The sequence below is a fragment of the Triturus cristatus genome, chromosome 11, assembly GCF_964204655.1.
Source record: "Triturus cristatus chromosome 11, aTriCri1.1, whole genome shotgun sequence".
Classification (NCBI taxonomy): Eukaryota; Metazoa; Chordata; class Amphibia; order Caudata; family Salamandridae; genus Triturus; species Triturus cristatus.
This window is the reverse complement of record NC_140594.1, coordinates 842,736,587-842,880,765: the sequence shown is the minus strand read 5'-3', so window position 1 is coordinate 842,880,765 and position 144,179 is coordinate 842,736,587. Positions and strand designations below refer to the sequence as shown.

At 45.1% G+C, this 144,179-nt stretch overlaps 1 long non-coding RNA gene across 1 annotated transcript; it reads left to right on the top strand.

Moving 5' to 3' along the window:
* The first annotated feature begins 37,654 nt into the window (after positions 1–37,654).
* On the top strand, positions 37,655–90,901 carry LOC146785511 (uncharacterized). Its single transcript, XR_014970676.1, has 5 exons — positions 37,655–37,801; positions 37,903–38,053; positions 38,156–38,248; positions 75,989–76,136; positions 88,122–90,901. It is a non-coding gene; the product is annotated as an uncharacterized LOC146785511 (long non-coding RNA).
* Positions 90,902–144,179: the final 53,278 nt, after the last annotated feature.

The window sequence follows — 144,179 nt, the reverse complement described above, 5'->3', positions numbered from 1 at the left end:
CTCAATTGGTAAAATAGTAAGTGCCGGGTCCCAAAGTTTTTCTCTGAATACCGCCGCTGGCATTGATGAATGTTGGCATTGCTGAATAACAATGCTGCACAATCGTGTCTCTTTCTTCCACCACCATACACACCCTACCCTTTATTTCACTTTTGCAGGTTGTTTTTCATCCTTCAGTCCCAGCTTTTTCACACATTGCTTTTCCATATTTTCATTCCTCCTCTTTTCCACCATTTGTGTTTTTCTCTCTCCTGCTCTTTGTCAAATTCTGATAAAAGAAAGCAAGTGCCGGGCATCACAATTGAGTGCTGGTGGGGCCCATCTGCAAACACAGGCTCAAATTAAGCACTTAGTTTAGTTGTCTTTTTAGGTCTGGTCAACCTTGCCACCCTCATGTCCCAAAAATGACTTCATAATAAAAATACATGCATATGGGGGATTTTAGTCAATACTCCTTATCTATTGGGCTGCTCAACTACCAATCTAATTATGTTCCCTCCCATCATAAAACACAGTATAAAATAGTGAGTCAGTCACTTTCAGCGACTGAACCTGAATAACTTCAGTTTGCGTGACAGCATCCTGAATATATTAAACTAAAACATGGTCACCCAGTGTTAAACATTTAGAGACACTTGTATTTACCTGTCACTGTTAGGAACTATGTACAGTATGGTGAAAAAAAATCACTTTGATAAAAATCAAGACATGTATTGAAATCTGCAATATTGACTCATTATCATAAACCAACTTTGGTATATGTGTTTAACCTATGGAAAACACATATGTACCATTATGATAGGAAAAGTGGGTAATTATTTTAGCAAAAGTGGGTATTCAAATTTCTGTGATGCAGTCATACCCCCTAAATTTGGTGAGCATCATTTGAAGTACTTGCATGTGACTCAGGGACAGACTAGAGGTACCTAGAAACCAAACACTTGAGGTGCTGCAGTTTTGTGGAAGAATTTCTTAACTTTGCATCTGACTTGAGAGGGAACTCTATGAACAACTAACCCTTATATTTGAAACATAGTATAGGGTTTTAATTAAGATAAATAAATAACATTAGGATTAAAATTATGTAACAGTGACCTTAGATGTGAATTCGCTTTACACAAATATACAGCACAATGTGGGGCTCAAGGTTTTTGAGCATTTCATGAGAGCCAGGCCAGTTCCATAATGATATTGAAAGTGCTTGAGATATGTTTTGCAGAAAAGGTTTACTTCTTTGATGGAACAATGTACAACCAACTAAGGGATACAGTGATAGGCACACCCCCAGCTATGGAAACATGTTCACAGGCTAGTGGGAGGAGCAGGTGTCCAACAGCGTGAAGTATATGATTTAATTAACTTCATGGCTCCATTATACAGACAATAGATTCCTAATCTTAACAGGAAACTTGGATGCTTTGAGGGATTTATGCAAACTCTTCAAACTGTTTAAGTCTGCAATTCACACACAATTCTTAGATATTAAGCTGGAGATTAAGGAGGGCAGTCAAACTAACTCTACCATATAGAAAGAAAATGGCAGGAAACAGCACACTACACACCAGTCAACAGCCCCCTCAAATAAAATCCTTTATGGAGAGAAAATAAGGCTTAGGAGAAACTGCAGCACAGGTAAGGCATTTTAATAAGCTGGAGCTGAAAAGATAGAAAGGTTCATCGTGAAAGGGTATGCCCAATAAGCCTTAGTGTTAGCAGAAAGAAGAGTAGAAACATTAAAAAGAGATGAACTACTTTAGAACATAAAAACAAGCAGCCAGTGAGTTTAAAGCTGCACTGCCTGATATAGTCACCACAATAGATATAAGAGAAATTGTTGCCCACCTCAATGGTCAGCTGCCCGTTGACCATACATTAGACACTTTTAGTACATATAAAATACAGAGAGGCCCGAAAACTTAACAGAAAACACATTGCAATGATATATATTTGACTTTCAATCAATGCTTATAGATCTTGTAAAGATAGTTCTTATACTTTAATGTAAGTTTTCAAAGGAGCGCAGCCAATGTGTTTCACCTTAAAAAGGGTTCATCAAGGCTGCAAGAATAAAAACAAATCTATATCCACATTACTGCAAAGAAACACCTGTAGAAATTCTAAGAAACAAACTAATTAGGACATAATCTAACATAATAAGACAGGAAAACACGAAACGCTTAAATGCACAAAGAAGGTCCAAGTTGAGTCATTGGGACGTGTTTGACAGTCAACACATCCTCAATTCTAGCCCAAGTACCAATGTTTTCAGACTCTAGGACATTCAAGGCCTAAAAGTAATACATATCACAATGACACGGAACACCACAAGACATATTGAGCAAGATATTCCCAAGGTGATGTGCGACGTGTAACATGTTAGTGGATACGATGTGCGCACCCGGTTTCCTTTGCCGATAGACCAGAAGTGCCGGAAAGAGTTGGATTTGAATACACAGAAGACCAAAAAAGGGGGAATAACAAAACCAAAGAGATAGGTAAAAAGTGTGGCAGCCAAGATAAACATGTGAGGATGGCCCATAGGATGTAAAGGTCAAAAAAGCACATTACTAGACGTGATCAACCGAGAACGACAGCTAGGATAAAATGTGGTGGTCTCTTACCAAAAGAAATGCACCACTGGGACACAGAAAACATTTTCCTCTCTAAGCTATCCACATTCCATCATTCCACATTCCACCACTCCACTCTATGCCACTCTACTGCAGTGTCCACCACTTCACTCTAAGCTACTCATCGCCACTCCACTCTATGCTATTTCACTCTATGCTACTTCACTTTACGTCACTCCACTCTATGCTATTCCACTCCACACCACTCCGCTGTATGCTATTGTAATCTAACCCAATCCTCTGTACACCACACCGCTCCACTCTGTGCCACTCAACTCTATGCCACTCCACTTTGCGCCACTCCACTGTACACCGATGCATTCTATGCTATTCCACTCTATGCTTCTTCACTCTACGCCATCCCAGTATACGCTATTCCACTCTATGACATTTCACTCTATGCCGCTCCATTTCATGCCACTCCAATCTTTACCACTGCAGTCTAAGACCCACCACTCTACGCCACTCCACTCTACGCTATTCCACTGTATGCCAATCCACTGTATGCCACTCCACTGTATGCCACGCCACTCTATGCCACTCCACTGTACGCTATTTTACTCTATGCCATCCACTGTACGCCATTCTACTGTATGCCACTTAACTCTTTGCCACACAACTCTACCCAACTCCACTCTATGCCGCTCCACTCTAGGCTATTCCACTCTACGCCATTCTGTTCTATGCAATTTCACTGTACGCTACTCTACTCTACTCTACACCACTTCACTTTACACTCTTCCACTTCAAGCTACTTCACACTGCTGTTCCACCATGGGGCGGAGTAAATCACTCCATCCCCAAGATTGACAGACCGGCCGCCAAATTTATAAATGATCGCCAAGCAGGTGGTCCTTTATACTTAGAGACATTGCCAGGAAACACCATCATAGTGGTTCCTGTCAGAGTATTTTGCTAATTGCTACCGGCTGGTTCAGCAGGACACAGTCCTGTAGCAAACAGTATTCTTTTTTTTCTTGTGAAAAAGAAAATCCTTAAATGGGATTTACTTTTTGAAAAGAAAGAAATATAATGCATTATAATGATTTTTCTGTTCCTTACCACCAGGTTTCACCAAGCAGTAAGAAACAGTAATAATGAACTACATGTCTGTCCATCCAAATTGGGCTAGTGGACATGTAGCCATTTCTCTGATGCCCTTACTCCCCAGGGCTGTCGGAGAAGATTGGCCACGGCGGAGATGTAGTGAGGCCCTCTTGGACCCACTTGTGTATCCATTTTTGCCTTGTGTAACCTTTTTTGCCTTTCGTTCCTCCGTGCCCATTCCCCACAGTTCCCGCCGCTGCTGCCCCTGCGGCCCCGCCCCCCACGCCCATTCGCTGGCCCCAGCCACCCGCCTCCTGCCTCCCAGCTGCTCCTCCCTCCCACCTCCCCTTATAATGGCGGCCGCTGCGCGGTGAGGAGAGCGACCCTTGACCTTGCCAGGTAGGTCGCTCCCCCCCCGCTGCAGCTCCACCAGCGCTCTTAGTGTTTTGTGCCCTGTGATCCTCTGTGCCCCACTGACCATTGAATTTTATTTCCCCTTCTTGTGTATCCTTTTTTGCCTTGTGTAACCTTTTTTGCCTTTTGTTCCTCCATGCCCATTCCCCGCAGTTCCCGCCGCTGCTGCCCCTGCGGCCCCGCCCCCCCACGCCCATTTGCTGCCCCCTGCCACCCGCCTCCCGCCTCCCAGCTGCTCCTCCCTCCCACCTCCCCTTATAATGGCGGCAACTGCGTGGTAAGGAGAGCGACCCTTGACCTTGCCAGATAAGTTGCTCCCCCCGCTGCAGCTCCACCAGCGCTCTTGGTGTTTTGTGCCCTGTGATCCTCTGTGGCCCACTGACCATTGTATTTTATTTCCCCTTCTTGTGTATCCTTTTATGCCTTGTGTAACCTTTTTTGTCTTTTGTCCCTCCGTGCCCATTCCCCGCAGTTCCCGCCGCTGCTGCCTCTGCGGCCCCGCCCCCGTGCCCATTCGCTGCCCCCTGCCACCCACCTCCCGCCTCCCAGCTGCTCCTCCCTCCCACCTCCCCTTATAATGGCGGCCGCTGCGTGGCTGCGCACAGCGCGCCCCTAAGGCAAGCCCGTCTGTGCCCGTCCGTGCCTGGACCGCGCCCAGCACCAGAACCCCTGGCCCCCGCACCAGCCATGAAGACCGCCTCCGATACGACGCCAGCACCCTCATTGCTCTCAACCCAGGATGGAACCCCACCTGCTGCAGGGCCACCCCGAAGCGCACCCACAGTTCCTTCGCCTGCCAGAACTGCAGCTTCTCCTGCATCGTAGACACAGAGACTCCCGCCACGATAGAACACAACAAACTCCGATGCATCATGATCGACAACCGCTCCGCTCACAAACACGCCGTCGAGCTCTGGAACCTACTCGACACCGCATCACCAGACGTCGTCTTCCTGACCGCGACCTCCATGAACGAAGCCTCCTCTCCAGACATCGCCATAGCCATCCCCGACAGATGCAAGATCGCCCGCAGAGACCGCACCAACGGAGTCGGAGGAAGAATCGCCATCGTCCACAAAAAGACCATCACGGTCTCAACAAACACCTACGTCACTCTCAGCACTGCCGAACACATGCACTTCCAGATCCACACGGACCCCAAGACCACCCTAAGAGGCACCCTCGTCTACAGACCACCCGGACCCGACCACAATTCTGCAACGCCATCGCCGACTTCATCAGCACGCACGCACTGACCTCCACCGACTACATCCTCCTCGCAGACCTGAACTTCCATCTGGAGAACAATAACAACAGCAACTCCTCCACCCTGATAGACAACCTCGCCAACCTCGGACTGGAACAGCTCGTCACTACGCCGACCCACATCGCCGGACACACGCTCGACGCCATCTTCTCCTCAAGCCCCCACGTCTCCTTCAGCCACGTCTCCAAACCCACCTGGACCGACCACCACTGCATCCACTTAACCTTTCGGAAGCCCGTCACACATCACCTCACCCCACAGATCCCCCGTCGCTGCTGGACCAAAATCACCGAAGTACAACTACAGACAAACCTCGCACTCAACCCACCGACCAACCCTGCCAACCCCGACCATGGTGCGCGCACCCTCAGACAATGGTTGGACAACTGCGCCAACACCCTAGCCCCGCTGAAAAAACAAACCCTCAAAGACACCAGCAGGAGAGCCAATTGGTTCACCCCGGAACTCCTAGCGTCTAAGCGCACCCGCCGGAAGCTGGAGAACATATGGCTCAGCAAGAAGTCACCAGGCAGCCGCACAGCCCACAAAAACGCCATCCGCAACCACCACAACCTCATCAGGACCGCCAAGAGAACCTCCTTCAAAGACCGCCTCGACAACAACGCACACAACAGCAAGGAGCTCTTCAACGTCGTTAAAGAACTCTCCAACCCCAGCTCCAACGCCAACGACATCCCGCCATCGCAAGCCCTTTGCGACTCCCTTGCCACCTTCTTCTTCAACCGCAAGATCACCGACATCCACAACAGCTTCAACTCCCGGATGACCCCAACAGGCCTCAACACGCCGGACCTACCGCACCCCACCGACCACGACCCCCTGACAACCTGGGCCAACGTGATCATCGAAGACACAATCAAGACCATGAGCACAATCCACTCCAGCTCGCCGTCTGACCCCTTTCCACACCACATCTTCAACAAAGCCAGCAGCTCCATCGCACCCCACCTGCACAACATCATCAACCTCTCCTTCAAGACAGCGACCTTCCCTGAGAGCTGGAAGCACGCCGAAATCAACGCCCTACTGAAGAAACCCAAGGCGGACCCGAGCAAACTCAAAAACCTCCGGCCCATCTCCCTGCTTCCGTTCCCAGCTAAGGTCATCGAGAAGATAGTCAACATCCAGCTCACCCGCTACCTCGAAGACAACAGCATCCTGGACCCCTCCCAGTCAGGATTCTGCAGCAACCACAGCACCGAGACCGCCCTCATCGCCGCCACAGACGACATAAGGCTCCTACTGGACAACGGCGAGATGGCGGCCCTCATCCTTCTGGACCTCTCCGCCGCCTTCAACACTGTCTGCCACCGCACACTACACACACGACTCCACGACGCAGGGATCCGAGACAAGGCCCTGGACTGGACCTCCTCCTTCCTCTCCGGCAGAACCCCGTGAGTCCGCCTCCCCCTGTTCCGATCCGAAGCCTCCGAGATCATCTGCAGCGTCCCGCAGGGATCCTCCCTCAGCCCAACGCTGTTCAATGTCTACATGGCGCCCCTCGCACGCATCGCCTGACATCACAAACTCAACATAATCTTCTACGCCGACAACACGCAACTGATCCTCTCCCTCACCAAAGACCCTCTCACTGCCAAATCCAACCTCCACCAGGGAATGAAGGCCATCGCCGTATGGATGGAGGATAGCCACCTTAAGCTGAACACAGACAAGACGGAGATCCTCATCCTCGGACCCAACCCCTCAGCATGGGACGGCTCCTGGTGGCCCGCGTCACTGGGGACACCCCCCGCACCCACCAACCACGCACGCAACCTGGGAGTCATCCTCAACTCGAACCTGACCATGACCAAACAAGTCAACGCTGTCTCCTCCACCTGCTTCAACACCCTCCATATGCTCCGCAAGATCTACAGATGGATCCCGACAGACACAAGAAAAACAGTCACCCAGGCCCTAGTCAGCAGCAGACTTGACTACAGAAACACCCTCTACGCCGGCTCCCCAACCAAGCTCATCAACAGACTGCAAAGAATCCAGAATGACTCTGCATGCCTTATCCTCGACGTCCCGCACCGCGAGCACCTCACCCCCCACCTCAGGAACCTGCACTGGCTCCCTGTCGACAAAAGAATCTCCTTCAAGCTCCTGATTCACGCACACAAGGCACTCCACAAGACTGGCCCAGCCTACCTCAACAGTCGACTCTCCTTCTACATACCCAACAGGAAACTCCGCTCCGCAGATCTCTCCCTGGCCACCGTCCCACGCATCCGTAGAACCACAGCCGGAGGCAGATCCTTCTCCCACCACGCCGCCACAACTTAGAACACCCTCCCCCTCATCCTACGACAAACCGAAGACCTACTAACCTTCAGAAGACAACTCAAGACCTGGCTGTTCGACCAGTAGCTACAGCACCTCCCTTCTCCCCTCCCTCAACGCCTTGGAACACTTGCGAGTATGTAGTGCGCTCTACAAATTATTTGATTGATTGATTGACTTTGGATCTCAATTTCAGTATTATATTTTGTACATTTTAGCAGGCATCATGTTGGATATATTATTTTTACATGTTTTGCTTCCACAATATTATTTGGAGAAGACGCTGTACTTGCTGCTTGTTTTTAGAAAGCCTTTCCTGTTACATATTCTGTATACTTCATTCAAGGCTAAGAACAGAACAAAGATATCCAAGGGCTTGGGTTGCCTGCTTGGAGACAGCTTCTAACATCTAGGCACATCAGTGCATCAGAGCTGCACCTCTAACATAGTAGTTTTATTATAGAAACTGTGTACTGTCCCTTTACAGGAGGAGCTTTTGCCTGTGGCAAGGTCCAGTTCCGTTCTCTCCTGCCCTGCGCTCTTGCCTGCGTTGAGGATTATGCTCTCTGATAACCTTTATGGAGCAAGGTGAACCTGAGTGCAGAGGACGCCCTAGAGACTTACATGAAGGTCGGGGTATTTTTAACCCGTTTTAACAGAGGTAGAACTTTTGCACCTCCCGATTCCAGTATATCGACTTGCGTCTATACGATTGAAGAATAGCTTCGGGTTGCCCCGAATTATATTTGTGCGGTGCGCCTTTTCCTTTACCCGTGACCTGATGAGGGCCGAATCACTGGGCTAAAAAGCCTCAACTTTACAAAACGGAGGAGTCTGACTAATCATTATTGCATATTCTTGAGCTGGATGCATACTTTGTACTTGGTTGAGGGCCGAACATTTCCCTCTAGTGTGTATTGGACTACCTCTAATGTGGATTGCTTATAGACTAACTTTTCTTTTAGCAACCAATTTGTATAAATTAGTGGGTAGGAAAGAATAATGAGTGTGTAACATTTATAATATATGTGATGTGATATTGAATGTTTTGATTTTGAAAATTTGTTTGTAGGATAAATAACTTTTTGATACCCTGGTTTGGACTTGGCTCGTGAGTTTAGAATTGTGCTAATAGATACAGGTTGGGATTATGTTACCCAAGAGTAGGGATTAATTAATTTTTTCTCTATATAAATTGTTTATAATTTGTTCCCATACATCATTATGTTCTTTTGAAGTTTGTTTTTAGAAAGCCTTTCCTGCTACATAATCTGTATACTTCATTCAAGACTAAGAACAGAACAAGGTATCTAAGTGCTTGCATTGCCCGCTTGGAGACAACTTCTAACATCTAGACACATCAGTGCATCAGAGCTGTACCTCTAACACAGTAGTTTTGTTATATAAACAGTGTACTGACCCTTTATGTGTGAGAGGGGCACTCCAGCCACAATGGTACTGGAACAAATGCTGTGTTCGACATGCAGCTCTGCTTATGCTGATTTTCTATCCAGCAAAGAGGGATTGCCAGTTCAACATCAGGCCGATTCCATGGTCCAGTTATCTAGGTAGTGGGTCTCAGGCTAACCCAAAATTTGGGGCAGAGGGTACACACATTATGCTCTAAGAGTAGGGGTAGTGATAGACAGAAATATATATAAATCACATTGTCATGGGTGGACTGCTGTTTGTTCTTTTCACCATGTTCATCATGCTGGTTAATTTCCTTTGTTTTATCTGCCTTTTAATTGCAGCCCATTCTTTCCATGCAAGATTACAATTGTTTCAATAAACGTATTGAAAACATCATTTGTATCTTTCCTTGTGTTTACCATGGGCATGCACAAGTAAATCAATGAAAGGGGGTAAGATCTGTTTCCATTATTCCCTTGAGGATCTGAGTGTCATGTTCGAGGTTGCCAAAATCACCTGCCACCCTAGGAAGTTTAGGGGTTCAATTGAGGCACTGTGAACTAACCCTGGGCGGGTAACTCTTCTCCGCCAGTGGAGTTTACGGAGATTTGCCTACCCCGAGCTCCACGGCGAACGCGGAGTAAGCAAAAACTCAGCCTCCGTGGCAGAGCGGAGTTAGCCGCTCCCCCCCCCCTCCCAAAGTCCTTTAAAAATGTTTAAAAAGCCACTTGCCTGTTGTCTGCTGCCTCCCCTGCCTGGCCACTCCCCATCCTACTCCTTGCGTCCTCTGTAATACAAAAATACTACTTTCTATGTATGATGCGCGTGTGCATGCGCACGCACGTCAGACGTAGAACGTAGTGGTTTTTTTAATACAGAAGAGGCAAGGAGCAGGATGGGGAGTGGCCAGGCAGGGGAGGCGGCAAACAACAGGTAAGTGGCTTTTTTTAACATTTTTAAAGGACTTTGGGAGGGGGCGGAGCGGATCGTATTTCCATTGAGTTTTTTTTAAACTCTGTGGAAATACGCGTAGAGGCACTACGCCTGTTATGCCCAGGGTTACTGTGAACTACCTTGGAATTGGGCCAACAATCTCTGATGGTGTAGATTAACCCAGTCCCTGCATTCTGAAGTTCTGCCATGGAAAAGAGGGTCACCTTTTAGGCAATGTGCTATGGCCATCGCATCCTCAAAAAATGCGGCCCTAAATATCTTCATCCTTTACTAACCAAATACACCCCTGGTCGGAGTCTGCGGTCCATAGGGAAAGCCCTGGTGAAGGTACCAAGATAATACAAACCCAGACTAGGAGCTCGTTCTTTCAGGTACCTGGCAGCTAAAACATGGAACACTCTGCCTACAGCCCTAAGAACAGAGACATGTGAGAATAATTTCCGCAAACAACTAAAAACCTGGCTGTTCAGCAGTACGGAAAACTCACAGATGTCTAGCAAGTACTTTTTCTAGATTGTAGCAGCTTTTCCCTCTCCTATGTCTCAGCGCGGGGACACACCGTCCGGTGTAACCAAGCGCCCTATAAACGGAATGAACTAAACTAAACTACTACGCAGTCCTACCATTTCGAGTGGGAACCGTATAACATGGCCCCACCACATTCTTAGATCAGGTACTTATTTATTGTGCCTCCTAAGTAGTTCTTGTGTGTGTCCAAGGTACCCTATTCGCCCTTAGATGGAGATGTCCATGGTGTTAAGGACAAATTCTCCTCAGCATTATAGGAAGCACCCATTTTTGTCTGTAGGTTGTTCAAGCTTGAACCTTTAAAAGGATACCCCACAATAGTTATTGCCTCTCCGAATTCCATCCACTACAATCCTGAATATAATCAGTATTCTCACTAGTTGCAGACCTGCTATTACTGCACATTTATTGTTACATGGGTTAAAAATTGGGGGTGGAGAAGCTGCCTTTGTGGCGTCAATTGACTACATTAGGACCGGACAGAAACACTGCCATTTATTATGTACGCATTCTAAAGTTGGCTTCTTTTCCCATCATGCTGACTTTTGAGACACATTTGTTACATACCTCACTGTCTACGGCCTACTTGCAGTGTACCTTTGAGACAATAAACAATCTCATCTTGGCTGAAGCCTCAACATGGAACCATGAATGCTATTGTTATAAATACATGCTCATTTACGTATTCTAATTAGAGGAGAACTCTGCTGTCATGAGAGGTCATCATGATCATTTGTGCTTCAACAGAGCTGATTCCTGTTAACCTCTGCAAGGAGGGATGTCCAACCTGTGACTAAGACGGGGACCTACAAACCTTGCCTTCAAGTAATGTGGACTTCGATCATCCAGTAGGGTTTTCTCGGCAGAAAAAACGCCATAGACATGTAAATTAGGCATGTATCAGTAGGAGTACAATATGCACAGTACTTTTATGCCAGCATATATACATTGTTTTAGCATGATGGTGGAATCATTTATTCTTTTCACTGTCCCTATATTGTTAATTGCATTTGTCTGCTTCTGTCTAATAATGATTGCAGCACATATGCTTTAGACAAGAATCGTGATGGTTCAATAAATATTGAAAACACCCCTTTGTGTATTTCTTGTATATTTATCTGACAGAGCATGAGTGACTAAGCAAAAGGGGTCTAGATCTGTTACCACGATTCTTTGGGGGTCAGAGTTATCTTGCTCTGAAGTTGCCCAAATCATTTGCTACAGTACTCGTTTTGTGGGGGGGGTGGGCTTATTGAGGTACTGTGAACAAATAGATCTATAGGCCAACATATCCTGAGGGGGTGCATGGAATCAGTCTGGCACCATCCTAACGTTTTTTTTGTCCAACAAATGAAGAGTTCCTACTGAAAAGTGGAAACTGTGTGACAGTGCTTGAGGCTCACAAAGCCGTTAGAACGGAAGTATTCTACTCATGGGTCACTTTTGCAGGAATAAACGCTAACACACAAACATTTCACAAATGCACTGAAGCTGCCTTACCAGGCCAATACACAGCTTATAATGACTTAGAAATACTATTAACATTTCAGTAACATCAAAATTGGTTCCAAGGCGCCCTGTCACATGTATTACACAACAACAGACTGGGTCCCTTTAGCAATGACAGGGCTACATGGCCAGCATTAGCCGGCTACACCCCATACCCAAATTTAGAACCACATAATGTGCACAAACTATGCACTCTCTATACTGGTCTAGTTAGACTATATTGACATTTAACACAATTTGTTATGTGCACAGTAACAACTGCCCCAGAAAGGGCTGTTCAATCTGATTAGCCACAGTTAACTGAGCCTGTGTAAAGTCCTGTAGCTACTAATGCTAGATTCCCTCCAGACAGGAGGAAATTCTGTTCTAGATTGCACAAACAACAAATCAGCTTGAAGCAGTGTTTCCCCATGCGGGACCACAGGATAAACATAGAATTGTCACTGTGTGCTTGCCACTTGCAACAAATCCCCCTATTGATGACTGCCACTTGTGGCACAATTTGTGCTTCACTTTATACCATAACTCATGGTACACCATCACTTGCTGTTTTGCCTGAAGTGCTAAACAGATTTTAAACAATTATAGGGCAACTCCAGCCCTAGATTTGGGGCTGAAATTAATTGGCAATTTTGTTACAGTTGTTACAGTGTCTTCAATCATATTAAGCACTATTAATGGGGATGCAGCAGCACTGGCAATATGCCAACACCTCACGCAAGTTGCAGTAGCAGACCAGGAGCTCAAATTACCGAAAATTATTGGGTACACCTATACATTAATTGGTCGAGATAATTTAGGGGCCAGACCAAATAAGCCACAGTTTAAGGGTAGTTCTGACGAGGCCTATACCAAGCAAGCACCAGAGTCTTCTGAAAAATGCTGGGACAAACAAAAAATAAAGAAAAACAAAATCGTGGGGTGGATCTCCACAACCAGTGACCTCTGATAGACATTACTGTTTGTCTAACAGTGAAACATTAAAAGAGCCTCATAGGTATGAGTACACTGATACACATACTTCTTGTTCCTTTCAGGACTCATTGGACAAACGATCAGAGAGAGAGTGCGATCAGAACGCAGACAAGAAGAGCATTTGAAACCGAAAAAGGACTCACAACACTCGCCTGACATCAACGTACAAAAAGGAAGAGAAACTTCCACAACAAAAACCCCAATTCAAAAAGAAGAAGGTTGCAGGAATTTCATCTAAATATGCCACACATGTTAGGAACTCTGTTTCTGAACAAGACGTTGGCAGTGAGTCTGCTAGACAGCGAGGCACAGAGCACGTCAGTTCGCCAGAATCTTCAAGAGTTTCTGGATACGACAGCAACTAATGGCTTCATAGAAGTTAAAACCCCAGGCCAACCTGTCAGCCCTTCAGACAGATTTTATAAACTAAATGTTAGACCTGTCATACTTAGGGTGGTCTTCCCTCAAACTATTTCTCTTCCTTTTTTTTATGCTGACGTCAGACAAGTGTTGTGAGTCCTTTTCCGGTTTCACATGCTCTTCTTGTCTGCAATCTGATCGCCTCCTCATTCTGATCGTTTTTCTAATGAGTTCTGAAAGGAACAAGTATGATGTGTCTCAGTGTACTCATACCTATGAGGTTGTTTTAATGTATCACGGTTACATAAACTGTAATGGACCCATCTCACTTGAACCCAGAGTAACTCCAAGGGCCTGCAGGCTTGTCCCCCTGTTCTGAAGTCTTAGAGTCATCAAAGACTTCCTTCAACTCTGCAAAAGCACCTGGACTCTGCCATCTGTGAGTCCTGCCCTACCAAGTGGTGCAAATCCAGTACTGGGCCCTTGAAAGGTGATTTCTGCTGTCTAGAACCATCAAAACTGAAGCAGTGACGGTGTTGCACTGATCGGAACTGGCGAATTGCATGTCGACGCAGGAGCAGATCGATTACATCGCCTCGATGGACTGCGCAGCTTGACGATGATGGACAGCATGCTTTGATGAGGAGGCAGTGCCTGCATCACAAAGGGTTCTTCATCGCCTGCAAGGATGGATGCAGAGGCGTCAAGAGTTCGAAGTCAAGGTTTTGCTCCATCCAGAGTACTTTCTTAGCTAGGACAGGTGTGGGTCCTCTAGCCGGCCTGCCCTCCATTATTGGGAGCCTAAACTTAGGATTTCCCCTGGTCCAGCGCTTCCTAAAGTAACCCCTTAGAGCTATTGACTTCTAAGCACTATTTTGGGTTTATTCTTTAAAAATTCATAACTCTGGTCAAAATAATTGGATTTTGTCGGTTTGGTCTTGTTTTATTCATAAAATGATTCTCTGTTTCTATTTTTATCCCCCCGTCTTCTAAAAGCAATTCAGCTGCTGAACTCAGATACCCGGCTAAGGGTGAAAATAAGTAATGGTTCTTTCCTCTCAAGGAAAATTGAATCCTTCCATGGTCTGAAGCAAGGAAGTGTCATTGCACCATACTTGTTTCATCTATTTCTGGCCGATCTGACTCAAGCGCTGGCTGAAGTAAATGTGCATCCCCCCAAGCTAGGAGACAAGCATATTTCGAACCTCCTCCATGCAGACAACATGATTCCATTAAGTCAAAGTAAACACACCTTATTGATAAAATATCACATTATTCAACAGTCAATGGCATGCTGATAACGAAAAGAAAACTCAGGTCATGGAAATAAGCAAGAGAGTCCATTAAAAGCACATGTGGTACCCACAAGGCTAACATCTGGAACAGGTCAAAACATGCAGATACCTGGGAGTACTATTTGATGAGAGGGGCTTCTCCCAGCAGTACAAACATGACCTGTAGAGGAAGGGTAACATGCAACTCATCACATTTTAGATATTACTGTGGTCATTAGATGGTCCAAGCAATCTGCCATTGCTAAAAGTATCTATATAACTGCATGGCAGAGACACCGCAAGTTTTAATATGACTCTCTCGGGAGACGTCCGTTACATCGCGGTCTTCACACCGCAATACCTTTACAACGCAGGCATTACAACGCAAGTCATTACAACGACTTGCGCTGGATGGCGCTCTAAGATTAGGAATAGTCTGGCACATGCATCAAAGCTTTTTGCGATCGCAAACGGTGCGATTCGCAAAAATCGGTCGATGCATCAAGGGTCAAGGCCCTCGCAATTTGAGAATTTGCAAATTAATTGAGAGTTCTCAAATTGCGATTGCATTTAAGGAATCGCATTTTGCGATTCCCTAAATGCAATGCAAGAACCACTTTGAAGTAGCTATTTCGCTACTAGGGGGCGCAAATTACCATGAAGTTGAACTTCATGGTAATTTGCAAAAACTTTGAAAAATGCCCTAAAGAGCATTTTTCAAAGTTGTAGGTTACACACACACACTCATGTCCTTGGGACATGTGTGTGCGCAACATTTGTGCACAGATCAATTTCAGGAGTGCAACAGGGTGTCCTTTTGACACCCTTGCACACTTGAAATTGCATGAGCAATTTGCGAGTACCAATTGGTACTCGCAAATTGCGCTTGCAATTTCCCATTCATTTCTATGGGCCTACAGGCCCATAGGAATGATTAGGAAGCTATTCCTTATTTGTGACTCGCTATTTGCGGATTGCAAATAAGGAATGTGTAGGAATCGCTATTATTACAGCGATTCCTACATGCATAGTATTTTGCAAGTCCTTAATTGCGAATCCTTAATATTCACAATTAAGGACTCGCAAAATCCTAGCATGATGCATGTGCCCGAGTATAATTTACTGTAACGTGGGCTAGAGTTGGAATAGTAAATCATACTATTCCTAAGTCCAGCGCCCTCCAGCGCAAGTCGTTGTAACGACTTGCGTTGTAATGCCTGCATTTTAAAGGTATTGCGGTGTGAAGACCGCGATGTAACGTCACATATTCGACTCTCTCTAAGACTTTTGGGGGGATATTTACAAAGTAGTGGCGGAGTAAGGCATTAGCCTTCCTGGCTTAACTCCTCACTCTTCCACTTCAGAAATGCAAGGCTGCACCATATTTGCAAGGATATGGTGCAGCCTTGTGTTTACCCCTGCACTGGCACTAAACTCAGCAGTGTAGCACCAACGCAGGCAACCTTGCACCATAGTGCAAGGGTGTCTGCGTGCAGGGGAAGATTGTTCATAACAACATAACACTTGAATTTGTAAAGTGCACTTATCACCCAAGGGTCTCAAGGCGCTAATAACAGGTGTTTATTGTTATCCAACACATGGTACTCATTGTATCGTCCTCAGATGGATGAAAGGCATGGTGGACCCACCGGGACCTTTGACCATGAGGTCGAACATAGACCCCTGCAGTGGATACATTAGTCCACTAAGCCACCAGACCTTTATTTGTAGGAAGCTGTCCCTTCATGCACATAAACAAACTTTAAATGCCGTTTTGTCACTTCTATGTGTGCTGCTTAATGCAGCACACATGGAAGTTACAAAATGTCATTTTTTAAAAGAATTTTTTATGTGCACGAAGTGTCACCTTCCTACACATAAACAATCCCAGGCATTTTGCTTTTTCCATTTCATTTTCCAATGAGGAGAAATGCTTTCTTTCTCCTCGTTTTTGCTTTTTTCCATGTGTGCTGCACAAGGCACACGTGGAAAAAGCAAAAACGAGGAGAAATAAAGCATTTCTCCTCATTTTGCCAACTTAAGACCAGGTTTTCCCTTCCTGTTAAGCCACGTTAAGTGGTTTAACGCTGCCTTGTAAATAAGGCAAAGCCCCTATCACCACGGAAATGTCACAAAAGGGAAGTTCCAGCGGCGATAGGGGCTTGTACATATGCCCATGAGATCCGTCATCCATCTCCCGACTCAACAGCTTGGCCCAGATAAGGTTTGAGCTCGGTCTAGTAAATCAAAATATTGCTAAGAAGGAGCATACATTAAAGTGTGGAAAAGAATGAAGTCATACAGATCGAATCAACTATGCCAAGCTCTTTGGCAAGAAATCCAAACAAATGCAAAGGCCCCGTCATGGCAGTACTTAGATGTGGCGATTGACGATCAGGCCATTCGTCTACTATGGGAAATGTCTTTGCCCTTAGAGTCTTTTAAAAAAGCTTTCAATGGTCAGATGAGAAAAAACCCATTGCTAGAAGACAAAGAGATCCTCTCACGCAGATCTCATGCCTGAATGATATTAAGTGAATGCAACATTCTCAAACTGCTGCCCTATTTAGAGACAAGATGTCCCAGACATCTAAAAGACTGTTTCATCAGGTTGCAGTTTGGTGTCCCCTCTGGCCTTACCCGTGTGATGCCTTGGATCAGAGATACAAAAACTACTTGTTGTAGATTGTGTATAACTGGGGAGGAAAACATTATTCACTTGACCTGTATCTGCTATTGAACGAAAGGAGGGGGCTGCTAAAAATACCATTTAATCAGCGGGGAGCTCGTACATGTCAGCAAGCTGTAAATGCATGCTTTAAGTTATTCCCCACTGAACTGTATTATTAAAAAATTCTTAAAATTGTTGGTGAAAAACATGGAAATTAATGAGACTATCTCGGCTTAAATCTGCCAATAGTAATTAATACTGTATTTAAAAATGGCCATAGCTGTATCACGTACACTTGTACAGTAAGGATTCTGCATTGTTAGGAGCTGTTTTAGAACTATGTATTGCTGCCTTGTTTTTTATGCACTATTTGCTTCCAATAATCATAGACAAGCACTTTATAGAAAATTATAAATGAATTTCTTTATGGTGATTGTGTATCCGACATTTTAAACTAAGTTTATATACTTGTTTTAACTTTTAAAATATTCTTGTATGTAGTGATCATGTCATTGTAAAGTTTTAATCAATTAAACAATACAATTATTACTTGCTTATCTATTTTTCTTAACCTGGGTGGAGCATTTTTGTGGTGTTTTCTTTGTATTGCTGTGTGTGTGTGTGTGTGTATTGCACAAATACTTTACACATTGCCTCTTTAGATAAGCCTGACTGCTCGGTGTCAAGCTTCCAAATGGCTGGCACAGGCTATCATTTAGTGTGTATCTAGTTTACCCTGACTCAGATTGTGGTTGCTACTTGGACAGGGTGTGTACTTCGGCCAATTTGAGACCGAATTTCTAACATTGGTGATCAGCGGTGAGGATACGGCTTGTGTTTGTGCATTACAATATAGAAAGTCAGTGTTTACTACATCTCTATACTAAGACCAATTTGAGCCTTTTTCAATTCTCCCTATTTGGCATTATGATTTTTCTGCTAAAACCATGTCTTACTCTGGAGAAGCAGCACCTGCACCTGCAGTGATTGATGTTGAGCTGGCAAGGTTAGAATCTTACATTGTGCTCCAGCTGAAAGATTTCTGTAAGGACCTTCAAGTGTCTACAAGGGGTTTTACATTGATGGTGGAACTAGAGAAGGCTTTGAGAGCCTGGGCGGAGACCCAGGTAGCAGAGGACGACATCCAGGGGAGGAGAAGCAGTAAACTTTTGAGTAGGAGAATGACCTGATTCTAGATTCCAATGTGGATTTGGGACTGTCTTATTGAAGGGGCCAATGACTTGCCAGGAGCAGTAGTTGTTCTTAGACCAGGGAACAGTGTCTCATCCAGGAACTTGTCACCAGAAGAGCTGGCAGACAGGAGGGAGGAAAGAAAACTAAAATTGGAGCTTGCCAAGCTGGAGCAGGCAAACACACTTGCTTTGACAGAGAAAAAGCAGGCTCTAGAGGAAAGGAGACTAGCAATGGAACAGAGGAAGATGTCGCATGAACTCAGTCTCAGAGAGCTGGACATAAGAGCCCTACAAGTGGGCAACAGTAATATTGGCAGCATAGCTGCATTGTCCACTGGTGAGTCCAGAGTCTGGACATCCAAAGTCTTGGTGTTCAGGCAAATGGTGGGGAGTGACATATACCAATGGTTTTCAGCCTATGAAGTAGCTCTAAGAGTTCACAAGGTCCCGGAGGAGTTCTAGGGAGATAGTTTATGGAGGTATATGCCCACGGTGGGGAGGGACACACACCTTAAAACAAAAAGACCAGACATGTTACACTGCTATGAAGGCCATCCTAGTCTGACCCCTGAGAGGTACAGGCTCAGATTCAGGGGCAGCCACATCTCATCACAAACCTGGGTGGATTTCTTGGATATGCCAGGAACGCACTGAAGGGCAGGGTGAGGGGCAGCAAGGTTGATCATTATTCAGGACTGTACAACTTAATTTTGAAAGGAGCACATGCTTGATATTTGTTTTCCAGAGCTGCGCCAACAAATAGTTGATGGCAAGTTAACTGACCCCATGAAAGTATATGAGGAGGTAGATATATGGGTCAGCTTCAGAGTGCAGAATGCAGCTCACAAAGAAAAACAAAAAAACGAGGAAACATAAAAACATTTCTCCTCGTTGCGCCTCCCTAACGCCACTCCTGAGGTGGAGTTAGATTCTGACGCATTCCCAGGTTTACAACTCCTCGTAGGTCTGTGATTGCTTTAGATTCCACAGATGTTGCGTGGGAACACCCACAGCAACACCCATGGAATGCCCCTTTCAGACAGTTTTCGGAGTGAAAGGGGCGCATATTTACATGGCCATGAAAACCCATGTTAAGTGACGTTATGTGGCCTTGTAAATATGCCGGGGCACATTGAGCCACTGGAACATAAAAAAGTGATGTTCCAGTGGTGCAGGGGCCTCATAAATGAGGCCCTACAAGTGGGATCCCAAGTGTACACAAAGAGCACCACTTCCTACTAGAGGAAAGACTTCAGAGGTGGCTAGTGTAGTGCTGGGGGAGGAGTTTGTCCCAGTTAATGGGGGGAAGTTTGTGGGGTTACCCTAGAGTCCCTGGGTGACAATCAGATGGATCCTAAGATCCATGTGGCCTCAAATACTACTAAGTGTAGACAATGGGTCACCATGAATGGGCAAGGTGTTGAGTCTCTGAAAGATACAAGTGCCATCATAACTATGGTAAAATGTCAGCTGGTGTCCCCAGAGCAGGTGTTTACAAATGCATTCCACCAAGTTGTGGTGGCTGACAACATAGAGGGCCACTGTCCAGTGGCACTGGTTACATTTGAGTGGGGGGAGGGGTTCAGGTCTTCTGAAGGTTTCTGTGAGCCCTGCCATGCCTGTGGACTGTTTGCTGGGTATTCACCTTGAGCACACTATCAGGAAGGAAGTGGAGCTCAAGGCTCTTGTGTTGATATTGTGGTTATCTGATTGGATCAGTATAACAACAAGGTCCATGGCTGCCCAGGATGAGAGTTAAAAAGGGCTGAAGCCTGGAACAATGGCCCAGCCAGCTGCAAAAAAGGGGAAAGGGAGAGGGCTTCCCAGTGAAGTGGATCAGGCACCTGCAGTGGCTGCCGCAGAGCACACTGAGGAGGGCACTGCTTCACTTGGTGACATTCCTACACTTGCTGGATGGCATGTGGAATGAGGATTTACAAGGAGGAGTTTTATAGGGTACAGAGGGAATATCCAACCCTTGAGGGTATGAGGAAACAGGCTAAGCCCACGCTGTAGGTGATGCTTCTGGGAGTTATCACATTTACTCGGAGGACAACCTCCTTTACAGTGAGCTTAAGACTCCTGTGTATGGAACACCACAGGCCCTGCCGGTCACCCAAGGCTACAGGGCCTCCCTTCTGGAGCTGGATCACGAGATTCCCCTGGCAGGACACCTGGATCAAGACAAGACATTTGCAAGGCTTGCCCCACACTTTTATTGACACAGGATCAAGAATTCCTCAGATGCATTCTGTAGGACTTGTGTAACGGCCAGGCCAGTGGGAGGACGGGGCAGAGGCTGACAACAACCCCCCTTAATCCCTTGCCAGTCGTTGGCACACCGTTTGAGTGGGTGGGCATCAGCATTGTTGGGCCTATGGATCCCCAGACTGCCACAGGTAACAGGTTTATCATAGCTCTGGGAGATCATGCCACTAGGTACACAGTGGCCATCCCTTTGAGGGCCTTGACTGCAAATCTTGTGGCAAAGGCCCTGATAAGGATTTTTACCCAGGTTGGTTTCCCCTAGGAAGTTGTGTCTGACGGGGCAAAAACTTAATGTCTGCATATATGCAGTTAATGTGGAAGGAGTGTGGGGTAAACTACAAGTTCTCCACTCTTTACCATCCACAAACAAATGGGCTTGTTGAGAGATTCAGCAGGACCCTGAAGAGCATGATTAGAGGCCTACCTGAGTCCCTGAGTAATAATTAATGCATCCTGTTGCCATGTCTGTTGTTTGCCTACAGGGAGGTACCACAGAAGTTGAGAGTTAGAGAACCTCTACATTTTGTGAAGGAGGGGTGCGAGCTGCCAGGAATATTCCCCGGGATGTAGAGAGCTACATGCTGTCCTTCAGAAACCAAATGGCGAAGTTGTGGAAGCAAGTTTCAGGCAACTTAGAAGCCAGTCAGGCTGTAATGAAAGAGTGGTATGACCAAAATTCTACCATTATGGAATTACAGCCTAGGCAAAAAGTATGGGTTATGGAACCTGTGGAACCAGGGCCCTCCAAGACCATTGGACTGGGCCCTATGAGGTATCTGAGAATAAGGGTGAAGCCACCTACCTCGTGGACCCTAAAACCCCCAGGCAACCCCACAGGGTGCTTCATATAAATCACCTCAAAGTCCACTCTGAGATGTCTGAGATTACCATGCTGTTGGTGACAGACGGAGAAGAGTAAGAAGAGAGTGAACCTCTCCCTGACTTCTTGGACTACAAAGAGAAAGATGGGTCTGTGGAAGGAGTAATCTCTTCTCCCAGCCTAACTCCTAAACAGCGTAGATACTTCCACCAAGTGTTTGGACAGTACTCCTTTCTGTTCTCCCCTATTCCTGAGACTACCCACCTGTATATCCATTACGTGGAAACGGGACAACCTGCCTGTTAAGAATAAATCTTGCAGCTTGTCGGATATGGTGAGGGCCCACATTAAGAGTGAAGTCTCTAAAATACTGACATTTGGGATGAAGAACCCTCCAGTAGCCCCTGGTCCAGACCTGTGTTTCAGGTACCAAACACTGCCCCACCAGGCAAGACACCGGAATTGAGGTTCTGTGTGGATTATAGAGGGCTACACTTAGTGACAAAGACAGACGCTCATCCCATTCCCCGGGCTGATGAGCTGATTGACAGGTTAGGGGTGCTGCTCAGGTATGAATTTACCTTAAACAAATGAAAAGACAAGAGGCATTTGGCAAAACATGAACAAGTTGATTTAATTTAACACTGTGGCCTGGAGAGCCTCAACAGAGTGTGTCTGTTCAAAGTCTCTCACTGTGCAAAGGTTTGGCTGCTGTTATATACAGTTCATGAGGTACAATAAAGCAATTTTCTACATTCCAAAAAAGCATCTCAGTCACAAATCAACAAATGCAGGCATCTGAGGATGCACATGGCTCTTGCCCTTGGGGGGGGCTAGTGTGGGCCAGTGTATGTGTGGCCAGATGTCCGGCATGAGGAGCTTGAGATCACTACATGTGGTGTGCATGTCATGTCTTAATTGGTTGAGTGTTTCTATCTCCATGTTTTATCTAGCTTTGTGTTTTTTTGGGGAATGTGAGCCCTTAACCAAACGTGTTTTATTGGGGCCAATTTCTTCAGACCTGTTTGTGGTGCAACTATCTATCTATGGGATCGATTAGGGATTTCCCAGGACGCGGATTTACTAGAGAGACCCCACCTGTAACCTGGTATTCTAAAGGCGTGGTTGTGGGTCGTAGGGCTTGTTTAACCACGTATCTCTGACTCAGGGTTGATGGGGAGGTCACCTTGGGTGATTCCGACAGCAATGATATGAGTTAATTGGAACTCCTGAAAATAATATGCAAGTCACTGGTATAATTTCTATCAATATCTTTAACATTATGCATACAGTTGTCATAGCATACATTGACATTGTTTTTAACTGTTGTTGACACGGTTAAGCCTGCTTAAGTCATTACGAGTATCAACATTGTTTATACTAGCAAACGTATCATCATATGTGCATGGAGCAGGGATTATGACTTACATTGATATTGTCATTGCCGGTGGCCTTGCCACTGTGGATGTACAGGTTATGACATACATTGATATTACAATTATTGGTATTGTCGGGCCTGCACATATCACAGTAATCATTGGAATTGCTTTAAATCATTCCAAAATTCCCCTCTCTTGTTGATTCTTCAACTACTCTATCCTCCTCATAGGTCATAACAGTTATGTTATTAGAAAGTGTGTGTGTATTTTGTGTCTGTTACCTTTTCCCTTGCTATGTGCATACTACCTACTTTGAGGATGGCTTTTTTACAGCAGATAACCCTCACTTGTAGGAGACCACACAACAGAAGTATGGCAATGAGAATCAGCATCAATGACGTGAATAGTTTTGATAGCCATAGGAGATCCACAAAAAGTTACTATGCAACTAGTCTTGCTCAAGCGCACCTCCCTCCTTCTTCATGTTGGCTTCCAGATAATGCTGTTCTTGGATAGCAAGGGCTAATGTCCCCTTGCCAGGTCATTTCTGGGAATAAAAGTACAACAGGAAGCACCAGTCTTGGCACACACACCACCTTCCATAGTGTTGCATCACAATAAGGCTGATTTGCTCTCAATTCCTCCTTGATAGCATTTAAGCAAAGCTCAGTATTGTTGATCATCTTCATAATTTCCCATCTGGTTATTTGTAACCAGCAGGCATTTGCATTTGTTAGCATGGTAAAAAAGGGAATTGCCCCTCCTGTGTTTACTTGAACCTCAGTGATCACTCTGAATTCTTCTGGAATGTCCTTGAACTGAGCATAGACAAAATACTCAGCAGTTCTTCTCCGTTAAACCTGATGCAGAAGAGTTGTTTTCTTCTGTAGCAGATGTTGAGACAACTCAGACAGACCTTCTCCGTGGATAACCATAGTTGGGGTTTATATGCTCACAAGGGTGCAGAGGCCATGCTTTTGGGGGCGAGCTGGGTATATGCAAGGTTCCCACAATACCAGTAGTAATCCATCAACATAGAAGTGCCCCATTGCAGGTACAATATGTGGATTACCATGCAGCAATTCTTATTGCTGCCCAACACTATGGTTCATTTGCTTCTGAAACATAAAAAGTACAGCGTAAGTTTCCGCACAATTAGGAGTTGCCCCTTCCCCTCCACCCATGTGTACCTATGGATCTCGCTATCCCAGAATTCTTGGCACAGGGTGTCTATGCTGGTATTTGACCCCCTCCCATAGGACTCATCCCCCTCCATGATTGAGATGAGCCGCCCTGCACTGGAATCTCATGTCTGGGGTCAGGTGGCCCCAAAGATGTTAAGGGCCACCCTGGGACCACAGACGGAGGCAGGAGCAGACGTTTTTGTGCATAGGTGCGGTGGTCTTGCTACCTCTAAGAACCTCTTTTCTGCAACTACCTAGCTTGAATCCAGTGACATGGCGTGCACGGGACCCATGTCAGGGCATCCCCATCACACTTGGGGTGACAAATGCAAAACGAGCAATTGATGGATGGAATGCTAAACAATGGCAAACACTCACCCACAGTACAGAGATCTGGGGTCTAAATCTATTGTTTTTATGCTCACCATGCCACCTCGTTTTGGACCTAGACATGTGTAAATCATTCTTGACCCTGCTCCCCATGGGAACAGTCCAGCCTGAACAGCCAAGCCAGGTCCTCCCTAGACCAGAAACAAGCATCCTAGGACTGGTTTCAGGGAATCACACCTCATCAGCCAGGATAGCTTGAAACCGGCCCCTGGATGCTTGTTTCCGGTCCAGGAAGGATCTGGCCTGGCAGTTCGGGATGGAATGTTCTCATATGGAGCAGGATCAAGACCGATTTGCACATGGCTGGGTCTAAACTTTGGTGGCGTGGTGAGCAAATAACAATGGGTTAAACCCAAATCTGTGACTGAGGGGGAATGTTTCATTTGTTAAGCATTCTGTCCATCATCTATCCTTTTTGCTTTTGCTTTTGTCACCCTTAGTGGGAAGGAGATGCACAAACATGGGTCCCTTGCTCACTGTGCCACTGGATTTAAGGTATCCTGGCTGATGAGGGGTGATACCCCAAAACTGGTCCCAGGATTCTTGTTTCTGGTCCAGGAAAGAACTGACCTGGCAGTTTGGGCTGGACTGTTTCGATGGGGAGCAGGGTCAAGAATGATTTGCATATGGCTGTATACAAACTGGGGTGGCTGTGATGTATTCCAAGATTTACCATGAGTGGTAGACCTGGGAATGGATCAAAATGCTATGCCTTCCCAGGGGATGCATAACGAGGAGAAATATGTGTATTTCTCCTCATTACAGCCGCGGTCGGTAGTAGGAGCAACTGCAGGGCGGTGACGTGGGGAGGGGGAGGGCAGGGTGGGGGGTAGTAAACTATGGATGACGGAGGTTTACAGGTAAATTAACATATACATTAATAAAACGAATTTCGTTGCGTGCACAGCATCGCATTTGGGGATGCAGTGCACGCAACGAAATTCGTTTTATTAATTTATATGTTAATTTACCTGTAAACCTCCGTAATCCATAGTTTACTACCCCCCACCCTGCCCTCCCCCTCCCCACGTCACCGCCCTGCAGTTGCTCCTACTACCGACCGCGGCTGTAATGAGGAGAAATACACATATTTCTCCTCGTTATGCATCCCCTGGGAAGGCATAGCATTTTGATCCATTCCCAGGTCTACCACTCATGGTAAATCTTGGAATGCATCACAGCTCATGGGTGGATGCATGGGAAAACCCACGTTCCACCCATGGAATGACTTTCCAGGGCAGAGAACACAAGCAGCGACTTGAGGTGCCTACTGTTTCTGCAGTTGTACCAAGCACCGCAGGGCCACGCAAGGTGGCTTTGCGTTGCTTGGTAAATTTGACTTTCGTGTTGAGTTGCCCTTGGGTTACTTTGCATGATGCAAGAGCAATGCAACACTATGATAAATCCACCCCCAATCTCTCTGTATGTTTCTATGCATTTTGAGCTGCAGAATGTATTTTTTTTAAATCTGACGTACCAAACGGATTCTAATACCTTTTTGCAACAAATATCTAATTGTGCTTTGTTGTATTTTTTTGCGATAAAGATTCTAATTGTATTCTTCATGTTTACAAGCATCCCATCTCTTTCATGTGAAATTACGCCACCCCAAGAATTTAAGTGGTGTATGGAAAGCGTTATGATGTGACCATATATTAGAAGGAATAGAGTACCCCTTGTCATACATAATAATAATATTGCAAGTCACCTCGGTGTTCCATCGCATTATAAAGAAATGTGGTCTTTGATCTTGTTCCTCTATGGAGACTTGCAATGTTCTTATAATGTACGGCAGATGGTACTTGATCCCATATATTTACCCTTCTGAAGGGTCGGAAGCTAAGATGTCTTTCAAACCTGCACTCCAGGGGACTGATCAATTTCTGTAGCAGTTGTCGTACCAGCTTTATTTCTATTTTTATTATTATTTGACAAGGCAGAATCTGAGCAATCAGATAGTATAGCCCGCTAAAAAAAAAACAGTTCAGATAGAGAATAATCGAGAATTAAATAAATTAAAATCGAAATGAAATGAAATACGAAGGCTTTAAAGGTCCACTTTAACATAAAAATGATGAATTGAAGCAAACCATGCGGTGCTACAGTGCTCTTGCTATTAAAGAAGGAAGATCCACTCCTCTGATCAGGTAATACATCTCCGCCGTGAAATATCATGTCATCTAGGTGGCCTCGCACCAAACAGGGGACATATGACACAGTTCTGCCATTCTGTTAGCAAAACTAATTAAAAAGAGGTTTTGATTTAGGGTGCAGCGTACCCAGTAAATCACCAGCAGCAGCCCCTCTGCGTGATGAATGTCCTCACCGTCTAAAAAAGGAGATAAAAAAAACAAACAAACAAAAAACACTTCCATGTCTACAGTAGAAGGTGCAGCATTTCAAGTAGAGAGAGATGGCAGTTTGGGATGACTGTGAAATAGATTTGCCGCCTTATTTAGAATTGAAAACAGGTGGTATAGTATTTATTTTGTATCCAAATTACTTTGCAACTGAATTTCTTACCTAGGATGGGCGAGAGGTGTTTAGAGAGTCACAATGGGCCATTGATGCACAGCACAATCAGTGTCTTCAAAGAAGATACCCCAGGTAAGTAAGGCAGGGATGGAAGGCCAAAAGGCCGTGCGCCAAAAAGAGATCACCTTTTTAAAGTGTTTCTGGGAATACCACACTTAGCTGATCACATACATGTTCAATTAGGGAAACATCGTTTACAACGCATGCGATACATCGCATGGCATTACAACGCCGTCATTACAACGACCGCAATGTTACATCGCATACCATTACAACGCAAGTCGTTACAACGACTTGCTGTAAGGGGCAGAAGGTGTTGGATGTAAAATCCAACACCTTCCCTACTGTTGCACAGACTGGAGATGGAATAGTAAATTATACTATTGAAAAAGGATCACTGGCAGAATATAGACAGCAAAAATGTTGAGGTACAAAAATATCGGGACACAAATATCACTGTCCAAAACCTCGAAGTTCAATCTTCAAAATGGTAAGTACAAAAATGTCAATAAAAAAATATTGTTGCTGAAAATAGTGAGGTTTAAAATATTGTTTTTTTTAAATGTTTAAAAAATAGTGTAAAATAATGCAAATAATACATATAATAAAAAAAAGAGAATTATTTAAAAAAAAATTAAATGAAAACTAATAAATATAAAATAATATATATATATATATATATATATATATATATATATATATATACTGTTCCGCTCCAGCGAGTGCAACAGTAGGGAAAGTGTTGGATGGTGTAGGGGTAAAATTTGCTATTCCCACTACAGCGAGTGCAACAGTAAGGAAAGTGTTGGATAGCAGAGGGGAATAATGTACTGTTCCCACTCCAGCGAATGTAACAGTAGGGAAAGTGTTGGATAGCGGATGGGAATTATTTACTATTCCCACTCCAGCAAAAAAAATAACATTAATTATCAAACAATTAATGAATTATAAATAATTTACCTCCAACCATATTCCCCTATAAATGACACCACCAATGATGTAATGTTGTAAAACATAACACAATTACCATAATTAATTAACAATTATTTAATTATTTAATTATTAATTAACAAGCAATTTAAAAACAATCAATAATAAATTAATTTACATAAATACCACTAAAAACCAACAACAAATATTTTTTTATAATTTTGTTTTATAAATATATTAAAATTAAATTAGTTCCCTGCCTACTCCCCTATCACCCCACAACCTGCTCTTAAAAACATAACGTAAATAACATAATTAATAAATAACTATTAATTATCAATGACCAATTAATAAATAATTCAGAATAAATTAGTTACCACAATTAACAATAAAAAATATTAAATACATAAATATTAAATAATAAAAAATATTAATTAATTAATTATTATTACAATACTTCCCACTCTACTCCCCTATAAACCCACAACTCTCTCCTAAAGAAATAACTCAATTAAAATATTGACCAAATATTTTGTATTAATTAACAACCAATTAATTACTAATTAATAATGAATTAATTAACACAATTAATAATATTAAATATTAAATACACAAGTATTAATTATTTAAAATGATTCATTAATTAATTATAATTAAATTACTTCCCATCTTATTCCCCTATAAACCCACAACCCGATGCGGAGCAAAACCACAAAAATTAATTTAAAAAAATTATTAACTTCTAAAAATTATTATTACATTTATTTTAATTAAACTACTTCCCACCCTACTCCCCTATAAACCCACAACCCACTACGGAACTAAAACGCAAAATTTACTTAAAAAAAATTAATAACTTCGAAAAATGTAACACATATATTAAAAAACAAATGCAATATTTCCACAAAAAAATAGAACACACATAAAAAATACACACTAAAATACATAACACTAAATAAAACAACGATATTTTTAAAAATGATATTTTTGCAAATGAAATTAATTACTTCAATATTCAGGAAAACTATATTACTTACCTTCAACTCGATATTCTTGACAACTATATTCTGATTGTAGATATTTTTGTATGTCGATATTTTGGACTCGATATTAGTGTTAGTCGATATTTGCAACTCACTATTATGTCTGTTTACCATTGCAACATCCAGCACTCCCCCTACAGCAAGTCATTGTAATTACTTGCGTTGTAATGGTATGCGATGTAACAACTTGGTCGTAGCGTTTCCCCGGTAGGCCGCCAGGGTGGGTGCCGGTTTTGTGCCCCTGGGGGGCTGTTTTTATTACCAGGGGCTAGCAATATTGGCCCCCTGTAACAAAATTGGTCCAAACCGGCCCTACCAAACAGCTCGGCCGTACACCCCCCTGCCCCCCAGGGGTCCTGGCCGAGCAGTATGCCAGGGACGGTTTGGGTTCCCAGTGCGGCCTGCACGTTGTAATAGCATGTAGCCTATTTGTTCAAATATGGCATGTGTGCTGTTCTTTTCAATTTGATTTTTATACAGTCATATTTTTTCCTTTGGTGAAGGGGATAAGATTTTGACCGCCAAATTATTATTGATACCTGCAATTTATTCTGTTTTTAATTAGAAATATTGAAGTAGCACCAGAGAAGGTGTATTCTAACTCCTTCGCTGCCAGCCCTTTACATGCCCGGTGCTAAGCCCATTTTTGGCTATTTGGGGTGGTTTGTGCTTAGGCCACCATTACTATTTTGTCTACATAAGGCATCCATGCCCAATTTGTGTCCTTTTTTTCCAACATCCTAAGGATTGTAAAGGTACCCAGGGTTTGTGGATTCTCCCGGTGGAGATCGAGAAATTAGCTAAAAAATACAGCTAAATTTGGGGTTTTGAGGGGAAACAAGTGCTGCAGAAGAAAGCGTCAGTTTTTTCCCAGCAAATGGTTTCAACAAAAGGTTTGCAGTGCTAACATCACCATCTTCACAGCTGTCAGTCTTGGCATTGTACTGGGACACAGCCCCTTTCTCCAAATTTTTTGTGTGTGTTCAACCTCCTTCCAGTTAATGGTAGAATTGGGTGAGAAACCCATGGTGGATCCTGGAAAGCTATGCATTTCTGAACAGTAGACAAAATTCTGAATTCAGCAAGGGGTCATATGTGTAGTTCCTTCAAGGATTTACCGGGCGCTTTGCAGGACGGGGACTCCCACACCAGCACCCGCCAGAGCTCTGGCCCCATTCTGTGCTTCTGAACCCAACCAAGCAGGAAAATCCTTCCAGGGCGCGCAGGACCCCCATCCCGTGCCCTTTGCGACACTGCAGGCTGGAGGAGGGAGCCCCGGACCAGGGCGCCCACCCAATGGCCCAGCGGGGGGCCTGCGGCCGGGTTCAGATCCTCTGGAACTGGCCATGCAGGGGCAGCTTCCCCTTTACAACACAGCCAGCCAGAGAAGGGAACCCAGGGCCTAGGTGGGCTCGCAGACCCAGGCCTGCTGACTCCCTGACCCTGCGGAGCCCCGTCCTGTGGCTCTGAAGCCCTGACCAGGGCTACTGTCAGGTGTTTCCAGCCAAGCAGCCCACACTCTCCAAATAGGCCCAACAATGCCGAATAAACCAGAGTCTGGTCTGGACCTTCACCAGGCAGGCCCCTTTCCATGACTGCAGAGCCTATTTCTCCCCTGCTGCACACTTGGCTGCATGGAGAGCCAGTGCATGGTACCAGGGCTCTGCCGGAGCACTGACCGATGGCGCGACCACTGCCTTCCTTCCTGCCAAAGAAGGGAGTAGAGGGATTCCCGGGCCTGGTGCTTCTCCTTTGCCAGGCCCTGCTTGTTCTTAGGGGAACGCTAACCATTGCGCCAGGCCTGCCAACGGTACCTCCTGGGAGGCACGTGACATCAACAGTCACTGCCATTTGAGAATGGGCCCAGGTATCTGCTGAGGGCTTCTAATAGCTCTCCTGTGCTTGTGTTCCAGCTCAGTGGCCTGTGGGGAAGGGGGGAGGGCCTGGGCCTTCATGCAGGGCTAGTATCCACTCTTTATCCTAAACCCAGTAGAGGAGCAAGAAAGTCCGCGCTGGGACTGCAGCCACCCTGCCCTGGGTACTGTCACTGCTATACCATGGGCTCAAGGTGCTGCTTTGGGTGGGTGCCTTCCACCTTCTTGGAACCCGAGGAGCCAAGGAGGGTTAAGCTTAGGCCACATCCTCTCCCGGCGGGCCTGACTGGGAAGCCCATTTTCCTTGACTCCCTGGGGGGTGGAAAAAAGTTGGAGTTAGCCTGGCCGGCTGGCTGGCCGACCATCTGGTCGCGAAGCATGGCAACCAGATGGCACAAAACAACCCAGTGACCGAATAGCCCGGGATGACTAGACGCAGGATCCAGTCACATGGCAGTCTAACGATGACTGGAGTAGCCATGCACTCTGAGGCCAGAGCTCGGGAGGCTCCTTCCCAGGGCTGCTTGCCTACCAACGACTTGTGCAGGGGGCTCAGGCATTCTGTTCACCCAGCAAGGGAATCATGCCCCCATCCCTGCACCCGGTTACACAGGGACATGGAGGAGGCCCCTGTGCCACTCAGCATGTGGTGGAGGCAGCCTCCCGCATGCCCACATTTACCCCCTCTGCGTCCCTCCCGTCGGACTGGCGGCAGAGGGACCCATCCCCAGGTGTGATGGAGGGGGGCCTGCAAAAACGATTGATGGACAGAATTCAGAACAATGTCGTACATTCACCAAAGTGCAGTGATCTGGGCCTAAATCCATCGTTTTTTTGCTCACCATGCCATCCCGGTTTGGACCCAGCCATATGCAAATCAGTCTTGACCCTGCGCCCAATGGGAACAGTCCAGCCCGAACTGCCAGGCCAGGTCCTCCCTGGACTGGAAGCAAGCATCCTAGGACTGGTTTTGGGCTTTCAGCCCTCATCAGCCAGGATAGCTTGACTCCAGTGGCATGGAGAGCATGAAACCCACGTCTGGGCATACCCGTCCTACTCGGGGTGACAAATGCATAAAATAAAAATTGATGGACAGAATGCAGAACAATGTCATACATTCACCCCAGTACAGAGATCTGGGCCCAACTCCATAGTTTTTTTGCTCACAATGCCATTCCAGTTTGGACCCAGCCATATGCAAATCAGTCTTGACCCTGCGCCCAATGGGAACAGTCCAGCCCGAACTGCCAGGCCAGATCCTCCCTGGACTGGAAACAAGCATCCTAGGACCGGTTTCAGGGCATCATCCTTCATCAGCCAGGCTAGCTTGAATCCAGTCGTGTAGTGAGCACGGGACCCACGCCAGTCCTGAGCCATCTGCTTGCTGGCTGAGAACTACCAGACCACAAGTGGGGTCCTGGATACCCTGTCCCTTGTAATCTGCAGGAAGGCTATCCTCCTTTCATGTAATCCTTGTACACCGAGTGACAGAGGGGACTGAAGGCACGCACGCACCCGGCCTCCTAGAGGCCTGGCTGGACTCAAGAAGGCAAATGAGCCCTGATTTGGACTTCCAGGGCAGCCAGGTCATCTGCCCCACCACAGTGGAAAGCATGGCATGCAAACAAATGGCCAGGCTCACGGAGCCTGTGGCCCAGATGCTTGGAGCTCCAGCTGGGCCTCAGGCATGGGGCTGATAGATGGCCCTGATGGAGCTTCGACTTCGGGGCACCTTATCACACAGGCAAAGCAGGGGAGGCCTCTCGGGCCTGATGGAACACCGTCCTGGGTCCTTGGCAATGCAGCAGGCTGGATGACTGAGCCCAGGGTACCTTGGGCCTGGTTGGAGCTGCTTGACCCTGCCACGCAGGTGAAGGGTCCCTTGGCCCGGAAAAATGATAATAACATTTGTTCTACCATTTTTGTTCCCCTAGATTTTGGACCCTAGCTCAGCCAGCACCCAGGGAAACCTAGCCAACCTACGGTTATCCAGCGTGGGCTGACTTGCGTGGGTCTTACCACATTTTATTACCCAGAATGCTAGGAAAACCTCTAATTTTGACCTGTGTTGGAAGGTTCTGGAATCTGCACGAAGCCACAAATTTCCTTCCACCCGGCATTCCCCCAGGTCTCCCAATACAAATGGCAGGGGAAGCACTTCCCATGCTCCTGAGAATAAAAAATAAAAAAAACAAGTGAAATCCCACTGCTGTATACAGCAGTGGGATTTCCTGGATGTGCGCAGAGGATGTAACGGTTACGTCCTTCACACACAGCCACCGCGGCGGAGGACGTAACCGTTATGTCCTTGGCACAGAAAGGGTTAATGGTGTATCTCGAATTCATAAATATAATATTAGGATTCAGATACTTTTGTCAGAGTGAAAACTAGGATTATTGAACCCAGTAGAGTTCCTAGTTTAATAGATATTTAATAATTGATTTTCATTGTTTTGTTGAGCGAAAACATGGATAATGCTAATAGCAATGTATAATAAGAAGAAGAATTATAATTGTAATTACTTGTTTCATATAGATGTTAATACTGCACTTTTTAAAATGTGAAGTACAGGAATTACTGGTACCATTCGCATTATTCTCCAATTTATTAGCCTTGAATACATTAGAAGAATTGACAGGATTCAAATCTGTGAACTGTACCTCACAGCAAATTAACACCATACCCGGACACTTTCTAGATAACAACATTGCACTAATCCACACTTCTGTGCAAACAAACACACAACAAACTCTTTGGAACTAATGTCAGCAGTAGAGGACCAAGCATGAATACAATACTAATACAGTTTTAATAGACTTGGAATTGCTAGTGCTGACCACAATATTGAAACAATATGCCACAGTCCAAATGCAAAGATGCTAATGCCACTTCAACAAAACACTCTGGAAATAAATACAGAAAGCATCACCGTCGGAGTTCTAGACAACAAATAGCACATTCTAAATTGAAATGAAACATTTAATGACACTAACATTTGCTCTATTCACACCTGTAAGTGAACACTCCCACCTATTAACCCAATCTAGCAACTACCCAGAAAATAATGCAACATCACAGCTCCTAGGTTATTTTGCAGACACCTGGAAAGAGCATATGAACTGCTCTGGTCTCTAACAAGCACCAAGATGTCTAATTTTATTGTGGAATTATTATCAAAGCACAATAAAGGGAATCATAAAGCATAGAAGTATGGCAAAATTCCTGTACAAAAAGCAATCCTTAGAGGCCGTCCCTCTTTCTAGGTGTGCTGCATTCTGCAGCACTCTTAAAAAGAGGGAGCAATGTGGGGAAATAGAGATATATCTTCTCATTCCGCATCTGGTGGGAAGGCGTACAATTCAGATGCAGTCTCAGGTCTATCAGTGTTGGTAAATCTGGTAATCCCTCATATTGCATGGGTGGATGCATGGGAACACCCATGCTCCACACATGTAACGCCCCCACCACGCATTATAATGCATGTGGCGACTTGCCCTGCCTTGAGTTACACCAAAATTACCAAGTCATGCAGGCCCACGCAAGGTAAATATTTTTTTAGCTTTTGCATTGCGCTGAGTCCCCTTGCGTGGCGCAAGGGTGATGATAACCTTAACCAATTTGGGCCTGGGTTATTAGTTGGTAGTGGTGGAAGTTCCACTCAAATAATAAATGCAGTCCTTACCAGGGTGACCTACAAAAGTCACTAAAATAGCCTGAGCTTAAACCCCTGGTAGCTTGGCACAAAAGCAGTCAGACTTCACATTGAAGCAATGTGTAAAGTTTTTATTTGGCAGCATACAAACAGTGATAAAGTGAAAACACAATAGAAAAATCCTAATTCAATTTAGAAAAATCCTAATCCAATTTAGAAAAATAGAGTAATTGTTAACAAATAAAATGTAGAGTCTGAGGTATTAATTTGGAAAGTTTTAGGTAAAAATAACACCAAGAGCCATAAAGCACCACTTGTGGATATCTGGTTATGAATACAGGAGAAAGTCACACGTTTAGGCCAACCACGATGGTGCCTCGGTCGGATAAAGAGACCAGGTTAGTCCCATTGAAGAGTTACCTTCTCAAGTTTGGCGTAAAGAGTTCCATTCTCTTCGGAGAGTGCCCAGAAGTGGGGGCTGTTGGAGTGACAGCATTTTGAGTGTTGCGGACGGTTGTTGCCATAGTGTGAAGAACTGGTCATCTCTGGAGCTTCACGTGGGTCATTTGTCTCCGAGAGTCACAGTCGGCTTGAAGTGCGGGTCTCGCCTTGCCAGTCATTGCGGAGAGTCGCTGTCAACGTATATAACAGGTCTCCATGGAGCTTCGTATTGGCAGCTGTCAGATTCTGATTTGCAAGTTGATAGAAATATATATTAGCGCGCTCAGAAACAGCTCAGTCAGAACTTATTTCCATTGAAAGCTACAGTCACAAAAAAAAAATGCCCACATATTGGTCTTTTCACCCTGGCACATCTGGCAGTGGCAGACTGCCAGCCTGCACGAAATCCCGTCTAACACTGCATCTTGGATCAAGCAACAAAATCTGCTATGATCGCTGAATCTAGAGAGCCCTTAGTTAATTTCGAGCATATAAATGTGCTCAGTCAGACAGAAAGTGAGTTCTGATATGGTACAAATAGAGAAAGAGACCATGATTATAGCCAACATCGAAGCAAAGGGGTATGGGAAGACTGATGTTACTTCTCTCTATTCTCTACTATAATGGGGTGTATTCAAATTAATCTAATGGAAACCAAAGTTAGCTCTTTATCCATGGTTAGAGCTTATCAACATCTGCAGCATGCTGTGCAGAACATTCATATTTGATTGTCGTCAGTCGGCATGTGACAGAGGTAAATGAGAGAATCCTATAAGTAGGAGGTGCCTAGGCAGTGGCATCAGCATCTTTAAATTCCTCACCACAGGTTACTGACTGAATAATTGATGCTCACGATTAACTTGAGGACTTTGAGATCCAATAAAAATGCTCCCATTTGTGATTTTTGGGATTTGGGATGAGCTGAAGATGCTGATCCAATGGTATTTGTGAGACTGCTGTTACGGAAAGCCTGCCTGAGCTGAAAAAATGGAATATTGTAGGTAAGGAGCAATGTGCTCATGAAATACTTTCCAAGTCTCAGAGAGATACCAATAGGTCACGCTAATTTCTAGTGAACTTTCTCAGTTTTACACTTCAACAATCATTTTTTCATGCAACCTAATCAAAAAAACATAGGTAATGTTGAGGGATTTAAAATTTTTGTTCATTCTGATTATAGCAAGAACACTCTTAATCAACAGTGGAGACTCTGAAATTTGATATCAAAGTTAAGCTGTCTGTGTAACGACATTTAACACCAAAAGCAACATTATAAAGAAGATTGTGAAAAAATACTGGAACCTGGTTGCAAGTGAATTGAATACAACTGAAGACCCGATCTTTGCCTTCAAAAGGGGCCAGAATATCAAAGACAATGTGGTAAAAGCATATCTTGTACCCCCAAAACCACTAGATCTTAGGGGCAAGCTGGGCCTACCACCAGTGATGGGTCACCATAAATGTGGCCAATGTAAAGCTTTCTGCCTGACAATTGAAGGATCCACTTTCACGCATAACAACAGAACACTGAAGTTGCTACAATTTACCAACTGCAACAGCACAAACGTTATATACGTGATCCGTTGCCTACTGTATGTGGGTCAGACAACTCAGAAGGTCAAGGCAAGAATATTGCACCACATGAACAGAGTGAGATGTAAGGTGCAGGGAGCTCCCTTAGTTGATCACTCCATGGCACACAACCATCCCCCTGAGAGTATTAGATGGTGGGTATTAGAGAAAATCTGTCCCCATCGAAGAGGAGGCTCTTTACAATAACCCTCAATTGCAAAAAATGTAGGTGGATCCATTCTCTGAATACTATAATGGTGGGATTGAATGAGTTTGAAGAGACCTTAAGACAGATGGGCCAATTATAACATGGGTGCACCTCCAGAGAACACACACGTAACGACCATCTACCTCCAACGTTGCACTGTCACATGCTATATTGACAACTGTAAATACTGACTCGACTGTCCAAGCCTTGGCACCGCGAATGAGATTTGTATGGCCTTCATATAGATGCACCAGGTAAGAGCTTGTGTACATATTATGTGCCATGGCACAACATTTTGGAACAGGTCTTTGGCACTGGAGAATTACTCCCGAAGATGTCCACTGATACTGTTGCCCTGACACTCAACTGTATAGAAATATAAATCTGTCTCAGCAGGTGCACCCTGCATATCTGAAGATATTGCACATGCAACAAGTTAAAGGATGTTCACTTGTATCGTTTATGTATCTTGTACCATATGCACAACATCTATGCTTGCTGTATGCCAGATATCATAAATGCCTAAATGTATATCGGTACCATGTAATGTACTATACTAACCTATAAGTATTGTAGCAAATTGCACACGCAAAATGCCGTAGATTGTTTAATATTATCTCCTCCTTTCAATATCTCAAGTCTTTGTCTAACAAATGTTTATTACCTGCAGCGCGTCATGATTTACACACCGATTTATCTACCTGACCTCTTTTCTAAAATTAGCGACACTCATACACAACCGACTTACGGACACTAGGGCCCAGGAAGTCGGGTGCCTAGCAACCAAGCACACTGGCATCCAGCGGCTGCACGCCGTAACGCAACGTGCATGAGTATGCGGCAACACGCTCGGGCAGCAGCCTTATATGCATTCTGCCAGTAGCGCATTGGTAACTGGACCCGGCAAGTGCACCCGGCGGTGGAAGTATCGAACTCGCCACGATTGAAATCAGCTTTAGGTAAGCCCTTGACGAGGATACCCCTACCGAATGCTTTAGCTGCCTCTACCACCACGAGCGGGTTGATTTTAACTCCTTCCCCGTCTCGTCTCTCTTTACAGAATTAACCCAGTGCCGGTTTTCGGAATAATGCTGTGAGCGGCCCCGCTTCTATTTGAATTAATTTAGAATCCCCCAGCATCCAGCACGCCACTGTGCGATTTGGAAAGCGGTTTCACCGACACTATCCCTCCGCCGCTTGGACATATTTTGGTGAGTCCTTGCCCCATGTGCCATTAAGGGGCGCTTGACCTAAGATCACCATTCCAGGCTTATTTAAGTATTCACCATTCGCGTGTTTTTCGTTGTTCTTAGATTGAACTTGATGGGACTGTAAAACATGTATAGACCAGCACCCGACTTGCCAATATTGACAAGCTAACCAGGATTCTCTCTTGTTCTCCATAGGTGAGTCCTCTCTATCTACCCACACCAGAATATTACCCATTCTAGGTGTACTTTCGGAACACTCCTAATGCACTCTATATAATTCGCAGGCTGTCAACTCCTTCCCCCACTCTCCTGATGAAGACCCGCATTGACCATTCAATAACGCATATATTGGGTTGACACGTCGACAGCACCTCTTGGCCCAGATCAAGACTCTGCATACAAAATATTAATTTGGATATAGCAGCAGAGCCATTGTCTTTCTTAGACACTCTGGCCTCCCATGTACATATCACTTTGTATATAATATTCACCATAGTGTTTCACTGAGCACGATATGTCACTTAATCACGCAGCACTTTAAATGTCACTTCTTGTTGACAGCATGTTTATCGCCTTATGGGTATATATAAATGATGATATTTATATAAAAGAACGTAGTACTCATCATGCTGCATTGCCCTGGTGTTTCTTTGTGTGTTCGGTATCATATGGAATTGTCCTAATATTGAAAGCTGAGAATAATTTACTTTTCAGGAATTCTAATCTGTGAATAAATAACTATAATTCCTTCTGTTTTCTACTTTCAATGATTTATTACATATGTATTTTATAATATATTTTAGGCATGGTATGAGATTTTTAGGCGAGATCTGCAACTTATGTGATTCTTGTATAAATACATTGTATTAGTTCACTTTATACTATGCATGGTTTTTAGAATACTTTTATGGTTTTATGCAGAAACCAAATAAAGTGTGTTTGATTGATTGAAATGGAGAAATATTTTAATTTCTCCTTTATTTTCCGACTTTGCATGCGTGCTACACTACGCAGCACACATACAAAGTAGGAAAAGCTTTGAAGTGTGTCCAGTCATAGTATTTTGTACAGGAGGGGTATCCTTCCTGTACAAAATGAATGCTAGACTCAGGCACGCACCCTGGCACTATGGCGCTAAGGTGTGTGCCTGGTGCACGCCAGCTGAAATCAGCACCAGTGCTAGGGAGATGTGAGTTAAGTGCGATATCTATGTGAAGATGGCGCTCTCCTGCTCGCTCACTGTTACGCAATGCAGGGGAGCCTCTTTGACAGTGGCGGCTCGCAGAGGTAAGGCTGTGGGGCGGTGGGGCAGGGGCAGGGCTGGGCTGGGTGGGGGAATAGTGGAGTCCACATTCGATGGCAGATATTTATATATTTATTTATGTACGTTCACCTTTGCTGCCGTATGTCGGACTCCACTAGCCCCCACTCAGCCCCGCCCCGCCCCGCCTCCCCGCCCCGCAGCGTTACTTCTGCGAGCCGCCACTGCTCTTTGAGGGCTGCACTGTATTCATGACGGTTTTCAGAATCTGGCCCCTAGTCTCTATCTATGCGCTAGTGCATTTTATGCAGCCATACACTAATGCAAGCACCCTTATATCATAGTGCAAAGGTGTCTGCGTTGTGGTCTGCATAGATTTAGTGCAGTAAGGAGTCTCTTCCTGAACAAACTTATGCTTTAAGGCCATTCCTCTATGTATCTGTGCCGCAGAATGCAACAGTTGCAAAGAGGCAAAAAGAAGGAGAAATAAAGATATTTCTCCTCGTAATGCCAGACCTAGATAGGCACAGGGTTTTGGCATAAATATATATCTACAAGTTTTGTAGATGTGTATTTGCGTCAACATCTATAGGTCGATGCACGGGAACACCCATGCACCACGCATGGAATGCTTCTCTGAAGCAAAGTAATGCAAGGCGGTGCATTACACTGTGTTACCTTTTGTTACAAACCAATTCAAATTGTGATGTGTGTTGGTTTGTAAATCTCAGCAGTAGTCTTTGCATTGGATCTGTGTTAAAAAAGTCACGCAAACCTGATGCAAACTCCTTGTTAATCTGGGCCTACAGCTTGGGGGACTGGGTTGTGTCTGCAATGTGGCATAGGGCAGCGGGTATTATGCTATTTCTTGGCTACGAGATAAGAGAAGGAATGACCCATCCTTTTAATTAGTCATATACTAAGAACCTTGAAGAGAGAGGCATCTGCCGACATCAACAGTCTGGAAAGATGATACAGGCACTACTTCTCAGTGAGAACTAGGGCTAGTCTTGTAAAATGCTTGGTGGACAGTTCTAAAGCTTTAAAAATAATTATTTTCAGAATTAGCGAACAATGTAACTGTGTCAGATGTTTCCAAACTGATACCTGCATGGTATCTTTAAGACCATTCTGACCACTGCATTTTGAACAATCTGATAGCAGTCAAACTGATACTTCGGGAGCCCCAGATGGAGAACATTTGCTTAGTCTATCTTAGCAGTAATCAAGCCATGTATTAACGTTTTCTGTGCCTCCATTGTTAAAAAGTCCAAGATTTTTCTTAGAAAACCCTGCAGGTGACAACATTTAGGGAATAAAAAAAAAGCTATTTTCAAACTTGACTCTAAAGTTTCTGGGATCGGACAAAATGAGGTGCTTTGAGGGTGAATTTGCACTAGGCAGCTCAAACACCCTGATCAGAGTCTGGGGCTTTGAGCTTTCCTTTCCAGACTGCATCTGCTAGGAGTGGCGGGGCTCGACGCGCAGGCCCATATCAGGCATGATCCAGCACTGGAGCATAGAACACAGGCAGGACATGCCTAGGTTGTGCCAGGTCGAAGACTAGTCCGAGATGGACCTGTCTAAGCCAGTCAGAGACATGCAGAGGTTGGGCTGAGCCACCCCACTTAGTTTTTTCCAACCTTCTGGACTGAGCAGTTTCAGATGGGAAAGAGGAAACTGCAGTTACATCCGTTTGTAAGGAGAACCATTCAGCTACCAGTATAGTGACTTACCTTAACAAGTGCAATGGGGGCTATAAATAAAAAGAAGAGTAACATGGAAGAAAGGTTGAGTACCAGGCAATGAGCTGTTTCAGATATGGTTTCTCCTGATAGTCCAGTGGTTAGTTCCAACGGCAGTGGTGCTCTTGTCCTCAGGTTAGAGCCTCCCCCTCAGGCTCCAAAAGATGTATCCAACCCCTGTAAAGGTAAAGATTATCTGACTACTGAAGCAGCTTTGCCACTTGACAACAGAGCACAGCTCCCAGTCAAAAAACTCAAATCAGCACTCAGTTCCTCCTGACAAAAGGGTAAAACTCATTCAGGTAGGCAGCCAGTTCTCAGAGAAGACCAGCCACAAGGTTCAACAGGTGCTGAGGAGCACAGGCCGAAGGTTGGAGCACAGAAAATACCACCAACTCATCCACGCCACCAAGAAAACCGCATTCAAGGAACGACTGGACAACAACGCACACAACAGCAAGGAACTCTTCAACATCGTCAAAGAGCTCTCCAACCCCAACGCCGGTAACAACAACATCACCCCTTCACAAGACCTCTGCAACTCCCTCGCCTCCTACTTCCACAACAAGATCGCGGACATACCCAACAGCTTCAGCACTCAACCGACGCACGCCACGACCGAACCACCGCCCCCCACCACCACCCTCCGCGCCTGGACCCCGATCAGCACCGAAGACACCGTCCGCACGATGAACTCCATCCACTCCGGATCTCCTACCGACCCCTGCCCTCACCACGTCTTCAACAAGGCCGACGCTGTCATCGCACCCCACCTGCGGGACATCATCAACACCTCCTTCGACACCGCTACCTTCCCGGAGAGGTGGAAGCACGCCGAACTCAGCGCTCTACTAAAGAAGCCATCAGCCGACCCCACCGACCTCAAGAACTACCGCCCCATCTCGCTGCTCCCGTTTCCTGCAAAAGTCATCGAGAAGAATGTCAACAAGCAGCTGGCCGCCTTCCTCGAGACGAACGGATCCCTCGACCTCTCGCAGTCTGGCTTCCGGGCCAACCACAGCACCGAGACCGCCCTGATCGCAGCCACCGATGACATCCGAGCTCTGCTTGACAACGGAGAAACAGCGGCCCTCATCCTCCTAGACCTCTCCGCGGCCTTCGACACTGTCTGCCACCATACACTAGTGCAGCGACTCAGCAACGTAGGAATCCAGGAGAAGGCACTGGAGTGGATCATCTCCTTCCTCGCCGGAAGGACACAGAGAGTCCGCCTCCCCCCGTTCAGATCTGAAGCCACCAAAGTAATCTGCGGCGTTCCTCAAGGCTCCTCGCTCAGTCCAACCCTCTTCAACGTGTACATGAGCCCCCTTGCATGCCAGCACAACCTCAACATCATCTCCTACGCCGACGACACCCAGCTGATTCTCTCCCTCACCAACGACCCCGCCACCGCCAGAGCCAACCTCCACGAACGGATGAAAGAGGTAGCCGAATGGATGAAGAACAGCCGCCTGAAACTGAACTCGGACAAGACGGAAGTCCTCATCCTGGGATCCTCACCCTCTGCCTGGGACGACTCCTGGTGGCCCCCCGCCCTAGGCAGCGCACCCAAACCAACAGACCACGCACGCAACCTGGGCTTCATCCTGGACTCCACCCTCTCCATGACCAGACAAGTCAACGCCGTCTCCTCGTCGTGCTTCAACATCCTGCGCATGCTACGAAAGATCTTCCGGTGGATCCCCACCGAGACCAGGAAGACGGTCACCCAGGCCCTCGTCACCAGCCGTCTGGACTACAGCAACTCCCTCTACGCCGGAACCACCGCCAAACTCCAGAAAAGACTTCAGCGGATCCAGAACGCCTCAGCACGACTCATCCTGGACATCCCCCGTCGCAGCCACATCTCCGGACACCTGAGAGACCTGCACTGGCTCCCGGTCACAAAGAGAATCACCTTCCATCTCCTCACCCACGCACACAAAGCCCTACACAACCTAGGCCCAGGATACCTCAACAGCCGCCTCAACTTCTACGCTCCCAAACGCCAGCTTCGATCGACCGGCCACACCCTCGCCACCGTCCCCCGCATCCGAAGAGCCACCACAGGGGGACGGTCCTTCTCCTTCCTCGCCGCCAGGACGTGGAACTCCCTCCCGACCCACCTCCGCCTGACCCAGGACCACCTCGCCTTCAGGAAGCAACTCAAGACCTGGCTGTTCGAGCAGTAGCGGACCCCCCTCCCCTAGCACCTTGAGACCGTCTGGGTGAGTAGTGCGCTATATAAATGCTTTGATTGATTGATTGATTGAGTGTGGGAGAGCCCTCCCCGTGGCCCGGCAGGGCACCGGGGCCTGGTTGGAGCTCCCGGACCCGGCCGAGCAGGGTAGGCCTCCCTGGGACCACCAGAGCCCATCCCAGGGGCTTGGCCTTGCGGTGGGTCAGAAGATGAAGCCAAGAATGGGGGGCACCCACCCAAGGGGGCGCTGGGGTCCTGGTCAGAGCTTCAGAGCCAAGCCAAGCCGGGGAAGCCTGCCTGGGTCCGATGATCCCCCGTCCCAGGCCCTTGGTAATGGGGCAGGCTGGAGGACAGAGCCCAGGGTAGAAGGGCCCGCCCCAGGGCCTGATGAGCCCCAGTAGGTGTTCCTGGACCCGGCTGCACATACACAAATATACATTTGATATTTATTATTTAAGAAAACTAAAAATAAATGTGAAAAAGTGCATCCCTCAGGTGACTTGTGTAATAGTTCCAACCAGTAACGCCTGCAGACTCTCCCTTTCAAACTTTTGAATGTCCCAGTTGACCACTTGCCCAAGGATAGGAGCACATTATTCCTGGATGGATATCATTTTAACACCATCCATGAAACGTCAATAACATGGCAAAGTTTCATTTTTTCCAAGGGTCTTTGCTGCAATTAGTGCTGCAGGTTCAGTGGCATTGTAGTCCGGGGCTCTCCCTATTACAACTGCCTTTTAATGTCTAAAAGAAGATCAGGAGGGCATTGTCCTGACATGGAGTAGGGCCCAAGGCACCTTTGTTATGCCATACATTTTATTATATCGTAGACATACTGTTTCCAATACATATTATAATTCTAGAGTGGGCTCTGGGTCAGCTCCTCGCTTATAATGAGAGTTTTTTGGCTACATCAGGTGTCTGCTCTTAGTTCAATGGCTTTCCTCCATATTCTTGTGTTTGTCTCAGCCAGAAGCATTTTGCTCTCACAATATTCTGAATCGATAAGCTGTATTATTTCAGTGTTGCCTTGAGGGACTTTTTTTCTCTTCATCTAACAATATTCCATGTGAGTGCACGTGTTTCCTTTCTCTCCCACTTCTGTTCTTTGACTTGTCAGCACAAGAGTGCATGTGTTCCTTCCTGCACATCTATTTCCTCTCCCGGTCCTCCTTCCAGTCACGATTAAAGGGTTTTATTTATTTATTCTGTCCTACAGATACAGTATGACACAAGCGCAGCATGCCTTCTTTTTCAATCCCTCACTCGCCATACCCCTTACCAATTTAATGTATTTTAATGTTATTATTTATTTTATAATTTTTTTATTTATGTATTTATTTATCTTTGAAGGCCTAGAAGTTCAAAGTCCTACTGGACCACTTGTTTCCTTTTGTTGTGCTGGTCAGCGCTGCTTTTGTTTTTACTTTAATATACTTTTAACTTGGAATTCTAAAATGGCAGTTACCATTATAAGCAGAGCCATTGGAATTATGTGACAGCGGAGGACCAAAATATGAAAATATGTGGCAGGGTTGACTAAATAATTGGCAACAAAAGGCAAATTTTGCAGAGTGATCTAGCACCTTTTAAGAGATAGCATTACTTTATTATGTTGTTATTTCTACACCTTAATACATCATTAATACCAGTTTAACATCCTAGTACAGCAACATGCAACTGTATGAATTTGCGTTGTGTCTTCTACTGTCCGGCAACGTGTAACTTTTGATCCGTTGAACTAGAAGCTAATTTGTGTCTACAAATTATATAGGAGGTAAGGAATGATGTATCAAATCTCGCAAATCCTTATTATTACAGTAAATTCCGCAGAATTGCATAATTCTAGTGGGCATGTTTATAAGCAGTTACCTTCCTTTACAAAGCATGAGCCACATACATCCATGCACATAAGTTCTCTACAATTGATTGGACAGTCAAACAAAGCACCCTGTGCATGTCTTTCCAGCCTAATTTAGGGGCATATTATCAAGCACGGCGTTAAAATTATCGCCACTTTAGCAGCAGAAAACTGTCGCTAAAGCGGCAATAATGGGCTTTATAATTTGCCGCAGAGAATTCCAATAGAAGCCAATGTTGACACCAGAACAATTGTAACGCCGTTTCTTGATAATATGCCCCTTGATTCACAATAAACAGCAAGGTTTTGGGAACAAAAGTAGCGCTCTTTCCTTTGGTAGCCTATTTACTTTTCAACTTCTTCCCAGCCAATTGGTGTGTAGACCTTTCAACATTGTTTTCCAAGATTGATTATTAGCCAAGTGTTTATATTTTATCTTTTTGCTGGGCCCCTGTTTGAAGCTGTAATTTGAAAAAAACGTCTCTAAGCAGTGGTGATTTAGTATATTGGTTTGCTGTCTAGTGTCTCTTCGTCCTCCTTGGAGCATTTCTTAAATGCCCGATGCAGCTTCTTTGTGTTAATTTCTAGACTTTACTGTGTGCAACTTTTTTCAAACTTTTATAATGAATTCAAGCGTTAAAGCAGGGAGACGTGCCCGTGTCATGATCGTTTGCATTTTGCGTAATGTCGTCAGTATTTATATGGCACCTATACTTCATATATGTGAGCAATACATAAAGAACAGATCTCGGTTTGTATACACTACATAGATTTAAATTGCATCCCACTAAATCTGACCATTTATTTATTGCAACACACGTAATCACATTATTTTTAAAATTAGGTGTGTTGTTTCCATAAGGAAGTGATCTTGTAGGATATTACTTTCGCAAATTTTGTGAAATGCTAAACAAATGCCTGCTCATTTTTCAAATTATTTGTCTATATTATTTGTCTATACATTAAAACTGGGAGATTTTTAGAAAAATTGCATATGATATATTTAGTGTGATAAATGGTACGGTGACAGATATACTACACAAGCAAAAGTTCGAATTTTCCTTCACAATCAGTATTTTGCATTTTCATGTTTTCTTCTGAAAGCATGTTTTGCCTTTTCTTTCATTTATAAAATGAGCATGTTAATAATTATTCTGACAAACACCAACTGAGAATAAATTACTCATAAATCTAACAGTTTCACTTACAGTTTAAAATTATGACAGAGAGTACCTGGCACTGTAATTAACTGTGCAGGTGGCAATCAATTTCCTGTTTTCTTTGTGGCAGGCCTTTGTTGAGTTGCAAATCCTTGTGTGTGGGGGCTACTGCATGCCCTGTTTCCAAATCATCTTTGGGCAGTATAGTTTGATTTTGTTTTTTGCTAAAATAGGTGAGTTCATTTTGTTGACCCTATTTGTTGAAGGACGTGGGAAGGCTGTCTACTAATGTTTTCTTAATTCACTGTTGTTGTGTGTCACAAAGCATAAGAGATGGGGGAACAGCAATGTCATACGGTTCATCATTTCTCAATAAAACTGTGCATTTGTTGGACAACATAAATGTAAAAACTGTGCAAGACTGATTCAATGCACACCATCAGGATTTGTTGGCCGTTGTCCTGTTAGCTCACAGTGCACCATCTGTACCCCTTACCTAGCCAGGCAGCAGGTGAAATGTGCAACCTCAGAACATGACAACCTGGGCTCCCCAAGGAAATCATGGAAGCAGATCTAGAAGCCATTCTTTTGATAACTCATGCATACCCAAAGAGATACACAAGAAATACACAAAGTGGCATTTCAATATGTATTGAAGCATTATGATTCTTATGTACAATACGTGTGTGGCAATAATCGATAGAAGGAAACAGAACAGAATAATCAGCATTAAGAGAGTAGTAAAGGAAATAAACGATTCAACCATTGTGCTGTTACATAGGTTATATGTACGCATATTAGTACTGTTATATTTTGTGGTCCTACCTAGTGCTACCTATCCTAGGGTGTCTATGGTTGATGTATCTGCCAGAATCCCTCTAGGGTGGTCTACCTCCCCGTTACCTGTGGTTAAGTGTCATCAGGTTGCCCGTCTTGGTGGAGAACCAGGCAACATCCCTCGCGGGAGGTAAACAGGAATCAGCTGGGCTGGAATTCTGGCATAGGGCGACCTCAGCAGTGTCAGGCCTCTATTGTTGATTCTTTCATGATAGCTTAATCGCCAAGTGGACAAAACAAACAACAGCATTTTGCGCCGTGAACATAGACCTTGTACAGAATGTTCAAGGCACTTGATAATATGCCTATGAAAAAGTGTAAATGTAAGCAAAGCAATTTCAGAGAATATTGTCATGCACAGGCAAACAAGCAAATGTGTGACAGTGTGTCAGTTTTTAAGAAAAGATGGCAACTTTACACGTGAATATATAAAATGTTGGTGTACCTACTCAGGCCTAAATGTGACCACATGACAGTAATGCCTAGCATATATTGAAGGTGTACCTGAATGGCTGTAGTCAAGTATAAGTCTTGCCGCAAACTACAGGAGCCAGAGCACATCTATCTCAAGAGCTCACTGCATGGACTAACGCTCTAGAAAAGGCCCAGATTTCATAAAGGACTAGGTGTGTGTCAAATAAGCATAATTTGCTTTTGCATAATTACATGAAATTTTGGGAAAAGTATGCAAAATTAAAAAAAAATGTAACTCTCTCCTTTAGTGTTATATGTTAGCATGAAATGCATACTCATGTCAACTTTGACATGAGCATGTATTGCACAGTAAAATAATATCTCAAAAAAAGGTGTAGTTACGTGTGTGCGGGCCATTCCTGTCATTCCTGCATACTCAAGGTAAGATTTTACCATGAACGTCACATAATTCCGTGACATGGCATGATGGGATGATTTCGGGAAATTCATTTTACAAGTGTAATGTGAAATTCCCAAAATTACAGCCAATTACACTTGTGGAATTGAAATTTAACCTGGCATATGAAGAAACCATGCATTTCTATTGCTCACCTGGAGTTGCACATATTAAAAAAATCAGAACTAGTTGTTTGCTCTGGTTTGGTCTGATGGGTCAGGTATTCTGTTGATCTCACTGTAGTTTTTTTTAAAGGAGGAGAGTGAGGTGTGTGCGCATGATCGTCGTTTCGCCAAAAGGCCTGGGGTACAGCCAGTGACATCAAATGTCCTTTAACCTATTAATGACAGCACAGGAACTTATATTACGTGACCTTTGTCCTGATGACTTTAGAGATAGCAGCATTACATGACATTGAACTTGCTAATAGTATATGGTGACACTGTATCCTGGGCTAGGGAATTTTAATGCAGTTCTGGCCAGTTGTTAAAGGAGATAAAGTGTAAAGCCCTACACATGACATTATCGCTCTCAATGTACACGTATTTGAGAGGTATGATGACAACTTATGTTACTGAAACTTCACCATACATTTTTAATAAAAAAATACTCATCACTCAGTCCAATTATTTTTAATATTGAGGGACCAATTTATATCTTGAGGGTATAGGTACTCCATTGCATCAGTAATGGAGTGTCTACACCACCAAGAATTTGGTCCACCCACCCAATTTAGATGCAGGTGAACCATAGATATAATCACCGTCAAGACTACCCCGTCTCCGCCATGATTAAACCCCTCCGACGGCCCTGCGGAGAAAGGGCTGTTGGTGGCAGTCCTGTAATTCCACCCACCTAAATTAGATGGGCAAAATGACAGGTCAATTTTCACAGCTCATCACCACCCGGAAAATCTGGGTGGTAGGAGGCAGTGAAAACTTCTAAATGGCCCCCTTGCCACGGGACAGGACTCCCATGGGGAGTGGAGCATTTTTCTTTTTTTCTTTTCAAAAAGAAAACTGTTTGGTGCAGGACTCCATCATGTTGATGGAGCCCCACACCATGCAGCAAAATGTACTGACAGGAATGGCCCTGACAGTGGTTCCGAGCAATGATTTGCTTTATAAATGACCACCAGCTTGGCAGTCATTTATAAATCTGGTGGGCGGTCCCTCCACCAGGTTGACAGAGTAATTTACTCCGTCACCCTGGCAGAACAATGGACTGTCTGCTTGGATTAAAATCGGCCCCTAAAATTGAACTTGACCAGAAATGTAAAAGGAACTTTACAGATGAAGAAGCATGCTGTGTCAATTTATGGAAATGTGCAATGCAATATACATTCTTTTTTTCTATAACTCTTTTATTGATTTTAAAGACACAGAACTAAGCATACAGCACAGCCAGATAACAATCTGTTGGTTTCGTACAATAGAGACGTCCCCAACCCTCCCACTTTGATCTCTTCCTCTGGTGTCTGGGCTATTCATCCCCAATATGACCGTGGGAATACAACACGTTTTTGGGATTTGCTCAGATTACAATAAAGTGCAAAACACAATGCACTATAAATAATGTTGTGAAAACTGCAAAACACAAGGCACTATAAATAAGGTTGTGTGCTCACAGCATATGCAGTATGGCATATAAAACCCAGTTTGAAAGCATCTACAATTTACCGGTGCAAGCACACATTACATGTTGCCTATTTAATATAATTGCATATTTCAGTACATAACAAATCACGTCTCAAGTGATCCTCTTTGTGCATACCTAACCCTCATTATACTGTCATTTCAACTCAATTTAAAAGAGCTAATTCGTGCTGTTGGCAGCCAATCAAATACATTTCAAACATTAAATTCAAGGTGCAACCTGAAAACTCTTGTTTAATCTACCATAGTGTGAAAGTCATGAATAGTCGCAGGTTTAATATTAGCACAAAGCAGGATAGCGAACACACAATTTGTTTTGCGATGCACACTGCTCTTTTTTTTATCCTGGGGGCCATTTTGCAGGCCCCAAACACGTGCCAGAGGTCAAAAGGAAAACGAATAATGCAATGTCCTTTGTCATACAGTACTGAGCAGATAAAACAATGCACTATGCAATCTTCAGGCCAATTCCGAATCACTCAGAATTCTACATTCTCCTGAAATCATGCCTTAGTACCTCATGAAGTAAATATTTTTGCTTTGCATTCTGGTACTTGTAGTCCTACTGTACCATTATACACACATCTACAAGTATCATAATGCAAATACAAAACTATGGTCTGGATGAGCTATTCATGTGCAAAACTATGAAACCTTGGAGAAGTGCTCTGTGTAGCGTTATAAATATTGTCCCTACGTTCTTTACATTAAAACATTATGCATTTCTAGCTCATTATGATCAATTTAAACAGAATTTGTGCCAATCCAAACTCCCAAAATCCATGTTTGGCTGCAAAAGAAAGCATTGAAATGGCTGAAGAAGGGTGGCTATAATTAGTCCAAGTAGCACTTGGGACAAGGTGGAAAAGGGTGCCAGTTGAACTAACCTTTAGTTATGGCTGTTTTTTAAAATACAGATGAGAAGAATGCTCGTTTTTATTTTCCTTTTGTTACCGCTTAGGCTGAGACACAAGCGAAGCCACAGTGTGACTTGAAGAAGGAGCAGAGAGATGAAGAAAAGGAGGAAATTTGCAGATTGAGAGAGCAGGGTATACCCACGGGAAATAGGGAAACCAAAAGAAGCAGAAGAGTGGAATTTTGATCTGTGAAAAAATACAGTAATTATAACATGAACCATACCTGTGAGCCTATCTTCCAAATGTATGCTTTGATTCAAGAAGCAAAGCTCTGAGAACTTTCACTTAAATGCACAGTGCTCTGCTGCTGAATTAAAAAATGCATTTTAAATAAAGTGATGCCTTGCAGTGCAGGTCCCATGTCAAGAGTTACAAGTAAAGCTGCCCTAGAATTTATTACCTCAATGTAAGAAGTGTCATTTACTAGAAACACCATGCTGCTGGAGTGGAAGCTGTAAGATAACCCTGCTGCCAAATGTTCTCTCTGTTTTGATACTGGTGCACTTGGAATGAAATGAAGAGCTTACTGCTGCTTTGAGTGCAAGACTGCCAACTAACACACCAGGGGCCGTATTACAGAGAGCGCCCTGGGGGACGCAACGGGCATTTGGGCCTGCTTTCAGTAGCGGTCCGTGGAGGGAGTGACGGTGGGGCAGTGAGGCGGGGCAGGGGAGGGGCAGGGTGGTGAAATGTAAACACCGGAATATGGATGAACGCAGGTAAGTACACATTTAAATAAATAAAACGAATTCCTTTGCGCGCGCTGCATCACAAAATGCGATGCAGCGCGCGCAACGAAATTAGTTTTACTTATTTAAATGTGTACTTACCTCCGTTCATCCATATTCCGGTGTTTACATTTCACCACCCTGCCCCTCCCCCGCCCCGCCTCACTGTCCCGCCTCACTGCCCCACCGTCACTCCCTCCACGGTCCGCTACTGCCTGCTTTGCATTCCCCTGGGGCACTCTAGTATTAGAGAAGGGTCCGCCGATGCTTGTGCAGCCCCTTCTGCAATACCGATAGGTCTGGCCCACATAAAGCACCAGTGCTATCTGCAGGGGGCATTTCCTCATTTGTATGGGGGCGCATAGGCAAAGAAGCTGTCAGGAGGCGCATTGTCAGTGAGAGCGGCCCTCTGCAGTGGTTGTCCTATGGACCCTCCAGACATCCGCTTGCAGATGAGTGCATTCACTGACTGCACCCGTCTGCAACGGGGTCTATCTCCCCTCTTAAAGGAGCAGGCAGGTTGCCACCTGCACAGTGAAACACACAGCGGCTGCTTTAAAGACACTCCGTTCTCCAATTGAAGGCGCTATCCCCAGGGCAGCACAAATTCGCCGCTGCCATGGGGGCAGTATTTTCTACATACTAGGGCTCACTTTCTTTGTTTGCATCCGGCGCACCTGTTTTAAGGTGCACCAGACGCAAACAAGGAAAGTGCAGCCTAAAACATATTATGGCCCTAGATGCTGAAGAGGTCTCACAGGGATTATAGGGTTTCTTTGGTGGCACATTTGTAAAGCTATATGTACTCCTCAGTGATAGATACCCGGAGACCACCGATTCTTCAATGTATCATGTGACATCCACACTCTCTAACCCTGCCCCATTTATTAGCATGCCTGTAGTTGTGGCTTAAAGAAAGATTAGGATGCTTCTATGTTTTCACTGCCACCTTAAAAGATGCCTCTTTTTCCAGCATCTTCTCCCATCCTTCTGGTTTCTGGTCATCTACACAGGAACCATTCTAGATACCTTCACTGCAGCTTCCCTCATTTACCATCTGATATGTTTTTGGTCGCTGTCGTTCCCTGGCCGGTCCTTCTTCGCAAAAATGGAAATAAGGCTGCTCCTCATAAGTATTACACTGAAATTGTCTACAAATAAATAACCAACTTTGATTTACATTTTTCTTCAATATTTATGCGTGCTGCCTAATACATGATTCAAAGTATGGGTCTTTTGATGGTTTACGTTGTACATTGAGCTTAGGTCCAAGTCAAACCCTCCCTTGGCTTTAACTCAGCTTTCCCTTTGAAGTTTGTTACTTAACCACTTCTGAGTTTGCACAGTCAGAGAGAGAGAGACTGTTTGCACATGCACACACAGGGTGGACACCTGATCAGATTTTGTCTGGACAGACAATATTTCTATCACACATTCCAACTGTGTCAATATTAACTATACTGGAACAAATGCAGCATAAATGCATTGTAGATGACTCCAGGCACATTGTTTTAATTTAACTATATGAATAAAAATTGAACTGTAGAAAGCCACCTGGGCATGTACAGGACCTTTGCAGTCCTGTTCATTTGTATATTTCTTTGTATTTATGAAAGTTTATCCTGTTTTGTGTAATATTTTATGCCTCAGATGATGGTGCATCACAGAGATGGCCTTACCCCCATCATATGATGACACCTATGAACTCAACTCATCAGCCGTAGGTACCCTACCAATAAGCTTTTGGCAGCTAACACCTTGTGCGGGTGTTTTCGAGTTTGCTGCTTGCATGTCAGCTCCTGGAAACCACACGCAGAGAAATGAAGGAAAAAAGGAAGCATTTGTCAGAGAGATCCTCCACTTCACATGTCATTTTGGAGGTGGACTACGTCTTTTGTGTAAATCATACAACAAACAAAAATGAACTCAATTTTCACCAGTTGAGCAGAGGTGTAGTCTGCCAAGAAGAACATCTCTGATCAGGGAACATTGCATAGGAAATGTTGGAAATCCCTGCTTCAGATCCCACTGACTTCATCAACAGCAGCCGTCCAGGCAGACTATAGCGTTACGCCTATTGAGCGCTAATGCCAGAAAAGGGTGATGAGCAGTGAAGCCAAACTCAGCAAAGCATGCACAGCCCACCTGATTGTAAGATTCTGTAAACAATGTATCAATCCCAACAATAAAATCAACAAGACAGATCAAGTGTTCAAGAAGCATGGACTATGAATCTCTCACATGAGATGATTTTCACTTGTTCCCCCAAGAGCAGAAGCCTTACAAAACAATACTAAAAAGAGAATTTAACTGGCGAAAAAGGGGAGCATGGATAGAAGCATATGACCTGTACGGATAACAGCAACAATCTCTCATTGCTGTTCAAGGTGGGAGTAGTGCAGAAAGTTTGCCCTAGTAAGATTTAAGCTTTTGGACTCACACAATTGAAACCACAGCTGGAACAAAAACCTTTCAGATAGAATGACTGCAACAGGAATTTATTTGAAATTGAATTGAATTGTTCATATCCTCCTAGAATGGGAGTGGTACTCAAAGTGCAGAAAGACCTTTCTAGAGAAATATACAAGGCAAAAGCAACTGGAAGATCATAGGGGTTCTTTGACAACAGCCTAGGGGATTATTAACCTAAAATTACCCAGAAGGCTGCAGCCTCCATCAAGGCATCGTCAAAATCAGAAGATCCAAAATAGCATAGATATCCTCATGTGTGCAGGTGTCACTAGGTGGGTAAAAACTCTACCTACCACCATAGTAAAGTCCAAGACCCCTATGCAAGCAGGGCACTCCTCCACGAAAACATAGGCAACTTATTAATAGTCAAATGTCTTGAAATAACAATGCTCATGTTAATCAAAGAAATAGGGGGGACTATTCGCAAGAAAGGTGGTTAGAATGAGCTGACACCACCCCTGTAGATAAGACAAGGGGGACCGCTCTTTCTCTTCTAAAACAGGGGTTCTTTATGCAATACTTGTATGTTTGAAGTTCACATTTTAACACTAACCTTTTTGGTCCTGATGAAGTGCCAAGGATCTTTATGATCATCATAGGGTGCAAAACATGACGACCTAATAGTTACTAGGGTACATTATTACCAAATCAGTAACACATAACTTACAGGTTTTTTAACCTGACAGGAGAACCAACATATTAAAAAAACTTTATGGTATCCCCCAGCCAGTTGTAATCATTCATTCACTCACCTTCCTCTTATGACCCCTCTTCACTGAAAATCTCACACCCTCACTCACCAAACGGTGTAATTAACAGATCTCCACCAAAGTGGCCCTTCGGGGGACGCGTAGGGCATTGCAGCTCCAGCCCGATGAGGAGCAAAGCTCAATGATGAAGCATGACATCCCCTTCGGGATGTGTGAGGGCAACAAGTGACAAAGGGCCAGATGTACGACCAAGCATTTTGCAAATCGCAAATCGCATCGCAATTGTCATGATTGCGATTCCCAATGGGGTCGCAAAATGCAAGGCTCATGAAAATTAATGAGCCACTCGCGATTTACAACCCCATTGGGAATGGCTGGCCCTCCCAGGGATGGTGGTCTGCTGGGCCCAGCAGACCTCCATGTCTGGAACTGCTTCTCAATAAAGCATTTTTTTTTAAATGCAGCCCGTTTTCCTTTGAGGAAAATGGGATGCATTTTTTAAAAAAATGAAACGTTTTTGTTTAATTTTTTAAGGGCAAGTAGTGACCCCTTCCCATTTGCGACTCCATTGGCAATTTGTGAGTGTTTTGCCGCCACAATTGCGGTTGCAAATTATTTATACATGGCTTTGCGGTCGATATTAGAAAGGGAACGCCCCTTCCTAATAGCAAGTCATAAAACCTATTTAGCAAGTCGCAAATAAATTGCGACTCGCTAAATAGGCTTTGTACATTGCCCTGTATGTTATTGCGTGCGCAAACAGGTCGCAAACCCTTTTGCACATGCAAAAACGGGTCATACATCTGGCTCAAAACCTGTGATTGTCTCTATCTGTGAGAACAGAACCTAGACTCCTCTGTTCCCCCTTTCCTTTTCTGTGTGGACATTAATTGTGTCCCTATAGGAACAGTTACCAACTTCTTGGATTCCTAACAATTCACTTACCCACCCATTTCCTCTTAGCTCTGAGCCACTAGCACCACAGAGGGCTAAAACTAAAATCAGTCAGTATGTGCACAGGACAATATTAAGAAAGCCAGCAAACATTCAAGGCTATTGGCATGAAAATAAAAACTTCAGCTACCACTGCATGGGGTTCTTAGCATTTATGGTCACATGTTGCAGCACACATACACTATTTGTTCACTAGAGCATGACCAGGAAATAACGGGAGGCCATGGGTAAGAAGAAATTCACTGAGATTATCTTCCTTCCATGAGATTCTCTATCCATCACAGTCACGTATTCTTCCCCTCACTTCTCCCCACTGACATGGCCCCTGGGCACACGGCTTCCCCTATACCAATCATGCCTTCCCTTCTTGGTTTCCATAACGGTCCAACAAACGCTTTGAACTTCTATATGCAAAGGCATAATGACTATAGTAGTTCTCTTCAGATGGCAGATTGAAGCAGGTAAGCTTATTTGTAATTACAGAGCTGCACTGGAGCAGAGGGCAAACACACAGGAGCTCCTCCGAACCCAGCACCGGTTTTACTGTTAACCACAGTGTTATAACATTCTTAACCCTGCATTCTAAATCATGAATCTTGAGTACTGATGACTCCATAACAAAAGCTAAGATGTAAGGTATAACACATCTTTCCTTCTCTCAACAATACACTGATCAGTACAGATCACCTAGACATAACACCTGGGAAGGGGAAGACAGATTACCCAGACACAACACCAGGGAAGGGGAATGGGAGCACATGACGACACAAACAAATAATAGCAACTACCAAAAAATAATAGAAATCCCCAAAATCATTACCACCAGAAAATGTAAGTGTTAAAAACATAGGTTGCCTTCAGGTAAGACACCTGCTGGGCCTAATAATGCATTGGGAACATTTGCGTAACAAAGGTCTCTGGGATTCCCTTTCCGAAACACCTTGAGCATCCCTTGGGTGTTGGCCAGCATGATCAAATCTGAGACCCGAATGGTTGTTGAGACGATCAGGATGGGACAGGTTTTGGCCAGCCTGATCAAATCTCAGACCCTGATGTTTGTTGAGACGGTCAGCAGGGACAGACCCACTTTGACGCTCACTCTCACATTCACTCCCCACTTTAACAACTTTTGAGAGGTTCCACCAGTGCCCTCCATAGACTATCCCATCCTCGTCACCAAATATATTGTTGTAAGGATGGACCGCCGAACCCGTGGTGGCAGTCCGACACTGCCACACTGTAGCACCGCCTGCCGCATTCCGAGTGTGGCAGTCGGACCACCACAGGACGGCTGCAGTCACCAGGGATTCTACCTCCCGCGGCAGTGGCGCAGCAGTCAGGAGCTGCAATATGCAGGGACCTTCGACACCTACTCCCAAAAAGTATTATCGCTCTCTCAGGGCCACTGGACTGTGCACAGGGGCCAAGGAGATCCTTCCAGGCCAGCCTGGGAGCAGCAGATTCATGAGGCACAAACGGGACCCACATTTCCTGGAACCACTAACAGTACAAGGACCTGGATGAAAGCACGGTTTGGGTGAGTGGCTCTGGGACCTGGACAAAGTCTGAACAGGTGCTATGCATGAGGGAACTGTATGAGGAGTTCAACTGATTTAGTGATACAGATTGAGACTGTGGCATTTTCTAAAGGATGGTAGCTAGTTGCCGTGCTTTTTGGGGACCCTTGTTCTGTGGCTGGATTGTTTTGGAGAGTAGAGGCCATGGCATGAGTGTGAATTGGGTGTCTAAGCCCCATGTACTAGTCCCTTCAACACTTTGGGGATTTTTTCCCCCAGAGGCATCTTGCTTTTCTTCACACTATGCTTCTGAGTGGAGTCTCTTTTTGATCATGCTGAAAGACAAAGGGGTGTGTATGTCACAATAAACGAGGATAGAATAATATGCTTCTGGCCCTGAAGGAGCCTCCAATTGAGAGGCCATGGATGGACCATTGGGGGCACAGATGTTATCAGTGAGGCTGGCCAAACACTGGAAGCAAAAATTGGTACTGTTTCTCTTGATGTAAATCTCCTCCGAAAATGTCCGTAAGTTTAGTGACAGGGTGAACCAAATGTAGGAAACAGAGCAAGGTATCAAATTAGAGGTGACCGAACTTCAAAAAACAATATGTTCATTATCCTCCCTAGCCCACCAACTTGACAACCATGTGAAAGATGCAGAAAGTTGAGCACAGTATTGCAATCTGTGATTTATCAGCCTTTCAGAGGGTGTGGAGGGTAAACATCCTGAGCAATTCCTGGAAACCTAGTTAAAGACCAATCTACATCCGATTGCCCTGTCTACATGTTTTGTTGTGGAAAGAGTACACACAGCACTGGTACTCCACTCACCACCAGGAGCCCCTCCTCGGGCAATCATAATCAAAATTCTAAAATACAGAGACAGGGACTTAATTCTACGCAGAGCAAGAGAACGTTTGGAAATCCACTGTGAGGTGGTGATGTTGTGGATATATCTGGACTAAACTCAGTGGGTGCAACGGCTGAGACGAACTTTTGAGCCAGTGAAGCAATAACTGAGAGCTATGGAGCTCCAATATATGCTCTGTTTTCCAGCCAAACTGCATGTCCTGCCTGAGGGCAAATAACATTTTTTTACAACCCTAGAACAGCTTTGGGGCAGACCAGAGAACTGTGCTGCTGAGTAGACACACTGGTTCACTTCAGCAGGAGCATCTGGAGTGGACCGGACTTGGTTACAGGACACAACGGATGCACATGACTGTTCTAAACTCTAGTTGATTTCCAGTACCAATTTCAGTTTCTCCCTGAGCGAGAGTGTGTTTCTCATGTTTTGTTTTTCTCGAGCTAGATACAGCAGCTGGAGCGAGTATTCTTCTCTTTTGACCCCAGGTTTTTTCTGTGTGGTCAGGGGAAGGCAGATCAATTCTCCTGCATGTTATTCATGTCTAGTGTAGTTTGAGTTATGGAGTATTAAATATTTGATGGATTGGGGGTGGACTTTTTTGCATCTGTCAGTCATTGCGACTGTTTGTTAGAAGGTCACACTTTTTGGGCACACACTATTCAGTTGTACAGTTGATGTTTCATAGTGTCTACCCAGGAGGGGTGGAAGGGGTTAAAGTTAGGAGTTAGTGGTAGTTCAGACATCTATGCGGTCACATGACACAACACTGTCCTCTATGGGCGATGATCAATGCAAACATGACTGGGACCCGGTCCCCGCTTGGAGACAGGAGGAAAGGGCATTTACTTTGAGTTTGAAGCACATTAAGTCACTCAGGTAACCAGATGAACTACAAAATACTAACATGGAATGTCAGAGGCCTGGGCATATTTCAAAAAAGATATAGGGTGCTTTCCTTTTTGAAGAGATACGGAGTGGGGATAGCTTGTCTCCAAGAAACCCATCTCATTGATACCGAATCCACCAAGCTGGTGAGGAAATAGAGATGGCACTTCTTTACACCTAAATACTCTGCCTATGCTAGGAAAGAGGCTATATGGTTGCACCGGGTGTTCCTTTTAAATTACAGTACTCCAAAGCAGACATTGAAGGGAGGTGCATTTTGATATCAAAGTGGTACAAAAGGGGGTGGTGATGGACGGAGCATCAGAACCAATCAAACACTCACACCCAGTCAACAGATCTGGGTTTGATCCATCACCGTTCTTTAGCCCACTCTGCCACCCCAGTTCAGACATGGCCATATGCAAATCAGCCTGACCCTGTGCCTCATGGGAACAGTCCAGCCCGAACTGCCAAGCCATGCCTTCCCTGGACCGGAAACAAGCTCCCTAGGACCGGTTTCTGGCATTTCAGCCGTCTTCAGCCAGGCTTGCTTGAAACCAGTGGCAAAGTGAGCAAGGAACTCACGTCTGAGCATACCCTGCCAACTTATGTCGAACAAAGCGGTACAAAAGGGGGTGGTGATGGACGGAGCATCAGAACCAATCAAACACTCACACCCAGTCAACAGATCTGGGTTTGATCCATCACCGTTCTTTAGACCACTCTGCCACCCCAGTTCAGACATGGCCATATGCAAATCAGCCTGACCCTGTGCCTCATGGGAACAGTCCAGCCCGAACTGCCAAGCCATGCCTTCCCTGGACCGGAAACAAGCTCCCTACGACCGGTTTCTGGCATTTCAGCCGTCTTCAGCCAGGCTTGCTTGAAACCAGTGGCAAAGTGAGCAAGGGACTCACGTCTGAGCATACCCTGCCAACTTTTGGCGAACAAAGCGGTACAAAAGGGGGTGGTGATGGACGGAGCATCAGAACCAATCAAACACTCACACCCAGTCAACAGATCTGGGTTTGATCCATCACCGTTCTTTAGCCCACTCTGCCACCCCAGTTCAGACATGGCCATATGCAAATCAGCCTGACCCTGTGCCTCATGGGAACAGTCCAGCCCGAACTGCCAAGCCATGCCTTCCCTGGACCGGAAACAAGCTCCCTAGGACCGGTTTCTGGCATTTCAGCCGTCTTCAGCCAGGCTTGCTTGAAACCAGTGGCAAAGTGAGCAAGGGACTCACGTCTGAGCATACCCTGCCAACTTATGGCGAACAAAACGGTACAAAAGGGGGGTGGTGATGGACGGAGCATCAGAACCAATCAAACACTCACACCCAGTCAACAGATCTGGGTTTGATCCATCACCGTTCTTTAGCCCACTCTGCCACCCCAGTTCAGACATGGCCATATGCAAATCAGCCTGACCCTGTGCCTCATGGGAACAGTCCAGCCTGAACTGCCAAGCCATGCCTTCCCTGGACCGGAAACAAGCTCCCTAGGACCGGTTTCTGGCATTTCAGCCGTCTTCAGCCAGGCTTGCTTGAAACCAGTGGCAAAGTGAGCAAGGGACTCACGTCTGAGCATACCCTGCCAACTTATGGCGAACAAAGCGGTACAAAAGGGGGTGGTGATGGACGGAGCATCAGAACCAAACAAACACTCACACCCAGTCAACAGATCTGGGTTTGATCCATCACCGTTCTTTAGCCCACTCTGCCACCCCAGTTCAGACATGGCCATATGCAAATCAGCCTGACCCTGTGCCTCATGGGAACAGTCCAGCCCGAACTGCCAAGCCATGCCTTCCCTGGACCGGAAACAAGCTCCCTAGGACCGGTTTCTGGCATTTCAGCCGTCTTCAGCCAGGCTTGCTTGAAACCAGTGGCAAAGTGAGCAAGGGACTCACGTCTGAGCATACCCTGCCAACTTATGGCGAACAAAGCGGTACAAAAGGGGGTGGTGATGGACGGAGCATCAGAACCAATCAAACACTCACACCAAGTCAACAGATCTGGGTTTGATCCATCACCGTTCTTTAGCCCACTCTGCCACCCCAGTTCAGACATGGCCATATGCAAATCAGCCTGACCCTGTGCCTCATGGGAACAGTCCAGCCCGAACTGCCAAGCCATGCCTTCCCTGGAACGGAAACAAGCTCCCTAGGTCCGGTTTCTGGCATTTCAGCCGTCTTCAGCCAGGCTTGCTTGAAACCAGTGGCAAAGTGAGCAAGGGACTCACGTCTGAGCATACCCTGCCAACTCTTTGTCTCTTTATTATAATTTTTTTGTTTCAACAGAACTCACAAAAAGCTTTCAGAAATCCTGAAGGCCATATTTAAACCGTAAGTTGTAGCGGTTTCAGACACCACTGGTTAGGGTGCACCTTAGCGAGCGCATACCGCCGTGGTAGTCCATAACAAGGTCCTGACGAATGCTTCACTTAATATCACTAGAAGCAGAAACATGTTGACCACCTTTCACTTTGATTAGGATGTAGCTGGTCTAATAGTCACCAGAGCCTACACGTCCACCTCACCCCTTTTAACTGTGTCCAGTTTGCCACTATTAAAGTTATTTTTTGGTTAGAATTGTGACACCTTTTTAAACCTGCACCTTCACAATTTGCACTGTCTCTACCAAAACCAGCTCCGCTGTAAATCAGGCGTCGCAGCACACCGGAGAGGCATTCGGTCTCTCCGGTGGGAACCCAATGATGAAGCATGTCACCAACCAGGTTGGTGAGTGAGGGTTCTTACAAAACACAGTGATTCACTTCTTTATCACTTCTTTGTCTTTTTTCAGTCTTGGATGGATACACTCTTTTTTTGTTTAATTATATTAAGGCAAGATGTCTACGTTCAACTGCAAAAGGGCAAAGGGGACTGGGAAAAGGATCTTGGGGATCTGTTTGCTGGGAAGTTATGGGATACAGCATGTACACAGATCAGGGTGGTCTCCAGTAATGCTTGATTTAAATTGATCCAATTCAATTCCTTTATAGAATTACATGACCCGGGTAATTCTATGAAACATGTGAAGGTAGTGACCCGATTAGGGCCACCCGGGTCTCCACTGACCACCTCTCAGCCTTCCATACTAAATGAAGAGTCAGAAAAACAGTGGCGAATATACACCAGTAATAATTTATTGTATACACTCAGAGCTGGACCCCATCTGCACAGTCTCGAGAGAGTGCTACAGAGGGATCTGAGGTACTGTAAGCATAAAGATACATTATATGCATTGCATGGTCAACTAATAACACGCCCACAATGGAATTTTACCAACAGATGTGTATGAACAGCATAAAGACAAAAAAAAACTTAAACTCTCATATCCTGCACAGCTCAGAACACTTTCAAGGCCGTTCCACCCTGGGCTGTGATCAAACTGTCAGATAGGTCGGAGAGGGCCTTTGCCGAGAGAAAGCTATGCACTGGCACGAACAATTTCTTGTTACAGGAACAAAACTTAGCAAAGGGCATTTCTAGGAATCAAACAGGATTTGTTTTGAACATTACATAAAATGGCCCAAGAAGAAGTAAATGGCGTAGCAAATGCTGACTTATACATGGCATTAAAGAGCATCAATGAGTATAATCTAACACATAGGTGGATAGCTTCTTAGAGGGGAAAGACTTGGAGGTAAACATGTGCGCTACAGTACATTTAAAAAAAAATATATCTTATTTTAAACAATGGTTTTATATGTTTTTTTAACTTTATGATTGTTAATTTTGGATTATGATTTTTTTTTCTATTTTATGGTAAAACGTTTAGGAATGTTGTAAATACTTTAAAAATATATATTAATTATTAATAGTGATACAAATATTATTTCGTATGTTAATGTTTAATTATGAATATATAGGTTTGCAATTTTTGTTAGTGCATTTTTTAGTACATTTTAGCTTTTTTTTATAGATCAAAGATCATGTATGAGTATAGAGTTTTGTTTTGTGTCCACAACCTTTCCCAAATTTGGTTTGATTAAAGTGGATGTAGTAAATGTCACCCCTTTAGTGTCCACCACCTTCCCTCAATGAGGTTAGATTGGAGTGGGAATAGTTAATGTCACCCCTTTAGAATACAATACCTTTCCCAAAATGAGTTTAGATTGTAGTGGTAATAGTAAATGACACATTATTATTGTCCAACCTCTTCCCCCAAGATGGTTAGTTAGAAGTGTGAATAGTAAATGTCACCCTTTTACCGTCCAACACCTTCCCCTCTTTGGTTTACATTGTAGTGGGAATAGTAAGAGTTAACCATTTATTTTCTAACAGCTTTCTCAAATTGGTTTAGATTGATGTGGGAATAGTATCTGTCACCCCTTTAATGTCCAACTTTCCCAAATTGGTATGGATTGGAGTGGGAACAATAAATGTCACCCCTTTTGTGTCCAACGCCTTCTCCAAAGTGGTATAGATTGGAGTGGGAATAGTAAATGTCAACCCTTTGCTATCCAACACCTTCCACAAATTGGTTTAGATTGGAGTGGGAATAGTAAATTTCACCCTTTTTAGAGTCCAAACCCTTCCTCTAGTTGGTTTAGATTGGAGTTTGAATAGCAAAATGTCACCCCTTTAGTGTACAATGCCTTCTCCAAATTGGTGTAGATTGGAATGGGAATAGTAAATGTTGCCTTTTGCGTCCAGGACCTTCCCCAAATTGGTTGAGGCTGGAGTGGGAATAGTAAATGTTACCCCTATAATGTCTAACACCATCTCCAAATTGGTATAGATTGGAGTTGGAATATTAAATGTTCCCCCTCTACTATCCAACACCTACCACAAATTGGTTTAGATTGGAGTGTGAATAGTAAATGTCACCACTTTAGTGTCCAGGACTTTTCGCAAATTGGATTAGATTGAAGTGGATGTAGTAAATGTCACCCCTTTAGTGTACAACACCTTCCCGCAATTGGTTTAGACTGGAGTGGGAATAGTAAATGTCACCCCTTTAGTGTCCAACACTTCCCTAAAAATGGTTTACACTAGAGTGCGATTGTTTATAGTTGTAGTATGAAATTCTTTGTTTAAATTGCATTTACATGTAGTGCAATTAGTTTGTGTTATTTAGTTAGTATTGTTGGTGTTTAGAAATATAGTTAAAAAAATAGTTAATTGCATATTTGTAATAAATGATATAATTAATGACATATTTTTTATAGATTAATGACATAGCACAATTACTTATATAAATACTCCACCCCACTCCCACTCCGGCAAAGAAGAAGGCACGTGCTCGAAGATGTCAAGTATGGCTTTCTATATATATATAAAGAAAACATTTTTGATACCATTTTGTATGTATATTTTCCACTTTTTTCCATTGTTTACATTTTTTCTTTAATTCTTTAATTCAGCATCATTTTAACATAAGTTTTGTCAGTACATAGTAAATAATTGTACATTTTATACACTATACCTTATTTTATAATTTACAGGTTTTTAAACTGATTTAGCAACAATTATTGACATGTCTAATCTACATTTTTTAGTATATTTATTCAAGATTGTAAAATAATTTCTTGCTCATTTCTATTGGGAGATGGTCTTCTTTATTGAATGTAGCAGCAATTTAGTTTTACTCATACCTTCTATTTTATAGTCTATTCGTGTCAATTCTAGTCCATATTCCAGTTTCCAGGTCTCCGTAAAGTGCTGCTGGTTGTCGGCACAGGTAAGTCAATTTTAATGTTTTTTTCAAGGGTTTGAGAGTAGGGGCTATAGGAGGGAGGTCTAGAGGTTGGTTTTAGTGTTGTTTGTGGGTTATTTGTACATTTTGTTGTATTAATAGTACTATTTTTCACTTGTGTGTAGTTTTGTGTTTTCGTACACTGTTTTAGTAATGTATTATTATGTTGCATTACATTGTGTTATGTTACTTATTTTATGATGATTAAGTGCAATGTATATGCAATTTTGGGAATGTAATATGTTTTGTGGGTGGGTTTTCTTGTTTACAGGTTCTTGTCTATGAACTCATCTTATGGGTATTGGAAGCTACAGTTTTTTGGGGGGGGAAATCACTAGGTGGTATATTTACGAGGTGGTTTGCTTCGCTTTTGCACCACGCAACATGGTACATGCACATCGTAAACCTTTAGTAGGATTTATGACGCCACGCAAAGCCATTTTGCGGGGCCCTGAGTGGCTTCATGAATCTGCAGTAAGCAACCACAAAGCAAATTGCTATGTTGCATTACTCTGTCCTGGGAAGGCATTCCATGGGTGCTGCGTGCGTGTTCCCACGCAACTCCCATGATTTTGAAACATTCCCCAAATTTACCAGAACTGGTAAACCTGGGAAGGGCCTAAAACGTACGCCTTCTCAGGGGAGGCATAACGAGGTGAAACATCTCTATTTCTCCTCGTTTATTCCTCTTTCTCGGTGTGCTGCATTCTGCAGCACACTGAGAAAGAGGAATAGCCTCCCAGGATTGTTGTGGTGCAGGATGCCTTCCTGCATTAAAAAATCCTTCATGCAACACCGGCACCCTTGCATCATGGTGCAAGGGACCCTGCATTAAAGCTACGCAGCTCATTGTGTACCAGGACATGGGAAAGGACAGGAATACATGGTATTCTGTTAAATACGGTACATTCCTGCCTTTTCCATCTGGTGCAGTGCATCAATGTGACTTGCAGCACTGCGCTGTGTCACATCCTTGTAAATAGACTCCTTTGTTTTAGTGAAGCAATATTTTTAACTTCGATTTTCTGATTTTCGGGTTTCCAAGAACGCTTATTTTTCTGTATTGTTTTTAAGATTTTTTATAGTTCCTTGATTCTTTGGATTGATTCGTTGGATCTCTATAGGAATTTGTTTTATTTTCATATTTTTGGGGAGATTTTTGGAAAATCTTTTTCTTGTTTTTTGTGGATTATTATTTTTCTCTACATGGATACAGAGGAAGATCTACAGCTGCAGAACAGTAGGTCATATTTATTTTATTTGTTTTGGGTGGTAAATGTTATATTTTATTGCTTTTGTAAATATTATGTGCTTGTGTTTTGGAAATGTGTGATTTATGTGTTGTATTTATTTTATGTGATGGATTGAGTTTTTTCTTTGAGCTTTTTGATGGGTGAGGTTTGTATTTTTCATGTGACTAATTCATATATTATTTTATAATCTCCGTCTTATTAACATTGGAGTTTTTTTAAATGTTTAGAGTGATGTAATAAAATATTATGTTTATTGTTTTATAAAAAAATATTTGCACTGTTGGTTTAGATTTTGTAACTGGTTTTTTGGGACTTTTGTAGCTTACTATTTATTCTATAATATGCAGTTGGCTATTATTTCTAAGCAATCTACTCTTTTGTTGTTCATGAGGAGTTTGACTTCATATTGTAGCATGTCATACATTCCTTTGGTATGTTTGCTAGTTAAGTGCAATTTGGGAAACAGATAACTCGGTTCATAGGTGCTGGTAGCAATGCTTTTTCATAATTAATCTATAACTCTATACAGTGTAGGTTGGGATCTGTCTAGTGTGGATTGGAAGGCATTGCGCCATCCTTTTACTGTCTGTTTTGTTTGGGCTTCCTGTGTCAAGGTGTTGTCATAGGCATTCAGCCATGGTATTTGATATTTTGGTTTGCTTCTGTGTCCGGAGCAATGCAGTCTGACAACCCTGGTGTCTTCAAAATAATCTATTATTCGGCTTAGTTTGTCTTTGTTTTGCTTGTAAAAAGGGCTTTCTATTAGTAAATTGCAATGGTCAGCTAACTCTGTGACAGGGACATAGTCTAGTGCTATAATTTATTTTATTTTTATTTCAAAGGCAAATTTGCTGTTTGTAGCATATTCTAATATTGTTGGAGGTGTCTCCATATGCTCTGATTGAAATGGTAGTAACAGTCCTGTATGGCAGTGTGGAGGTAAATGTTTTAAATGGTTTGAATCTTGACTTGCTTAAAGTCTATGAATATTTTTTGTGGGTGGTAGTTTGTTGTTTTATGTTTAATGTGGTTTAAGCGTTTGTAGTAAGGGCTGCTTTATTTTTTGGGAAATAGAGAATATATAAAAGGGATATTTGTGTTTTGATACTCACCATCTGTGGTGCACAACTGGGTGCATGATTTGGGACACATTTTGCAGGTCCCATCTATCATTCAGGTTAGACAATTGCTTAGTTTTAGAAATTATCTGCTGTAAAGTACATTAGGATTTGTTTATCATTGTTCAGGTTTTCATATAGAAGGAAAGGGTCCTCATTATGTGCCATTTTTAAATGTTTTGGTATTTTTATGTATTGGTATATTCTAAGGGCAGGAGGAGTTTGTGCAATTAAATGTTTTAAAGTGGCTATATGTGGTAGTTGGCCTGTTATGTGCGTGGGTACGTTAGGCAGTATATCTTTTAGGGTTTTGGTTGTGGATCCCTGAGAGCTAGTGGTTACCTCTCTTATTCCCTGCAATACCTCTCTTACTTCTATTTATGTCATATTTAGGGGATGGTTGTGTCCCTCCCATTGCATGCATTAGAATAATGTTTGGTACATTTTCAATTCACATTTTCTCTTGATGCACTTTCTTGGTTGTAGGTGTAACCCATGTGACTTAGGGCCTGATTATGACTTTGGTGGTCCTACAGCGGGGGCAGCAATGCGCCGTCTGCTGTAGGACTGCCAAAGCTGCAGTGCGACCACCCGCCAGATTAAGAAGTAGGTCCTAGTCTGGTGGGCGGTCCTGCGGTGGTCTGATAGGGGCTGCTGTTAGGCTCAGAGAAGAGCCTTTAACGCAGACCACCACCATCAGAGCTCCAACTGCACCTTCATACATGCAGCACTGTGCAGGAACTCAGGGTGCAAATCAAGGGAATGCACTACATATGCCCCCTCGCATACCACCCCTGGCCCACGAGTGGCAGGGGACCCTCTTAGTCACCTCTCCACCCCCCTTTTGATTGAGGGTTCACCGCCATGAAATGGGCGATGGACAGGCAACTTGTAATATGCTCAGCGGTGCTGCAGCGGCACCGCCTGCATATTGCTGCCCCTGTCAGCACTGCCTTCGCCACACGGGATTCTTGATCCCAACTGACCTGGTGGTCTTGTGGCAGTCCGAATGCTGCACTCAAAATACTTCTGGGTAACCTGCAGTGTGGAGGTGGTTGGACCGCCAACACGAGTATGGTGGTCCTGTGGACCGCCGTACTCGTAATTAGGCCCTTCGCAACAGCTTTCCTATCTGGAATGTTCCAGGGATATTTTTTATTTAGCTCCCTCTGTCATTGTATCTGAAGTAGTGTAATAGTATAAATATATGCTTTTAAAAAAAAGTTTATATGTTTCGTATTTACATATAAAATGATACAACTACTTTTTATACTCACATGGATTTTCCATTTAGATGTTTCACATTGTTTGGAGATTTTGTGCTGGGGGTGGTATTATGTGGAGCAGGTCCTCTCTTTTCTTTTCATTTTTCATTTTAAATGCCTCTTTGCTAGTAGTTTAAAGAGGATGAGGTAATTTGGTTTATTTTACTCACCATGGGGTGAGTTTAGATTATTTTTTTTTATGTATACTTACTTTGTTATATCTTTTTGATGGTTTGTGATAGGTGTTTCTTCTAGCAGGTTATCACTTTTCGCAGTCGTAGTGTTGTCCTTTAGGAAGTACTTGTAAAGAGATTGAAGTTGGAGAGTGTATTACTAATTATTTGCTATTTTCCATTTGTATTTTACTTACAAGTACTTTTAGTTTAAATATGAGTCTTACTCAGTTAGATAGGTGATGAGATGTATATATTTCTTCTTTAAGGGTCTGTTCAGAGAATTTGGCAGAGTTTTCCCATCTTGAAATGTTTTTGAAGTATTTCGTTGATATAATAAGTGTGCCTTTTATTTTATTGATACAATTGTTTGTCTGATTTTATAGTTTGAGATTGTTTATAGTTTGATTTTATTGGTTACTTTAGTTTTATTATGATTTTTTTTATCAGTTATGTCCTTCTATGGTAAATGCTAATTAAGGTTGTATTTATAATGCTTAGTATATAGTGTGAATATAATTTTATATATTTAGATTGTTGTATACATGTTTTTGAGTTATAATATTATGAATTTAGTTAACATTTTTGTGAAAAGCAAATATTTTGGTGATGGAATATATTTATTGTTTATTTCAAAGATGAGTATAAAATGTTTTATGTTTCTTTTAAATGATTGTTTTACATAAAATGTGCTTTTTTATATTTATTAATGATAATGTTATTATTTTGGCAATATTATTGTAGTCGATATTGTGTGAATTGATATTTTTGTTTCCGATACGTGTGTTTTTGACAAAAGTAAAAATTGATATTTGTGTTCTCGATATTTGGGGTTTTATTAGTTAAGTATAGGATGGCGATATTTTTGTTAAGGATATTTTTTTTCCAATGCTTTTATGTTTCAATATTGTATACATTGATATTATGTCCATGATCCCCTGGGGCCATGGCTGAATATGGGGAGGTAGAGGCGTATGTGCAGATTTAGAAGTGACATCAAGAAGGGTAAAGCAGTGGAATACCCAGTGATCAACTGGCTGCCCCAGATGGCAGATCCCACACCTGTAGCAGCAAAAAGAAGGAGCTCCTCATGACTTTCACTGAAGTGGAGCATTTTGTTGTTGTGAGGCCCCTTGGAACTGTATAAAGTAAAGGCTAGGCAGTGAGGGATGCCTTGGAAACTCCCATCTGTGTGATATCATACCTTCCAAAGAAAATTAAAGCAAGGTAAGAAAAGAGAACTTCTTTAGCTCTAAGCCCTCCAGCAGGAGGGGAATACTGCCAGAATAGACAGGAGTCTGAGGAACAAGGGAAACACTTGGCAGAGATATATATTTTATGATGGCAGCTATCAAGGAGTTACACAGTACCTCTGATAACATAGAGGCCAAACCAATGAGCATGGAGGCAATAATGGTGATGCTTCAAGGTCATGTGGGGCCTGTGAACCACATTCTTGGGAAGTGCTCTCGGGTGCTGAGCTAAAGAAGGCATGAAATGAAGAATTTCAGGTCTGCACAGTTACATCCTTACTCCAGCAGGAGAGCAAGGCAGAGGCACTGAAAAGTAAAAAAAGGGCCCCCCACCGTGAGCACATTAGGGGTCTCTCACTAATCTCAGAGACTAGGGGACAAATATGTTGGTGTATGTTTCACCGAATCTTAATTTACAATTCTTAAGAAATTGCAATTTGCTATTCGGTAGTATGTACTATCAGATACATGTTCCTAATAGTGATTTCTTAGGATTCACTTCCCTAAAACATCTAATCACTAAAAGTGATTTGTTCGCATTTCCACATTACGAATGGGCTCAGATACACACTGATGACATCACTAAAAGGAAATACATTGTTGCACTGTCATTTGGAAGCACAAGAGCTTCCAGTGAGGACCTGTTTAGACTACCAGCTACATCTTTTTGCCAAAATGACAAGTAACGAAGGGCAGGCAGAGGACTGTTGCAGAAAGTAAAAAAAGATCCAATAAAATAATATTTTGTTGCATTACCATGCATTTTTAAATCTTCTTGAAATAAAGAAAAAAATATTACACAGGCACTATTGTAAGTTCTCCCATTTCCTGTGAATAAACGTGGAAATAAAAATTACTTTTCTGCATTTTGACTGTGGCTCCTCATTAGAAATTGCATGTTTTTTATTTGAATACACTTACCTTAAAAATAATTCTAGATAATGTAAAACAGACTCTTTCTTCTACCTGCTGCTCTGGTGGCAGCGTGGGTTTGGTTTGGAGGTCAGTAGTCTTCCTCTTCATCAGAGCTGTCCTGCTTAGGCTGCATTGGAAGTCCCTTCCTACCAGCGATATTGTGTAGCATACACACACTGTGACAATCCTGCATGCCACTGGAAGTTAATATTAGAGTGCTCCCCGACGCTTGTGAAAGCAGTGAAACTTCGCCCCAAGCAGCTAATAAGGGCACTTGTTAACAGCCCTTGTTCACTTGTGGGCAATTTTGATGTGTTGGCTCCTTTTAGCTGCATTGAGATATGGCGTCATAATCCTGGTGTGCAGTGCATAAGGACGGTCAATAACAAAAAAGAGATATATAACATAAAAACCACAACTATACAGTATGGATAAATATAAATAAATGTTGGAAAATTTAAATAGCTAAAAGAAAATCATCTCCAACGTCTTCATTTGCAAGACAGTTGTATAGGGCACAGTGCAGGAATATATAGGAGTCACAAGGTCAGCTATTAAAGACCCAGCTTTCTATCCAAATGTTTGAGGAGTGCTGGCTCTTCTGATTCCTGTACAAGGAGGGTAAATTAAGACATGTGGTAAATGTGCTACACAAACAAATCTTTTTTAGATTGCAGCACGTCCTATGGAGAACAGGGTAATATAGCTGTAAATGTTTAGCAGGATGGAATCTATAACATTATGAAAGAAAAGTGAAAGTGCACTTGGAGGGAACCCACCTGCTGCAGCAACAACCCCCTCATTGCAGACTACACTTTTAGGGGCTTATTTTCAAGCACTTTGCCCCACTGGTACTTCACTTTTTCCCATACAAAAAGTGAAGCACCGGGAGTGCGAGGAGCTTGTAAATAAGCCCCTTAGTAACAAGAAGCTAAGCGCTGGAATGTGAGTTGGTATTGAAACACTCCTGTGTGTATCCCTGCACAACAGTCTGACTCAGCGATGACATCCAAAATAACGGTGCTGCTGAAAATGTACTTGTTATGCATCTACTTCTCAGTCTGCTGAATCCAGGCACCCTAACTCTGAACATTCTCTTCTGTCTTTGTCTTCTCCTGTGCTGGTGTGGAGCAAACAGCCTCATCCTCTTGGCCATAGCATACAGAGTAGCCATTGTGTAAAAAAAAGTATGGTTTCACCCCTTTTATAGATTGCACCTGATTACCATCTACTTCATATTGATTCCAATCTATGAGTACAAAAATCTGTTTTTGAGACCATTCACAATTACGTTCAAAATAGGAAATGCTAATTGAGATTCAGAAATAGGTAATTAATAATTACAGTTACAAAATTAGTGATTCAGTAAGACTCAGTTTGCATTGTAATGTTGTGAGAATGGAACCAAAAAACATGTTGATACATACCAAAATTACGTTTTCACAGTCGCTAACCTATTTTTGAAATATTTACGAATCAGAAACGGCTAGTGCCTCTGTGCCTAGTTCCTTTAAAATACATGTAAAGATTTCCTAAAGATGGATGTCCTACTGGAAGAATTGTTAGCAGGTGTAGAGGTGAAGGTGATGTTCTGACTCCCCACTCAGGGACTCAATGTTTCAGCTTCCAATGTGGGCACTGTGATTGCAGAGCTGAATTAAAGGAAGGAGGGGCATGCTGTACTTCTGGTGGCAATTCGAAGGAATCTTGTCAGCTGAGATGGAGCCTCTGTTATGAATGAATCGAAGAGTTGAAGTAATAAGGTATTTATTGAATGAGGCAAGCAAGTATAGGTAATGGACCGGTCAGTCTCATGTCCAGGCAGTAACTGCCTCCCACATCCTCTTGCCCACTCCACGTGCCATAGAATATGGAACGTGAAGCCAGCACGAGGTAACATACAGTAAAGTAGCGTTACATAAATCATAACATAACAGCCTCGATTCTCATTTCCTCAAGAGACTGAAGTGAAAAGCAAGGTTTCCAATGATATCAAAAAGGAACCTCGGCAGATGGTACTAGAAGCTCAGGTATGGTAAACTGCAGGACTTCGAGTGATTCAGGATAAGAAGATCCATGCTTTGCTCATGTTAGCACTACACAGAGCTTTTTACAAGATATCCATAAGTTTTAAAGGGATAGGAGGTTCTGAGGTTTGAATTCACTCGAATATAACCCCATGTTAGGTGTTTGTTATATAGTGGCCCCATCGCCAGGAAGACTCAGGCACTTCTGAGACGAGGGAATTGGGGAACACAGAAAATCTCTCTTGAGGAACCTTGTTGAAAATAAGGTTATTAGCTGTACTATAAAGTGTTTTCTTTCCTTCAATACAGGTTTGGTGGCTGTGCCATGTGTAATGGGCTTCAAGGAGGTCTACAGTTATTAGTATTTGTGTGACAATATTCCACGTACAATTTGAACAGTGAATTGGAAGAATCACTTTGGTTTCCCCTGCATTAGGGATGGTAATATGTACCCTTTCTATGGGACTATGCTTTTATGTGTTGTTGTATTATTTTCCATTAAAACATTGTTTTAAAAAAAGAAAATGTATAGGCATTGTGTGTTTACCATTAATGCAGGTCACAAATGGTGGTCATGTTGATGGTCTGCAAAAGGCAAGCACATTGCAATTTGTGTGAGACATGCAGGCCATGGTCATGAGTGTGCCCCTCTCAGGTGTCACTCAAGCTCAATATTCAAACCTCCACCTTTGGTATTAGTATCTGTACCTAGAGGCCTTCATGGATAAAAGTCTAATATATGATGCTGGAATCATGGCAGAAATCCCCACATTTTGTGAGATTTATGGACTCCTTTGCCACTTAATATACACTATAAGTAGAACAAGCAGCCTTCTAGAAGCAAGTTTACAATGGACACATCTGTTTTGCTCTTCAACAAATATTTCTGCCAGAAGCAGAAAGGCAGTCAGTCTTTGTATACTACTTAATTCCTTTCCTTGTGCCTTTACTTGAACTCAACTGTCTTTGGACAGTGCAAATCCACTCAAACATTACAAACAATACAACACCTGCACATTTGCCTCAGCTTTACAGACTCTGGACACTGTGGGGCACATTCATGAATTCTGCCGAAATACTTCATTGTGGCAGAAAAACCTGTGCTGTGTTGCATCACTTCCTTGTGACATGAATGTGCTGTATTCATGGTATGGCGCACCATAGCACAAATACAGAGGTTGCATCAAAAACCTCAATGCACTTGCGAAGAATGACACAAAGTGTTGTAATGCATGTGTGAATCAAAGCTGATTTGCTTGTTGTAAAGCACCTTTAATTGCTGCAAATCAGCTTTGTGGGTGTGTTTTGCTTGGAGGGAAACTTCAAAAAATGGCGCATTTGAGTCAACAGCATTTCTGAACACCAATAGCAGGAAAAAATGGAGAGCAACAACCTCATCCTCAGCCAGGGGAAGAGGAAGAAGAAGAAGAAGATCAATTTCACTGAGGAGGAGAGGCAATTATTAATATCTGAGGTGACAAAGAATGAACACCTTCTTTCTGTCACCTCCAAATTGCCATTAGAGAAGAAGGAAGCCATCTGGTAATCCATAGTGAATAAAAACAACAGTGTATGCCAAACAAAAAGGACAGTGCTGGAGTGCAAGAAGAGGTGGCATGACTGCAAGTGCAGGACCAAGGAGAAATTGGCCAGAAACCGAAGGGCATCCATGAGGACAAGAGGAGGGCCAGATGTCCAGGAGGAGTTGGACCCATCGGAGGAGCAGGTGGCATCACTCATCCCAACAGAGATGGTGGCTGGAGTTGCTGGACAGGACAGTGCTGCAGTTGAGGACCAGGAAGTACTACAGGGTAAGTGAAAACAAGAGACCATATGGTTCAAACAGTCATGCAACGCATTGCAGCAAGACACTTTGCTGCACTACGGTGCTCTGTGGGTAAGTGAAAGGGCGAGATTGTCTCACATATTTACTCCTCCATCAAATAACTGTGATTCTATTGCTCAGTCACATTAATTTCTGTCCAGCCCTGCCAAGTTTCTTTGGTCTTTGTGTGATGTGTTGAATTTGCAGCATACTTCCAAGATAAAGTATTTGTGATTTATAGTGAGCTACTAAAGACAAGAGAAGCTCCATCCATTATCCCAGAGAGGAACCCCATACCAGGGGAGGTGATCTGTCTCTCTTACTTCCCCCCATCACCAATGATGCTTTCCCAGTTTTATTCTGAAAGTTAAATCAGGCTCACACCTAGATCTGGCACCACTCCATATTCTCCAGCAAGGAGGACCAAAACTCTTCCTCACGGTCGACCCATGATGCTTTAAATGGCTCTCCTCTTTCATAAAAGAAATGTCTTTCCAGATTTGTGAACCCCATGCTGTTCACAGGTGTCAGATGGGGGAGCAATAAGAAGAAAAGTTTGACTATGCATAATATGTGAAAGCAGGTGGAGGTGAAACAGGGAATTGTGAAGTCTCAGGGTGGGGTAGGTGTCCAGGATGAGGGGCAGGTTTCTTGGATGGTTGAAGGGTAAAATGTTTGGGCCTAGCCATGTGCGCAACCAAGGTAGGTTCATGTTGCTGAATATGCTCACTACTATCTTGTAAGGTTCAATATGAGCCATTACACTCACATCCAGGTAGGCATGTTGGTCAATGGTGTAATGTAAAAAATGGTGGTGTTGGTGTCTCCTGAGAGTCAATATGTGATCTGTGTGTGATTGGTGTGTGAGATGAGGTAGAATCCCTGGGTCTGAATGATGACTGCCAGAGGAGTCATGTACAAGTACAAGTGAGTGGACTGAGTGAAGAGATTTGCGGAACTCTGCAGATTAGCATCTTGGGTTCTGAGGAAATGGAGTGAGCTTGAGCTGGTGCATATTTTCAAATGTGACGGTGGCTATCCCCTTCAGAGATGGTTGTCAGTGTCTATTGTGGTGGACTCTGGAGATGACTGTGTGTGTGCTAGGAAACTACTGGATTCCACACAAATAAGCCAATTATGGTATAGACATGCCCTTACGCATCCATGCATTGTTGCAAAGTTGTTTGTTATGTGTAGTTGTGTGGATGTGTGACAAATATGACCCCAAAAGCCATAATATTGCACAAATTGCATGGAGGACATTACAGCAAGCCAGATTTGTGTGCTGTACTGTGTGAAAGGCAGAGTGCAGGAGTGTATGTAATACATAACATAAAAACATTACTTGGTTAGTGCTGGGGCGCTCAGTGATAGCTAGAGGGAATGCAGACATCCTGGTGACCTTGTACAATGGTCTCAGCTGTGTGTCAAGAAGCTTATATAACATGAGTGTAGGCACAAACCAGAAAAGCAATGTAAGGGCAGGCCAGCAAGCTGCCTAGCTGTGTTCCATTGTGTGTCATTACACTAATAGGCAGTCTTGTTTATACAGAGATTGTGTGAACAATGTAAAGGTATTGCCTTGTGAAACACAGCAATAGCGTAACATTGCCTCGTTTACTTGTAGTAACATATTTTCCACATATCCCTGTGTACTAACAAGTGTATAACAAATCACTCTGAATGTCACTAAAATCATCTATGTATACGACTGTCATGGATCATTATTGACATATTTGTATCTCTTTCCAGAGGGACAAACAACATCTGTAGAACAGCCTGCCCTTGATGATGAACCTGCTGGTGATGTCATCCTTCCCCCATGGATGATGACACCTTCCAACAACTTCTGGACTCTGTTATATCTTCTCCTCCGGTCTTGGCAAGGGAAGACAATATGGCAAGTTCTCTAGAGGAACCCTCACCTCAGGACATGGCCCATCTATCTGTACTATGCCAGCTGAGGGCTCCTAGGACAGTTGATGAGATGCGGGTGGGGATAAAGACCAAATCAGACACCCTAGAAATAGTCTGTAGGTGTCTGAGCATTAATAAGGGTTTCACAAAGCCTATTACAGACACCTATTCCTGGCTCCATGGGATTGATTACTCCCTCAATGACATCGCTGATGTCATGATACAGAGGGCCCAACAACAGCCCTCTACATCTGACACCCGTGAAGTTGCCGTACAGCAGGGGGCCAACCATGACATCATGGAATCCCTGGAGCTCAAGTTGGATTCCTACTTGATAACAATCGGTGCCCTCAATAGCAACACTTTTGCTTTGTTGGCAGCTACCAGACCCTTGATAGAGATTTTCAAGCTGCCTTACTGGCACAAACGGATGCTGATGGGGACAGGGGAGCCAAATCTTCTGCCTCAAGGTGTGTGTGTGTGTGTGTATGTGTGAGTGTGTGTGTATGTGTATGTGTGTGTATGTGTGTGTGTGTGTGTGTGTGTGTGTATGTGTGTACCTCCGATGCCTTTCATACAAACCCAACCAGCTGCAGGGTAGGCACAATATCCATCAGAGGAGGATGATATGGAGTTCCCCAGTTTCCGTCAGCGAACTGACAGATACAATTTGTCAGTGCCTCCTGGCTTGTTTACTAGTTGTCCTGTACTTAACATCATGTCACCTCCTGTGTCACCCAACCCTGGATTTTTTGTTTGTGCAACTGTTGATCTAATCCACTTGTGGACTTTCAAACAAGCTTACCTTCCCTAATGACAGTTTGATTTGTACTTCCTCACTGAAATACTCCTCACCTCCACATGTTGCATGAAATGTCTCCCAAATAGACTCTGTCTGTTCATCATTAGCTTCCAATAACTGTTGTTGTTTCCCTAAAAATCCACAGTTAGACTCACAAGAAACATTGTGAGGGGCCTACAATCTTGAATAAAAATAACTCATGTGTACCATTTTTTCCTAAACCACAAAGAGTATTGTATGTTTGTTGCGGAAAGGACTACATACACCATGGTGAGAGTGTAAAATCCTCACCCTCTTGTTTGCATCTCAAGAAGAGTGAGATAAAGTCAATTGCACATGCTGTCTTTAGATATGCACCTACACTAAGTAGATCCATTGCAATGGTATTATGAGGAATAATGTGTCTCCCAATGAAACGTTAGAGTGTAAGAACAAGCCGTAGTTACTTGATCGACATACATTCAGAATCTGTTTCTAATAACACAAATACTTACCCCTTATTAACAGGATGTGTGAGGCATGTGAGGCCATAACACTGTTCCACACATCCACAAATATGTCGCTCAGTGAACATGACAACTTGATCATCCTAATCCGATACCGTGAATGTCAGTAACCAAGAAATGCAGGGCCTCCTTTTGGGTCCTTTGTTTACTGATAAATGGTGAAAAATGCTACACTGGGATAAGAAGAAGAGAAAGTGTGTCCCTCTGCCCCTGAAAGCCTCATATGTGAGTGTGAGTGCAGCCCCACATTACATCTATTTTACATTGTACATACATATGTTTTGCATAAGTGCTAGAACAGGGAACCAGAAACAATGCAATACCTCCTCAGGGAAGAGAACATGGGAGATTATGGGCATGAAACGTTGAAAGTTGTTCACCACAGTGAGCTGCATGATGTGCCACACTTAGCAAGTAGTCAATGCCAATGATGAGGGACCTTCTCCAGACAGGTGAGACTACATTCCCAATTAGTAACCAGTCAACAACAATGAACCCCTTGCACAATGGTTCAAAGGTGTGTGCGGTAGTGCCAGGCACCAGTGCATGTCCCAGTACAGCCGGGGAGCAGGAATCTGTAGTGTCAAAACAATACAACCTATAACTGCCCTATCACTTTTACACATGGTGCTACAGTACGAGACTACCTGTGTTGTACTGTGTGGAAAATCACCAGATAAGGCTTACTTACAGTGTCCAAAGTATGGAAAAGGGTCCATACATGACTCAAATGTGAGATACACTAACAGTTGTCTATAAGCCTCTGACAAAGTTACATATACCTTCAAAGACCGCAGGTCAATTGCTACATCATGTACTTAACTCAACTTAAACAATGGTGCCAACTCTTAAATATTAAATAATAACAAACTAGTGAACATACAAAATATTTTAATGTATACAAACTATCACCTATCAAAACTACCTACGACTACCTAGCCCACACTAACTAACCATAAAACTAGCCTATCCTATCTTAACTTATCTTACTCCATCTTAAGCACTATACACAGATGACAAGTTGAACCTCAACCCCCACCCCCGTTAGTTTACACGGGGGCATATTTACAATAAAGTGGTGAAGCGTGTCATCAAGCCAAGAAGGCTAACGACACGCTTCCTCACTTTAGAAACGCCAGTCTGCACCATAATTAATAGCATATGTTGCAGCCCTGCGTTTCCTCCTGCGCTGGCTCTAAATTTAGCTGCCTAGCGCCAACACAGGCTCCCTTATACCACAGTGCAAGGGTGCCTGTGTTGAGAGGAAGATTGAAGGTCCCTCTTCCTGTACATAAACAATCTTTAAATGCCACTTTGTAACTTCTATGTGTGCTGCTTAATGCAGCACACATAGAAGTTGCAAACCGGCATTTTTGTTTTAAATGATTGTTTTTGTGCAGGAAGGGGGACTTTCCTGCACATAAATAATCATTGGTGTTTTGCTGTTTGTATGTGTGCTGCACAACGCAGCACACATGGAAACAGCAAAAACGAGGAGAAATAAAGCATTTCTCTTTGTTTCACCTGTTTCCCTGGTCCTAATTTTGCCGCTGCCGCCTATTTACGCTGCCCTTGTAAATAGGGGGCAGCGTCAAAATCAATGGGTGTTGTGGTGGAATGCCCACCACAACACCCATTGCCCGCCCCTGTCACACTAAGTGTAGTGTGACATGTGGCCTTATTTATAAGGCAGCGTTAAGTCACATTAAGAGGCTTAATGCTGCCTTGTAAATAATACGAAGCCCGTATCTCCATGGCGATAGTGGCTTGTAAATATGTCCCTTAGCTTGGTACAAAACAGACATCAACTACATCTTAAACATATGTTAACTACACATATACTTCTAAACAAATATATTTGTTTTTGGTATGTTTCTTACATTTATTTATGAAACACACAAGCATTAACCCCCCCCACACACACACACACAAGGAAAACTACCCCAATAAAAGCACACTTAAAAACTGTGAAATTCCTTCCATTCTTGCTGTTGTGATTTCGAAGGTACCTGACTCCAGCATTTGGAGCACAGCCAATAATTTGGCAAGTGGGGAAATGTTATTAGGCCTTGCAGTTAGTGGCTGGAGCTTGGCACAATCTTCACCAGCAATTCCATGATGGACTCCCTCTTGATTCTGTGGAACTGTATGTCCTCCTCCTCTCTGAGGTCAATGATGCACTGTATTAAATCATGGTCACTCCTCTTTCGCTGCCTATATGGTGGTAGTTCTAGTAGTGGTGGTGGTGACCTCTTCGATACTCCAAGTTGCAGTATGATGACCTTGATGGCGTAGTTGAGCTTGCCAAACTGTTTTGTGTTGCTTGTGTTTATTAACATCAGCCACTGTGTCATTTCCTATGCCTGGTTTGATTATGCACAGCAATTCTGCTGCATTTCTAGCTTTGCGTTGCACTTCTACACAATGCAGTCCTACAACCATAAATACCACTGTACTAAACTTGCAGCAGATTTAGCAGGGAAGCGCCTACCTTGCATATATTAAATATTGTGCGATGCATTTGCTTTCGTTGCAGCTTTTGCTTCACACAACCCTTAAAAAATGATGCATTTTGGCAAATGTGCCCTTTTATAAATAGGACTTACTGCCTGCTCCACCGTCGTGTCTCAATTTGTGGTGCAACGCCGGCACAAGCCTCTCAGAAATATGCTTCTATTAGAAGACATTCAATGAGAAGTTAGTGACGTATGCTCTTCAGCCTGCAATGTCTACATACAAAATGTGGTACAGTAATTTGGACTGGGGACTGGAGATCCTGAGGTGGGGCATGAGTTAACAACCAATGGCGCCAAGTTAAAGCCCCAGGTGAAGCTCGGGAGAGGATATAATATACAGTAATTGAGTTACTGAAAATTGTTTTTTCTTTTTAAAAATAATAAAAACTTCAGATATTTTCAGGAACAGCAGCAGAAGCACCAGGAGATGTCCCAGATGTACACTCCAGGTGCACGTTATTTGAAATGTGGTTAGGACCATTGGAACCAATATGTACACTGATTATTTCCCAAAATATCCAGCCATATTCAAAATTGAAAAGACTGCCAGTAAAGCAAACACCAGAGCAACCATATAAGCAATATCTTTCTGAATATTTCTACACCAGGGTCTTACTGAACGATGGATAGTGGCTACACCTTCTTGCAAGAACTCAACAGTTAGCTATTTGCTGTGATGGTGCCACAGTATGGTAGAGATATGTGGAAAATAAAGGCTTCAAAGTATCAGTCAGAACACAGTACCTGTTAAGCAGCCAAAACTCACTCTCCTTTGAATTTAAATGAGGAAAAGTATAAAACAGCCCTGGGATTTTAGAATATCACAGCAACTCTGAGAAAAAGAAAAAAAATCATAACAAGAGTGCAAAATATAACATGCAAACCCTAGTACCACAACCTTATAGCAGTCTTTTTACCTCTCTTAAGCACAAATGTGCGTGCCATACGGAACTTGGGGGCATATTCACAAGGAGCTATCGTCGAATTAACTGCACTTTATCGCAGCCAAAGTCGTGATAAATTTACCTCCCCATTCACAAGCTAATGCTAACAGCCCACAGCACCAGTTTACCCGCGATAGCAGCCGCAAAAATAATCGCCACAGAGGCCCCCCCACAACTATTGCTAATGAGATGCAGAGTGGGCGTTCCCATGCCAAAAGCTACGACAACATCACACCTCAATATTCTCAACGACCAGCCAGATCTGCGATAAAAACACAAAACAGGCGATAAGGCACGTTAGCACCAGGAAATCTACACCTGCTCTGACCTGGTGTAAAGTCGGACGGCAGCCTGCACCACAAAAGGGAGCAGAGCCCTGGGTCACATCAGAAGGGTAACAGATGCCATGGAGCCACTAGTCATGCGGCCTGGACACCCAAGAGGGCCACAACACCCACCGCCACCACCCCCAGGACCACCCCTCCCTGGCACCCCCGACCAAAGACATGCCACATCAGCTACACCTAAACATGTACAAAATAATCCGCCTGACGTCGCACAATCACAACTGGTGACATGCATGTGTCGACACAGAAATGAGCAGCACACATTCACTTTCGAAGCAACAAATGAAACTTTATTAAAATTAACACTGAAATGAAATGAAGACACATTGCCACTTCCCTCGGGACAATCCATAGGTCTCAGCCTGCAAGACAAAAAACATGATGAGAAGATGTGTCCTGCGCACATCAAAGGACAGAGAGAGTGAAGGAGAGAGAGAGGAAGAAAGGGAGAGAGAGAGAAAGAGAGAGAGAGAAGAAGAGAGAGGAAGAAGAGAGAGAGAGTGAGAGAGAGAGAGAGAAGAGAGAGAGAGATAAGAAAAGAGAGAGAGAGAAGAGGAGAGGGAGAGAGAGAGAGAGAGAGAGAGAAACAAAAAGAGAGGGAGAGAGAGAGAGAGAGAAGAAGAGAGGGAGAGGGAGAGAGAGAGAGAGAGAGAGAGAGAAGAAGAGAGGGAGAGAGAGAGAGAGAGAGAGAGAGAGAGAGAGAGCAAAGAGAGGGAGAGAGAGAGTGCCGCCCCTGCGCATCCAGGCCACACTGCTCACCTGCTGCCACCGGTGTGTCTCCAACCACGTGCCAGTATGTATTGCAGTTCACCAGGTCACACATCTGAGTCAGAGCCATCAGCTGGAACAGAGTTCAGATACATGACTGGCACAGTACACACACCTGCACAAAACAACATTACCTGCCCGCCCATGCACACCCAGGCAGAGGCACCCCAACCCCTCCCTCCGCCCATTGGAGTATGCCCGCCCATGCACACCCAGGCCTCACTGCTCACCTTCCGCCACCGGTAGGTAGACACGAGGTCCCACCACGTGCCCCTGCAAGCCACAAGCCCAGGGCCCATGGACATGGCACCCTCCACACCATGCAGCCACGCTCCGCAGGCCACCAGGTCTCACGTTTGGTGCTGGGTCTTGATTACTCCATGGCAGAGGATATACCAGTGCACCCGGCACCATCGCAGGATGCACACCCGCTCGGCCCAATGGGTGCCACTAACTCTGGGATCCCGGAAGCGACGCCACTTGGCAGTAGGCCCGCGCTGCCCGCTGGCTCTGGCCTACACTGCGGTCCAGCAGGGCACACTAAACCTGAGCTGTCTGGACCGCCGGAACAGGGCATCATCGCAGGCTGCACACCCGCTCAGCAGCTTAAGGTGCCATTGACTAAGTGCAGCCAAAGTCACCATCCCATGGCGAGGTGCCTGTGCCGACTGCAAGGCCTCGGATGCGGTTCAGTGACTAAATATCGAGGGACAAAATATCGACTACACAAAATATCAACACCAAAATATAGAAGGACAGAATATCGACTCCCTATCTACAAACAGGTAAGTACTAAAATATCGATTCCAAAATATAGAATGTTAAAATATAGTTAGACAAAATATCGAATTTTTAAAATGTATTAAAAATAATATAAAATTAATTAAATATTAAAAACAATTAAATAAAACATACATAATATAATATAACAAAGCTTAAAATATAAACATAATAAAAAAAAAGTTTAAAAAAGTAGAGATTTTGTTGGATAGTGAGAGCGTAAAAATTACTATTCCCACTCCAATAATTGCAACAGTAGGGAAAACGTTGGATAGCGTAGGGGTAAAAATTACTATTCCCACTCCAAAGAGTGCAACAGTAGGGAAAGCGTTGGATAGCGGGAAGGTAAAAATTACTATTCCCACTCGAGTGAGTGCAACAGTAGGGAAAGCGTTGGATAGTGTAATGGTAAAAATTACTATTCCCACTCCAGTGAGTGCAACAGTAGGGAAAACGTTGGATAGCGTAGGGGTAAACATTACTATTCCCAGTCCAAAGAGTGCAACAGTAGGGAAAGCATTGAATAGCGGGAGAGTAAAAATTACTATTCCCACTCCAGAGAGTGCAACAGTAGGGAAATCGATGGATAGCAGGAAGGGAAAAATTACTATTCCCACTCCAGTGACTCCAACAGTAGGGAAAGCATTGGATAGCGTAGGGGTAAAAATTACTATTCCCACTCCAGAGAGTGCAACAGTACGTAAAGCATTGTATAACGGGAAGAGAAAGATTACGATTCCCACTCCAATGAGTGCAACAGTAGAAAAAGCATTGGATAGCGTAGGGATAAAAATTACTATTCCCACTCCAGTGAGTGCAACAGTAGGGAAAACGTTGGATAGCGTAGGGGTAAAAATTACTATTCCCACTCCAAAGTGTGCAACAGTAGGCAAAGCGTTGGATAGCGGGAGGGTAAACATTACTATTCCCACTCCAGACAGTGCAACAGTAGGGAAAACGTTGGATAGTGTAGGTGGAAAAATTACTATTCCCACTCCAAAGAGTGTAACAGTAGGGAAAGCTTTGTATAGCGGGAGGGTAAAAATTACTATTCCCACTCAAATGAGTGCAACAGTAGGGAAAGCGTTGGATAGCGGGAGAGTAAAAATTATTATTCCCACTACAGTGAGTGCAACAGTAGGGAAAGCGTTGGATAGCGGTAGGGTAAAAGTTACTATTCCCACTCCAGTGAGTGCAACAGTAGGGAAAGTGAGGGATAGCGGGAGGGTAAAAATTACTATTCCCACTCCAGTGACTGCAACAGTAGGGAAAGAGTTGGATAGCGGGAGGATACAAAATACAATTCCCACTCATCAGAGTGCAACAGCAGGGAATACCTTGGCTAGCGTAGGGGTAAAAAGTACTATTCCCACTCCAAAGAGTGCAACAGTAGGGAAAGCGTTGGATAGCGGGAGGGTAAAAATTACTATTCCCACTCCAGAGAGTGCAACAGTAGGGAAAGCGTTGGATAGTGTAGGGGGAAAATTACTATTCCCACTCCAAAGAGTGTAACAGTAGGGAAAGCGTTGGATAGCGGGAGGGTAAAAATTACTATTCCCACTACAGTGAGTGCAACAGTAGGAAAAGTGTTGGATAGCGGGAGGGTAAAAATTATTATTCCCACTCCAGTGAGTGCAACAGTAGGAAAAGCATTGGATAGCGGGAAGGTAAAAATTACTATTCTCACTCCAGTGAGTGCAACAGTAAGGAAAGTGTTGGATAGCGAGAGGGTCAAAATTACTATTCCCACTCCAGTGACTGCAACAGTAGGGAAAGAGTTGGATAGCGGGAGAGTAAAAAATACTATTCCCACTCCTGAGAGTGCAACAGTAGGGAAAAAGTTGGATAGAGTAGGGGTAAAAATTACTATTCTAACTCCAAAGAGTGCAATAGTAGGAAAAGCATTGGATAGCGGGAGGGTAAAAATTACTATTCCCACACCAGAGAGTGCAACAGTAGGGAAAGTGTTGGATAGCAGGAGGGTAAAAATTACTATTCCCACTCCAGTGACTGCAACAGTAGGGAAAGAGTTGGATAGAGGGAGGGTAAAAAAACAATTCCCACTCCTGAGAGTGCAACAGTAGGGAAAGTAATGCTTTAATTTTAAAATAAGATTACATTAATTATCAATACCAATAAAAAGTTAATTAACATTAATTACAATTATTAAAAATGAATTACCATTGTTAAAAAAGTAATTACCAATTAATACAAATGAATTACAATTAATAATTAATTATACATTAATTATCAATACACATAAATTAAAAAATAAAATATTTACTTTATTGCAATTAATTTACTTCCCACCCAATTCCCCTATAAACCCACAACCCACTCACAATACTAAAAAATACAATTAACATTATTATCAATTAATCAAATAATAAAAATCATTTAGCAATTAATAAAACTTCATTAGCATATCATACAAATTAATTACCCATTAACACAAATTCATTACCAATTAATAATTAATTATCAATTAATTATCAATACACATAAATTAAATAATTTATATTTACATTATTACAATTAAATTACTTCCCACCCAATTCCCCTATAAACCCACAACCCACTCCCAATAATAAAAAATACAATTAACATTATCAATTAATCAATTAATATAAATTACTTATCAATTAATAAAAATTAATGACCAATTAATAATTAATTGTCAATCAATTAATTATCAAAACATCTAAATATAATTAATATTTCATTTACCATAATTAAATTACTTCCCACCCTATTCCCCTATAAACCCACAACCCGCTACGGAATTAAATAACACAAAAATTAAATTACATAACATTCATTAGTTTAAAAAAATTAAACATATATTACAAAAATAATACATAATTTTAACACATATACTACCATACATAACACTAAAATTTTTTCGATATTATGGGATTCTATATTTTTAAAGTCGATATTGTGGAATTCTATATTTTGTACCCCAATTTCGAAATTCTGACCGATCTATATTTTGATTTACGACATTCTGTCCATTCTATATTTTGGAGTCGATATTCTGTCCATTCTATATTTTGGAATCGATATTTAGGTAATTCACCCTCGGATGCCACTAACCCTGTGAAACCCCAGTCTGCGCCACGTGGGGGTAGGCCAGTGCCATCTGCAATGCCTCGGATGCCACTAACCCTGTGCAACCCCAGTCTGCGCCACGTGGCGGTAGGTCCATGCCGTCTGCCAGGCCTCGGATGCCACCAACCCTGTGCGTAACAACTCATGGGCCCTTTATGAATGAGAAGCGTGGAGCGGCCATTATCCAGTCACCACCGGAAGAGGGGAATGTGACGTTGTCAGCCCCTTATGTTGGCGGAGTCACATGGCCTGTGACGCCTGTGCCGGATGGGTGTGGTGTGTGTGCAAACCTGCCCTCAAGGAGTGGCTGTCAGATGCTGATGACTAGACCAGTGACCTGCACACCACCAGTGAGTACACCTGCTATAGGTAGCAATGATGGCCCCCCCTCGGTGCGTCATCAGAGTGGTCTGGCCTGCCGTACACCGGACCAGCGTAGGGCTTGCCACAATGACTCGTGGGCTCAGGGCATGGTCCAGTCCATGTCCGGACAAGGAAGTGACTGATGCGTGTGTCCCTGTTGTAGTGTTCACGGGACCAGGTACACAAAATGTTGCACCCTCTGACTCGCATTCCACAGGATGAACATCATTGATGCAAGGGAAGACACTGTCCCCACATTCATCCACACATCCATACCTGAATGATGTAAGACATGACATAGCAGTGCTTCACTGGATGTTTATTTGCACGTCCAGTGCAGTTATGCAGCTGGAGTGGTACATGGCAATGCCGAGCACACTACACAATATGGGCCCGTGGAGGGCCAGCTAGAGTTCATCCGGGTATGACATGTACTGCGGAAGAGGAAGGGTACAATCCGCAGTCTGTCCGCCGTGTCATTGATCATCGAACAGGATGTGGCAGTACATGTCGCTGTCCAAGGTGAGTGCATCGGAGTGTATCGGGGGTCAGTGGAAGGTCATGAGGCCATGTGCGGGACCAAGCAGAAACAGGCCAAGTGGCGGAAATGAATGCTAGTGCCTGCTCCTTCTGACCACAGTCCCATCTACATTCTCGTCCCCGGGTGTGTGCCCTGCCCCACCTGTGGGTGTTGCAGTACCGGCTGCGGCATTGTGTGCCACTGACACATCAGGGGCCGGAGGGGGATTGTCGGCAGCACTGTGGGCCACTGACACATCAGGTGCCTGAGTGGATATGCCTGCCGCACTGGGAGGCACTGACACACCAGGGGGCGGGATGTGGATGGTGTGGGGGCAGCAGCATTCGTCAGTGCCACGCCTTGTGGCGGCAATGCCATGATGGAGGTCTGCAGGGCATGATAGATCCCAGCTACATTTTGATGATGTGCAGCGGTGACTGCCATCCTTCCACCTCCATCCGCACCATGTCCTCCCTGAGCTTTTGCATGTGTGCCATCTCATGGCTGGCATCGCTGGAGCCACTCTGAGCGGACAGCTGTTCTTCTCTCCACGTCATGACTCCAGCGATGTCAGTCAGGGCTTGTTGGAGCCCATGGGGTGGACATAGACACCCAAGGATGGCGTCCTGTTTGGCAGCCATGAGTTCGAACCCCACCCACACCTGCTGAGCCGTCTTCCTCTGGCCCTCCAGCACACGGCATTGGAAGACCATTTGTTGTTCCTGGGGGACTTGGGAGGGTGCCGGGCCTGTGGGTGCCTCCTGCTGGGTTATTTGGGTGGTGGGTGGGGTCTCATCGATGTAGCTGGGCTGCCCTGATCCTAGAGGTGAGTGGCAGATAAGGTCAATGATGTCTTGGATGGTTTGGGTGTCGATGCTGGTATTGTCCTCCTCGTCATCAGTGAAGAGAGGCTGGGACTGCTCTGCAGGAGGTGTTGACCATGCCCCTGCGATGTGAAGGGGAGATGGCGTATTACAACGTGTCCACATGTATGTAGCCGCATGGTACAGGTTGACATGCAGACAGCATGGCATTGTACATTGTGACAGTCTGTGGGTCTGGGTGAAGAGCCAGGGTCATTGTGGGTGTGTACTGTGCCCTGCTTGATTGTGCATGTGTGCCATTGTGCCCATCTCCACCCGTCCCCCCAGTATCTGGTGGTAACTCACCCTGTTGCGGTTGTGTTGTGTCTTGTCGAGCAGTGTCCGCTCCCCCGAGTCCAGCCACAGTCTCCACACTGATGACTGTCAACACCAGCTCCTCCATGTCACTGTCATGGATCATTATTGACATATTTTTATCTCTTTCCAGAGGGACAAACAACATCTGTAGAACAGCCTGCCCTTGATGATGAACCTGCTGGTGATGTCATACTTCCCCCATGGATGATGACACCTTCCAACAACTTCTGGACTCTGTTGAATCTTTTTCTCCGGTCTTGGCAAGGGAAGACAATGTGGCAAGTTCTCTAGAGGAACCCTCACCCCAGGACACGGCCCATCTATCTGTACTATGCCAGCTGAGGGCTCCTAGGACAGTTGATGAGATGCGGGTGGGGGTAAAGATCAAAGCGGTCACCCTAGAAATAGGCCCTGACCTCCGGTCTGCGTTGCTGTCTTCTGGTTGGCGGAGAGTTTCTCCATGGTCTTCCGTTTGATGTCATTCCATCGCCTCTTGACCTCGTCCATTGTCCGCTTGTCCTCATCGCGCTTTGGCCCATCGCGTGTTTTTTGGTGTTGTGGTTTGTGGTTTTATCGCCGTCGTTGTGGTTGTATCGCTGACATTGTCCGCGGTTTCGGCAGACTATCGCTTGCTACTGCTTTGTTGTGAATTCCACGTTGTCTCTGGGTTATTTTCACACGATAGGCTGCGATGTTGAAAGTTGCGTTACGCTACTCTTGCGGTAGTTATCATTCTTGTTCTTGTGAATATACCCCTTGGAGTGTTAGGAAATTAAAGAATTTTCTCTTAACGCACCTTCTAGTTAATGCAATTTGTATTTTGTTTACCCAGTGTTAATCTTTATACCCAGTAAGCATAATGTCTGTTTTTAATTAAAGGGTCCAGATGGGCTTCTTAACAGCTTTTCAGAATTCACAACCCACAGTTATAAAAGGTGATATTTTGTTAGTACACCGATTGAAAAAAAAAAGTGTATGTATGTGGGGAAAATCGCACACCTCACGCCTTGTCTTGTGTTTGTATAAAGAAAATGAAATCTGAGAAAACGTGTTTAGAGCTTAATGTGTTGTAGCAGCAAAAACCTACAGTAAGAAACACCTTCCACTTTCTATTGCAAATTTAGTAGCTGCATTATTGGAAGACAATCCTGCCTTTTCTTTGGAATGCCGACTCCATGCGCTTGAGAAGAAAGACAAACTCTTTTTTTCGATAAAGACTTTAAAATAACCCCCTCAAACAAAATAAAGTCTATTGTTTGAGAAGACGTCCGGGATGCCTCTCATGTGAACTATAAAAATGTATATGGCACACAACGGAAAGAATAGTTTTTTTGTGTTAAAAAAAACGTATTTCTTACCCAACTCAATGGTTTCAAAAATATGAGAGGCACATGGGGTTTGCAATAATTAAAACCTGTGACTTTCAGATTATTGTGACTTAATTTCTGGCATTGTTGTGGGACGCAAACAATGAATAAACAAACCCCAAAATTACCTCTCCGAGGAGGAAAAAAACATTAATGATCAAATTGGTATGTAGGGTTGCTATCTGTGATTTTGGATCTCTTATCTGGATCACCCAGCCCTTCTTACACCTTTCAGTCCCTTCCCCCTCTTTAGATCCCTCTATATAACTCTCTTTAATTCTGCGTGCCTTATCTTTGTCTTCCCTGTCCTTCTTCTCCCATTATACACATTCCTTTCTCATGCAATGTTCACTGGTTGGTCTTGTAGGGGCTTGGGGCTGTGATGTAGCGCCTAAAGGTTTTGAAATTTGTAGGGGTGCATCATATTCACTGTTAGTTGGCACCCGCATATAATCAATGTATACTTAGATGTGCCGTGCAAAATGTATTAAGAAATGTATCAGCTATATCGCAACATAGAAGTGTTAGAGATGTGAAAACGTATTGTGAATGTATTTAGTAAAATGCATGATGATTAGTTTTCGTTCAATGCAATGTATTAGGTTAAACGTGTGACATGATTAAAATTACTCATGTAGGTCTCTTATTCATGTATGTGAAAGTAAAAGCACTAATACTTAGAATGTGATTTAATAGCATGTTTAACCGAGTAGAGGCCCGAATGCACATATATCGTTGAGAAGAAAGGCCTGTTATTTTCTTATGTTAGCTGAATGCGGTAGGCCGCAAATGATTTATTCTAGTAGAGGTTTTGGGCTGCAGTAAATTGTAAAGTTAAAAGATGCGAAGTATTTCTCCATCCCATGATCTCACCGCAGGTGCAAGGACAGTTGGTTCGTTAGTAGAAAAGGTCTTTGTCTAAGAATTGAATTATGGGGGAAGACAGACATGGGAGTACTTTGGAATGTGCCAATCGCAACTCCTAGCGCAGACGGTGTCTGGGACCCAAGGCCAAGCTGATGGACGATGGAGGATGGACAGCTCTGGATGGAAAATTACTGGAAGAAGACCTGGTCGAGGAGGTGTGCCGGAGGGCGTGTTCTATGATTTGGGGATTTGTATTAGGGACAGCACCCCGTGGGTTGAGCAGAGGAGAGGTAGAGAGGAGCAGAGAGAAGAGGTGGGCGAGGAGCTAGAAGGAGCATGGTAGATCAAGCTCTCTCTAAGTGAAGACTTCTTAGGGAGTTTCACTTCTGACACCTTTTCACGATTTCTTGGGTCTTAAGGGAATGCTAAGTAGGGATGACATCTAGCATAGAGTAGGGACAGAGATGCTTTGGATTAATGATTCCTAATATTGACATTGGCTTGGTAGTTATCTACCTCATGCATTTAGAAGTTATACTTTTGTTTATATTTAGCCAAATGTGGATTCTTCGTAGAGTAGCATTTGTGTTAGTGCCTATTTACCTGTTGTGCCTTGTACTAAGGTGCTTATATCTGCAGATGTTCATGTTGATAATAAAATCCCGAGAGCACTAGAGATTGAGTTTCGAGTCCTTAATTATGTTGAATTGTGGAAGGTATCCTCTGATAATTGTGTTTGCTCCCTCCACGCTATTGGGCAAGTAAAAAGGTTCACTCGACCAGAGTGGGTTCTTGGAGATAAATGGAAAACAAGAAATTGGGCCCCAGCAGTTGGTAGCAGAGGATGGTTACTTCCGATAGCGAGGGATGATTAGATTAGGATAAGTGATCCTTGAGACCCATAGACGATAAGTGATGGTGAATCATCAGACGGTGAGCAGCAGACGGCGGCGGATGATGAACATTGACGGCGAGTAGCAGTGCGGCAGGAAGCAGCAGTTCGTGGAGTGAGTATGAATAGGATGAGATGTTGTAGATTGTGGTGTTGATTTGTTGTGTGATGTCTTGCGGAGTTGGAGTGAATGTTGAGTGATTGTGAGATCAGTCTGTGAGCGCGCGCAGCCCGGGAATTATGGTGTGGAAGACACCCGTGGTAGATTTTGTTGACCACCCAAAGGAGATCGTGAGGTGCCATCGATCACCTGGACCGAGATAGGGGGAGCGAATGTGTGAGTGCATGACAACTCAACGCTGGTCGTGGGTTGCGGTATGTGGATTTGAGTATTTGTAACCTATCAGAGGCGAACTGTCTGGCCGGACGGGGACAGACAGTTGCCAACCAAGGTCAACAATTTCGAGAGACTGTGGACGAACAGTCAGAGGCTGTGGACGGACAGCCAGAGAAGTAACTTGTTTGGGACAAACGGTTATTTCAGTGTATGAATGGGACGAATGCAGGCGTGAGACGTAAGCGTAAGGAAAGGGATCTGCTGCGAACAAAGGAAGGTGACGTCAGAGAGTGTCGCGCTGTGATAGGCTGGTTGGTGGTAGTCGCGCTGTTATTGGAGGGTTTGACATCAAGAGGTAAGCAGTGTGTGGGATCGAATTTTGTCAATCATGAAGTGTTTTAAGGTTTTGCGAGAACTATGTAGAGGTGACAAACATGTAGTTTCTCGAGGAGGAGAAGAAGCTCCTCCTGAGGATACTCCAGCACATTACATGGCAAAAAATGTGGGATTGCATACGATAATTTGGCTTGAGAATTGGCATAAAATGACTCAAAATGAAGGAGAATTAGCTTTCCCGAGATATGGTTCATTTAGATTAGAAGTGTTGTACCAGTTGAAGTCTGTGATGGCGTCCTTACGACCTTTGCCCAGACCAACACAATTTGAAGCGCTACATGCGTGGATTAGAGCAGCGCATGATAGGAAAAAAGACAAAAACCAGGAAAGAGTGAAAAAGTCGATTAAGGCGTTCCAGAATGCCAGATGGGATGCAGAAGAGAAAAGATGGAGAGCACAGACAATAGAAGGAGATAGACTGTACCCCTTATTGATCACTTAGGAGGGGGTAAAGAACATAAGGTCAGATGATGAGGATGATAGTGATTTTGAGGATAGCCTATTGGAGAGGTTGTTATCAGAGAGACCACCTCCGTATAACCCAGAGGTCCCAGAAGAGACGTTGGTTCGGATAGAAGACACTAGAGGAGTAACCTTCCAACCAGAGACAAGAGTAGAAGGAAGGATCTCGATAGGAACAGAGAGTACAAGGAGCCAGTCTGTGGCTAGCGTAAAGGTCGAGAGAGATGTGAGGTTACCGGATGCTCTAAAGGTACCGGTCACTATTGGACCTATTGTTTCGATTTACTACCCAGATTCAGAGGAGGTTGCGAACCCAGAGCAGACAGCTGAGGGGGTAAGGAGAGAGGTCGCAGGAAGTGGCCTAATGGGTGGAATGGCCTGGGCTCCGAACCCTATAGAATGGAGTACGCCATTGCCAGCCATGTCAGACTCATCTCGGAGTCAAGGAGAACAGAGACCAGAGAGGCCGAGGTCTCTGATGGAGTCGAGATCAGATTTACGATCATGGGTACCACCAGTGAAAAACCAAAGCCCAAGAGTGATGGCAGCAGAGAGAGAGAGGGTCATTTTCATGAATCGGTCCGCTCCAATGTGCATACCAGAAGAGAGTAGGTCGCAGGAGCAAGAATGTGAGCACAGCGATAGAGAAGGGGTAGGCTGCCGAGAAGTTCTGAGAGGAGCCCTGAAAGGGGGGATGATAGATGTAGTAAGGTTAAAGGCGGAAGTGGATGAGATAATAGGTGGAAACTTACCCCTTGAGAGAGTATTAATATATGGACCAGATGAATTACTCTTCGTAGCGAAGGATGTGACTCGGAAAGCACGAGTTGCACATGAGAAATTGTCAGAATTGGCTGTGCGATATGAGGTGGATCTGTCCAAGACTAAAACATTGCAAGGAAGTCATAGGTTGCAGTACAGTGACCAGGAACTGGAGGAGAAAAGGGTTACCGGACTGAGGACCCATATCAGAGATCTGATCACAGCCATGCGTGCATGGATGATGCTTGATAAATGGGAAGAAAGATGGTCCAAGAAGAAAAGCTCTAGGAGAACGATAGCAGGGACCCCACCTCCGGGTGGAGGGGTGATCGGGATAGGGAACTTTCCTTTAAGGGAAGTGCAGAATGGAGGATACGTGCATGTACCCTGGAGCAGGGGTGATTTGGCGGCGTTTACGAATGATTTTCCCCGGCTTAGGGAGAAGCCCGCAGAGTGGTATAAGCAGGTTGACCGCTTTGTTAAGATTTCGAAGGTATTGTGGATCGAATTGAATACCTTATTTGACATTGTGGTTCCGGGAGATTTGTGGGCAGCATGCAAGATTGTCGTTTAGTGGCCGACTTACGAGCCTGATAGGAACGCGATCACGAATGGTCCGTCACCGCTAGTGATGAGGAAGTACGAGCAAGTGATTACTTGGTTGAAGTCGAAAGTCTCACCACAAGACATTGCTTGGGTGAAGATAGACAGGACAGTGCAGGAACCTAAGGAGACGGTACATGAATTCTATGAGAGACTCTTGCAGGCTTTTAAGCAGTACAGTGGTCTAGATGCGTTGGACACGAAAGATATGGGACAGTTTGTTTCAAAGTTTGTGTTGGGATTGAGGCCAGAGGTTAGTCTCATGATACAGCAGCATTTGATTTGTTGGCAGAACAAGCCTGTTGATGAGATTTTACGGTACGCCAGATATTGCACAGATGAGATTGAATCCAAACACAGGAAGTTAACCTGATGCTTGTTCAGATGCAAACCGCTCAGGGACAGCCTAATGGGGGAGCGTTGGTAAGGAGACAGGGAAATTATCAGGCGGGAAATCAGAATGTTCAGGGGCAGGGAAGGCCAAGACCAATAGACCCTAGAACAGGTATGGATGTGGCGACATTGAAAAAGACCACAGCATGTCATCAGTGTCACCAGGTTGGACACTGGAGACGCGAGTGTCCCCTGAACCCATGGAATCAGATACAGCCGAAAGGAGAAATAGTTCAGGTCCCTGGGACGGAGGCGGTACCGACAGTGACTAGACCTAAAACGATAAAAGTGGGGACTGATGTTCCGCAGGTGCAGGTTCCCCAGCCACCCAGAATACAGAATGTACAGCAGGGAGCTCGAACTTATTTGCAGATGCCAATGTTTGAAGTGAGCGAGGAAAACGATACAAGCCTGTTGGCACGGTCGTGTTCAAAGAGAGATAATGATTGCATGCTTAGAGCCATCCTAGAGGTAGATCAGAAAGGACCCTTTGTGGAAGCAGACCTTGACGGTCACCCTACAACCTTTTTGGTTGATACGGGGGCTACCAGATCGACTATAAGATCGGCCGTGGTTCCAGGTCTAGCTCTTTCTGGACAAAGTATCCAGGTTGTTGGTGTGGCAAATAAGAAACTGATTAGTCCACTAACAGAGCCAATTCCAATCAGGATAGGAAATTTCAGTGATCGACACCAGTTCGTGGTGTGCGATTCTAGTCCGGTTTGCCTGTTAGGGAGAGATCTATTGTGCAAGCTGAACTGCACGATCTACTGTACCCCGAAAGGAGTGGAGGTACAGACGAGAGACGATGACGCGACCTTTAAGGTTGCGAATCAACGTGTGTGTGTGGAAATGTACCCAGCATTGACGGTGGAGGAGCTTCCACTTGATCTGAGGGACTCAGTGTCTATTGATGTATGGGACCTTAGTGGTGAGGAGATTGGTTTAGTCAAGGGAGTAGACCCAGTGAAAATCCAGATTAAACCAAACGTAGAGTTTCAGAGGACACCCCAGTATAAGTTATCTCCTAAAACTATTGCAGGGATTAAACCTGTGATTGAGTCTATGATCAAGCAGGGAATACTAATGGAAATTATGGGTAGCCCATGTAATTTGCCTATCATTGGACTACAGACACCAAGTGGGAAATTTAGGATTGTGCAAGATTTGCGAAAAATAAACGAAATAGTTGTTCCATGTTGTCCAGTGGTACTGAATCCATCTGTGATCCTATTTCAGATCCCATGTGAAGCTGAGTGGTTCTCAGTGATTGACTTGTGTCAAGCTTTTTTCTCGATTCCTCTACATAAGGAAAGCCGATTTCTTTTTGCATTTCGGCTGGAAAATCGTGTTTTAACGTGGTGTCGTATCCCACAGGGGTATACAGAGAGCCCACCTATCTTTAATCAGATCTTGAAGAAAAATCTCGAAGGTCTTGTGTTGCCACAAAACTCTGTTTTAGTGCAATACATTGATGAGCTGCTTGTTGCGTCGGAGACGGAAGACGCCTGCAGAATTGATACCGTTGCTCTGTTGAACTACCTGGGAGAGAATGGTCACAAGGTGTCTCCAAACAAGCTGCAATACTGTTTGAGCGAGGTACAGTATTCGGGGCACCGAATTGAGAAAGGCAAGAGAAAGGTGTCTCCGGATCGCCAGTGGATCCCAAATTTTTCCTTTGAAGCTAAGCCTTTACAGCGGCTGACGCGGAAGGATGTGAGTGATCCGGTACCATGGGATGACGACTGCTTAAGGTCATTTTTGAGGCTGAGAGAAGCTTTATGCAGCGCGCCAGCTTTGGGAATGCCAGATTATAACAAGGCATTCGCCTTATTCTGTTGCGAAAAGGAAGGTTGCGCATTAGCAGTGTTGACTCAGAGTCACGGAGGTGTACGTAGACCAGTTGCCTATTTTTCAGCTACTTTAGATCCAGTAGCTTCTGCGTTGCCCGGATGTCTCATATCCGTTGCTGCAACAGGTGTCAGTATCGAAAGATGTGAGAGCATTGTGATGGGTCATCCGCTTACTGTTCATGTGCCACATTCTGTTGAATTGTTGATGACTAGGACTAAAACACAGCACCTCACAAATAATAGGTTGACTCGTTATGAGCAAGTCATCCTTGCTGCAGACAATGTGACGCTGAAGAGGTGTTCTGTTTTAAATCCTGCTACATTGTTGCCTATTCCAAATGTAGATGATGATGAAGATTGTGAGGACCATGATTGTCTCGATGTGACTGAACTATGCACCAAACCGAGACCTGACATTGTCGATGAACCGCTCCCAGTTTCAGATGAGATTTTCTTTGTGGACGGTTCATGTTTAAGAGACAGTGTTGGTCGACTGAGAGCAGCGTTTGCTGTGTGTACCATCACAGGGGTGGTTGAAGCCGCTTGTCTAGAAGGAGTATACTCCGCACAGGTGGCTAAGCTTATTGCCTTGACCCGTGCCTGTTTGGCCGCTGATAAGATCCATGTAATGATTTACGCGGATAGTCAATATGGGTTTGGTGTGGTTCATGATTTCAGACAGCTATTATCCCAGAGAGGGTTTATGACATCTTCTGGTTCACCCATCAGAAATGGGGATTATGTACGACAATTGTTGGAAGCATTGCAAGGCCCAGATGAAATTGCTGTTGTTAAATGTTCTGCACACACTAAAGGAAACGATTTTGTGTCATTGGGTAATAATTACGCAAATGAAGTTGCTCGATATTGTGCAGAACAGGGATGTAATTTAATGAGAACCATGTTGTGGAAAGCGAAGAGAAAACAGATTACGATGTGATGTTAGCTATGGCAGATTCATGGGAGGAACTGAAACAGTTGCAAGATGGGGTCTCTGATCAGGAGCGGGACAGCTGGATACGAGCTGGATGTGAGAAGGGAGATGTGGATGTTTGGGTTTCGAATGATGGACGAGCTGTGTTACCGGAATGTTTGCTGAATCCCATGGCGAGATTGATACATGGTGCTGTACATCTTGGCAGAGATGCAATGATGCGAGTGTTTCGCCAGACATGGTATAATCCGAAGTTTCGGACGGTAGCTGAAGCTGTGTGCCAGAGGTGTGTCACATGTCAACAGATGAATGTAGAAAAGAGGACCGCTGTGACGTTGAGTCACATAGGTAGGTCAGGTGGACCTTTTAATAGAATGCAGCTGGATTTTATTGAAATGCCGAAGTGTAATGGGTTGAGGTACATATTAGTCATAGTATGTGTCTTTTCCAGGTGGGTGGAGGCTTACCCGACACGTAGGTGTGACACACTCACTGTAGCTAAGTTACTATTGAGAGAACTAATCCCGAGGTACGGTTTCCCGACCTCTTTTGAATCAGATAGAGGAACGCATTTCCACAGTGAAATCATGATGCTGCTTTGTGCTGCCTTGAATGTAGAGCAGAGATTGCACTCCAGTTACCGACCAGAGGCTTCTGGGATTGTGGAGCAAGTAAATGGGAATTTGAAAGCCCGAATGGTGAAAGTGTGTTCTTCGACATCTTTGAAGTGGCCAGATGCATTACCTTTGGTTCTCATGAGTCTCCGTAGTGTCCCTGATAGGAGGACTGGATTGTCACCCCACGAAATTCTTATGGGAAGGGCGATGCGCTTGCCAGCAATACCTGCTACTGCTTTGATTAATATCACTGATGATATGATTCTGGACTATTGTAAAGGCCTGGCTGAAGTGGTCCGTTCTGTGTCTCAGCAGGTGCAGACAGCAACGGTTCCAGCCGCAAGCGACCTGTGCCACGACTTGTGCCCAGGGGACTGGGTATTGGTGCGCAAACACGTGAGGAAGAGTTGCCTGGATGCTCGGTGGCGGGGGCCATATCAGATCATTTTAATCACGAACACAGCAGTGAAGTGTGGAGGACTGCCGAACTGGATACACACCTCCCATACCCGTAGAGTTCCAGCACCCTTGGAAGAAACAGCCCCTCTCAAGAACGAAAACCCAGTTGAGGTGGCAGAGCCATCTGAGAGGGCAAGTCAAGCTGTAGGGGTTGCTGACGCAGCTGGTTGTGCACTAAACCAAGCCGAAAGGGAACGTGAAAGTAACACTGAAACAGACTCGGAAGAAGAAGAAAGAGCTGCAGTGGGCAGTACCGAGTCAAATTCTGCGGAAGAAGAAAGCAGTGCACAAGGTACCAGTAGGGAGAGTGGAGGTGCCACGGAAGCAGGAAGGGTTTGGTCCGTGAGTCAGAGACGGGTAAACCTGAGATCGGCACCAGGAACAGATCTCGCCCCAGTTTCCGAAGAATCAGAAGCAGAGCAAAGTGACGAAGATCAACCCCAAGGTGCTCTGAGACGATCGAAGAGAACAAGAGTGCCGTGCCAAAAGTACGCCTCACCAGAGTGGGCATACTCAGTGACTGATGCCAGGTTTACTGAACACGGGAAGGCTGAGATCGATCACACTGGTCAGCAGTTCTCCGTTTCCGAGAGTGGAAGTGTTGTTGAGGATCCCAGGATTGGAGATCGAAGGAATATTGACCATCAATATTCCGAATCCACCACTTCTGAGCATCATCCGTGGTCTGATTTTGGAAACGCTGGACTTCCCAACCTTTGCAGTTATACCAGCTCCCCAAGAACTGACAACCCTTAAACTTGAAATTTTGCAGGGGGTCCTACAGCTGTTGGGACCCGCAGTTATTCTGGACTGATTGTAAATTTGCTGTATATAAAGTTTAAAAGGAATATAACCTAGGCCCGAGTGGAAGAAGAATACATTTAGGGATTTTCCGTTGGAGGGCGAAGAAGAGCTAGGGAAGCCTTCCTGATCTAAAAAGATAAGAAATTGAACTTTGTTAGAGGTTCCCCCGGTTTAAGAGAGCAACTGAACTGAATTGCTGGATGAGAAAGAGACTTGTGTCAACAGAGACTGTACTGAACATTGAGAACATTTCAAAGATGGCGGAACCTGGAAATACACACCGTAGAGCCAAAATAGTGATAGGGACACTGTTAGGGGTAGTGATAGCTGTTATATTTGCAGTAGTAGTAACTTCGTACATGGTGGCCCATAGACAGGAAGGGGAGGTTCAGGGAACACCCACACCTACCACTCTAGGACAGGGAGGGGTCACTATTAGAGATCAGAGAGCTTGGATGCTTGAGGAGAGTCGTATGTTTCAGATAGATTTGTCTAGAGCTGATTTTAAACTTAATGCTTATGCGAAGCTGTTGTATGAGTATGTTGATGCAATAGATGCGAAGGATTGTTATGTGTGCATGCAGTTGCCTGCTTCAGTAGACGAAGGTATTAGATACCATCATCTCCCATTGACATATGGGATCTCTTGTAGCCTATTGCTTAGTTTGTTTTATGAAAGGAGACAGTTTGAGTATTTCTTTTCAAATTATGATACAGTACTTCCTGAAGTTCCGGCATTTAAGCATTCGAATAAGTATGATTATTACAAGTCAGAGGATAGACTTCGGAAGTATTTCATACCGACTGTGAAGCTAGACACAGCTTATGCTCATAGACATAATTTGACATGTTGGTTGTCCGAAACGGAAAAGAAGTTCATAGGTCAGATAGAGGATAGGTATAGAAAACTGACCCAGACACGAGATACAGGAGATAGTCCAGTGGATTGGACTGATGAGGAGAGATTGCACAAATCTAAGGGAAGTTATGGACCGATTGCATTAGATGAAGTGCAGAAGGGGAAGTTGTGTGTTGCCCATCCTCAAACTCCTAAGGAGAAGGTTCCAGTAGGGCAGAGTACGTGTGATCATACTTTTACCATGGAGGACTCTGCTAAGAACTTCTTGCAAGGTCGGTACAGGTGATTCCGACTGTGTATTATGTATGCGGGAAGAATGCATATGTCAGATTGCCTGCGAATTGGTATGGTGCGCGTTATTTGGCTATCATTTTCCCAAAGATTTATCATGCTGAAGATTTGAATCTACTAGAGACGGGACGTCATTCCAAAGTGCGTAGAGCTGCAAGTGCAGGAGCAGTGATTGGGGATATATTCGGAGCAACTATACCTAGTTTGGGTGTGGTCCTGAGTGATGTGAAAATAAGAAGATTTGCGACTGTGGTTGACGAATTGTCAATGAATTCGGTGAGGTCATTGTTGTTGGTGAATGGGGAAATGTTATCGATACGGAATATGGTTTTGCAGAATCAACTTGCGTTAGACGTATTATTGGCAAAAGAGGGCGGAGTCTGTAAATTGCTGAAGGTCCAGGAATGTTGCACGTATATTCCAGACAATAGTAAGGACCTGGGGAAATACATAGACAACATTACCACAATCCATAAGGAAATAGTAGATTTGACAGAAGAGAATGTGTGGGAAAAGATTGGTCAAGGATTTGGTCGAGTGGGAACTTGGTTTGCAAACCTGGGAATGGTATTTCTTGGATCTGTGTTGAAGCCAATTATAATTGCTGTGGTTTGTGTGATCTGTCTGTGGGGACTCGTAAGAGCATGGAAATGGTACAGAGGGAATAAGGTCGAAAGAGCCCTCAGAGCGAATGAGCAGAGAATGGCGAGATTGCAGGACCATCAATATCAGAACCTTAAAAGGATGGAATTTGAATTTGAATTTGAATTTAAAAACATTTATTGAGCGCACGTTTACCATGCGGTTTCATGGCGCTTTAAGTGATGCAGTAGCGGTCGGCGGAAGGGCTAAACAGTGTAAGCTTGCTCAAATAACAGGGTTTTAAGGTCTTTCCGAAACTGTGTGTATGACGGAGAAGATCGGAGAGCAGGAGGGAGAGAATTCCAAAAAAACGGAGCCAGAACAGCAAATTTCGCTCCACCAGATTTCTTTTTCTTAAAGCGAGGAATGTTGAGAAAGGCCCTGTGGGCAGAGCGAAGTTCACGGCCTGGGAGGTACGGTTTTATGGCGGCGCAAATGAATTCAGGGGCTGTACCTGCTCTAGCCTGAAAAGTAAGGCAACCCAGCTTAAAGAGGGCACGCTCCCTCACCGGTAGCCAATGCAAAGCTTTAAGCAGGGGAGTGGCACGATGGTATTTGGGTAGGCCATAAATCAAGCGAGCCGCTTGATTCTGAATGAGCTGCAAACGATGGACCGCATATGCTGGAGCTCCATTGTAAATGATGTTACCATAGTCAACTCTCGACAGTACCATGGCCAGCACAATGATTTTTAAAGCAGGAAGGGAGAAAAAACGGGATACTTTCCTAATTAATCTTAAAGAAAAGAAACAAGCAGAGACCACTGAACCCACCTGTGAGTGAATAGAAAGTTGTGTGTTAAGAAAAATCCCAAGTGTTTTGACCTTAGAGACAGGAAGAGGGGGAGCACCAAGTGACAAGGGCCAGTGAGCAGAGGTCCATGGACTGCAACCACCTCCGGTCAGGACTAACTCAGTCTTGTCCGGATTGAGTTTGAGGTGGTTGCAGTTCATCCAGTCTTGAATGAAGGTCATTACGGTCTGAACATTGGAGACAGATGAGGGGGAGTTGGAGAGATTAAAGATTAGCTGGAGATCATCAGCGTAGTTAAACACCGTGACCTCCATCTGCTGTAACGAAAAAATGAGGGGGTAAATGTACAAATTAAATAAAAGTGGGGAAAGTGATGAGCCTTGGGGAACTCCGCACTCCACTTTGCGAGGGTCAGCAGTGAAGTTGGCCAAATGGACGGCTTGGGCCCTCCCTGTGAGGAAGGACTCAATCCACGAGAAGGCAGAGCCTTCTATGCCCGCCGCCCTGACACGGCTAAGAAGAATGGAATGATCCACCGTGTCAAAGGCGGCGGACAGATCTAATAAAATCAAGGCTTGCGGAAGGTTGGTGTCAATGCCTTCACGTAGCACGTCCATAACCGAGATCACCACTTTCTCGGTGGAGTGCAATGGGCGAAAGCCTGCTTGACGGGGGGAAAGACAGTGATTGGTTTCAACATGAGTACTTAAGGTGGTTGTGACGTGAGTTTCCAAAATTTTTGCTAGGTAAGGCAGTAGGGAAATGGGACGGTAGTTGGAGGGGGAGGAGGGATCAGCGTCAGGCTTTTTAATAATAGGTATAACAACCGCTGATTTGTGTAGATCAGGCACGTTTCCCTTCTTTAGCGAGTCATTGAGGAGAGTCAGAGGGGGAGTGGGGGAAGATAAGTAAATTTCCCTGAGGATATGGGCGGGGGCAAAATCTAAGGGAGAACCAGATTTGACTCGGTGGAGTAATGAGAAGAAGGCGTCCTCCGTTAATGGTGGGATAAGGTTAAGTTTGGGGACAGTGGAGGGAGGGGAGGAATTGACAAATGCAGGGGAGGGAGGTGGAATATTGAGTTTGATTTTGAGTATTTTATCAATAAAAAACTCATTGAGCAAGTTACAGAAGGACTGAGAGGGGGGGATGGTAGTCGTGGTTCGAGTGGATAATGCTAATTCGTGAACCGCGATAAAAATTTCCTTTGAGCGAGACTCAGCTGCCATGATCCTGCTGGTATAAAATGCAGTTTTGGCCGCTAGAATGCCGGCTTTGTAAGTTTTTAAAACAGACAGATATATAGTCTTTAGCTCTGGGCTGTAGTCTTTCCTCCAGGCTCGCTCGGCTCTTCTAGCTGCTAGTTTCTGTTCTTTTAGCTCTAGGGTGAACCATCGGTTGGCTGCATGGGCCCGCTTGACAGTGAGTCGCCTCATGGGGGCGAATTCATCGCCTGCCAAAGTCAGCCAATTCTCAATGGCGGCCAGTTGTGACGTAGCAGTGAGGTCTGTAAGGCCGGGAGCGGTTTTGGTCAAAGTTGAACAGAAGGAGGGCATGTCCGCTTTACCCCATTTCCTGACCCAAATGTTTTTAGGAAGAGGAGGTTTGACCAATGCGGTCAGTGCAAGGGAAAAGGAAATAATAGAATGGTCGGACCAGGAGCACGGGGAAATTATGGGGAGTGTGAATGGGATATTTAGCGCCCAGATTTGATCCAACATGTGACCATGGGTATGTGTGGGGCCATGAGTGAGCAGTGAGAAGTTCAAAGAAATCATGAAATCTGTAAAATCTTTGGATTGAGGGCTCTCGGCAGGTTCATTGGGCCAAAAGTTTAGATCCCCTAGCACTAGTACCGATGAATTATTAACCACCAAGGTGGCTAAGAGAGCCTGAATGCTAGGGAGAAAGGAAGGGGTTAGCTGGGGAGGACGATAAATTAAGACGAAGGTGAATGGTACCTGATGAAGAGTTGAACGAGCTACAAGATAGTCTACCTCAGGAATGGGTAAGGAGGGGAGAATCTGGAAGCAGAAATCTGTCCGGGCTATTAAGGCTACTCCGCCACCCCGCTTGCCCTCAGGCCGATCTGCTCGAATAGCAGAGTATGATGGAGGCAATGCGGCTAATACATTGGGTAGGGAGTCTGCCTTAAACCAGGTCTCCGTTAGGAATATGAGGTTTGGATTATGGGTGTCAATGTAGTCAAATAATTCGTATTGATGACTGACCGCAGACCTGGTGTTTAAGAGTATTGCTGAAGTATTACAAATTGGTGCTGGAAGGGCTGGGGGGGGCAGGATGGTGCGGGATGGTGTATTGGGTAAAGAAAATAAGGGTGAGCTGATACTAGGAGGACGGTAAGGTGGGGAAGAGTATAAATCAAGCTGTTTCAGGTAGGTACTGATCGAAGGGTCAACCGTTCCAGGGACCCAGAATGAGAGTAGTAGTGCAGGTGAATACGTAAGTAAACGGGCAGCCTTTCGTGCCCCTAGCCCCGGTCGGCCGCGGACGGGCGCAGACGGGCTTAACTCTGGCGCAACTCCGGCGCGCCTACGTCGCGCCCGCTGCGCTCGTCCGCTGCGCTGACACATGCTGCACGATTAAGTAGGGGCGGAGCGGTGGAGGAGGGGCAGGGCTAGGGAGGAAGGCAGCCCGATCTAAGATGGCGCCCGTTGCTGCTTAGAAGCCCGCAAGTGCACCAACCCGCCCTGGCAACCCACCTCTGAAACCGCAAAAGGTAAGATACCTGCACAAACTTTGAAGATCAGTTAAAAGCAGTAAAATACAATATAAATGTACGTCGCCTGCGCTCGTAATCAGCGGGGGCGGAAAGCAGGATGATCGCGACCAGCAATCCAAGCGTCAACCAGCAAGCCCACTGCCACCGGGCTACTGGCAAACACAGTGGAAGGGCAGGTCAAGGGTCTTAAGTAGGGGCGGAGCGGTGGAGGAGGGGCAGGGCTAGGGAGGAAGGCAGCCCGATCTAAGATGGCGCCCGTTGCTGCTTAGAAGCCCGCAAGTGCACCAACCCGCCCTGGCAACCCACCTCTGAAACCGCAAAAGGTAAGATACCTGCACAAACTTTGAAGATCAGTTAAAAGCAGTAAAATACAATATAAATGTACGTCGCCTGCGCTCGTAATCAGCGGGGGCGGAAAGCAGGATGATCGCGACCAGCAATCCAAGCGTCAACCAGCAAGCCCACTGCCACCGGGCTACTGGCAAACACAGTGGAAGGGCAGGTCAAGGGTCTTAAGTAGGGGCGGAGCGGTGGAGGAGGGGCAGGGCTAGGGAGGAAGGCAGCCCGATCTAAGATGGCGCCCGTTGCTGCTTAGAAGCCCGCAAGTGCACCAACCCGCCCTGGCAACCCACCTCTGAAACCGCAAAAGGTAAGATACCTGCACAAACTTTGAAGATCAGTTAAAAGCAGTAAAATACAATATAAATGTACGTCGCCTGCGCTCGTAATCAGCGGGGGCGGAAAGCAGGATGATCGCGACCAGCAATCCAAGCGTCAACCAGTAAGCCCACTGCCACCGGGCTACTGGAAGGGATTCGAATGGTAACAACTGCCGTTTAGATCAGCTTCTTATTCCAGGAGAAGTGAGAAATGATGGTGTGATGACAGTTGTCATCAAAGGGGGGAACTGATGTAGCACCTAAAGGTTTTGAAATTTGTAGGGGTGCATCATATTCACTGTTAGTTGGCACCCGCATATAATCAATGTATACTTAGATGTGCCATGCGAAATGTATTAAGAAATGTATCAGCTATATCGCAACATAGAAGTGTTAGAGATGTGAAAACGTATTGTGAATGTATTTAGTAAAATGCATGATGATTAGTTTTCGTTCAATGCAATGTATTAGGTTAAACGTGTGACATGATTAAAATTACTCATGTAGGTCGCTTATTCATGTATGTGAAAGTAAAAGCACTAATGCTTAGAATGTGATTTAATAGCGTGTTTAACAGAGTAGAGGCCCGAATGCACATATATCGTTGAGAAGAAAGGCCTGTTATTTTCTTATGTTAGCTGAATGCGGTAGGCCGCAAATGATTTATTCTAGTAGAGGTTTTGGGCTGCAGTAAATTGTAAAGTTAAAAGATGCGAAGTATTTCTCCATCCCATGATCTCACCGCAGGTGCAAGGACAGTTGGTTCGTTAGTAGAAAAGGTCTTTGTCTAAGAATTGAATTATGGGGGAAGCCAGACATGGGAGTACTTTGGAATGTGCCAATCGCACCTCCTAGCGCGGATGTTGTCTGGGACCCAAAGCCAAGCTGATGGACGATGGAGGATGGACAGCTCTGGATGGAAAATTACTGGAAGAAGACCTGGTCGAGGAGGTGTGCCGGAGGGCGTGTTCTATGATTTGAGGATTTGTATGAGGGACAGCACCCCGTGGGTTGAGCAGAGGAGAGGTAGAGAGGAGCAGAGAGAAGAGGTGGGCGATGAGCTAGAAGGAGCATGGTAGATCAAGCTCTCTCTAAGTGAAGACTTCTTAGGGAGTTTCACTTCTGACACCTTTTCACGATTTCTTGGGTCTTAAGGGAATGCTAAATAAGGATGACATCTAGCATAGAGTAGGGACAGAGATGCTTTGGATTAATGATTCCTAATATTGACATTGGCTTGGTAGTTATCTACCTCATGCTTTTAGAAGTTGTACTTTTGTTTATATTTAGCCGAATGCGGATTCTTCGTAGAGTAGCATTTGTGTTAGTGCCTATTTACCTGTTTTGCCTTGTACTAAGGTGCTTATATCTATGTTGATAATAAAATCCCGAGAGCACTAGAGATTGAGTTTCGAGTCCTTAACTATGTCGAATTGCGGAAGGAATTCTCTGATAATTGTGTTTTCTCCCTCCACACTATTGGGCAAGTAAAAAGGTTCACTCGAGCAGAGTGGGTTCTTGGGGATAAATGGAAAACAAGAAATTGGGCCCCAGCAGCTGCATATTTGAAATTCGGAAGGGCTATTTTTCTGCGACATGTTTCTTAAATGTACACTACATTTTTAAACAGATTCATATGTATGGATGTCCTAAAGCATCAATTACGTGTTTAACTTGAAAAATCACCATTGAAAATGGTTTTAAAAAAGGCAAAACGAACAATTCCATATAGAATACTGTATACTTAACAAACTTAGGTATTCTGTTGTCTACAAGTTTCAGTTTGGGAGTGGTTCTCATCCTATCCACCAGTAATTTAGATTTGTTATGACACTTTTTGCACTGCCTTGAAATATCAATGTTTTGCAAGTCACAACTGTGGAGGGACCTTGGAGAGATAACATTGGTTATCCTGCAACATCACTTAGAAATACAAAGCTCCCTGAGCCAGATCGGGTTCTCTTTGAGTTAACATTGAAAATTAGAGGACTACTGGTGGAGCTACTTGGAGATAGTGTGAGGACAATTGAAGTGGTGTGAGATGATGATAGCCTGGAATAAAGGTGGATGAATGCAAAAGTGATTTGGGGTCAATTAACTCTAAATCTCAAAAGGCATCCGAAAGCAAAATTACATATAATCTGCACATTAGTTGAGGAGCCCTGTTTCTTCTTGAGTGCCTTTGTGTGCTGTTGCTCCTCTCATATTTGGCTCTAGTGGGCAGTACATTTCTCATATCTATCGTGTTTGCAGAGTGTTGCCCTAATGTGCTCTGGATCTTTGGAGGCAAAACAGAAGACTGGTGCTAGCCTGGCTTGGTGGCCACATTAAATACCAGCGTCCTCAATGGATGGAAGCCTTCATGAGTGCACATCAGATTACATGGCCCAATCTAGTTACTGCTTGCTAGATCCCTCTGAAAATGTATTGTCCTCAACATTTTCGTTGGTCTTATCTAATTGTATGGTACTATTATTGCATGCCGCTTCCAGCTGCTATTAAGACAGCATCAAACCCTACAATCCCGAAGGGCACCTGAGGAAGAAGTGTTTCCATTATCTTATGCAGACTAAACAGCTTCATACCTTTGACCAGCTCAGTGGGTATTATTGCTACAACTGGCCAATGCTCTCACAAGGTAACTATAGTGAATGGGTTATGAGTACATCATTTCCTAGCATAAGAAAGAATCAGTAAGTATGTAAGTATGTAAAACTTTTATAAAGTGCACACATACCAGTGTGACTTAATGCTAAAAGTGTACCTCAAAACCAGCTAGTAAAGCCATTCTGGCTAGTTTACTTTACGTGCGAAACAAAAAGCCACGTTTTGTGCAGTTTCCTAAAATAGGGAAGACTAGATTGAGATCTTAAGGACAATGGGAGAGAGTGCCATAGTTTACTGCCAAGATAGCGCAAACTCCTGCCCCCATCTAGATTTCTTTATCTTGGGGACTTTTATCAGATAGGCTAATGATGACTGTGGGGCTCATTGGGGACAGTACCAGAAAATGGACTTCCGGTCATAACGAGGGCCCTTTCAATACAGGGCATTATGAATAATGCAGAGAGATTGAAATCTGACCCCGTCCACTAGGGGTAACCAATGAAGGTCCTGCAGTTGCTTGGTGATGGAACAGAATTTTGTCACTTTCAGGAGCAACTGGGCTGCTGCATTTTGCAATGACGGTAATTTATCCAGGAAACGTTTAGCTATCTCTAAGTACAAGGCATTGCAGTAACCAATCCTAGAAAGGATAGGAGCAACCACAAAAGTCTTTTGGAGGTCCAGAGGAGTAAATGGCAAGACTTTTTTCAATAATCTAACAATATAGAAGCTGGAAGAGGTAATATGATTGATTTTCTCAGAAATACCGTGCTGATCATCAGAAACAACTCCAAAATGTTTTACTTTAGGAATAGGAGTAGGTAGTGGGCCTCAATCTGCAAGCCACCAAGTATAATTCCAAACATCTGTGTTTTTGCCAAAGAGACTTTCCTCAGTTTTCTCTGCATTCAGCTTTAGAAAATATTTCTGTATCCAAATAGACACCTTGGTTGGGCAGTGATTAAGATCTAAGGCTATAACACCCTGTTCTTCTGGTATGGAGAGCATAATTTGAGTATCAATCAATCAATCAATCAATCAGTGACACTTATAAAGCGCGCTACATACCCGTAGGGTCTCAAGGCGCTGGGGGGGGGGGGGGTGCCGCTACTGCTCGAACAGCCAGGTCTTCAGCTTCTTCCTGAAGGAGAGGTGGTCTTGGGTCAGGCGCAGGTCGGGAGGGAGGGAGTTCCAGGTCTTGGCGGCCAGGTAGGAGAAGGACCTTCCTCCTGTAGTCGCTCTTCGGATGCGGGGGACGGCGGCGAGGGCGTGGTTGGCTGATCGGAGGTGGCGTTTGGGAGCGTAGAAGTTGACTCGGCTGTTGAGGTAGCTCGGGCCTTGGTCGTGTAGGGCTTTGTGTGCGTGGGTGAGGAGGCGGAAGGTGATTCTTTTGTTGACGGGGAGCCAGTGAAGGTCTCTCAGATGTCCGGAGATGTGGCTGGTTCGCGGGATGTCGAGGATGAGTCTGGCTGAGGCGTTCTGGATCCGCTGGAGTCCCTTCTGGAGCTTGGCGGTGTGTCGTACTTTAATGTTCGGGACCGCGTAGGGGACAGGGCCCTACCCCTGTCTATCTTGGTATTAACAAACCGCGAATGGTAAATGCGGCATGTACGAGTGCTTTATATATCATTCTAGCTATGAATGCACTGCGTACATGTTATTCTGCTTCACTACGCGGGTTCCATTTTGGAAGCAGTGGCCATCTTGTCATTGCCCTCACATAGGCTATAATGGAGTAAATACGGGCCTCACAGTACATGGGCTTCTCCTCTGACTTCTCTGTGACCTGGGCAGCTGGCTCTGCTGCCCCAGGTCAAACCGGTCTCACGAGCTCCCCTTCCTCCGTCCACCTGTGATTAGCATCAGGGCTTGACCCGTCATAAAACCCTTTCATTCTATACAATCCTCCGGCTAATCTCTTCCACACCTGCTTGTTCCTGCTTTATGACTTGTTTCCCAAAACAGGAGATGCTCATGTTTATTGGGGGGTCTATTGACATCCGATGTGGGATCTGAACCTTACTGTGTAAATCATTGTGGGCTGGCCGAACTGGAATGTGGGATTGTCATCATGACTCTGCTTTTTCGTTTGTAATGTATACCTTTATATGGCCATATCGTAAACCAAGGAATGTGTGCCTGGAGCATGATATTTTGTACTTAAGGAGAAACCCGTTCCTATGATTTTCAGCAGTCTCCTGAGAACATACACGCTGTTGTACTTCTAGGATACCTGTCATTGGTCTGCAGCCAATAAACGAATCTTTGACTTCACCCAGAAGACTCTGTGTTTCTGTAGGTCCGGAACAGGGTGAACCCAGAAGTCATAGGGTGTGTGCCCCTGCACCGCTGGGACTAAAATACCCAGTACTTCAGTTTGGTGCCCAACGTGGGGCGATTTCAGCGGTACCAGTCCAAGCCAGAGGTTCGTGAGGAGCTTCGTGTGGAAATTCCGGAGGAAGGCCGCCACTTCATCGACCCCTGCATGTCGACGTGGTCCGAAAGTCTTTTCTGCGAGGTTCTCCACGTCCCGACGGCTACGAAGGACTGCTGCCCTGATTAATCGACCTGTTTTGGACCCTTGACGAATTTGAGAGAGCGAAACAATCGAGAGAGTCTTCTGGTGACGCCATCGATCAGCAATATTCAGTTAAGTATAAGTGGAGCGTCTCCCGTTTGTTTTTGGTATCCTTCGGGATCGTTTGATTTGGTAATTTGGTATTTTGGAGTTTGCAAACGCCAAAACCAGAGGACTCGTGTATTCACGAGACTATCGTAATCGATAATCCTTTGACGTTTGGATCTAGACTAGTGAGCAAAGATGCCTGGTTCTGGACTATTTGGTAGATTATTCTGTTTGGGTTGTGGAAAAGATTTCCAGCTAGAGGAATCATGTCCGGTTCCTCCGGTTGGAACTCCAACTTATGAGCTCTATGTAAAACATGGCGTAGGCCCCATTGCATATAACTAAGTGTGGATCCACTACACTAGGAAAGATGGTGTTTTAAAATGGCCCCAAAATGGTAGTTTTGATACCGATATTTTAGATAATTTGGAAATTAAATTGTTTAAGAAGAAAGCCCGGCCGGCGATGTTTGACTCTTTCCGCTTATGGCGAAAGGAAGCCAAACAAAAGGAAATTAAGCTAGCGAAAAAGAATAAGAGAGAGAAAGGTATGACAGTAATGCAAGCAGCTGTACAATTTAAAGACAATGAAGAGGAGCAGATGAGTGAGCAATTGCATAGGCAGCGCAAGTTAGGGATTGACAAATGTTACCCAGCCTTACCACATTCTAAGCAGGATGGGTTAGAAGAAAAGGAGAAAGATCCCCTGATGTCACATTTGTTGAGTTCGCCACCCCCGTATGCTCAAAATGCCACGGCACCTCCCCAGCTTGTAAATATGCCACCTCCAGTGAATATACTGCAAGCCTTGCCGCAACCGCCAGTTGCTTTGCAGCCGGCTCTTATCCATGTAGCGCAGCCCTCTCAAGGACCGCCAGTTGTGCTTCCAACTGCCCCCGCACTTCCTGCGACTTTGCCTAATACAGCAGCTGCCTCCCCTGACACTCTTCCTTCCACCACTCCAGTACCTGTCTCTACATCCTCTTTTCTTCCCTCTGTTTTTCCCCCTGTTCTCGCCTCAGCTTCTCCTTCAGCGCGACAGCGCTTAGCTAATGTGGTTACTACATTAATGTCTCCTCTCTTTGAATCATCTGGTGCGACTCCTGGTTTACAGCGTAAGCAGTTGCGCAGCCAATTGCCTAACCCCGATGAGAAAAAGGTAATAGATAACATGGCGCGTAGATGGATCGTTTTCCCTTCACTGTATAATGTGGAATCAGTTGTCAACGTTTTCCATCAATGGGATGCCCCGAAACAGAGATATGTGTTCGAGAAAATGTGCGAAATTCTCTGTGAAGAATTGGAGGATAGTGGTAAAAATCCGAACCCGCAGGAATTGTGTAGAGTGAGGTTCGATTTTGGAACTGGTATAATTGTGGACCGTGGAGTAGATAAAGCAGTTGCGGTTGTATTGTCCTTTAGGAATGATGATTGCCAACAGTCATTGTTTGAACAAGATGTCCTTGTGGGGAAAAAGGTAAAAGCGCGACAATACCCTATGAGAGAAGTTCCCCCGGTATGGAAGGAAGCGGTTGCAGCTGCCGGTGGTAACCCCGCTGTGGCAGCGCATTTCCAGCGTGTTTGGGTGCATGTTCCATGGAAGCGCTCTGAGGTGTTAGCGCTTAAGCAGTCCTTGCCTGATCCCCGTAAGAACCCAGCAGGTTATTATAAAGAGTTGTCACAGACGGCGGGGTCATGCATTATGAATCTGGCCGACATAGACATGTTGTTTGGTAATGTTGTTCCACAGCCTCTATGGGGATCAATTCGAAATGTAGATCACAATGCAGAACTAGGGGATACATGGGCTAACATTGTTGCTGCTGATGCTAGACAAACTGGTGGTGCGAAACCAGAACCTTTAGTAGCTGAACTGCCTGGTAGAATCATCACGTATATGAAGACAATAATGCCTGCGATGCGCGTAAATTGGGACAAGTTATCTGCATGCAAGCAGAAGAAAGATGAGACAGTGTCAGACTTCTTTACTAGGTTTGAAGAAACGTTTATTGACCACAGTGGGCAGGATATGAGTACTGAGGGTGGCCAACGACTGTTTGTGGATAAGTTTGTGCAGAATTTACTTCCTGACCTGTGTAAAAAGTTAAAAGATTCAGAAAGTTCTTGGGCTGTTTCTTCTTCAGCGCAAATACTGGCTACTGCACAGTATTATGAAAATAGAGATAAAGACGAGAAAGATAGAACAGAGAAGAAAACGAAGGAACTAAAGACAAAGGTCCTTTTACAGCAGGCCTATCCGCCACGTGGAGGTCAGAATAATTATAGGCAACCCCAAGGTGTCTATCACCAACCCCAACAGTTTCAGAACAACCAGCAAATGAATGGGTATTATCAACCACGTGTCCCTGTAGGTCCCAACCAATGTTCATACTGCAAAGAGGAAGGTCATTATAAATATAGTTGCCCTAAATTAATGCAGCGGAACGGTAATGCGTATGGCGCAAGAGGTAGGGGTGGTCAGCAAGCGCCTAGAGGCAGAGGGCGTGGAGGTGTTCCCCAGAACGCGCGTCCTCTGCCGCCTCAAAATACCATCAATAGCTTTGATCAGCAAGCTAACGCGATTAGTAATACGGCCCAGTATTATAATAATGATTATTATGGAGAGGATGGTGATGCAGAAAGTAATGATTACTAGGACAGCCATAGACAGAGAGAGGGAGTTGTTTCAGTGCCAGTGGATCAGAGTGGACCGTATGTTGAGGTGACTACAGCAAATGTAACGGAGCCTTTTCTGCTAGACACTGGTGCTGCAAAGAGTTCAATCATGCATTCAAAACTCCCTGGCGCACCTTTGTCTGGCGATATAAATGTTTCGGTAGGTTTTTCTGGCGCCCCAGTTAGGAACCCGATTTCTAGTCCCATGTCACTTTCTGTTGGACCTTGCGAGCTGAAAGCACCCCTGATTCTGACAACAGGTTGTGGTGAGAATTTGCTGGGATTAGATTTGTTGAAAAGATTGCATGCTACACTGTATTGTTCTCCTTCAGGAGTACAACTTACATTAGGCAAGAAAGTGATTTCCCCAATGTATTTGTCTAAGAATACAATGTCACCTGAATTGTCATCCCTTCCGGATTCCCTTTGGGCTACTGGTCCCAATGATGTGGGCCTCTTGGAGATACCGCCATATGTGGTGACTTTAAAGGCTAATGTCAGACTGCCATGTATTCCCCAGTACAAGATCTCTAATGAAGGGCAGAAAGCATTGTTAGACATTGTCAGCGACTTGATTAATAAGGGTGTGATTGAAGAGACAAGAGGCAACGTTTGCAATAGTCCGATTTTACCTGTCTTAAAATGAACGGATCCTTCACAGCCACCTGTTTACAGATTTGTGATCGATCTCAGAGAGGTTAATAAGATTGTTGTGCCACAGTTTCCGGTTGTCCCCGATATAACTGCCTTGTTAACGATGATTCCAGCCTCTGCTGCATGGTTTTCAGTGATTGATTTAAAGAATGCCTTCTTTAGTATCCCAATTGCAGAAGAGAGCAGGGACATTTTTGGTTTTAGTCTGGGAGGCCGAAGCTTCCGCTTCAAACGCGCTCCCCAGGGCTACTGTGAGAGTCCATCCATATACAGTCAAGCTTTGAAAGCACAGCTTGATGCACTTGTTTTACCTAGTGGCGCTATCCTCATTCAGTACGTGGATGATTTACTAATTGCCGCGGATACTGAGAAGATCTGTAAAGAAGCCACATTGTCATTGTTGCGCCATTTATCTGCTTTCCATCACAAAGTGTCTCTCTCTAAGCTGCAATATTGTCGACAAGAAGTGACCTACTTAGGTCATCTCTTATCGAAGGAGGGAAGGAAACTGACCCCAGAAAGAATTCAAGCCATTGCACAGTTGAGTGTGCCAAAAACACAGAGAGAAGTGCGTGCTTTCTTGGGCATCACTTCATACTGTAGGCATTGGATCCCTAGTTTTTCTTTATTGGCAAAACCTTTGTTAGCCTTAACATGCAAAGACACACCGAATCCTATCCCATGGTCCGAAGAGTGCCAGAGAAGTTTTGTGGAATTGCGTAATGCATTATGTTCAGCACCTGTGTTGGGTACCCCTGACTACAGTAAGCCTTTTACATTATATGTTCACGAGAAAGATGGTTGTGCGTTGTCAGTGTTAACACAGCCTTTTGGCGACAGACCGCGCCCATGCGCGTATTTTTCATCAACCTTGGACCCTGTAGCGAGGGCATTGCCAAGCTGTCTGAGAGCGACAGCTGCTGCAGCGATGTCTATCCGACAATCTGCTGGTTTGGTAATGGACAATACATTGATTGTTATGGTTCCACACGCTGTAGACACATTATTAAATAGGACCAAGACACAACACTTGACTAGTGCGCGATTATCAGGTTATGAACTTACACTGTTAGCAAATCACATACACATAAAGAGATGCAATACGCTGAATCCAGCTACATTGTTGCCAATTCCAGCAGACTCAGATGAGATTGAGCAACATGACTGTCTGTTCAGAACAGAAGAAGAGACGAAAGGGAGAGTAGATCTAAAAGATACTCCCCTGACTGAGTGTGATGGCACTTTATGGGTAGATGGTTCATGTTTTAAGCTTCCTAATGGTGACACGACTGCTGCATATGCTATCACGACTTTGCACACGGTCGTGGAAACTGCACGAGTGCCACAATTCGGCCCAAGCAGCAGAATTAATCGCTCTCACGAGAGCATGTGTGTTGTCTGAAGGAATGAGAGTAAACATATACACAGATAGCCAGTACGCCTTTGGCGTGGCTCATAATTTTGGGCGACTGTGGAAGGTGCGTGGGTTCCTGACGTCGCATGGAGCTAAAATTCAGAATGGCAAGTTGGTGAATGATCTCCTTGAGTCACTGACCCTACCGTTGCAAGTTGCGATCATGAAATGCAGTGCGCACAGGAAAGTCACGGATGATGTTGGACGTGGGAATGCGTTTGCTGATGAGACCGCGAGAGAAACAGCACAGAATGTGAAGACTAGAATGTATGTTGCAGGCCCCGCAAGATGGGTTAATGATGTGGGAATGTGTGAGAACACAATAGAGAGTGTGAAGTCGCTTCAAGCTGAAGCCACAGAGGAAGAGTTAAGCAAGTGGAGAGAAAGTATGGGTAAGTTGGATGAGAATGGTTGTTGGATTGATCTGACAGAACATAGGCGATGGTTGTTGCCTGATGCATATGTGCTTCCAGTGGTTACAATGGCACATGGAATGGCACATATCAGTACGAAAGGTATATGCAAGTTGTTGGCTCCAGTTTGGCAGAATGCTGGGATTCCCAAGTGTGCAGAGAATGTGGTCAAGAATTGCATAGTATGCTTGAAGTACAACCCTGGTAGGGGAACCCCAACTCCAGCTGGTCACTTTGCACCCCCATCATGTCCATTTGAAGTTTTGCAGCTGGACTTTATTCACATGGAAAGATGCAACAACCTGAAATATGTACTGGTGGTTGTTTGTGCTTTCTCAAAATGGATAGAGGCTTATCCTCTGAAAGATAACACTGCCCTATCCACAGCCAAAGCCCTTGTGAAAGAGTTTTTCCCTAGGTTTGGGATGCCAAGAATGGTGTGGTGTGATAATGGAAGTGAGTTTGTGGGTAAAGTGATGAAGAACGTATGTGAAGGACTAGGGGTAAAGCAGAAGTTCCATGCTGCAAATCACCCCCAATCAGCTGGATTAGTAGAACGCTACAATGGAGCCTTAAAGCTCAAGCTGGCCAAAATCCAGGTGAGCACCGGTCTTAAATGGCCTGACGCTCTGCCTTTAGCACTCCTGTCCACCAGAATGACCATACACTCACGAGTGGGGCTTAGCCCTTACGAGGTTGTTTTTGGCCGTCCGGCCAACGTATGGGGTGTACCGAGGCCCATGAAGTTCAGTGAGATAGAGCATCCAGTACTGCTCGATTACCTGTATGATTTGACTGTTAAACTGCGTGTTTTGCACCAACAGGTACATGATACTCTTCCCCAAGCTTCTGAACCTCCTGGACACCCTATCAACCCTGGTACGTGGGTGCTAGTCCGAAATTTCCAGCGCAAGAGCAACGACGAGCCTCGCTGGATCGGCCCTCATCTTGTTCTTCTTTCGACAAGATCAGCAGTGCGAGTGAAAGGGAAGAAACACTGGATCCATGGTACCCACTGTAAAGTAGTCCCCTTGCCTCTGCCATATGACCAGTGGGTCAAGGAGGGTATCGCCGACTCTGAGACAGACACTGTACCTCGTTTTGTACCATTCAGTGACGCACGCTTAAAAGACACAGTTTCAGACCAAGAGAGTGACAATATTCTGCAGGAAGCTGTGCCACCATCAAATCGACTGGACACCACTGAGCCTGAACTTTTGTTTCAAGACCAAACAGCACCTGGCCGTCTCCGCTATAATTTGAGACCTAGGCCCATGGACAAATAAAGATTTCCTTACTATTTCCTTTTTGATATTTTTGCTCTCCCATCTGAAAGACTTTCTTGATTTTTTATTTTTCGAACCACCATCCGGGTTCTGCCGCAGGGTCGCGGTGCCAAGACTTTGGGGTACAGGCCGAAGACGCTAGGTCAACGGTTCTGGTTGGTCTAGGGCGTTTCCCTGGACTGACGGGCGTACTCCTTAGCAGAAGAAACTCATCCACCGCGAGTGGCCCGAGTAGAGGATGGAGTTTTTTAAGATGGAGAGACCGATTGAGGAAATGAACTTTAACGCAAGGATGTGTAGAATTGTAAAAAGTAAATGTTTTGTCTTTTTGTGCCTTTTTACATTGTGTAGCATAACAATGTTTATTGTAGGATTTGTGTTTTTCTCCGCTCAAAAGCCCATTGAACCCACTCAACAGCCTATATCTCCTTCTACCGCCTCCTCTCACTCTTTTCACCCTTTGCCTGAACACGAACAGACCAGACGATCAGAGTTCGTAAATAACTCGTTTATCCAGCTCTTGCACCAGCACCAACTGGTAATGAATACGACCAATTGCTGGGTGTGTGGGTTAATGCCCCATACCATTAACAAGGGTATTCCCTACCTGGTGCTGCCGTATAGTTACAATGGATCGTCATGGGCATTCCAAACCATGTTTCTCTATGCTCTAGATACGTACTCCCCTCGCCAACCACGTTCCATCAGACCTATCACCAATAATAAGGCTTTGATGAAAGGAGTTGCCGATATGAGTAGGGATATCGATGCATACTCATCCATTCCCAAAGAAGAGTTGAGACCTTATGTAGGATGGAACGCGACGGGGTATAGTATTAGTCTGGGTGAAAGACAGCGAAAAATCTCATCTCCAATCTGGGTCGTACCCCACATGGGTCGGTTCTGCTTACAGGGTAATGGTCAGAATCCTAGAGCTCAACTGGGAAGGAGTGACTGTACTGAAACGTACACTTTCCCGTCACAGTTTTCCCCTGCGTTTTTGGCTGCCAAGGGCACATATTTCATCTGTAATGACCGAGCATATACATGGCTGCCCCCTGATTTCTCGGGCACATGTTATATTGCGAACTTGCTACCGCCGACATTTACTGCCGCCTCTGACTATCACAAGACCAGAGTTGTGAGAGGTGTGATTAGTAAGGAGGATACTGCCGGTCAGGAAGCGGGAGACTTCTTCTTGGGTTTCCTGCCGTTTTGGGGACCTATGGTCAATAGTAGGAACCTGAGACAGCTGACTCGTGTGGTTGAATCCACTGTCAATGTAACGGCTGGTGCCCTTAGTAATCTGACAGCTGAGCTCCAAGCGGATCGCCTTATGACTTTACAGAACCGCATGGTTCTAGACGTTATTCTTGCAGACCGCGGTGGGGTATGCAAGGTCATCCAATCCAGTTGCTGCATTTTCATACCAGATAATGCTCCAACAGTGTATCAAGCCATCTCCAAACTCCATAAAATATCTGAATCCATACACGTGGATAAGGGAGATTGGTCACTGGTGGGGTGGTTCTGGGAATTGATATCTGCCTGGGGTTGGAAAGTTCTGATGGTCATTGGAATGATCTTAGCCATTCTTTTCCTGTTCTGTCTGTGCATACAGTGTGCTCCTGCGATATGTGGTCTCTGTGCTACCTTATGTGTAAGGAAACCTGTATCGAGGGACGAGCTAAGTAATAGGATGATGCTACAGCAACATCTCCATGACTTCGTGAACATTGACCTGGACTCGGATTAAGATGAGTATAGTGATTGCCTATATAAGGGCAAAAGGAGGGTCTGTCGTACTTTAATGTTCGGGACCGCGTAGGGGACAGGGCCCTACCCCTGTCTATCTTGGTATTAACAAACCGCAAATGGTAAATGCGGCATGTACGAGTGCTTTATATATCATTCTAGCTATGAATGCACTGCGTACACGTTATTCTGCTTCACTACGCGGGTTCCATTTTGGAAGCAGTGGCCATCTTGTCATTGCCCTCACATAGGCTATAATGGAGTAAATACGGGCCTCACAGTACATGGGCTTCTCCTCTGACTTCTCTGTGACCTGGGCAGCTGGCTCTGCTGCCCCAGGTCAAACCGGTCTCACGAGCTCCCCTTCCTCCGTCCACCTGTGATTAGCATCAGGGCTTGACCCGTCATAAAACCCTTTCATTCTATACAATCCTCCGGCTAATCTCTTCCACACCTGCTTGTTCCTGCTTTATGACTTGTTTCCCAAAACAGGAGATGCTCATGTTTATTGGGGGGTCTATTGACATCCGATGTGGGATCTGAACCTTACTGTGTAAATCATTGTGGGCTGGCCGAACTGGAATGTGGGATGGTCATCATGACTCTGCTTTTTCGTTTGTAATGTATACCTTTATATGGCCATATCGTAAACCAAGGAATGTGTGCCTGGAGCATGATATTTTGTACTTAAGGAGAAACCCGTTCCTATGATTTTCAGCAGTCTCCTGAGAACATACACGCTGTTGTACTTCTAGGATACCTGTCATTGGTCTGCAGCCAATAAACGAATCTTTGACTTCACCCAGAAGACTCTGTGTTTCTGTAGGTCCGGAACAGGGTGAACCCAGAAGTCATAGGGTGTGTGCCCCTGCACCGCTGGGACTAAAATACCCAGTACTTCAGGTGGTACCGGCGTAGAGGGCGTTGCCGTAGTCCAGTCGGCTGGTGACGAGGGCCTGGGTGACGGTCTTCCTGGTCTCGGTGGGGATCCACCAGAAGATCTTCCGTAGCATGCGTAGGGTGTTGAAGCACGCCGAGGAGACGTTGTTGACTTGCCTGGTCATGGAGAGGGAGGAGTCCAGGATGAAGCCCAGGTTGCGTGCATGGTCTGTCGGATTGGGTGCGGTGCCCAGGGCGGGAGGCCACCAGGAGTCGTCCCAGGCGGAGGGTGAGGAGCCCAGGATGAGGACCTCCGTCTTGTCCGAGTTCAGTTTCAGGCGGCTGGTCGTCATCCACTCGGCTACCTCTTTCATCCCTTCGTGCAGGTTGGCTCTGGCGGCGGCGGGGTCGTTGGTCAGGGAGAGGATCAGCTGGGTGTCGTCGGCGTAGGAGATTATGCTGAGGTTGTGTTTGCGTACGATGGCCGCGAGGGGGCTCATGTAGACGTTGAAGAGGGTGGGGCTCAGAGATGATCCTTGAGGGACGCCGCAGATGACTTCGGAGGCCTCTGACTTGTACGGTGGTAGGCGGACTCTCTGTGTTCTTCCGTCGAGGAAGGAGATGATCCATTCCAGCGCCTTGTCCTGGATTCCGATGTTGCTGAGGCGCCGTACTAGGGTGCGGTGGCAGACCGTGTCGAATGCCGCGGAGAGGTCTAGGAGGATGAGGGCCGCTGTTTCTCCATTGTCCATCAGGGCTCGGATGTCATCGGTGGCGGCGATGAGGGCGGTCTCGGTGCTGTGATTGGCTCGGAAGCCGGACTGTGAGGGGTCGAGGGATCCGTTCGTCTCGAGGAAGGCGGCCATCTGCTTGTTGACGGTCAACGGCATAAGAAATGGCCAATAGATGAAAGGATTGAATAAGTTCCAGAAATGGATTATATAGATGTCAATTAGCGTGGGAGACAGCGAAGATCCCTGAGGCACCGGCAGGAAAGAGAAAAAGACTCAGATTTAAGACCAATCAATTTAACCATTTGTTCTCTGTTTGCTAGGAAGGAGCTGAGGACTGAAAGAGCTGTGCAGCAGATACCGATCCTCTGAAGCGGTTGATAAGTGCCTCATGGTTAGCAGTATCAAATAGGGCTGAGAGGCCAAGAGGAATTAGTGTCATTCTGCTGACCTCATCCACAATCCATCGGATTTCTTCTGAGGCCGCAACTACTGCAGGTTCTTTGTTCACTGCCTTTTCAAGAGTTTTGGCTAGAGAAATCGGTCAATAATTTTGGTGGTGGTTGTATCAAGGTTGGGCTGTTTTACTATAGGTAGAACCGAAGCCGGCTTCCAAGCTGTCAGATAGAGTCCTATCCCTAATAGCTGGTTCAAAGGTTTGCTAACCTGGGCTGCAATTAAATCCAGCACCATATGCAAAATAAATGGTGGACAAGGATTGGATGAAGATCCAGATTTATTGGTGATAATTAGATTAGCTACATTAGCCTCCATAAGAGGAGAGAAATTACTTAGGAGTCTGCACTGCCTTGAGCTTTCGGACTTAGTTATATTGGGAAAATCAATGGCATATGCAATGAGGACATAGGGCCATATGTAGGAAGCCTAATACCGGTCGGTAACGGCCGATTTTCGGTAAACATCCCGTTACCGACCGGTATTTAGGCTTTTGGTATGTAGGGGGCACATTTCAGGATTCGGTAATTTACCGAATCGGTAAATACCGAATCCTGAAATGATATGTAGGGGGAGTGTGTCGTTGGTGTGGGGATTCGTTATTTACCACCAACTAAAAGTTGATGGTAAATGACGAATACCCGTTAAAAAGCATTGTTTTGCAATTTGAAGTGTGCAATGTGGCAGACATACATGCCCTTAGGGCATGTATGTGCGCCACATGTGCACACATGGACGAATCAGGGGTGCAACAGGTTGTCAATGTGACACCCTGCCACCCATGATGATGCCTTCCCCATTACCGATTCGGTATTTACCGATTCGGTAATGGCAACTGGCTTCCCATTCATTCCTATGGGCCTCCAGGCCCATAGGAATGAATGGGAAGCCAGTTGCCATTACCGAATCGGTAAATACCGATTCTAAAATACCGACATATACCGAATCGGTAAGTATTTACCTACATTACATTTACCGATTCATAAATACCGAATCTGTAAAATTCGGTATTTAAGAATCGGTAAATGTAATTTACCTACATATGGCCCATAATCTTGATCTCCTACAACTTTAGTAGAAGAAATCATTGCAAATTCGTCATAAATGCAATTTATTTTGCTTTGAAAAAGTCTGCTAAGTTGTTACATCTATTTTGATCAACACTATAAGCAAAGTCCTGCTTAAAATTAGTAAGAACTGTAATCGTTTTAAACAGCTCAGATGAGGAGTTTCTTGCTGCTCTTATTTTAGCGCAAAAGGATTGGGTTTTAGTGATGTTAATCTGAGTGTAATACTCTTTGCAAATAGCAGAGTAACTGGCTGCAGCTACTGGATCATACTCCCTTCTCCATATAGGTTCAGCAGCTCTATATTTTTGTTTAAGGGTCTTTAATTCAAAGTAACACCAAGGTGCTTTATCTATAGGTACTATGAAAGTGGTACTAAAAAGGGATGTATGACATTACAACGCGTGTCATTACAACGCGTGCAGTTACATCGCATGCGTTACAACGCATGCGATGTTACAACGCTATGCCATTACAACGCAAGTCTTTACATCGACTTGCACTAGATGGCGTGCTAACATTAGAAAAGTGTAATTTACTATTCCAACTCCAGTCCACGTAACAGTAGGGAAGGTGTTGGGATAGTAAACTACACTATTTGTAATGTTAGCACGCCATCTAGCGCAAGTCGATGTAAAGACTTGCGTTGTAATGGTATTGCGTTGTAACATCGCATGCGTTGTAACGCATGCGATGTAAAAGCTGCGCGTGGTAAAAACCGCGTTGTAATGGCTGTTCCCCACTAAAAAGAGATTGCAAATTTCATCTTGAAAATTCATATCGATTTTTGGTGACCACTGTTTTATTGTGAGAACTGATCTATGTATTAGAAAGGTCAGTTCACAAAATCCAACCTTGCAGGAGGTCGCAGAATGACCTGCCTGATTATATTAATTTGGAAGGACACAACTTGTGAACACGCTGTGATTGGCTCCAGTCACTGTGATGACGGACTACTGAAGACAGCGATACCAAAGGGGATGATGGACGGAGCGTTTGAGCAAATCAAACACTCACCCCCAAATCAACTGATCTGGGTTTAATCCATCATCATTCTTTAGCTCACTCCACCACCCGAGTTCAGACATGGCCATATGCAAATCAGTCTGACCCTGTGCCTCATGGGAATAGTCAAGCCCGAACTGCCAATCCATGTCTTCCCTGGACCGGTTTCGGGTTCATAACCCTCATCAGCCAGGCTATCTTGAAACCAGTGGCAAAGTGAGCAAGGGACCCATGTCTGGGCATACCCTGCCAACTTTGGGCGAACAAAGCGATACCAAAGGGGATGATGGACGGAGCGTTTGAGCTCCGTCCTGGCTGAAGAGGGGTGAAACCCCGAAACTGGTCCTAGGATGCTTGTTTCCAGTCCAGGGAGGACCTGGCATGGCAGTTCGGGCTGGACTGTTCCCATGAGGCACAGGGTCAAGACAGATTTGCATATGGCTGGGTTTAAACTGGAATGGCATGGTGAGCAAAAAAACGATGGATTTAGGCCCAGATCTCTGTACTGGGGTGAATGTATGACATTGTTCTGCATTCTGTCCATCAAGTGTTGTTTTTGCATTTGTCACCCCGAATGGGAAGGGTATGCCCAGACGTGGGTCCTGTGCTCTCCATGTCACTGGAATCAAAGCTATCCTGGCTGAAGAGGGGTGAAACCCTGAAACCGGTCCTAGGATGCTTGTTTCCAGTCCAGGGAGGACCTGGCTTGGCAGTTCGGGCTGGACTGTTCCCATGAGGCACAGGGTCAAGACTGATTTGCATATGGCTGGGTTCAGACTTGAACAGCATGGTGAGCAAAAAAACGATGGATTTAGGCCCAGATCTCTGTACTGGGGTGAATCTATGACATTGTACTGCATTCTCTCCATCAACTGTTGTTTTTGCATTGACCTACTGAAGACAGCATACCACCATCCCTGCCATTGCATTGAAAATGTTAAAACTTCAGTTTGAGCAGACAGTGGTCTCCTAGGCCACTGCCTACTCCCCCTGAAGTTGTCACCCCGATTCACAAAAGAAAAGTGGTCCAAAAGGGACCTCTTCCCCTTTGCAGACCAGTTAACCCCCTCCCCCAGTTTGCAAGTTTGTAACCAATCATTGGCTTGTGACTGGAATTACGGTCTCATGCCCTAGATACATAGGTTACAGAATAGTAGTTTGAAAGCACTGTACCTAAGTCACCCTTACCAAATAGTGATGCGGTAATAATTTCTAAACCCCTTTTGCGATTCAGAAAAATTGTTCTGAATTGCAAAATGGGGTTTATACATATGTAAAATAATTTTTCTATCGCAATCCCTGTACTTTACCATACTGGAGGCTTTGCAACTGCAAAAACCCCTTTTACATCAGGCCCCAGATTTCCAAACTCCAAATATGCAATGTGAAATCATGTCAGTATAAAAGCACCAAGTTGTAAAAGTACATTCTAGACTATGCAATTTACACCCACTGATCTCAACATTTCTCCTTACCAGAACGGTGTATGGCATTGAAGTGTTAGATACTCCCATACAAGTGCACATGTTTCCTATCCATTGTGCAATATCTGACTCCTTATCATATAGTAATACTTTCAGTAAATTTGTTGTGTCTGATACATTAAGCACAGACCATTTCTAAATCGCTCCAACTCCAGTGACAGGTACACTGGGGTAATTACAGGGGCGGCTCCTCCGCAATGGCAGAGGAGCATCGCCTCACTGGCTCAGAACTTGCAGGTGAAAAATAAAACAATATACTATAATAGGGATGTTTTTTTCATTTGCCTGTTCTGAGGCAGCGTGGACAGGGAGGTGCGGGCCAGGGACCTAGGAGGGGGAAGGGAAGGAGGACTAGTTTGTGCATTTGGAAGTGTGCATGTGTGTTTGGCCGTCCATCTCAGGCTGGCCAAACACACATGCGCACTTAGGTTTCTCCACCCGGGCTGTATTGAAAAGCCAGGTTGGAGAAACAGCACAGACTCCCTGTCCCAAGTGGAGCATCACACGAGCCCGTTCAGGCCAATCCCTGCGCTGCTTTCATAGCATGAGAGCAGCACAGGGATTGCTTAGGGAGTGGATGCTGCTGTTCAAGTGTCTGCTGGGACCAGGAAACAGCAGAACACTGAGGTGTGAGGAATGATAGCTTCAGGAATTTTTTTTTATTATTACCCCCTACACTCCCTCTACCATGCTCCCCCATGCCCCCTCCACCCACCTCACCACCTCTTCATTGTGTCAGCCGCCACTGGGTAAATTAGTTGGCACTCCCACAGAAACACAAGGGAATACTGTTGGGACAGGCATTTCAATAAACCACTCAACCTAGGTAGCATGTTCATTTGTCAATTCTATGCACAGTGTTTGGCAGCACCTCACCCATTTATTTAAGTGGAAACAGATCAGCGGGAATCGTAGTAGACATTCAGTGAGATAAATTATGCAAAGATGTCTAGGGCAGCCCGAAGAGTTCTTAAAATAAAAAGTAGCAGAAACGGAATCTGGTGCAAAAAGATTTTCTGAAAACACCAAATGTGAGCAGAGGGAGTTTATGAAAACAACGTAACCTTTTCTGTGCCAAGAACTTAACTGATACGTTCTCTGCACTCGTCTAGGAAATCTCTATGCTGTATACAGCAGTGGGATTTCATTTCTTTAAAAAAATGTCTGCCTCGGGAGCAGGGGAAGTGCTTCCCTTGAAATTTGTATTGAGAGTCATGGGGGAATGCTGGGTGGAAGGAAGTTTGTTGCTCCCTGCAGATTCCAGAACCTTCCATCACAGAAAAGTGAGGAATATGTGTTTTTATAGTCAAAGTTTGAGGTGTGCAAAGCATTCTGGGTAATAAAATGTGGTGAGAGCCACACATGTCAGTCCACCCTGGATAGCCCTAGGTTGCTTAGGTTTCCTTGGGTGCTGGCTGAGCTAGGGTCCAAAATGTAGGGGAACAAAAATGGTAGAACAAGTGTGATTATCATTTTTCTGGGCCATGGCTGGGTCCAGGAGCTTAGACCGGGCCTAAGGGCCTCTGGGTTCCATCTTCTGGCCCACCACACCACCAGGGGCCAAGAATGGGGTTCTATGAGGCCCGGGGAGGCCTCCTCACTTCGCCTGCATATAAGATGCCTGTAGGCCCTGGGCCGGAGCTCCATCAGGACCCTCCTTGCAGCCCCGTGCCTGAGGCCCAGCTGGGGCTCCGAGCATCCAGGCCGCAGGGTACCCTGAGCCTGGGCATATGGTTGCACGCTATGATTCCCAATAGGGTGAGACCAGATGACTGGGCTGCCCTGAAAGTCTCGATCAGGGCTCATTCGCTTCTTTGAGCCCAGTGAGGGCCCCAGGAGGCTGGGTGCATGCGCACCCTTGGTCCCCTCTGTCACTCAATGCGCATGGATTACAAGAAAGGAGGGTAGTCTTCTTCCATAATACTAGGGACAGGTTACCCAGGACCCACTTGTGAACTGGTGGTTCTTAGCCAGCGACCAGATGGTCCAGGACCAGGGCCCTGGCAGGCCATGGGGTGAGGTCCCCCTCTATCCTGATTGTCATCCTCAGGCCTGGCATGTGACACAGTGCCCAGGGCAGGGTCCCGCTGCACCATGAAGGCCTCCCCTGTGTGGCCAGGTCCTGGAACTCCGACCGGGGCCCGGCAGGCTCTGGGTGGGTGCTCCCACCCTTAACTCAATCCTCCGGCCTGCCCCACTGCCAAGGACCTGGGACGTGGTCCATCAGGCCTGCAGAGGCTTCCCTTACTTGGCCTTGTTCAGAAGCTCCAGCGGGGCCCCAGCAGGTCCTGGGGTGAGTGCCCCTCAGCCTGGGCTTCGTCTTCTAGCCCACTGCATGGCCAAGCCCCTGGGACATGTTCCTGCAGGCCTGGGAAGGTCTCCCCAGCTTGACTGGGTCCAGGAGCTCCGACGGGGCCCTGGGGCCCCACCACACTCCACGGCGGACACCCCTGCCCTGGACTCGGTCCTCCAGCTTGCCGCACTGCCAAACACCCAGGACGGGGATCCATTGGGCCCGGGTAGGTTTCCTATGCTTGGCCTGGTTCAGAAGCTCTGACCAGGGCCGTGTCAGGCCCCTAAGTGGGTGCCCCCATCTTGGGTTCTGACTTCCAGCCAACCGCAAAGCCAAGCACCTGGGATGGACTCCACCAGGCCCAGAAAGACCTCACCAGCGTGGCCAGGCCCAGAAGCTCCGACTGGGCCCCGGGGCCCAGCCAGGCCCCAGGGCAGCCACCCCGGCACTGGTCTCTGTCCTCCACCCTGCCACACTGTCATGTACCTGGGACAGGGTCCATCGGGCCCGGGGAGGCTTCCCTTGCTTGGTCTGGTTCAGAAGCTCTGACCAAGAAGATATTATGTAGAACTGAACAGCCCTATAAAAAAAAAAAAGAATTAACATAAAAAAATTCTTCATGTTTTTTTGTTCGTGCAATGCTGGCAAATTCTTCCTACCTGTTCTAATGCTTGTTTGTTCAGCTTTTTTTGTTATGGAGGGATGACCATAAACAGCGCTAGTAGTGAGGTGGTGCTGCACTGGTGCAGAGCTGGTGCAGTGTGTTTGCGGAGGTGGTGTTGCACTAGTGCTGAGGTGGCGCTCAGATGGTGCTGCACTGGTGCTGTGGTGGTGCTGCACTGGTGCTCAGATGGTGCTGCACTGGGGCTGATTGATGCTGAGTGATGCTGCGGTGGTGCTGCTGAGTGATTTAGAAGTGGTGCTGAGTGCCACATCCTCTCCCCCACTGAACACCATACTGCCCCACTGAGAGAAACTTGTACTGCCTTCAGCTACAACCCAATTGTGCCCTGCTATAAAAACCTGGATGTGAATTAATTCAAATTATGCACTAGACAAGAGTAATATGCTGCTTGAAAAAAAAAAGTAGTATCCTGGAAAAAGCAAACACTCATAGGGAATGCAAGATTAAGTAAAGCATGTAAAATGGAAGCAGGAACACATTTTTACTGTAGGACTTGGCCTTTTTGGCTCAAGTTCCCTAAACTTTTTACTTTCCCCCTAGACCATTTTTCTGACCTAGAATAGCCAGTTTAGATGCTTTGGGTACTTTGCCACTGCTTATCAGTGTCAAAGTACAAGAGTTCCCTGTTTAAAATGTAATGGTGATTGGTGGGCCATGATTGGTATGTTTTCCTTACTAGTAAAAGTCCCTAGTGATGTGCACTGTGTGTGCAAGGGCTAGTAATGCATGGGCGAGCAGAGAAGGGAACTCGGGCCTTCAGTGTAGGGCCTGCACACAGAATGCTAAGTTAGAATGTTGTCCTGACAAGTACAACCACTTGTCAGGCCTGACTTTCCCTTTTCCCTACACATTGGGCACCCCGGTGGTAGATCCCTGGTAATCCCTGGGCAGGGTGCAGTGTAGGTAAAAGGCAGAACATACAGGTGTGTGCTACGTTCTGACAGTAAAAAACTCTCCATTTAGTTTTTCACTGCTGATAGGCCATTCTGCCCATAGGAAAGAATGGCGGAGGCTGGGTGTTGTGTTTGTTAGCCTAGTTTCCTATCCATTTATAATGGAGAGGTGAAATGTATTATGTATGAACACACAGTGTTATAACACATCTTTCTGTGAAGGTGGTATTATCACTGTGTGTTCATAAACTACTCTTTTAGAAAGTGGCTGAGTTTTGTGCTCTGAGCATTTCTGTGTGTCTCTGAGATGTGGATTGTCTGTCTGGAACTGAAAGATGAGAGGAGCTGGGAGAGGTCTTGACCCAGGGAGGGGTTGAGATGGCACCAGGCTGCCCTGCATCTGGAGAGTGGGGGGAGGAGAAGCCCGGGAGGTGAAAAGGCCTGGGTTGGTGCTATAAACCAATTGACCCATCTCCTGCTGAGTGATTAAGGATCTAGACCCCCAGTATCAAAGGGAGAGAGATGACAGTGGGAGGGAGACCCCCAGAACTGATTTAGGGAAGGGGTCAGGGACCCCTGAGCACATGCGAACTTCAAAGCCATCAAGGGGTATAACTAGGACAGTTGAAACCCCTGAAAGTGGGAATGAAACAGATATGGATTGAGACTGTAAAGACTTGGACCCATTCTGTGGTCAAGAGGAGCCTCTGCTAAAGAAGGAGCAACTGAAGAGACTGCTGTGGATAGACCAATCCTTGCATCATGATCTGGGGCTGGTCTGCAGGCTGCTGTTCTAACTAAGGGAGAGGCTGTTGGGACTGTGCTTGGAGGCGCTGGGTCCCCCTGCTTGAAGAAGACTGTGCTTTGTGCTGTGTCTTGTAACCCCCAAGGGCCCGAGGTGAGCTGGCTCCCTGTTTGGAAATACAGGATCATAAATGTTTCCGGAGAAGTCCCAAGCAAAGCGGTGTGGGCATGCTTTTGCAGCTTGAGACCCTTAGAAGTTGTGCCGTGTGATCGTGGGCACGCAGGAGTAAACTAAGTCTTGAACGCGCTGGGTGCGTGTTGAAGTGCAGGCCAAGGCGTTGGTGATGAGCACCTGGTTGTGGGGTGCACGGGAAGACAAGGTGAGGCTCGGACGCGCAGTGTGCGTGTCGTGGTGCAGCCCAGGTGTTGGTGAAGAGCGCCTGGGCCTCATGTGCACCAACGGAAGTAGTGAGTCTCGGACGAGCTGGGTGCGTGTCGTGGTGTAGCCCGGGTGTTGGTGAAGAGTGTCTGGGCCTCGTAGGCACCAAAAGAAGAAGTGAGTCTCGGACGCGCTGGGTGCGTATCATGGTGCAGCCAGTGCATTGGTGAGGAGAGCCTGGACATCGTGTGCACCGGGAGAAGAGGTGAGACACGAACGCGCAGGGTGCGTGTGGAGGTGCTAGCGAAGCGTTGGTGAAGAGCGCCAGATCGTCTTGAGCACCAGAGAAGAGGTGAGTCTCGAACACGTGGTTTGCGTGTCGAAGTGCAACCTGAGGCACTGGTGAGGAGTGCCTGAGTAAGGGGATGCACCGAATTGGAAGTAAAGTCTCCACAGTTCTGAGAGCAGATCTTGGTGTGGACTGAAACTGCCGGAAGGAGGGCCAAGTCATTGGGCCCTCGGAGTCACCCGCAGCGGCCCGGACCGGCAGCCACGGAAGAGCTGAGCCGCCAGCCTGAGTCCGCCACACTCCGTGACAGAGTTCTGGATCAAGGCCCAAGTCGCTGACGTCGGGGAGGAGAGTGGGGTTGCGCCCCCCTAGGAAATGTGGATCAACACCTGGGGTGGGGTGAGGGCCCTGAGGGACACTCTCGGCTTCCTGGTTCAGTCAGCTGCACAAGCCGTTGCTTCGGCTCGGATCCCGGCCCGTGTTGACCCAAGGAGGGGCAGTGCTGGGGCTGGAGTGGGAAGCAGTACTTTTGTCATCATTTGATCCATAACGGGGGCATTGTTAACGGAGCACGTAAAACTGTTGTATTACACTTTGCATTATTGCTGCTAATGAACTATCGAACTGTCGTATGACGCCTGACCTCATTTGTGCCTGATGAACTACATGCTTGGTGCGCTACGCACTGCATTATTTTTCCCTTGCATATAGTACCTGATTCTTATATGTTGATTTTGTATCGTGTGGTCGTATCGTATATTTGCTTCTATAAAGATTATAATCATTTTATTGAAACTCTTGTGGAGTCTATTTGTGGTGACATCATGGGGTTACTGTGAGTGTGGTTGCGCATACTGAACACTCATGCCTTGGAGATAAGCCTGGCTGCTCGTGCCAAGCTACTAAGGGGGTGAGCAGGGCTATCTCAGACGGTGTCCTTACTTAGCCTAACGTTGAAGCGAGGGGTCGGGGACTCCCTCCTGCAGCATTTGGTGTCGGCGGTAAGCGATAAGGACCCACACTTCCAACAGTTACCGTAAAGCTTTTACACTCATTATTCAGATATCAGTGAGTGTTTTTGCCTGAAAAGTTAAGGCCATGACTGCAGAGCCCAGAAGGGACCCGTTTCAATATCCATTGCTTATATCCTTACAAAACGTAGCCAGCAGGTAAATGTGTACCTTTTTTGCACCTATGCTGTAGGTGCTGGTGAAGCAGAGAGCAAAAAATAAAGGCACGCACACACATAGCCACTGAAAAAATAGTGAAAAATGTCCCTAAGCAGCGAGCAAAAAAGGCAGAAACAGACAAGTTCTGCAGCAAGTCTTCCGAACCCCAACAAGTACATATAACAGTTCATTCTGCAGCTCAAGCACTGTAGGCTCGACCTAAAAATGCTTTATTTAAAATGAGACCAGACACAGTGGTCAGCTGACTTAAGCAAGCCACGTCCCTGTGATGGCTACGATTCATAGTAAATTACAATTCGAATCCTTCCTCATTAATATCCATGACGGAGGTTGAATTGTAACCCACTTCGATTTTTTTTTTAACCGACCTATTAGTACATCACGTTGTAAAGCCCTGCGCCACATGAAACCTGCGTCAGGTTTCATGTGGCCGTTCCGGCGCAGTGGGGGGAGGCGTTCTGGCGCAGTAAAGCCTCAGTAAAGTGCCTGAGTGAAATCTACAAGATTCCACTCAGTCACTTTTCCGACGCTGCTGCGTCCAAACCTTGCGCCTGCTTGAAGCAGGCATAAGGCGTGACGCACCACATTATGTATGGGCAGGCCACGAGCATTGCTCGAGTTGCGTCGCGCTTGCGACACGACTCCAGCAATGCACCACCCTTCCGACGGGAGATGCGTCCCGCATCTGTTTGTCCTTGCGCCACGTTGAGCCGCATAGTAAATGCGGCGCATCTGTGGTGGCGCAAGGATAAACTTGCGTGACACATCTTACCTGGCGCATCCCTGCTGATTTGCAGGGATGCGCCAGTCGTCATAAAACTGCCCCTAAGTGCGCGAAGTGAGACTTTCACGGAATCTATTCTTGGTACATCTGGTTGAAAATCCTCTAGTGCAGCTGGCCGACCGTTAATTCAAAGAACTTGCATTCTATATACTTCTGGACGATCTCCCCTAAAAATTACCTTCTGTGAAAAAATTAAAAAAAGATGTTTTATGTTTAAATGCGTAAATCTCCAAAATATGTTTCACCTTTACCTCGGACACACGAATATTTTCCTCTCCATCCCATTTGACATTTTTCCAATGCCATTACTCGGGAAATGGCGCTCAGTGAGCACGCATTTCATTACAACGTGCACAGCTGTGGCGTGCCTTTGATTAGAACTCTGTTTCGAAAATGAAGCAATGAATCATTCTTTCTAAAATGGAAGCCGACAGCCCTGGGAAGGGTTTTCCTTCTTGAACAGAAATGTCTCTGGTGGCATGGTCGACAAGGTGAATGTAGCGGACTTACAGTCCATGGTGGGGGTATTGAAACACATGAAACCCTTTTTGTGTGTTCGGTGGAGGAAGTTATGAGCAAAACATTTTATTTCAGGAAAAAAGGAATTGAAGGTCATTCGATCTACTGTAAAATGTTTGGTTCGACATCTGCATTTATATTGAAGAAGCAGGTGTGATCAATATGGAATACAAAGGAACCCAAGGACAAAACAGCCTTTTGAGCATTTTTTAACACCTGCGCAAAAATCGTTTTAAATTAACAAAAAAACATGCCAAGTTGTTAAAACAGCCAGTTAACGATATTATAAGACGTATCATAATTTGATGTACTAAGGGGCCTGCGAAAAGTCAATTATTTCAATAAACTATTTTACACTTGTTATAGCTCCTCAGCCTTAAAAAGTAGAACTTCGTGTGAGACTGGTGCTGTTTAAACTCGCCAATCTGCTTATCGTGAATCCTTTTTTCTGTCAATTGGTACAGATTTATGGAATTCGTTCTCTGATAAATAGATTATTTCTGATATGTTCTCTCTCTTTGAATCTGCGTTGAGCTTTCACATCAGTTTCCTCTCCTTTCCGATCCAGATCTCATCTCACTCATTCGTGACAAGATAGTAATTGCTTCTCTTGCAGATCTCTTTGCATCATGTTCCATTGCGAACCTAGGGGCAGATTTACAAGCCCCTTGCTCCTTCTTGTGCTGCCATTGCGTCAATTTTTTTAATGCAACGGCGGCGCAAACAGTGCGCCCTATTTACAACGTGACGCATCTAGGAAAATGCATCACGTTGTAAAGCCCTGCGTCACATTATACCTGTGTCAGGTATATGTATGCAGGGTGGGCATTCCCACGCAGGAATCCACAAGATTTTACTGCGCCACTTTTAGGACGCCACTGCGTCAAAACCTTACGCCTGCTTGAAGCAGGCAAAAGGAGTGACCAGTACAGTAAGTGTAGGCCTCAAAATACATTGCTTGAGTTGCGTCATGCTTGAGAGACAACTCCACCAATGAGTGACTTTTGGGCCAACAGATGCATCAGGATTTCTGACGCATCTGTTAATCCCTGCGCCATGGAGCACTGTATTGTAAATACAGCGCATCCATGGTGGTGCAAGGACGTTTTACGCTGTCGCAAGGAAACTGACGCATCTATGCAGATGCGTCAGATACTTGTAAATCTGCCCCCTAATTATTCCATTGCCCAAAAAACCTGGAAACCTCGAACTCTAGTTTGATGAGTCATTATCGATAGAGGTTCTGAGCTAAACTTGCACTATGCCATTTCTTACTTTCATTTTAATTTTTTTTCAATTCTCATTATTGATTTTCACGCAGCCGGATGGAAAGCGGCCACCCATCTGCAAACAAACAAAACTTGAGGCATGAGAAGTACACTTTTTCAGGATCACATTTTCCGAGACATTGGCCATAACGCTGTAATACAAGGCTACAAGAGCAGACACCTTAGAGTCTCCCGCCATGAGGTGCTTGTTAGCCCATATGATTCCTTGATTTCTGGACCCAGCCAGACCTTGCCTCCAAGCCCCCCTCATGCAATGTTATCCAAGGCTTGCTGCCAGGGTCCCAACACTTTATAAAAATTCTTAGGGAAGCCTCGTGCCCAATACACCTTTTTTCAAATCACCTACACCAACCTACTTTAGCTTCCCAGGTCCTCTGCATCAGCACCTCCCCGCAACCCCACAATCTGATAACATCACTTTTCGCCAGCATTAGTGCTGTGTTGCAGATGAATGGGGAATATCTGTTCAGGGACTGGTCGCCCCATATGCCCAGGGCAATCAGTTGAGGAGTCAGTTCTATTTTGCAGTCCAAGACTGTGGTGAGCCTTTTCCCTATTCCCCCCAATACTACCAGGGTATGGGGTGTTGCAGCGCAGAAACTTGGGTGACAGAGAAAAGGGACAACACCCGTACCAAATATCCTCCCTTCATCACAGACCAGATATCATATTAACGCTGTCACACATACAGTCATTGGTGGGGCCCATAACACCAACATTCACACATCACTTCCGCTGGTCTCCACATACAGGAGAGATGAGTGTTTCATGCGTTGACATGAGAGAAATACCTTATAACTTATAGGAAGAAAAGTTATATTACATATCTATACATTAACATCCCTACACCTACAGATCTCAATCTTTAAACATCAAGACAGTCCTCCCACGTAATCAATGGATCATTTAGTTGGATTAGTTATGGTGATTTAGAACCAGCTAAAGCAGTTTTAACATTTGATCTCCCCTCCCTCAATGATTCACAAACGCATTTGCTTTGTTAATCAAATTCGTTTATCTATTTTATCACAAAAAGGGTTAAATCTTCATCTAGAAAGTTTAATTAATTTTATGTTGAATCACAAACACCAATCTACCTGTTGAACGTGAGCGCGGACTCTGCACCTACCTGTTTCTTTGCCTGGCTGACTTGGGTGTTGCAGCCCTCTTCTTCTTTCCCTCCCGCCGCCGCACCGCCAAATCATCGCGGCCGCAGCCTGGAGGGACTCCATCTCCCGGGCTTCCTAGCGATCCGAGGGCGGAACCAAGAACTGCCGTCCACGCGCCTGGAGGCGCTTTAAATAACAGTCTTCTAAGCCCAGGCAAAGGGCGGGCCCTCTGTGGCCCTCTGTGGCCCTCAGAGGCCAGAAGAGGCTGGGCTGGGGCCATCCCCTTGCTTACGTGAAGGACATTTATTGTACATTCTGTCATTAACCTACTATGGCCGTGAGTAATGAACATTTGATATCTGCTAAGGCTGGGGGTTGTACTAAAGGCACATTAGACCGTTATTTTAGCAAGGTTTCCATGGATCTAGCTGAGCGCCGGGCCGAGCGCCGCCAGTCAGTCGAATGTATGAAGAATAGGCCCCTCATAGATCTATCACAACAAGCCATTGTGCCTGATGTAAGCCCCTCTATTGAAATTGATGATTTGCGCTCTATAGATAGTGTTCCCGTACTTTTGCGGGAGTTATCTCCTTCATTTTCTTTACCTAATTCGTCTGAAAGTTTACATGCAATCACCATTCTTCCTCCTAGCGATTCCCTATTAGAAGTAGAAGCGATAGTTAACCCTTCCCTGCCAAATGTGGAGAGCACGAAAAAGAAAGAAGAATAGGAAACTATTGTTGTCCAAAGCTTTTGGCCCACCACTAAATAAAAGGAGGAAGAAGGGCGGAGACCCATGTAGACCCAGGATCAGCCATTCTGATTTTGGGAAAAACACTAAGGCTATCAAACCAGCTGTATCTATCTCAAAGGCCCCCATAATAATTCCACCAACCCCAAAGGCTGCTCCAACTATAGTACCAACATTAGCGGAATTAGGCACTCCTTTGCACTGTCCTCCAAAGGAAGTACAGTTTACTGACCCTTTGGAAAGTATTGAACATCTCATAAGGTCATTCATGTTACCAATTATTGAGAGGTTGAAGAGGGTTGAGGAAAGGCTTGGGAATTTAGAGCTGGCCATCAGCAGCAAAGTAGGGCAGGTTAAGGACCAAGAGGTCCTGGCCCACTCTCCCGTAGCCACCATGCCTTCTTCTTTTCCTGCTGCGCGTGAAGGCCCAATCAAAGTTAGCACGGCCACAGATTCTAAACAACAGAGGCTAATACCCCCTAAACCTGCAAGGCAATCGGCTTTGCTTGTTGCCAGCGAAACCCAGAGGGTTGGGGAAAAATAGGGCGCAGGAAATATGGGTGATGAGAGTAGGAGCTCTAGCACTGCTAAGGTCGCGAAACGTAAGGAGCCTCAAGTTGAACCACCGCCAGAAGCTGTCCCCTATGTTGTTGTACTAGCGGGAGTCCCAATACTTCAGGATGGTAAGAGGGAAGGGTTTTCTCAGCTTAAAAATAAAACTGTACATTGGCTGAGTCAAAATCGTCCCCTCCCTTATAACATTAATGGCGAGATCCTTCATGTTCGCCGACTCTCCTGGCTGGGAAGTAGGGTGAAGGACATTAAGGGGGATTTAATTGTTATTAATTTCAGAGACCCCAAGGCCGTTAGATACATTTTAAACTGGTCAGTAGGGAATCCTGGAAATTCTATCGCCCCTTTTGAACTCACCTATTTTTACCCCAGAACACAAGGGACCAGACTTGGGTACCCCGGGGCTCTTGTCTTCCCACAGACTAACCCACGACTATTTTATAATAACGGGCACACAGTGTTTGAACCTAATTTCAAACCAATGACCTCTGATAACGTCCCAAGGTGGGACATTGTACCGCCCAGAAGCCATAGGAGTAGAGATGGGAGGATGGACCACCTGGTACCATTCACGCCTTTTGAAGCCTTAAATAGATTTGAAGCCCTTTCTGGCCTCGACGGTTGTGATTGACAGACGTGGCCATTGACCAACTTACCCCTCGCTACTGCCCAATCTGACCCAATCAACAATCTTAGACCACTGCATATTGGAGAATCCGACCCAATTGAACGATTCAGACCATTAGAGGGGATCTTGACATCAGAATTATCTGTCGAGTCCGCATCTATTCCTTCCCTTCTCTTTCGTCCTCTCTCAAATTGCATACCTGAGCAGGGGGCTGGTGCTGGGTCCTTCACCGTGAGCGATTCCAATGGTTCCTTGGACTCCCTAACACCTAAGCATGCTATTGATGTTGAATATGTTAAAATACTCTCGTGGAATGTGGCGGGTTTCTAGAATAAATTGCCCATTCCTGAGTGGGGTGTGTTTATTGCCTCATTTGACATTTGTATGTTCCAATAAACTTGGATGCTCAAAGAGAGTGTGGTCCCGGGCTTTGCTACATACGACATTCTGGCAAGTACGAGCAGTAGGGGCAGGCCCTCGGGCGGGCTGTCCATATAGGTTGGCACGTATCTAGGAGCGAAGGCACTAGAAATTCCAACTAATTGTCGGGACGTACAATTTGTTCTGCTGAACCCAATAAATGGCCCAAATATTGCTTTGATAAATGTTTACCTAAGGCCAACTAAGCGGGGACTGGAATCTGAGGCTATTACTGTACTGTCTAACCTCATACAGTCACTTGACTCCTCCACCGTGCTAATCTTGGGTGGGGACTTTAATTGCCATTTTGAGCCCCTTTGGGATCCAAATGTAGGAGTCTCAGATGAAGTGGATTTACTATGGAACATCCCAGACCCGCTGACCCCTCTGGTTAAGGTCTGGACCCCCTTTGTCTTGCAACTGCAGTCGCTCGCCTTAGCTGCATCGTTACGAGCATGCAATGGAAGGGTGAAGCCAGATAGACCTGGGAAAGTAACGTTCAATAGATTAAACCATACCTCGATAATTGACTACATCTTTATTGAAGCAAGGCATTGGGACAGGCCTTACGAGTTTGTGGTCATTGAGAGGTTTGACAGTGACCATAATGCTCTAGCTTTGACCCTTAAACCGAGGAGTTTTGGACTAAAAAACACTCCCCCAGATGAGAACCAAGTCATTGACCCATTGATAATTACAAACTGCAGAAGGAGGGTCAAATGGCCAGAATTCCAAATGTCCGACAGTAAACTTGCGGTACTGTATGAGATCATTATACCATTCATTGAAGAGATGGTGAGAGTTGGTCCTTCGGGCAGCTCAACTGACATTCATGGCCAACTGGTTGTTGCTCTAAAAGATATTCTGTATCCAGTAAAGAGGGTAATCCAGCTCCGGACCACAACAGCTCGGTGGTTCAACACGACTTGTTGCATGGCCAAAAAGGCTCTGTTGCTGGCCCTAAAAACCAACGACAGAGAAGCCATCAGGGTAAATCGTTCCCTGTATAAAAAGGCAATCAGCGATGCGAAGAAGGAAAGGGAGGCTGCAGTGTGGGAGGAGTTGGGTTTTGCGCTTAGTCGCAATGACGCCAAATCATTTTGGTCCATCGTAGCAACTGGAGTTAGTGGGCAATTCCACGCTCCTGCCCCCAATATTGCCTCCTCAACCTGGGAAAGCCACTTTGGTGATCTATATGGCATGCCTGATTATGATGGTTCGTCTGTTAGCACTCCTGAACCTCCGCCATCTTTTGTATATTGTGCTCCATCCAAACTTTTACCCTGGCTGAGGTAGAAACAGCAATTCGAAAAATGCTCCCTAATAAGGCTCCTGTCCTTGACAAATTGCCTGGGGACCTGTTTAGGGCACAACCAAAGATTTGGGCCCCCTATTTGGTCGTTCTATTTAATGGTATCTTGCAGGGGGATGATGTGCCCCCCACATGGCTAGGAGCAGAAATTGTGCCCATTCTAAAAAAGGGCTGCCCATTAACCCCCTCTAATTATAGGCCCATTAGCCTAATCGATACTTCGCAAAAACGAATGGGGAGGGTTCTCCTGGACAGGGTCCTGGGGTGGATTGAGGAGAATGGGATTCTGTCTATATTCCAGGCAGGCTTTAGGGCAGGTACCTCCACTCTTGATCAGATCTTTCGCCTGCAGGTCTTGCACTGGAAAACAGCTACGGTGGAGGGTGGCAGCCTCTACCTTGTGTTTGTGGACCTGCGGGCAGCTTTTGATCTAGTTCCACAAGCTAAATTGTGGCAGGTCTTAGCAGACTTGAGTCTTCCGTCCTATTTACTGGCCGTCCTATCTAGGCTCCATGAAAATAATTTCGCCCAGGTAAGGTGTGGCAAGCATGGCGGTCTTACTGACCGATTTCCTGTCCAAAAAGGTGTCCGCCAAGGGTGTGTGTTGGCTCCCACACTATTCAGCCTCTACATTAATGGTCTTGTGGACCATCTGAATTGCGTGGTAAACAATGATGCCCCTAAACTGGCTACAGGTCGAGTGCCCGCTCTGATGTTTGCAGACGACACTTTGTTGCTGTCTAGAACATCATCGGGCATTCAAAATACACTGGATGGTTTTGTGAAGTTCTGCGAGCTGTGGGGATTGGAAATCAATCTGGGGAAAACAAAATTTATGATTTTCAACCCCCCGAAGCGGGTGCGCCCAAATCCAGTTCTATTTGGCACTCCACTTGAAAGGGTTAAAACCTTTGTTTATCTGGGCGTTACTTTAACTGAGAACTTTAACTGGAATGCGCAGATTGCTAAGTCGACACTCAAGCTCTCTCAGTTGGTGGGGGGGTCTAAACAAAGTTTTAAAAAAATCAACTTACAAACCAGTGTCCCCTGATTTGGAGATCTACTGTCGGCAGGCCAGAGTGGCTGCAATCTATGGCGCTGAACTTTGGGGACATAAGCAGATAGGGACCCTCAAAAAGGCTGAGCAGTCCTTTTTAAGAACTCTTGTAGGGCTCCCTTCTAGTACGCCTTTGATCCCCCTTAGATTTGACCTTGGTTTAGTCCCAATAGAGGAGATCATAAGTGCCAGACCAATCTTGTATTGGAAGAGGTTGTGGTCAGTCCCTGAACTGGCCTCATACAGAGCAGAATTTGCTGAGATTTGGCCTGTCCTTAAACATAAAAAGATCCCTTGGCTCAAGCATATTAACGCAGTTAGTACTTATTTAGGACTTCCGGAGCTGTGGGTAACCCCGGAAACCTACTGTTCTGGGTTATCAAAGAAAGAACTCCTCTCCCTGATATGTATACAGAATTCTCAATCACTTTCGAGTTTTACAGCGGTGGGTAGGCTGACTTCAGAGTTCCTCACAGTTAAACCAGACCCAAAACTTGAGGAATTTATGGACCAAATTGAACCTCCGCTTGCCCGAAAACTTTACATTCAGTTAAGACATGGTACCCTACCGGTTAGGTCCTTCTCAACCAAGTGGCAGACGCAGAATCAGGAAATTTGCCCTGCATGTAATTATAAAACGGAGACTGTTGCACATGTGTTGTTCTTCTGTCCTGCCTACTATGGGGCATATCAACAACAACCGGCGATAATTATCGCTCAGCGCTCTTAGCGTGAGGATAATTATCGCCGGCTAGCGTGATTTTTTATCGCTGAGATAGCGTGCTATTAGCAACGTTTATCTCAATAGCGATAAAAATCTACACGCTAACAGGCTAACGTGAGATTATCGCTGGAAACCCAGCGATAATCACACGTTACCTTGTTGATAGGGACAGGCAAACTTAGCCATGATATCCTCCTTCCATAGGATATCATGGCTAAGTCTGAAAATTAGCAGACGTAAAAAAGCAGCGTTAACCGCGGTTAGCGCTGCTTTTTTTGTCTCTAACAGGGTTAGCGACATTCTTGATAATAGGAGAAATGTCGCTTAGCGACATTTCTCCTATTATTTTACTCTGGAACGCCCCCTTTGCATCTCATTAGAGATGCAAGGGGAAGCGTAGAGTAAAAGGGTGCTAACATGCAAATTTGCGTGTTAGCACCCTGTTGTTGATAGGGCGCTAGTTTTATCTCTGCTTTTTTGGCTTTTAAAGCCAAAAAAGCAGAGATAAAGCCCTTGTTGATATGCCCCTATGTAATCAGAAAACATTGGTTGATTCCCATTTGCAGGAACTTGGGGTTCCACCATTTTATGCAGGCTTGTAGGTCTTTAACTTATGACACCCACCCCCCTATTGTCTTCGCAGTATCTCGCTATCTATATAGCATGTGGCGTAGGAGACGATTTTTTTTAAATTAAATTTTGTACTTATTCCTCTTTCACTGATAACTTGCAGTTTAATTCCTTTTTGAAACTTTTATGCTTATTTATTGTTTTATTGTACTTGCTGATGTACTTATGTGTACTTTTATGGTCTTAAGACCGAAATAAAGTTATCACTGACTGACTGACAAACACCATATTTACCTAATCTGGCTATCGGGCGTCCTCTAAGTCACCAAATTTGTCATCAATCAGTCAGAGTTTAGAAGTTCTTCATGCGGCACACTACAGTCCCAAGAATAGACAAGGACCGGTGATGTGCAAGCATCTATCAGTGCCCATAGATTTTATAGAGTTCAAAGTGCATCAAGGAAATGGGCAGCATTCAGTCTGTCAAGGATTCAGGAACACAGCAATCACGTAGCGTCACCGTCGTCTCCGTCAGCATAAAGGAAAGAAAAAGTACAGCATCCCTCTCTATTCTTCCTTCATTTTTATAATAAAATAATATCAAGATGTAACAATTTTTAAAGTTTGGGCTCTCTTGATTGGTCAGTTGGGATCATCCGGTGAGGTTTCACACAGTTCAAGAGGTTATGTAATGGTTTTTGGATTTTTCCGGTTTCTTGAAAATGTCCATTGTGTGGTACTTGGCTGACTTCCCACCGTGGCCTTGTTCGGGCACAGTGTGTGACTAGGGTCAGGACGAGGCCACAGGAACAAATTACTGCGCAGTCGCACTTCACCCGAAACCTCGTGTAATGGTGGCCATCACGTCGTGTCTCGTTGGCAGCCATCTTGTTTGTAGGCCCAAAGGACAACTTAAGCGAAACAAACACAAAAAAGTAATTAATACATAGAAATAATGAATAAAATGTTAACCCCTTACTAATCCCTCTATGTGCTTGTAATTATCTAGCGTATGGTGACATATTCACCCATTTGATGTCATCTGGGGCAACATAATGAAAACATCACAAAAGCCACATATATCATGCAATATTCTATTTACTCTATACTACTGTTAGTATGCGTACGTATTTTAGTAATAACAATTATTCAGCCATGCAAAATGCAAATCCCACGTATATTTCGTACATTAATAAGGTTGATTAATACACACGCAAAATTATTTAGTAAAATTATAATTAATAGATTATTCGACTAGTATATTCATGTAAAAATAGAGGGGGTATACAACATTTTGTACTACCCGCTCCATCAGGGGCATCCCCAAATTATGTAGAGTAGCGTTACCTGCTGTCTGCACCCTCTCAGACACCAATCAGTGTGCACCCTTCTCATGTGAAACAAACTGGTTCTGGTGAAGTAGGCCCTGCAGTTGAGTTTCCATTGCACTAATTGGAATCCAGCCTTAATGGAATGCCTCCAGAGGGTATCTATAGGCCGCAACCCCAGTCATCATCCTCCAGTCTGCACCAGTCTCTCTCCCACTTCTCTCAGAGGTGATCCAATGGGTAAACACTATTCTGCAGGAGACTTGAGTATAATCATACTGCGTGATTGGTGAGGTGAGACCCCAGTTCTCTGTATTCTATGGGTGGTTCGTCTGGGAACTCCATCAAGGCCTCTACTTGTGGTCGCAGGAGGTGACGTAGGTGCTGATAGCGCAGATATTGAACCCAAGACAATTAATATTGGTCCTGTAACTCAGAGAACAGTATCATCTTCTGGCCCCTCCAGACATCCCCCACCATGCACATTTCTCTCAGTTCCATTTAGTATGGCCATCCATAGCCCTCAGGTCCCTTAACTGGCCAAAGGTCCATAGCGGGGTTTCTAACGTTAGTCTCCCTGGTTGAAAAGGAACTAAACCTCTTCAGAATCTCCAGCACCCTGGGTACCGAATGATCCGGAGCAGCTAAGTACAGCAGTATGTTGTCTGCATAGAGAGAGATGACATCTTCCCAATCAGGGTCCCATCCCAATCCGCGCAGCCACGCAATCCTTTCACATCCAGCATGCCAGAGGCTTGATAGCCAGTGCGAATAGTAGAAGGAAGAGCGGCACCCTAATAGGGGTTTTCCAGATGCATCGCAAAGGCTTGTGCTATGGCCTCCATTGGCACCGACCTCATCCAAGCTTCTCTCTCAACCTCCGCGATCCATCTCTGGCCTTCTCCTTTTTGGCAAGCCATGCTAGCAGCTTGGTTGCCTTGTTGCCCACTTCAGACAGTCTGACTTGCTTTACCCTGTACATCACCCTTCCTACTTGGTGTAGCAGGTGGCACAGTTCCTCTCTCCCTGTCTCAATGTTACCTGCCAGATCAGGTGTGGAGTTGGGAATGTAATCAGCCTTCTACCGAGCCAGTCACAACTCAAGCTCCATCACCTCCATGGCCCTCTTTTATGTTTACCTTAGTTGTGGGCTAAGATTTGTAGGCATCCTACACTGTGACCTCAGAGTCCACTGTCCAAGTGTTTTCTTTAAATGTTGGGTCATGGTCTCCACCACAACTTTTTTGGTTCCCCAAGAAGTCAGATCTCAAGGATCCAACTTCCATTCACCCGGGATCTGTGGATGTCTGTTTGCAAGAGGTGGTGAATGGTCCGATATGGCTCATGCGTGTATATCGGAGTGCCTAAAACAGTCCAATTGGTGTTGTGGAATCAGGAAATAGTCCAGCCTAGAAATAGATTGCATCTGATTTGAATTGCATGTATAAGGTCAGAGTCCCAGGTGCTCCTCTCGCCACAAGTCCACAAGTTCCATGGTCTCCAGAAACGACTCCAGACGTATGTTCCGTTTGGGCCCCTCCCCTGATTTTGTCATCATGGTGAGTCAAATTAATGTCACCCCAATCAACAGTAGGGACTCCAGCACCACTGCCAGTCACGCTCCCATTTTAGCCCCTCCGTCTCTAAGTCATGAGGAATATATCAAGCGGCGAGAGTTAGGTTCACCCCATTCCACTGGCTACTCACCACAGCCTGACAAGCCTTGCTATCAACCCAAGTTTGGGTCACCTGTAGTGGGAGTGAGTAGTGAGCCAATATGCCTACCACTCTGGAGCTGGGCAAAAAGCCTGTGCGTACTAGCAGGCTGTATTTACCTCAGTGAAGTATTCTACAAGTGTTCCCCACAAGATAGGAGAATTATATCCAGATTCTGTCTCGCAGAGTACTTCCATATAACTCCCTTCTTCAGTTTGCTGCCCATCCCATTAATGTTCAAGGAGAACACCTTAAGGGTGAGTCCTGGGTGTATTAAGTGATGTATGGCCATTGTCTGCATTGTTTAGCACGTGCCCATGTCTGTCCTTCTTGGTGGTGCCTCAGTGTACCTCTAACAGTGCTCTAAACTCCCCCTCCCAACCTCCTCATGCTGCAGATTTGAAACTACCCACATCCCCAGTGCCCAATGTCTGTCACCCCAACATTAATGACAACAACAAAAACATTATGCCTTGACCTACAAGTTTCTTCTAAGGAATATGGATAAGGAAAGGGCGGCAGGCCTGGCCATAAGTCTTTGTTGTGGCTGCTGAAAAATGAAAAGTGCTCTCTTTCCGGCCCAACTATATCTGCCTGTGTTTACAGCTCAGTGTTCCTTTCTTGGTCATCTCGAGCAACCATAAACTTGAGATAACGAGGTAACTACTGGCCTGTTGTTCTTCTCTGGAGTCATTGTCATTTTCTTCCAACTCTTGTTCCAGAGCATTCCATTTAGTTGCTGACCCCCAGGGTTGATGTTGTTGAATATCTGCCACTACTTTGGTCCTTTCTGTCTCTGCCTGGGATTTCGTAGGAACCGCTGGTTGGCCCTCTTTCACAATTTCTGTCTTCAATCACCACTCCTTTTCTGCAGGCTGCTCATCTTGGCCTGGGAGGGGATACCCCATCTGCTCTAACCACTTCCAGGCAACCCCGGCCCATATGAAATATCTTGCCACCTGCTAATACCTGCAGTTTCGCCGACAAGAACAGAGCATATTTAAGATTCAACTAACAGAGGTTCTGTTTTACTCCGTCATATGTTTCTCTTTGTTTCTGGGTGGCAGAGGTGAAGTCCAGATACATGTTTACTATAGCACCCCTATGTGCCAGGGCCCATGGGCCTGTGCCATTTGCAAGATGAGATCTTGGTCACAGATGTTTACCAGCTACGCCGCAATCAGTTTGGA